This window comes from Trematomus bernacchii, unplaced genomic scaffold (genome assembly GCF_902827165.1).
Source record: "Trematomus bernacchii unplaced genomic scaffold, fTreBer1.1, whole genome shotgun sequence".
NCBI classification, from domain to species: Eukaryota; Metazoa; Chordata; class Actinopteri; order Perciformes; family Nototheniidae; genus Trematomus; species Trematomus bernacchii.
In genome coordinates, this window is record NW_022987767.1 from 97,909 (window position 1) to 242,087 (window position 144,179).

The 144,179-nt window shown below is 40.1% G+C and overlaps 5 protein-coding genes across 5 annotated transcripts; 1 reads left to right on the forward strand and 4 right to left on the reverse strand.

The window, feature by feature from the left end:
- Positions 1-2,246: 2,246 nt before the first annotated feature.
- On the forward strand, positions 2,247-10,116 carry dpep2 (dipeptidase 2). Its single transcript, XM_034148406.1, has 11 exons — positions 2,247-2,397; positions 2,833-2,987; positions 3,088-3,214; positions 3,374-3,503; positions 3,979-4,129; positions 4,640-4,709; positions 6,391-6,567; positions 8,125-8,209; positions 8,297-8,372; positions 8,960-9,095; positions 9,584-10,116. The coding sequence occupies exons 2-11, from the start codon at positions 2,836-2,838 to the stop codon at positions 9,788-9,790; spliced, it is 1,311 nt and encodes a 436-aa protein (XP_034004297.1). The 5' UTR covers positions 2,247-2,397; positions 2,833-2,835; the 3' UTR covers positions 9,791-10,116.
- Positions 10,117-10,623: 507 nt separating this feature from the next.
- slc12a4 (solute carrier family 12 member 4) lies at positions 10,624-34,842 on the reverse strand. Its single transcript, XM_034148405.1, has 24 exons — positions 34,716-34,842; positions 23,277-23,374; positions 23,058-23,189; positions 22,549-22,695; positions 22,117-22,171; positions 21,581-21,711; positions 21,209-21,450; positions 20,636-20,850; positions 20,096-20,260; positions 19,666-19,764; positions 19,504-19,561; positions 18,770-18,944; positions 18,367-18,485; positions 17,779-17,877; positions 17,530-17,649; positions 17,275-17,379; positions 15,806-15,974; positions 14,845-15,040; positions 14,190-14,359; positions 13,846-13,977; positions 13,474-13,581; positions 11,987-12,174; positions 11,664-11,797; positions 10,624-11,547 (listed from the first exon to the last, which is right to left on the reverse strand). Exons 1-24 carry the CDS (start codon positions 34,840-34,842, stop codon positions 11,456-11,458), a joined length of 3,276 nt encoding a protein of 1,091 aa, XP_034004296.1. The 3' UTR covers positions 10,624-11,455.
- Positions 34,843-50,626: 15,784 nt separating this feature from the next.
- On the reverse strand, positions 50,627-75,540 carry slc6a2 (solute carrier family 6 member 2). The gene is made up of 15 exons (XM_034148416.1): positions 75,415-75,540; positions 74,647-75,091; positions 72,631-72,762; positions 70,861-71,095; positions 63,596-63,734; positions 62,788-62,922; positions 62,401-62,504; positions 60,386-60,510; positions 58,795-58,907; positions 57,478-57,606; positions 56,250-56,349; positions 55,347-55,447; positions 53,746-53,913; positions 52,822-52,893; positions 50,627-52,336 (listed from the first exon to the last, which is right to left on the reverse strand). The coding sequence occupies exons 2-15, from the start codon at positions 74,939-74,941 to the stop codon at positions 52,313-52,315; spliced, it is 1,872 nt and encodes a 623-aa protein (XP_034004307.1). The 5' UTR covers positions 74,942-75,091; positions 75,415-75,540; the 3' UTR covers positions 50,627-52,312.
- A 6,795-nt stretch (positions 75,541-82,335) lies between these two features.
- lpcat2 (lysophosphatidylcholine acyltransferase 2) lies at positions 82,336-93,549 on the reverse strand. Its single transcript, XM_034148393.1, has 14 exons — positions 93,259-93,549; positions 92,769-92,908; positions 90,105-90,322; positions 89,466-89,578; positions 89,130-89,190; positions 88,398-88,456; positions 87,994-88,028; positions 87,779-87,833; positions 87,320-87,402; positions 86,481-86,606; positions 86,168-86,321; positions 85,427-85,525; positions 84,482-84,623; positions 82,336-84,325 (listed from the first exon to the last, which is right to left on the reverse strand). Exons 1-14 carry the CDS (start codon positions 93,367-93,369, stop codon positions 84,153-84,155), a joined length of 1,569 nt encoding a protein of 522 aa, XP_034004284.1. The 5' UTR covers positions 93,370-93,549; the 3' UTR covers positions 82,336-84,152.
- Positions 93,550-95,401: 1,852 nt separating this feature from the next.
- mmp2 (matrix metallopeptidase 2) lies at positions 95,402-111,818 on the reverse strand. Its single transcript, XM_034148394.1, has 13 exons — positions 111,528-111,818; positions 111,139-111,365; positions 109,972-110,120; positions 108,666-108,794; positions 107,915-108,088; positions 107,066-107,239; positions 105,604-105,777; positions 104,718-104,873; positions 104,401-104,527; positions 100,003-100,139; positions 99,102-99,261; positions 98,749-98,858; positions 95,402-96,516 (listed from the first exon to the last, which is right to left on the reverse strand). Exons 1-13 carry the CDS (start codon positions 111,678-111,680, stop codon positions 96,413-96,415), a joined length of 1,974 nt encoding a protein of 657 aa, XP_034004285.1. The 5' UTR covers positions 111,681-111,818; the 3' UTR covers positions 95,402-96,412.
- Positions 111,819-144,179: the final 32,361 nt, after the last annotated feature.

A 144,179-nucleotide genomic window follows, 5' to 3' on the forward strand; every position in this document is an offset into this window, starting at 1 on the left:
CACCGTAGAAAGTACAGCGGTCTTGAGATATATGATTATGGACAGGGGTGCACATAACTGGTACGCAGGTACGCATGCGCGGCAACAATCTGAAATGCGTAACGTCACTTGTGTCACAACGCGCCTTTGCGTACTTGATAGGTCATCAAAACAAAAACACATATTTCGTCTATACGTGTTTCTTGTCAACACTCAGTGGAGTAAATTATTAGACATGTCCAAAAAAAACAAAGACATTAAGCAGCCACTTTGCCGTTTCGCTCCCTGCTAAAATCTTCGGACTTTCTATGACTGATTGAACTGGGTGCTGGCCGTGCCGCGCAGGACATAACCGACGGACCTGTGAAGCTTCACAGGAGAAAGAGGCTTAGATCACTGGACGACAGAGTTGGTCGCCGTGTGCACAGACGGAGCTGCTGTTAACGTCGGTGTGTACAACAGAATTGTACCAAAACTACATCAACTGGCTGCAGTGGGAGACTCCCCTGTGCACATTCTGTGCCCCGCGCACACACTGGAGAACTGCGCAAAATCAGCTGATCACAACGTTCACGCTCTGTGGTCAAGCTGCTGCAGTTTTATTTACAACAAAGTGGAGTAAACACACAGCTGCAAACTTAGTCAGGCTGTTAATGGAAGAGTTTGAAATCAGACAGAGGTGGATGAAGTGTTACTCAAGTAAAATTAGAAAAGTATTATCATCAACACCTAGTTAAAGTAGCGACAGTAAAAGTAGTCATTTTGCGGATTGGTCCATTTCATAATAATGTATATGATATGTTTTATAATTATTGATCATTAAAGTGTTTAAAAATGAGTTTGAATGACTTTGTATACTGCAGGGTAGCTTGTGGATTTACTCCAGGTGGAACTAAAGTCTGATTTAAGACTTGATTATATTTCACATCATTCATCCAGATCTGTGAAGTAACTAAAATGTATTAACTACATGTAGTGGAGGAAAAGTACATGATTTACCTCTGAACTGTAGTGGAGTAGAAGTACAAAGTAGCATAAATTGTACCTAAGTACAGTACTTGAATAAGTGTACTTTGTTACTTCCCTCCTCTGAAATCAGATATGACTACAAGTCATGTGATAATTTCTTAGTATTTGATCCTTCAACTTGGCCTCAGGAAATGCAAGGACTTCACAGTTTTGGCAACAAGTTTTGGAGAAAGCAAATCGGAGGCTTACAAAGAGACAGGGAGGTGCATCTTCATCATCTAGCATGCAAGAAGTGTAAATAGAGGACAGTGAAGGAGACACTGAGGAGGACAGTGAGGAAGACTGCACTTATTAAAACCACGCTTCATGTGGGGTGAGTACCAAACGCTGTCTCCTGGTACTCATCTGAGTAACTCACTAAAAAAGTTATGTGCACCCCTGATTATGGACCATGGTATGGACCTATGGACGTAGATTTATTTTCATTTTTTTGTACAGTTAATATGATTTTTGGGGGAAAGTGTCATATTCATAAAAAGCGATGGGCTGACTTCAAACCTCATTTAGAAAAATGTTTATCAAGAATTAACACAATATAGTAGCACTATAGTGCTACTATATTGTGTTAATTCTTGATAAACATATACTATATATATAAAAACGATATGAATAAAAAGGCAATCAAAACTAATCGTGAATTTAATAATTATTGAATCTGAAATATTAAACTGTATATTTTTATTTTACTCTATGTCTAACCATTTTGTATACAACATATATGATGTTCTTGAATAAATAAGAAATAAAAAATGTTTGCCCAGTTGATTTTGACGTATAACTTCCAAGTAACTCTGTGTACATCTAAAACACTGATTACAAGGCAGTAAGTGGGCAACTGTCCTTTTATGGTTGCGATAACATTGTTTGCCCAACAGATGGCAACATCAAATCCACAGGTCTCCATGGTGCTTTCAAAAGCTCCTCGTAAATCCTTACATCGTATTGCAACACAGTGAAATAAATAAGTACATGAATGAAACTGCAATTGAAAAATATATTCAAAACTAAATATGTACTTGTTCCCAACAGTTTAATTGTATAGCTTCTATAGAGCCACCTGTTTTCTGATTTGTAATTATCGTTTGTTACAGTCACTGCAACACTATATATAGGTTTTTAAATAAAGAAGGGGCGATGATTAGTCCATTTAGAGATACTGCTTTTTCTACTGTCAATATAATATGTATCTATTAGCTAAGCACATACTTTGTTACAGGTAAACACGTCGGAATAACACTCAAACTTTATGAATGCGTATTATTTTTGCTTGGACTTGAACGCAGCACTGAGTACATCTGCTCGGGTTTTGTTTTACTAGGGTGGAGAGCTGGAAAGTTCGCACTGTTTGAATGCAGTTGTTGAACAAGCTGCTTTAAAACGTCCTGGCATGTAAGTTAATTATTTTGTTGTATACATTATATAGTTTCCCGCTATTATATAGATATAAATATTATTGTAAATGAACATGCATCATTGCTTTATTTTCCACTGGGTGTTTTCAGGTATTTTACATACTGTGTTTGTGTGGTCTTACTGTGTTTTGTAATAATAAATAGTGAGTACACATAAATTCATTCTATGAAAAGGGGGGTTTGATCTCATCAGTAATAGTGTAATCTAACAAGTGGGACTTCAAACTGCAGGAGATGTGAAGCAGTACTTTTTATAAGATGCTGTAATGTTGTATTTCCAGCTACTATTGTATTGTAATGTGTTGTGCAGGGAAGTTAGTTTCCTTCCTTACTAAATGAGGATGCCAAAATAGACAATGTTATCAGTAGCTGTGATTCTAACTGTACTGCGCTGGTGTGTTTTTCTCCTCAGAATATGCCTTCTTGGGTAACAAGTGCTTCAAGCAGATCCTGGATGAAGTCTGTAGGACATCTGGTGGTCCTCTCCTCTCTCTGTTGTTTTATCTCTGGATACTCTGACAGAGATAGAGTACGTGACTTGATGTCCAAGTATCCTCTCATTGATGGGTAAATGCTGTCTATAGTTTGTGAAAGTGAATTAATGGAATAGAAAAAAGCCTTTCAATGCCCTTCCTTTTTTCTGACACCATTTCTCTCCATCTATCAGTCATAATGACCTTGCTCTTCAGCTGAGGAAACTTCACAACAATCGTCTGAGCCAAATTGACCTTCATAATGTTAGCAATGTGGCCACCGACATCAACCGTCTCCAAGCAGGCCATGTACAGACGCAGGTATTTCAATTGAATCACTCCTGACACTGATCTGTTCTAAAGTATGGATTGCTCCAGATAGTATATGTTGAATAAAAGCATCTACAAAGCTGTAAAATGATCAAACCTAGAACAGCACCTCAGTGACGCTCTTGTGTCCCGTCCCGTTCCCTTTGTCAGATGTTTGCAGTCTATGTGATGTGTTGGGCCCAGGAGAAGGATGCCGTGCGGCTGGCTCTGGAACAAATAGATGTGGTCCGACGCATGTGCACTGAGTACCAGGACTTTGAGCTGGTCACATCTACCCAGGGTATAGTACACCTCAACAGGGCAATTTACAAACAAAACACTAGAGATGAAAACGTTTTTTATGTCATTTTTACAATCATGATTCAGTCTGTTTATTGTTTCAATGACTTTATACACAGACACATCATTCATTCTTTGACTTATTAATCGATACTCTTAAGTTTATCTTAATTACTGTATGGTGCATATTTGAAAAAGAGCCATGAAAGCTCTAGTTTCTGTTCATCCCCTGGGCCCTTCAAAGGGACCCTTGAATAAGGCACCAAACCCCCAACTACCTGGCGACCCATTTTACTCACATCTGTTTACATGTGATGTATGTTTGTACATCAAGAAGAAAAATAACGAAAAAAAAGGCATTTATAATTATAATTATTATGAGATTAGAATCATACCTCCTTACTAACAAGTAATTAAAACAAATAAATAATTAGGTTTGTTGTACGCTTCATTCATGTGTGTTTCTGTCACTGCAGAGATTAAGCATTCTGAAATGAAACGTAAGATAGCCTGTCTGATCAGTCTTGAGGGGGGTCACTCCATCGACAGCAGCCTGCCAGCCCTGCGGATGTTTTACCAACTTGGGGTCCGCTCCATGGCGCTCACACACACCTGCAATACACCCTGGTAATCAAGAGATTTATTCTTAATGCTTTATTTTACATTTAGTCTTATGTTGCAGAATTCAATGACGGCCACATGATTCAACAAACTATCTATACCAGGTCACTGATTATGGAGTCACTGATCCTGTTTTGCTGTATGAGGATCAGTGACTTGATAAGATATTCAGGTTTTCAATTAAAGATACTTAAGGTATAAAACACAATGTTTTCTAAGTCATTTTGTAATTTGGCTCACACCCTAACAGAACTATTCCTTACAGAAGCTTGTGTTGCTACATGTAAGATTACATATTTATTTACAGGGTTGACTGAATGGAAAGGTCAATTACATTTCCCTCCATACAAATGAATGTGTACTCTCTTTGAAACTTGACATTGTGTTAGTGCCCAAAGGTTGTCCTAAATGAAGCAGTACTTGGATATATTTTTACATTTTTTGCAAGTGAGGTAAACGCAACCCGTACAACTCTTTCCTGTTTTGTGGTTTTGACAATACTCTGTTTTGATGCAGGGCTGAATCCTCTTCAAAACTGTACAATGTCTATCAAAGACAGAACAACAGCCTGACAAACTTTGGAAAGGTAAGCTTAATCTTTACTTACAGTAGATCAACAACTTGGTTTGTTTATTATATTCAACAAAGCATGTTTGCTGATTTTTGGCCAGCTTTTTCTGATGTTATTAGAACACACCATCTGCTGTTTATTTAAGATGAAGATAGAAATGACAATGATTGCTTACACAATTATTTCTTTAAGTTTTTATTCATAGTTTTGTCATTGACTGTATAGGTACTGACTAGGGTCTTTAAAGTAACCAGTCACAACATTTTAAAGTTGTAGTATATAATAGAGACACAGTAGAGTAAACTGTGTAACATACATTGGCCTCCATACATGTCATCAGGGAGTTATCAGAGTGATAAAGCTCTCTCAAAAATGCAAATGCAGAGGATATGATAGCATTTTCCAGCCGCGAGACACTGAAACAGTATTGAATTGTTCCAAAGAAAGCAGACCTTATTACCATTTAAGTTGATTAATGCTGTGCATACTTAAAGGGCCCATATCATGGCCATTTCCACTGATCATAATTCTATTATTGAGGTCTACTAAAATAGATTTATATTGTGCAATTGTCCAAACTCACATTGGTTTCTCATACAGCATCTCTGTAAACTACGTGTATTCACTGAATTTCACTCTCTGCCTTTAACGGCTCGTTGGAGCTCCAATAGCTCCAGCCCCCACCCTCCCTGTGAGCCCAGTGTGCTCTGATTGGTCGGGACGTTGTGAATCGCGCTGAGCTCCGTGGAGGTGTGGTTTCCTTGTTTAGCGATACCAGTCTATGAGCGATACACAGCGAAACACAGCCAAACTCATCCTGAGCACACACAAACTCACAGCCGAAGTAAAAACAATAAGTGTGGCTTGATATTGAGTACGAAAAAGGTTGATAAACGCTGTGAGAATGGGTCTGCAGAGAGAATTTCGCCGCGATCCCAACTGTCTGTTATCAGCCTGCAGCCAGGGAGGAGAAATCAGCAGAGCTGCCTGCACTGAGTGTGTGTGTGTGTGTGTGTGTGTGTGTGTGTGTGTGTGTGTGTGTGTGTGTGTGAGGAAGTCCGTGGATTGGTCAATTTGGACCAATCAGCGGGGGCTTAACGTAACGTCTCCGCGGACGTAACGTAACGGCTCAACGGATTGGTCCATTTGGTTCCGGGTACCGCATGACCGTATCGCGTCATAGCTCTGGGCGTGGCTACTGGGTATCCAGACGTCACGATGCCCAGGAAGAACATGAGAACTCTCCAACGAGGCATTTTGGGGAGGTCTTTTCTGTGTTAGTGTTTTACTCCCTACAGGGTGTACTTTGAGGGTTTTTGACTCTGCAGACCGTTTACATGCATAAAAACCTTCATAACACACAAGGGGACGGGTAATAACCGGAAAAGCATGACATGGGACCTTTAACACTCTGTCAACAGAGAAACTGCTGTAACCCAAATTTGACGTGCAAGCCCTTTAAACATGTGTTATTTATTTATAGTCATGCTGTTGTACAATGTAAACAACTTGAAATCCCATTTTAGTGCTTTTCCTATTCAGTTGACCCTCTTAAAATCACCATGTACTGTAGGACTGTTTGTAAGTTGTTTGCATGAGTGTGTTAATGTGCATGTAACCATCTCCTGATGTTGGCCTCATTTCATTACTTCCTTCCCATTTTTGATCAAGTGGCTCTTGATTGTGTTTTTCCGAGGCCGTGGTGGAGGAGATGAACAGACTGGGAATGATAGTGGATCTTTCCCACACTTCTTGGGAAACGGCCTCGGCGGCGCTGAATCATTCTAGGGCACCAGTTATTTTTAGCCATTCATCTTCCTACTCCATCTGCAACCATGAACGTAACGTACCTGACTGGCTGCTGAAAGAGCTGGTGAGAAAACCAATTCACTGAATGATTAATCGCTTGCTTAGTTGCTTGATTAAAACTTATGAAGTCACTGATTCATTTATTGTAATTATGATTTGTATTTATACCTCTGACAAAGAACATTCAATCTGTTTTCATTAGTGTTTTGTGTATCAAGGGGAGAAAATGCAGAAAGGATTTCCACTTTTAAACAATTATTACATTTCAGCCTACTAACAGTCACTATAATTTATTCTGAATGTGCAGGGTAACAAAAGTCAACATGTCATGTCAGTCTTTCATCATTTCCTTACCCGTGTTTGCTTCCCAATAATTTCCTCTTTGATGTCACCACACACTGAGCAAACATGAAATGCCTGTCTGGTTATGACGCACAAAGGAACTTTAGGATCTACAGTAGATCAGAGTAGTCACTCTGTTTATTTTTAGACTGTTGTGATTGGCAGTTAGTTTCCAATGCAAAATTATTTTTGCAGTCGGAAAAGGTGGAAGGCCCTATCTTGGTTGTTGTAGAGTTTCTAAGCTGACGTGAGTCTATGCCCTTATTCAGTGTCAGCTGTATGCACCAATGCATTTCTAAATTCTTCATTCCTCCCACTTCGTCTGCTACATTTGTTTATATGAACTGTACTTTGCTTTCAACTAAAGATTCATCTCTGTCACCTCTTTTTCTCCTTTGTACAACATTATGAGTTGGTCCTATCCCATGTTTCATTAATCTTCTCAGTTTGTAATGAACACAACTCGAAGAATTAATGTTAAAATAGTTAATAACATCTCCTTGTGATTCAGTCAGTAAAAATGTATATGTTCTTTGGAAAAGCAGTAGTATAAATACTGAAGTATTTGCTATGCATGGGAATAGCCACTTCAGAACAGCACATCATTCTTAATGTTGATTTCACGATGTAATTAGACACATTCACAATTCATTGAATCCCCTAGGTTTTTGCTTTTTAATTTAAGTTCTGGGTTGTTTGATATATACACATGTTGTTCCAATAGACTGAATATCCAAACCGTGAAGTAACTGAGACACATTTTTCTAATTCAACCTCAACCCAACTCATGCTTTCTTAGTTCCTTCATGAGTGGGCATGTTTCTCATTATGCCACACATTGTGTGTACGCTGTCGCTGCAGGCTAGTTCACTGCAGGTCACAGGGTTTAGAGGTTGCATACGCAGAAACCTGAATGTTTACCACTAATAACTACAATTAATGAATGTTAATGATACAGAAGCTACACCACCCTAAAGAAGGCTGTTTGTGCATGTAATGTAACCCAGCTCCATCTTAACATGTACAACTTCATATTGAAAAAGTCATCGGATGAAAGCCTTTTAAACGTTATTGCTCAAAAATGCCCTGGGTCTTTCATCTTATCTGAACTTGTATCTCCTGCAGTAAAAATGCCCCTTGATTACCCTTGTTTAAACTTCAGAGCACTGACAAAATAAGGGCCACTTGTGTGTGGAAATTGCATTCATACATAGCACATTTTAGCGGATGGTTCACTGTGTGTGTGTGTTTTTATTCACTGGAGCTTTGTGTGTTTCAGAAAAAGAAGCAGGGGCTGATCATGGTGAACCTCCACAGCAAATTCATATCCTGCAGGGATGAAGCAAACATCTCTCATGTGGCTGGTGAGGCGTCCATGTTGATTTTTTATTTGCTACAAATTAAATCTGCTTATTTGTTGGTTGATTTAATATTCCACTTGGGTTTCACAGACCATTTTGACCACATAAAGAAGGTGATTGGAGCAGAGTCAATAGGAGTTGGAGGGGACTATGAAGGTGCTGTGAGGTAAGATATGTTCACCTGTAAACACAATGTATAGAAAGCTAGGAGCTAAAAGTTAAAGTAGTTAAATATCTTCTATCAAATAACTAGAATTAGTGGGGAGACGTACACGCCGAGAAACCAAAATAAAACACAGCTAATGCTGATGCTAATGCCAGAAGAGTGCACACTTGTCTTCAGATCAATATTGTGCTTTTGTTAGCCTGTAATGATATCAGCACTTTGTCTGTCTCTGCAGTCAACAGGCTGAAAATCAATAACTTTGCACTTCTAACAGGCATAGAGATAGAGATTCAGCAGTATGTAATTTGTTTTGAGACATTCCTGTTTGGACTAGATTGTATCTGAATGCGGGGGGAAAAGTAGATTCAATGCACCGTTCTGCAACATATCTGCTTTCCCCCTGCATGCAGATACAATCTAGTCGAAACAGGAATGTCTCAAAACAAATGACATTGAAGGAATACATTAGCAAGTGTTTATTTAATTACTCGTGTGATTATTATCTACTCATAATGGTATGTAATGTTATAAGCCAAAAGTGTCAGAATAAGTGGTTTCTTGGCAAAATAAGTGTTTTTCATCAACAGCTTTCCTCGAGGGTTAGAGGATGTGTCAAAGTATCCCGCCCTGATTCTGGAACTCCTGCAGAGGAACTGGACGGAGAATGAGTTAGCTGATGTCCTTCGAAGGAACTTCCTGCGAGTGTTCGAGGGGGTCGAGAGGGTGAGCTATAGGAATAAGAGATTGTGCTTCTAAAAACAGTCTTCCCTTACAAATGAAGGCTACATTTGCTCTCCATAATTGAGCCACAGGAGTGTTTTGCTACAGTATTATGAAGGATACAAATAATGTATGCTTGGTAGAAAATATGAAGAGTATGTGTTATTTAATTGGTCTCTAAACAAAATGTCACTATATGTATTGTATTTTTCCTAAAATAAAGGGGCCATTTTTATGTCGTAGCTACCTTACTTCATGACATAGTATTCAAATGTTTTTTTTACTTGTGTTTGAAATAACAATTTTAAATATAGCAATAGATTGATTGACCTTAACATATTGACTTATATGCATCATTTATTACCCATGACATGCTTTCTTTGCACTACAAGTTTGAAATGATATATAAAAACTAACAACACTTCAAAGATGAGTTCTAAAATGTACATGTTGTATCTCCTCCCTCTCTTGTGTCACTGTTTTTCCCACAGGTCCGTGATCAGTTGAATAGCACCGGGCCCAGTGAGGTCCAGATCCCCGTGGAGGAGGTGCAGAACCCGTGCAGGCTGGTCCTCAGACCTCCGGACACGAGAGACCACCCTGACCGGAGCGGATCCTCCAGAGCCCGACAGGAACCAAAAGGTCTGCTGATGCTCTCCATCGTTCTGCTGCTCTCCAGCCTTCACATGATTCAATGAGTGCTTAGAAAGTTCAGCTGCAGCTTGATTTTTAAAGTGGATTTTTTTTTTAAATAATACATTAAAAAAATATATACATTTGACGTGTAACCCCATTTGGGTTAAAATGTTAAAAACCACCTCTGTATAAAGTATATATCTATCTATATATATAACTATACATTAATCATCATTCCTCTGAAAGGAACTCAGTTCGTTTTGGAGTTTATTTATTACATATTTAATTTGTTGCTGAATTTGTTGTATCTTGGCTGACACCATCTCTATGAGATATAATAAGTTAAAGGTGAATAATGACGCTGATCAATAAAACTGCACAAATGCTACATTGGTGAGTTGTTTGAAATCTTCATTTTGAATGTTCAACTATTTATTGCTTTAAAATAAAGTTATTTTAATAAGTTTTAAAAAATAGTATGGGGGAGCAGTTTATAAATGTAAATGTTCTTGATCTTATAGCATGATAAGATGTTTTGGAGATTTACAGGTTCTGTATTTTAAAGTGAGCTATACTACCCTATGGCCAATCAGAAAAAACTGTCATAAATGTATTTTCTATCTTCTACAATCTACACCATGTCCGTGATGTTTTTGTTCACATAATCAATTTAATGTAATAGCTTTGCCAAAAATAAATATTCATAGCTTATCTAAAATACTGCCAATATAATTTAAAAAGCATATATGTGCCAACATTTGAATTGCAAAAAAACATTTGTATTGCTGGCAAGGGACAATGGTTTAAGTGGAATAATCAACTCCACCCTATGTAATGCTTTCCTTGGAAAAAGAGATATCTATTGAAGTGAAGGGAAGACCAGTAGAATTCCTAGCATTGTGTGGTTCATTTTTTATTAACTGCTTAATTGTCATGCTTGATCTGCTACATATAAAACACTCTGCTTGTACTGATTGTTTAGCCCACATACAAATAAACAGTTGATTTCTAGACTCCTGGCCTGTAATACTGCTCACACTTAGCTTCTTAGAAAATACAAAACAAATACACATTAAACAAAAAAGGGTCTCTTGATGATCTGAAATGCTTTTTAAGTTTGTTGAAAAAGGTAAAAAAACGTAACAGTTCAAAAGTCATTCATAAACATCTCTCATAACAACACAAATATCTTTCCAACAAAAAGTCATAAATTATTACTCTTTAAAAACGTGTTTCATGATCTCTGCCTTACAGCACAACCAAGCACTGCGTTCAATATCCACAGCAACATATGTAATACCTCAGTGGGGACATGTTGAAAAAATAAATAAATAAATAGAGTTGTGCTTCCAAGATAATCAAAGAGCTGTTTCAGAATAAAAAATCTGGCAAAGTATTTAAACAATTCTTCCAACTTGTGTTCTAATCAGGATAATAAGGATTATTATCTATATGAAGATGAATTTGTGACATAAATATGATTGATTTCCGTTTGAGAAAAACAGGATTTATGTGTAAAGAATGGCGATCGTGAGCAACAGGTAGATATGTGAACAAGTGTGTCCCAATATTCTACAAAAATTAAATAAAACCTTTGTACTCAAAAATCGGTACTTCACAATGAAAGTCAAACTCATGCCTGTACTGAGAAATGTTTGGCAGCAAAGCAGCTGCTGCCTCCTGTCCAGAGGTGGAATGTATTCTGATGAGTAGCAGCTAACACTTGATCATGAGTAGATGGTGATAACTTCTCGACCTCCGCCTCGGACCAGCAGCACTCTTTCTAAGCCTTCAGTCAACACCTCCAGAAACTCCATATCTGAGGGACACGTTAAAGGAATAGACAAACAGCAGCCTAGCCACGGTGTTTATGAAGCTTAAAAAAGCTTCTATGAAATTCAGCATGAACACTTTTATCATATTGGCGAAGGATACAGTTCTCATCTCCCTCTGTGTCTCGAGGTGGCCCCGGCATGTTGAGCAGCACTAACCGAGCATCATGGGACCTGTTGACTATCACCTCGTTCAGCTTCACAGCCGTGTGCATTCGCCGCACGTTGGACTGATCCCTGCAGTGCAGCAAGGGGGAGAGAAGGAGAGTCAAATGGATTTGTGTGAATAACAAACTTTTTCGGACTATTTTAAAGCAAGATCTTACTGGGTCTAACAAAGAAAAAAGGTGAAAACAAGGTAAAAGGTTGGCATTAAATGCTACATTTTTTATAATGAGAGGCAGTTGTGATGCAAAAGCGACTCACGGTTTGAGGCTCATGAGTTCTCTGAAGTTCTCAGGCGCGTTTTTCCTGTTCCTCCTCTCAGCCTCACACTTCTCTCTTGTCCACGTCATCTGAACCTTCTCTGGAGGAGCCTCCACCACTTCCTCTTCCTCATCTGAGTATAGACTTCCCATTCGCACCAAAGAGTGTCTGTCCTTCACCAGCTGGGCCTGCATTCCATGGGAACAGTGTTGGGCAGGTTACTTCCAAAATGTAATATAGTACATATTACTTATCACTGTCTTTTTAAAGTAATAAGTTACATTACAATATTACTGTCTCTGAAATGTAATGAGTTAAACTACTTTTATATTACTTTTGAGTTACTTTCACCAAAATAACCGCAAAAGAATGGCTAGGTATTTTAAATGCTAAAATGTAGTTTAGTGCAGCTCATTATACATCCAGTGAAGGGCAATGTGGTGCAATGTGGTATACTGTAGCATAACAACTGTGTAGGCCCTTAAGGCTACTAACAACTGTTATTACACGGCTTAGTTGAATACTCGATTCTGATTGTAAATTCTTAACATGTGACACGTTGTTAATACAGTAGTACAGACCACTGTCAAGGACTATAATGAAGGTTGCTAAGGAGGATCAAGAAAGAGAAAGGAAAAGAGGTTAAAAGACGGAGCGCTGGACGTTAGATAAATCACCAGAAGAAGGCAGAGAGGAAGTAAACAATAACAGGACACGGAATGGGCTCTGTATTTTGTTTAGTATATGGCCATGTACAGGCCCGGTTCCAGAACAAAATGACTTGGGGTGCATCTGAGATTAAAGGGGGTGCAGCAGTAGTAGGTTTACATGAGCAATAGTGGCCGGCAACAGCAATGAAAAATAGCATTGATGTTATTATGGTCCCCAATGAACAGATTATGGCATTTGTTATGTTTTGAAACCAAGCAAGTGAGAACATTTCAAGTGTGTTAAAAGTGCAATCCTGAAATATTTCATATAGTCCAAAGTGGACTATGGCAAGGGAAAGCACAAAAGCTTCAAAACTGTACTGATAAAACAAATGAGAACATATTGTAAATCTAGGCAAATATTATTTGAACCAGCTCATGGTTTGAAATGGCAAACATTGAAAAGCAAAAGTATTATTAAAACCATGTACTACATCGTCACCTTGGTCCCATCACATACTCTGGGAAGAGAATATTTACTGTGCTTGAAAACTGGTATCACATCATCATGTGAGGTTGACTTTGTGACCTGGAGAAAATAACGCGTTACACCCAACACTGCATGGGAATGACATATGGACTAGTTGTCAATGAACTGTACGTAACTTAAATTGTTATTTATAGAATTGTACATCACAAGATTGCGCAAGATATTTCCGAAATGATTCACAACATCAGAAAACGAAGGCTCAGGAGTTAGTTACGTATCATGCATGATAAGTTTTTTGAATTTGTGAAATATATTATAAATGAACATTACACAACAAAAAAACATACCTCTCTTTCTCTTTCCGCACTGGACAGCCTCATTTGTCTCAACATCTGCGACCTCTGCTCCATCATTAATGTTCGCTCGTAGGTGTATGCTGAGATGTCGCTGTCATGCTAAAGTGCAGTTTTGAAAAACATAATTGTGGTTAATGCAACTTAATCATACTTGATGTGTCTGTTGCACATGGATTGAGTGAGCACGAAAGTTACATCCATTTTCATGTCAAGCAGTGATTTTTCTTTTTAAGCACCAGCGTGTTTGTGGCAAAGGGCATCTGGTCTCAGTTGCAATTTCATCACCAAGTTCAATTCATGCTGGTCTTGTTGTTCCCATAAAAAGACGTATGTGAGTCTTTACTTGGTAAGAGAGATCCTCACCATCTCTACCACCTCCACTTCCGCCTCTATTCTCAGCTGGTATAGGAACGTGGCCAGATCTTTCTTCATCTGGATGCTGTTGTCCTCCATCTGGGCTACAGTGAAGATGCGCATGCAGCATTTCCTCCAAACCTAAAATACAGATACAACCATGTGGTATTTGACCATGTGCAAAATTGAATGATTGTGACTATAATTACTCACAGAAACATATTTCAGAAATAAAAGTGGAAATATCTTGAAAAGTGAAAACAACTAAAACTAACAAAGACTATTCAAGGAGAGCATGTACGTGTTGAAGGTTTTAGAGCTCCAAAGTAGCTCAAAGATAGCTGAGGTCTCACTTTATGCAGTTTGAGCAGGAAAGGCAGCAGCATTAGCATCCCGCCATCATGGACGATCCACCAAACGTCAATGTTGCCATCTGTGAAGCGTTCATGGTTGCTCGGGTAGAAGGACACATTTTTGGGCACCATCAGGGCGAGGTGAGCAGCTGTGGTGCAGCGGACTGTGTCTGAGGAGAGGAGGAAACATGGAGGCATGGATTATTAACTGTACTGCATGAATTACTTTAGCTACAATGTACATTGTGTGCAAGCAAATGGAAACTAACACAAAATCTATTATAACATCCGCATTTCGTATTCAACAAGGCCATTCAAAGTATTTATAGCAGTGTAAAAACAGCAGTGTAAACAGTGTAAAAGAAACAAATCAAATGTCATTTAAATACATTTAGAAACAGTCATTAAAAAGCCAAGAGAATAAAAATTGAAATAAGCTAAAATAGAATAAATGTAAAATGCATACAGTAATACATGTTTTGGTCCAGTTTAAAATATAAATAGTTATTTGATTTAATAAAAGGCATTGGCAAAAACAAAACTGTTTATAAGTTGGAGTTTATAAGAGTGAAGCTTGTGTTAATTCAACAGCATGTTATGCTTGTTAAGTGTTTTAGGTGTCATGTTGTGAGCAGTATTGCAGTGAGACTCTTACTGATGAAAGTCTTCCAGGCCCGAGGGTCCTCGCTCTGCCTCCAGCCGTACGGCCAGCCCATCATCACCGTGTTGTGCTTCATGCCCCCCAGACCACAGGACTGGATCAGGTGCATTATACCGTCACGCACCTTAGAGGCCACCACGATCTGACAGAAGCCCTTCACCCGCTCTATCTCCATCATGTGCTTAATGGCCTGGCAGAAAAATAATGTATGTATGTCCATGATAACAAATAAAGAATTGACCAAATAAACAGTTGACATAAAAAAATGGTTACATAATGCTTGTAAACAAAAACATTACAAAGTTAATATGTTTGACAGCTTTAAGTGCATGCCTTAAAATGTGAACCTGTATGGATTTAAATGGCACAAAAAAAACATGGTTCATCAATTCAAATTAAATTACAAGGTTTTAGATTGGATAATAATAACTAATAATATAACTATATAATAATATATATAATATATATAATATATAATAATAACTATTCATCCCAAATTGGGAAATTGTTTTTTTAAAGCAACATGTCAACAATGCATTGCACATAAGTTAATATAGATAGACCCATGAATATTGGCTATAAGTAAATGAATGAGTGATTTATTTCCCCAGTTGTTGTCCCATTAACAGAAGCAAACTTTACTTCACTTGTATACGTTTTTACAAGAGACATTACATTATGAAAAATGTCCCTTATTTGAACTGTAATGCATCATTGGCACCATATTGTAGTTACAACAACAAGCTGTTTCCAGCCGTGTCCTTAGATTAAAGTGACAAATGCTAGAAAAGTCAGAAAAATGGAAAATTCCCATTGAAGCATATTTTCGCTCCATTGTGCTTTTCAATTTACAAAAGGTGGTCATTTGTAACAATTAGCTGCAACACAGTCAGCAGCACAGTACAATAGAGAACTGTGTGGAGCACGTGCAAAACACACCCCTTCTAGTATTTACCTGCTCAGCTGCCTGCATTTCCCCATAGCTTTCCAGGAAGTTGCCCTGGACCACCGAGCCCACAATGGTCAGACCCTTTCCCGCCTTCAGCTGCGAGGCAAAGGTGAGCAGACGAGGGTATTTCACATGGAGGTCTTCATCCAGCTTCAGCAGCACCAGCAGCTGAGGTCTGAAAGAGTCAAAGAAGGTCAATATGAGTCAAAGGCCTGGATCAAATGTGTCAAATCAGATGTGTTTGTGCATCCTTGTTAAAAGATTGTGTTATTGAGACAAATTCACATTATTTACCTAGGTTGCCGTTGTGTTCATTAATAAAAAAAATAGTTTTGATTTTGATCAAATTGGACACTTTCAAGTTGTATTGTCAAGCAGCTTTTCTGTGATTTGCTTTTCAAAACACATAGTGTATACGATAAAGTGGGATAAAGGTGAACATATTTGAAAATGTGTTTATACATCCAGGTAACACATAACTGTTAATTCTAAAGCAGTTAGAAGACACCATTTCCCTTTGAATGAGGTCCTAATGACATCTGAAATAAAGAAATGCAAATGTGTATATTTCTATTTAACACCTAAAATAACTCTCTCTGTTCTGCCAAATTTTAGATATCTGGATTTTTGTAAACCACTGAATCACCCAGAAACTATTTACTGGGCTGCTCTGTTTGGATAAGATTGAGATTAGATAAGATTTTAAAAATAAAATGTCCAGCAAATGTATAAAGAAAACTTAAAATAAATAACATTACTGTGTCTGCAAAGAGTAGGAAGAACATAATTATTAAACTTAATGTTAAAATGTAAAGCTATTGGACCCAAAGCACTCTGCCTATGTGTCCACCCTACATGTTCTTATTTCCTCACTACAGTTGCTCCATAAAAAAAAGAGGAAGTGCAGCATCACAGTAGTTATATAATACAGCACGCAATTCCCAGTTAGCATGATTACAATGAGCTTGGAATCTTCCCTCAGGTGTCAACTTCCCTAAAACGACTGTCAATTCATAACTGACAAATGGCACGTACTCCCTGTGTGTCAGTATGGACAACAGCTGGTGGTAAACATATCAAATGTTGTTTATTTTGTGTGGCATTATCATCATTCTGAAGAGCCATTGTTATCCGATGTGGAAGACCTACTTTTTATGAGCTTTGTCCATTTGGATGCAACACGTTTCTCAAATGCAATTGACAGGATTTTGATAAAACTCACAGCTTCTCTCTAATCCAGAATTTAAAATAATAAATTGACTGCACACAAGCTGGGATCAGTCATTACAATGGGTACTATTTGCCAGTGGTCAGAGGGAGAGAGTGTGGCATGATTCTGTTAAATGTATAGTGTATAAGCTCTATTCATAACCGAACACAGACGTGAAAACAACTTGCAATATGGCTTCTCAGAAATGCAGTCCAATGGGGTTTTCTGTACATATTGAGAGTGCCTCTTGCAGGTTTAGCTGTACCTCCAGTTCTTGGTGTGCGGGGGTCCAACCTCCAGTCTCAACAGGGCGTATCGTGCTGCGCTGAGGGACAGTCCTCTTATACCGTCCCCCCACTCCTTCTCTGCTCTGTTGTTGGAAGAGAGACAAGAAACAGACATGAGGAACAGTTAATCCACTACAGACACACAGAAACACAACCATCATGGCCCAATGCAAGAATGTACTCTAATGGGGCAGCAAAACAAAAGTGAAATGCTAATAAGTCATCATACATACCCTTGAAACTCTATGTATTTGTAGATCATCCCAGCAATGACCATGGCCACAATAGCGTAGTACCAGGAGGAGATGAACATCAGAGCCAGACACATACTCATGCCAAGGAAGGAGAGAGCCCTGTGGATATGACACATAGAGCCTGAGGCGATGTTTTTGCACACTAAGAAAACCATCAAGCCCATAGGACTAGTAACAAAATATGACCCCACTCTCTACAAAGTATGGGGGGGATCCACCGGTACTCACCAGTGGTAATATTTGAACCTTGGCCTCCAGTTGGGTGTGCGTAAAAGAGTCTGAACTGCACAGGCTAAGTTCACAAAGAGATAGCACATCAAGAAGAACCTATTGAATGAAGAAAAGGAGAATTTACAGCACATTTGAAGTACATCATCCATCATCCATGGTGTAGTTGGCCTTAACCAAACAGAGAAATTAAGCAATTCATGCACCCAACATGTCTTAATTAAATAAATGTGATTGCGCTGATGGAGTGCTGGCATCCAACAGCGAACACCCTGTGTGTGTGTGTGTGTGTGTGTGTGTGTGTGTGTGTGTGTGTGTGTGTGTGTGTGTGTGTGTGTGTGCGTGCGTGTGTGTGTGTGTGTGTGTGTGTGTTGGGTTTGTTTTATTTTATTTTTAGCTTACATATGTATTCTGTATTCTGCATTTTGTAAGTAATTGCTGTTGTAAAATTTTTCTTTTTCGTATGTACTTTTAGTTAATTAAAAAAACAAATGTAAAGAAATAATGTTGTGCTTTTGGTTGTGTATTAATCTCAATAAAAATATATATATATATAAAAATGTCCTATTTTTGGCATTGTGAGCTTACATGGAAAGGATAGGAGCCACCATGTCCAGTGAGGCAATAAGGATGCCCAGTTCAGCGATGAGGCCCGTCAGTAGTAAGGCCCATGTCGGCTCTCCATTGGCCTTTCCGTGACCAAACACCTGAAAACAAGAAATTCAAAACCTTCAAACACAGCGATGCAAATCACTTCATGTTTGATACTGTGTCATAGTCAAATAAGCATCCCATTCAAATTTAAAGTCACATTTCCGACACACTGTAAGTAATTTAGATGTTATCATGAATATCCAAATCATGGTATGTTTAGTAAATAATATAAAACAGAAGTGACCATGGGAGCTATTACTGTTTTGCTGCAACATTAGCTATTTTTCCAGAGAATGTGACGGGGTTGCACAATGTGTCAACAACAACAACGTCTCACCCGGAGGAAAGGAATGATGTTGTCCTTGGCGATAGCCTGCAGGAGTCGTGGCGCCCCGGTGAGGGACTGAAGGCCCGCGCCCACCGTGGAGAAGAAGGAGCCAATCACAATAACCCATGGAGACGGCCAGGAGAGCGTACCCACCACCAAGGTTTTGTGAACAGCGTCCCCAAACCTGCAAGAACAGACTGACTGAATATGACCAAGAATAAGACTGACATGACTTATTCAAGAGTCAAGCTCTGCTGTCATACACACAAATGCTACAGTGTAGTTTTTGGCAGTAAAATCCTATGACCCAGACTCCCCCAACATTTCAAAATACTTAAGAAATAAAAAAGAAAAGAGACATAAATCAGTAAAAATTACACAATATGCCACGTGAAATGCAGGAATGAGTAAACTATAACAAATTGAATAAAATATAACAGATTGTCAAACTAAGTACTGATAGGTCTAATAAAATACTGCTTATTGTTATAATATATGAATGGATGTGGATTGTAAAAATACTAAATAAAATAATTCAATTCAGAGCTCAGGGATTTAATAGTCTTAAAGCCTGTGGGATAACACTGTCCCTGAGTCTGATGTTTTTACATTTTACTTTGCAAAACAAGTATTTTGATGGCTGTTACATTTCCCAAAACTCGGGAGGAAGTCTGGGGAACATACGTCCCCAATATGGTTACACTTACAGCATGTCCCAATAGTGCAGTAAACAAACGACTTACTTGTCCCTGAGGACCACTCCTTCGATGCAAGAACCAAACAGAACCACAGAACTGATATCTGAACAAGAGGTCAAGGAGACACACATATAAATCTACTTCAGCATCTTTTCTGAAAGAACACAGTTGTTGATTTATTGTGGGTAATCGTCAAAAAAAGGATACAAACAAGAGAAGTAGTAGTAATGGCTAATATGGTTCCCACAGGGATGGACTTTTGAGCGTCCCGGAGATCTCCAGATCGGTTGGACCCTGCCATGATACCTGTAAGACAAAATACAGTTAGTGAAAACAGAGGAAATGTAAGAGCTGTTTAACTGTGCCCCCTGCTGGCTGGATCAGTGGTTAAGCTTGTGTATTTCACTGTGTGCTAGTTACTTATGTTAAGACATGTAATAACATAGCATTTAATGGCTTAATGTTGCATCCAAATTCAAACATTATAGATTTAAGTTCAAGCAGGTAACTGGCACTTTAGTTTAAAATGGTTGTTGAACACATTTGGAAAGAGTCAATTTACAGTTTCATACTGTGTAGACTGAGGTTTGTGTCATGACAGACCTTTGTGATGGTTTTCTGTATGTCGTTGTAATACCTGTGGCAGACGGGAAGAAGATCCCCACCAGGAGCGTGAACGATGTAGCGATGTCTGCTGACACATACATGCCAAAGTTGTCCGTGGCACCATGGACCTCCACTGACTCGAGCCCCACTTTCTCCAAGATCTCCCCCTTCCTTTGGTAGTCGCCCCACATGTTTTCTAAAAACAGAAGACATTTAAAACATTGGTGACACACTTACATTCGAAAACAGTATCATTTTATAACGCATATATATGTTATTCATGATGCAGGACATTGCAAACTATAAAAGTATGATTTCCAGAAAAAAGAAAACAGCTTGAATTTGCCACTCAATGATTATATATCCTTAAAATTAACATTTAACTTTTATGCAATAAAGTTATGAATGCATCTTCATCTTGAATGCATCCCAACACTGTTTTTTACTTCTTAATCTGGATGTCTATAATAATGATTGACATACTTGCAACGTTGAGAGTTGTTACATTCATTATCTAGCAACATCTCATGCTTTATACTTTAATCCCTTTGTCAACCAATGGTAAATGTACCTTTAATAATCCCACTGCCCAGTCCAGGAATGCCCTGTATCTCCGTCACATTGTTCTGGAGGAAGTAGTCATCACACTGCGCGCTGCTCATGTTCCCCGGTAGACAGAACCTCTCCCACAGCTGGCTGGGCACCGTCATGTTGTCCTTTGTCACCGTTTTAGCACACACATCGAAGCGATCTCTCACCAAAGTCCTGTTTCCCAGCATGCAGATCCTACAGCCAGGACAGGGACACAAATACAGGGATTACTATGGTCGTGGAGTTTTTCTCCAAACCTTCATTATAGTCAAAAGGTTATCAAACTTTAGTATTTAAGTTATAGTCAAACTGTTGGACTGAAACATTTAATTGGTGGGAGATTAACGCCATAATAATAAGGACAATTGTATTAATAAAATAATATTTATAAAAATGAAAACAATTATATAATTTATCCAGGTTGAAAAAGCATCTCCAACAAATCCATATAATTTCCATAGAAAACACTTCATCCATATTAAGGTCCCCATAATTCACAATACTTTCTGTTAAGGCACATGTTTATATTAGCAAACCCTCTTTGCAGACTTACGTAAACTCTGGGGGATGAGTCATGGATTTTAATGCCCCGGCATAAATGGAGACAATTGAGATAATGACGCAGGCCAGGAAAAGAGAGGCCAGCTTGTTGACATATTTAACTCCAACAAAAACCACCACAGCCATCAGACTGAGGCAGATCGAGCCGTACACTCGCATGTTGTTCAGCATGGCACTGTCACCCCCAAGGGAGTCTGTGGCGTGAAATATGGCCGCCTGGGGGACCAGATATTTCTGAGGAGAAAATAAATTACAGTCCAGTTACTGCATATATAAAAACGCATATAAAATAGTGTTTGGAAATCATTTTGAAGCCTACCAATGTGAGTAATGTAACCACACATTAATATTTAAGCAAACTGACCAAGAATATTTCGACGGCCCCCAATATGTACATGGCAGAGGCAAAGGTGGTGCCCAAGTAGAAGCACAGACCCACAGCTCCTCCAAACTCAGGGCCGAGGGAGCGTGAGATCATGAAGTATGCCCCTCCAGCTACAACAGCAAAACAAAGTTACTGGAAATTGGAAATACAAAATCTTTACTAGATTACATACAGTGGATTCAACGGTAAATCTCTGCTGCCCCCAAGTGGATAAAAACGTAATTTCAAATGTAACTTCTAGGTCCAGATAGAAATGTCTTACAAAGCAGTTAATGTCTACTAACTTGTCTAAAACATGACATTTATAGTGCGGACGTTGGCATTTTGCTGGATACATTTAAGCTAAGGGTGCTCTCTTTTTACATGACGTTAAATTACATTTAATTTAGCTTTCAAACTCAAAGAAGCAAGAGTCCTGTATTGCTTTTAACAAGTCAAACCCCTGCTACTGCATTGGCTTCAAATTAGCCAAAACATTTCTGAGTGCTATGTACCAAAGAGAGATTTTGAATTACCTGGAACAACACCATTCGTAGCAATGGCGCTCATTGATATGGCCGTGAGCATTGTCTACAGAGGAAAGAAAATATAAGTAATATGGAAAAGGCATGGCAACTTCTAGGTATTCAGTAAATATCCAATATTAAAATTGACATTAAGCACAGCTTCCCTCTAAGAAAACATATCTCTAAACACTTAGCATATGTAGCCTACAGTTAATAAGACCACAGTAAGCTATTTGTTAAGTATGAAAGGTAATGGAAGCACTGACTAAAAAAAACATACAGGTCAAGGGGGCATTATTTGGCTTAAATAATTGTTGCTTCCTCTTTAACCTCCTATTGACTGGTTTAGCAAAGGCTGGCACACATTGTTGGGGGAATCAACCCAGCGTGTGTGTGTGTTGGTCTGTACAGTTGTGTGTGTGTGTGTGTGTGAATACTAACACAAGAGCAGCACATGAGCACGATCAGGAGTGACTGCATGATGCCAGCCATCCCTACAATCCACGTCAGTCGGAGGAAGAGGATGACACCGAAGATGTTCTGGAGACACGGCAGGTAGACTCCCATCAGAGTGCCCATGTTGGGAGCCTGACAGAGAGAAAGAGGGAGGGGTAAAGAGATAGAGATGCAGAGGGAGAGGGGAGAATATTGACCATGACATTTCAGGAAACAAGTGTATTGATCACTTGTATTGATTGATGTACTTTTTTTAAAGGTCATTCAATCATGTTATCATCAGCTCTTTGCATGCATTCAGGTCTCCCACAGCCACAGTGTGAGTGCAGAGCGTGCAAAGGCATAAGCAATCAATCAACAACTCTTAATACAAATCAAAAACTTGGATAGCGAGGCAGGGAGAGAGCAAGAGGTGGAAGATAGTGTTTCTAAACCTCCATAGACTGAGTGATAGAAAAACAGTGGGGCCTAGTGTTCCTCGGCTGTGTCCTGACCTTGGGGGTCTTCCTGCGCGAGGCCCCAGCGCTCTCCTCGTCCTCGTGCTCCTTCGCCCCCTGGGTGATGTTGGTGTAGCTGACCAGGCGGCTGAGCAGAGACGAGACCTTCGGCCGGATGTCCAGCTCTTCCTGGAGGAGGAAAAGAAGGGAGAAGTTGTATTAATTTGTTTGGTGCAAGTGGAACATCTTACATAAATATGGGGAAAAGTAACAGACCTCAAACAAAGCCAGGTTCCTGTCATAGAAGTCATTCTTCTTGCTTGCAGCATCGGCACTGTTGAGAAATGGACTGTCTTCTTTATGATTCCCGTGTCCTGTTAGAGAAAGGAAAACAAGACATAAGGCATATACAACTTATATAATGTACAGCGGAATATCAACCAAACTATATTTCTCTGCAAATACTTGTTCTTTGAGATATATTGGAGGCATCCTGATAAATCATGCACTGCAACTGCAACAGCAAATCATTGTGATCCACTGATATGGCACAATGAGATATGATTTTAAATAAAGTTCATAGAAATCTGCAAAAATATCTGCATTAAACTGGGAAGATTAGTATTTACTGTAACAACAATACTTTGTGTTTACATAAAATATGAATGTCATTAATGTAAAACTATGGAGTTACGATCACTGGGCTTAAAGTGTCACAATTAAAAGCCACGGTCACTTTGATTCTTTCACATGTTGTGCAACGTGAAATATTGTCCCAGATGGCTTGAAGTAATATTTAGTCCAAATATACAATGGGCCAACAGAGATGAATATTATTGGTGCACATACTGTATAATAAAACAGTTGTGGTTTTAATCGATGTCATCTAATTTGGATCACAAACCTTCAAAAGTACTGTTAATAAAAGCAAAAGATAATATGTAAAATGAAAAGTTGAAAAAAGGATTTGATGTGGCATTATCGAAATATTAATTAAGCCCAGCATTATTTCCTGTGCAGCAATTAATAAAACGTAAGTAGAAATTACAATGTATTTTTCGATACCAAATACAGTGTCTTCATTGCAATGCTTGTAAATATACATTAGTATAACTTCAACATCTTCATAATCCTCATGTAGTAGCAAACTGCAGGAAAACACAACCCATACTGAGAAGCTGCAGAGAAAGGCCAAAAGCAGCACGGATCCACTAAGCAGTGTCCGCTGATAAACAGCCATATAATTAGATTTTACTCATTAACTTCTGCTTTTGAAGAAAGAATCAAGCAGAGGAGAACACACAGCCTGCGGCAATTATTGCACGCAAAGTATGAGTGCAGATGTTATCACACACACAGGCACGCACCTCATTACCGAGAAATAACCTACGCTGTGGTTATTAGAGCATGTAAACTTTGACAGAGGCATCTTTAAAACCCAGATTAATCCTCCAGCAAAAAGTCTGCCAATTTACCAAGTGAGCATGACATAGAAAATAATCTCAACAGTGATGAAGATGTCTAAGATTTGCTGTAAGTGGTTGAGGTTGAATGCTGCTCTGCACTCACCTGTGTTCTGTGTCCCACTGCTGCTGTCTCTGTGGGTGAGCATAGTTATGAGCGGTGTGCAAACTGCAGCAGGACTCTGAGCTCGAGCCTGGGGAATTGTCGATTACTATCCGGGACACTCGGTCACCCAGGGTGATACTCCATCAGGGGCCTGATGTAACACATGGTGCATGGTGAGGGGGGTGAGAGGTGGGCAGCGTAGGGTACTGTAGTAACTTCCTGACTAACAAACACATGCAGAGCACAGGTCGGCTCATAGGGATACAAGAGCCTTGGGTTGGGTTGAAGGTATCTCAAAAAAGTGCAGTATTACAGTATCTGTAGTATTACATGTATTCATGTTCAGTTTTGATATATTGGATATATCATCCTTCAAACCTTTTTTCCTCATGCCATTATTCCAAGAATATAGCAAAAAGTAAAAACAATGCCTTGTATGAAGAGCTGCAACAAGTATGTGTCTTATCAATTAGCTTATTGACAGAAAGTAATTGCTAACTAGTTTGATAATCATTGTATTGTTATTGAAGTAATTTGTTTTTTATAGGCAGAAAATAATATTTTAAGCCTGTATTTTAAAGGAGATTTTCTAAGTTTAATATCATATTCAATATATTTGGGTGATATACTGACAAAAGGCGATATTTAAAGATATTTGACCTTTGGCTTTAGGAATTGATGTGGACATTTTTCAATATTTTAGGCTAAACAAATTGGACATAAAAAAATTATCTGCAGATTAATCAATATTGAAAACAATCATTAGTTGCAGTGTCATTTTGAAACAAATAACCTGATGTTCCAGTTCTCTATTAAAGCAAGGTTTGTGTAAAACATGTCTAAAGGATGCAAATACCAGAAGAAAATGAGTTAATCATCTGGAGCATGAAGGCTAAACTCCCAACGGTCTGACTACTCTCTTTAAAGCCTAACAACCACACAGCAGGATCAGAGTTATGGTGGAGACAAGATAAGATCAAACATTGCCAACACTGTCCTCTAGTGTCATCTTGCTGTCAGTGGCACGGGATAAAAACACAACAAAGTGTTTGAAGCAGCAATGAGGGAAAACTACTGTGTGAAGGAGATAGAGGATGTTTATTTTGCCCTACTATTAGCCAAAGAATACACTATGTTTTAAAAGGTTTCCACAGGACATTTTACTCAATCATTACTAGACACTATCCTGATATTAAACCCCAAATAGTTCAGCTTCCGGCTCAGTCTATTTCAGAACCTGCAAAACAGGAGACAGCGGGGGTCTGTTGTTAATAACCTCACCTTAAATGTCTAATTAAAAAGATTAAAGATTAACTTGCCTGTTATGAAGGCACATAAGAGTCATGCTGTGCGCCCCGAACAGAACAGAGGCTTTACAGCAACGTGCACTGACATGTCATCTGTGTCCCCCCCTGGCTGCCAGAAGATCAAAGATGTCTGTGCTGAAGAACTGACACATTCACACAAGGGTGAACCAAGGCAGAGCAGTAAATCAGGGAGGGTCACTGCTTCTACTTTTCTTTTTTAGTTTCTCTAACTCTGTTCAGATCTTCTTTTTTTTGGGATTCGTAGCGGAGTTCTATTTACTCCGACATAATAAAATAAACACTGCTTTTATAACAACACCGTGGAGATGCTATACATGCAGTCAAGAATATTTACTTAAGGATCTGCTACTATTTAGTTCCCACATATTTTAACTTAAAGGGGACCTATCATGCAAAATGCACTTTTGTACGTCTTTTCTACATGAATATGTGTCCCCGGTGTTCCAGGGAACTCACCAAGTGTCAGAAAACACAACCCTCTCTATTTTCCTCCATACCCAAATCTCTAAAAAAGGGGCTGCAACGGATCTGATAAAAACTGATCCAGATTTGAACACTGTCCTGACGTCAGGACGGTGGCGCTACGGCTATTGGGCCAACTCCACCAATCAGGAGGAGACAGCCACGGCCATTGCCGTTCGAAAGCGCTGGAGACGCTGTAGTACATATGCCAGGCCTGTAGGTGGTGCTGTTCTCACAGAATCTGCCCTTGCAAAATCAGAGCTAAAAAATGTCAAATTGAGCAAAATGAGGCATGGCTAAAATGCATGATCTGTTTGGTATTTTGAAAAATAAAAAGTATAAATATGCCTTATATAGGTATGGTCCTACACTATATTATTCAAATATAGCATGATAGGTCCACTTTAAATGGTAATACTGCAAATATTTTAAAAAGCATAAACTCTATAAGCACTTTGAGTGTTTATAATTGCCATAAGACTGGAAGCAGATCTTAAGTATAGGCATGCTTTGATTCAATTGACCATGCTCTCAATTATACTGTAGCTATACCTATATTAAAGCCAACATAGTTAATGCCAAAAGCAAATGTTTTGACAGGCTGCCTATGTATCTAAGTTGTATTTGTTGTCTGTTTAAAACCAGATCAATTTTCAGGAAAGATTCTTCGTTGTCAAAGTATGTTCAGAGTGCAAAGTACATGACATTTAAACAAAAAAACAACATGTCAGGGCAAGTCTACAAAGACAAAACCAATATTGTTTATGATTTGTTATAGGTCTAACAAATGAAGCTCAGCGCAAGTTCAACCAGAAAGACCTTCTTTACTCATTCATTTATTATGCTATGTTACTAGGCTAGTCTCTCTCCTCTCAATGAGTGATCGGGGGCGTCACAAACCTATCATAGCGCTCCGCTAACCCTTTTAAATCTGCTCTCCCCTCTCTGACAGCTGTCATTTCAGGTGACTCGACGCAACCCTCCTCCACCCCTTTTCACCTCCTGTCCCTCTGAATCCAGGGTCAAGCTAAGCCCCTCCCCTTCAGACCGAACCCAACTATCCATTCACCACCACCAGTGTCTAGACCCCGGGGGGGTTTCATCGGATCGGTTCTCCCCTCCCGAATGATACTCCTGCACAACGGGGCCTAATCGCCAAAACTCCATTACATTCATTCGTGTATTCCTGGCAATAAATATGTATTCTTGCATCAAAACCGTCTCTCCTGATTGAACAACTGTCAGAAAGTGTCTCCTTCAATCCTTTAGAAAAGTTTTTCACAAATGAAGGATTTGATTTTGCATTGTCCTGGTGGGATATTATAAAGTAGCCTTCAAAACCTAACCTGACCCTTAGGCAGGAAGAAACTTCACAGTAATGTCTCAACTTTTTTTTAAAGCTGATTAGTCAAGGAAAACAATATCCCACCTTGTCCATAAGCTTATTCTGCAAAACTCAAGACTTAACACTAAAAGGCAGAGCAGTAATGTAGTAGGGCTTATAACTCTACTTTGTGCAGATAGTTGGCAAGACTGCTCCGTTCATTACTGTATGTGTGGAGAGAAATGTGTGCATGTGTTTGTGAAAGAGAGACAGGCTGTAAAAAGAGACTGTGTGCATATCCTTTGGTCCCTCGGCTTTAATAAGCTGCATGCCTTCATAGCATGTGACTATGCCACTGGGTTGGGCGAACATAATACAACTGTTGCTTGGCAGCGGGTCAAATAATGAAAGGATATGTATGCTCTATTGTGCAGTGTATTCAGCTCATTGTTTATGTTTCTGGGCCTGTAAAATGATCCTCCAAACACAGAGCCACTCTGACCTTTTACAAATGTCTGCACTCTACCCGTTTTGCTTTTTCCAACCAGCTGTAACCAACCAGCAATCCTAACTAAACTAATACAACTTTGATATGTCATATATGGAGTGTTGCTATGTAGAAACTCATCGAGCTCTACCAACAGGATGTGAATGATAACATCAACAACTAATTTCATTTCATTTTTTCATTTAATCGTTTATTTGAATAGGGGCAATGCAGATTAATGAACACTTTAGACAAATAATGCTTCAAGTGTAAATATGCCGGATTATAGCTGTGAGCTAATTTCCATCCGTAGTCCCTGACATACAACATATAAGAACATGACATTTGTAAACATAGCAAAAAATAAATACATGATATGAAAAAGAGCAAGAGAAGCACACACAAGTATGTACCACATGGCAGTACACGATAGCAGCAACGACATATTAAGTGCAAGAGATGATGCAAGAGCTACCTAGAGTGCAAGAGGAGATACCCCTGTGTTAAAGTGCATTTAGCGGTGATTGCTCGTCTGTTTGTTTCTCAACCATTCTTTGAGTTGACCTTTAAAACTATTGAGAGTGGGACAATCCCGTATCTCAGTTGGGAGGCTATTCCACAAAGAGCTGCCTTTAATGGAAAGTACATTTTGTCCAAAAGTGGTCCGTCTACGGTGGACTTCACAGTCTCCTCTGGTTTCTGACCTAATGCAGCGTCCAGTGTGTTTTCTGTGGATGAATTCCCCTAAGGGAGGGGGGGCCAGTCCATGAACAGGAGGTGTCCAAAAGCTCACAAAAACATGACGCCTTTGATTCATTATGTGTTTTCATTTGTATACACTACAGAAATAACACTGCTAATATTATGTTATAGTATGGGGCACCACTGTGGACGCAGGATACAACAATATTAGATGTGGTATTTCTCATAATTGCGAATAGTAAAATTTAATTGAGTGCAGCTATCCTCCTACATTGATGATAGCAGAGGTCAAGTCAAATAATGTACTGTTTATTAGAATATATGCAGATATGTTCATGAAAATGTTCCCAACCATCGTAAACCAAGTAGTAATTTGATAATGATTCAGGGGGAAGCACACCTATACTGTGTTCATCCTAAACTCCTTACAATGCACTGATTGACAGTGCCCTTAAAAGGAAAAAGACGTGTGCAAATACTAATCTGGAGGTTATACAAATACACATGCTCAGCAGGTATATATTATATTCCAAATGAATATTGCAAACTATGAATCATGTCCCTGTCGGAACATTTGTGCATGTTTTATTTAACATTGTACTTGTTCTCCTCCCTAGCCCGTGGCACTACACAGAATAATGTCTGCTGTAGCAATGGGCCGATGTTAGCTGTAATGGCTGTGTTTCATGCAGAGCAGCATCTGAACACTGGAATGCTAACCTGCTGAGCCGTACAGCAAAACATATTATCTCTGATGTGTGCTAATGATGAGAACAGGACGGCAGCTCAGCCTGAGTACCTCGGGGGGTAAAGGGGGGCGAGAAGAGGTGCATCGTACAATATACTTTTGAAAAGACACAAATTAACTAAATAGGCAAGCAAATGGGTGCAGAACTAACCACCAAACACACCCAAAGTGTGGTATGTACATGCACTTAACAACTTGTCAGCAGTATATTTCCAGCAGACTCAGCATAGACATTTACTTTCTACATGTGATAAACGGTGAGGCATTGATGAACAACCACTGCCTTGTTTATCTACACATGATGTCCTGATAATATCATAAACAGCACACTGCCATGGAGGTAAACAACAAGATGCTAACCCCTCAGTACATTCAGTACTTCATTAAGCTGTATACTGTGACGTCCAAAGAGGAGGTTGGAAGTATTAGTGAATTTGATGACTGACAGCACTTAACTCGTAAACAAATGATAGAAAGTGAACGAAAAAACTGCCTTCAGAAATATCTTGGGTGTTAAGTAAGTATATGTGTTATCCTTGTTCAAAATAAATCAGACACCATTTTTAAGACTGGGGTTTGAGTCCCATTGTAGCTAATGAAAACAAAGTTACTATGTATTACTAAATGACGTCCAACCAAGACTGTTGTAAAAGTCATATCATTTACTCCTACTTTTATGTCTAAAAATAAAACTCAAGAAGGACAAAGTAATATACAATTTAAATGCCGGCTCTTAGAAATGCAATGAAGAAGCTCCTGTTGCTGTCATGCTTAGGCAGGAAGGTGGACCCAAGAGCAGTATAAAATAAGAAATCAAGTATTCTCAACAAAAAGTGAGTTTAAATTGAAAAAAAAGAGCTGATAACAAAGAGAAAGTGAGAAAAACTAAACATTTACCAACCGGGGAGCAAGAGGTAGGATCTGGACAAATCCAACAGGGACAATTATGGGAACGACGACAAACTGACAAGGGATGACAAGACTATACTCACAAGACTAATCAGAAAGACAAGATACAGCTGGAGAGGGCAACAGGTGAACAAAATCAGACAATCAGTGGGTGTTTCTCAATGTTGAGGAAGGGTGCTCCAGAGCCACTATTTCAAGGATGCTACGTCATCGAGTGCCGCCGAAGGACTGTTCCAATGTCCAGGATGCTTGGAATTCTACCGAGGCCGGCGTCCTTCGTTGCGGGAAATTTCCCCACAATGCTTTGCGCACGGACCAATTTCCAAATCTTTGGCGGAAATCGCGCTCCATTTAAGGCGGGGCCTCGCATATGACGCACACCTGCACACCTGTTAGCCTATTCCACAATTCTTCGTTTTCCGAGGCTAGGAAGGATTCTTGCCTCGCTTCTGAAGCAAGTGACTCGGAGGTACATGTGCTACCAAGCAAGCGTCCTCGACATTGAGAAACACCCTGTTCCACCATTCTTTGTTTTCCGAGGCTAGGAAGGATTCTTGCATCGCTTCTGAAGGACCTGACTCGGAGGGACTTGTCCTACCAAGGAAGCGTCCTCGACATCATGACAGTTGCTGCTTTTCTTGAAGTAACTTCTTCTTTAATGTTTCCCTTGTCAGATCTGCTAACAAACCTGTTTGGAAATAGACACAAGCCTGCTTAATTTGAATAGCCAGAATTTGCCTGCAATCACGAAAGAAACATTTTCCTTATCTTATCTGTTTAACAGAATTGTCTGAACATTTCTCATGTACTGGATCATGATAATGTCCATAACTTGCACCACAGAAAGCCACAGTGTGAATCATTCAGACTCTAAACTATCTATGCTTTCATCTGTAGTACTGTATCTATGTTTGCATTGATCTGTTTGGTGTTAAAGTGAGACAGTGAAGAAGACCTCTGTATAGGGTAGAGGAAACACTGAAGGCATTTGCTTGATAGGAGATCCTTAGGAATGACTGGAGATACTCTTTGGAAAACATTGTCTGCTGCTCTGCAGTTGTCACTTTGATGTGAATGAGCAGATGGAACAAAGATGGCAGATGATTGGATGGCGAGATAGTTGTATCATAGGAAATGATGCGTGACAAATCAGTTATTTAAAGCACAATCTTCTTTAACATCTCTGACAAGTATTTCAAAGGCGTAAACTTATAGTTGTGAAGGGCTGTGTAAAAACACACTGTGTGGTTATCTGAATTTGTTCCAACTTTGTCATCAGCTCCACACAGTGCGTTTATCTTTCTAAGTTTATCTGAGTAGTTCCCCAGACAGTAGGACAGGAATATCTTTCATTAGATAAGGGGTATCCAAACAACAATCTCCAATTCAGCCACTTATTAGGTTTCTCAGCACCTGTTTTGTTTGAGGCCAATAAAAGCCAGAGACATACTTGCACAACATGGTTACAGTACAGTATTTAGACAGCTGCACATTTTTTCTTTTTACAATAACAATGAAGGAATGAAAATGCTTATTAACTTATCAAAACAATGGGTCAAATGACTCTGTTATAATCATAGAGGGAATACAAGTTAAATGTAGGTATATACATTGTATTTCAATGTAATTTGTTATGTTAACAGTACTTTCTCTAGCAAGTTAGCTATATTTAGTTCATGGGATTTTATTTCACATAATCTCAGACTGGAAACTGTACAGTTTTACAGGCAGTGCTGAAGAAGAGAAACGTGTGTCTCTTTCTCACCTACTTTTAATTTCTCTCTTTTTAAACTCTATGGTTGTGACATTATTAAATCATTAATTTGCCACAAATTTGTTTCCACATTTCTTTCAATTCTTTCCAAGGCGAAAAAGCAAAAGGACTCATCACAACAGAAACTGTTATAGACTATAAAAGATTATATTCGTTGTTACTTTTACCATCTGCAAATGAAGCTAACAAGATATCAACCAGCTCTTGGTAAAACGACTGGAGGCAATTTGGGCTTGGGAAAGGTCATGTTCCAACAAACAACAATCCAATATGCAGCCTTTAAAAAAAACTCAGAAGTGCAAGTCTCAGCAACAAACTTTCCTAGTTGCTCTGCTCAGGGGGGCACAGCTACAATGAGCACAGTGTTCATCCTGTCCTGCTGAACAGAGCCGAGCTCTCAGGCAGAAACAGACTCGCACTGTGTCACTTCCTCCGAGCTGCAGACGTCACACTGGAGACCCAAACCCAAGCCCACCACTCCCATGGTGAAATCATCCAGAACACGCAGGCTCTTTAAAATGGTATTACCACAGCAAAAACAATCCCACCCAACTTTTAACTGCCTGACTATTTCATAATGCTGCATGTTGAACTCAAGTTGGAAAAATACTAAACATGTACGTGCTACAAGACTACAATTAAAAGTAAGTCTTACCAAGTTCTAATATTGTTTCTGCACTTGTCCCTCAAAACAAAACCAATTTCTTTTTTTAAATTGTGCCGAGAAAAAGGTCTGGTATAACGCTCTTATAAAAAAAGAAAACATTGACTTGAGTAGCTGTTTCTGTTTATTTGTGTGTTTTGAACTTAATGCAAACAAACTGTGTAACCTTTGCTCCATCTCATCATTCCTCACAGTCTCACTTCCCTGTTCTTCTCCTCCTCCTGTTGCTCAAACTGTCCAACATATACTCATCCTCTCAGCTACCCACTACGTTTAATAGTTGTTGATGTTGTTCTCAGGAAGCTCTCCTCGGTTGGTTTAAAGAGAATGATAACAGCAGGAAGACGAGGGAGGCAGCAACAAGTGCGAAACGCAACCATAAAACAGGGGGTTATTTCAGGACATCTGCTTTTCCTTCTACAGAGTCCTGCTTACACAACATTCATTCCACTACTTTTTAAGACTTCAATCACAGTTTTCTAACACCTATACTATCTTGAGTTCCTGCTGTTTGAGATGTGCCTCTGAAGGGTAACTTCCATGCATTCCAGCAATAAACACACAGACAGTTCAACATGTGATTCGATTCCTTCTTGATACGCTTCAAACACCAGTGTATCTGATCCGGGTGGCTCACGTAACTTAGATCTCCTCATCTGCATGGCTAGTTTTCTTACAAACGCTTCCACGTGCATTCATTATTATCCACAAAGACACAGATCCCTTCCCTGTACACAGAATGGCTCTCAAACACTACAGGCTCATTCACACAGTAACAGCTACTTGTATGAGTCGTAAGCCTTGAATCCTGGTCACTTCCTGTGTTATTCTGTTGTAGGGAGCTCATAGTCAGCATGACGTGTTAAGGTAGTATAAGTGGGTGGCCAGTCAGTGTGTGGGTTTCATCCCAGCATGGCCTTCTGGGCACTCAGCAAAGCGTGGGTGCTTCATTGGACGGCCGCACCTATGTATGTCTTTTATTAAAAAATGTTGTTCCCGTCGTTGATTCACTCCCAGCCCACACAAATCAGTGCTGCTCTCTGTTAATCCTACCCAGCGGCTACAAAGCCTTCACTCCTTGTCTCCTTGTCTTCCCTCTGTCCTCCCTTTCTCTTCTGTCTGGGATTGCCCCCCCTCCTCTCTCTACATGCTTATACAGTGAAGAAACAAGTGAGTGACAGTGAGAGACAAGCTGCGAAGGACAAGCGAGGAGGGAGAAATCTGCTCCTACGTTGTTGAGCAGCCAATCTTAGTGAAAGGAAACCCTCCCCTGGCACAAAGCGAGCTCCATCTTTTGTGCAAAGAAGCACTTGAGGCCTTTTCTTGCTGCGGCGGTACCGGGGCCCCCCTCAAACAGTCCCAGCCCTGTGGTGTTTCCCCCCCCACGGTTCTCACCCCTTTCATTGTTGTGGCTTTCTTACTCATATACTGTATGTCCTGGAATTTAATTTAAAAAGACGTTTACATGTTGGAAAAAGTACTCCCAACATGACATAGGTAGTGTTTTTACTTTACCCAAAGTGAGCTGTCAAAAACTGCTGTAGGAAGAACTGCTTTCTGGCTCTGGAGAATTGCCATGGTAACCATAGAATCAGCTGTTCAGAGTGGACAAAGCAGGGCTATCCCATGCTCAGGCAAAACTCATCAAGTATTACTTAAAGGGCACTTTTGATCAACTTTTAACAACAAAAGTAGTCATGTTGTGTCAAAGCTTAGAGGTAAAAACAGAGTACAAGTGATGTACTCACCATCAGAGCTGACAGTGTCCTGATGATCCTGCCCAGTGTGTCTGTAATCCACCCAGTTGATGCCCTCTAGGCTGTCATATCTGTCCTGAGCTTGATCCTTCACCGGTACCACAGTGAAGTGAGGCATGTTTTCATCACTGTCCTCTGCGTCTCCAGATCAGCAGCTCAACATAGCAGGCTAGCTGTTAGCCTCAGTTCAACTCCCACTAATGGCAACTACATTCCACTACACTGCGCTCACTTCCTCTAGAGGCTATTATCATAAACCCCGCCCACAGGACAGCCCCTCCTGAGCTTTTGGTGTGAACAGAGAGAGTATGGAGGTCTCAGGGATGCATTTGGAGAGGCACTAACCCCGCCTCCCCATCCCTAAAGGGATGGAGTAACTCTTTGGGGCACAACTCTGATTGAAAAGTTTGAAGTTGTCATCCCTGAGTCATGGAGAGAGAGAGGGTGAGAGGGTAGGGTGACCCCTTTCTGCTGCGTGTGTCATAATGACAGCTAACAGAGGGAACCTTGTGTGTTCAAGGTTCAGACAGACAGCCCTCTGTGGAAGCAGGCCATTCCCAAAACAGACAGACAGCAACGTGGCAGTTTGGAAAATAATCAAACTAAGAGTGGAAAAAGAGAAGAAATACAAAACAGTTGCATGTCATTTTAACCTTTGAGCCCAAAGTCAATCAGAATTCAAAACATGGCTTTATCCCAATATTTGTTTAATCATTCATCGTATGTCAATAAACACATATTGAATATAATATATCATCAACTTCCAGCTGTTGAAGTTGTGAGGAAAATATCTGCAGTGAATTATGGTGACATCACTAACAGAGGAGGTAGAGTTTGCCCTCCTCTTTCCAGGAATAGTAGCTACTTAAACCATAAAAGAAACAGATCAAAGACTCTCAAGGCTGTAATTAAAGGTCCTGTTTAGACAGATTTACATCTAGCTACTGCTCTGTTTGAAATGCAGAGACTTTGTAAACTGTTGGTGTGTCTTGAGTGGTTTTTTTCACCTTAATTTAGAAATCCTCCATTCGAAGAAAAAAATGTTACAGGCAAACAAGGCAAAACAAGAGAAATCAGATCTTTCTGACATGGGTAATGTAGTCTATGGTGTTGACTACAAAAAAGGCCTAATAAACATCAAACATTATAAAAAATAGTAGACTGAAATACACGATGTATCCTGTATTGTGTTTAGCTATTACGAGATAATTGTTTTATGGAATGCAGACATTGCCATTTGAGACATTGTTATGTAGGAATGTGTTTACATGATACATCTTGGTTTTAAGGGGACATATTTCATGCAGTAACTCATTAACACATAATCATTATCTCACAGTGCATTGTATTCTTCAATAATTGGTACCTTTGTACTTTACAGCTCTGTCCCATAATACAACAAATTGCCTTTCTTTCCTCTCTCCAGACATTCTGATTCCAGACTGACTTGCTGCCTTGGCAAAGTAATACAGATGACATGCCATCAGCCTTATAAGGTTATTTCCCAGATGAACTGACTCATGCAGTGCTGTGTACAAGTGAGGGTCAGTGAGCAGCAGGCAGGCAGGACCTGACGCATGCTTTTCTTCCACCACGATTACTCAGTCTTGTGGAAAGCAGGCAGGAGGGACAGGTCCCAGGAAACATGAGGCCCACGAGGGTCAGCGTGTTGACAGCAAAGAAAGAGAGGTCTTGGGAAGGTACTGAGGTGAGAACGTACGACTATGGAAGCTGCTTGCTTTTTGTCCTAGGCTACTCCTGCATTAATACTAATAATAATAATACATTTGATTTATATAGCACACTTTAAAAACAACGTCATCTCAAGGTGCTTAACTCTTATCTGCTGTGTTTAAAGGTCATTTGAGGTGAGGCAATGCCTTTCACAACCCTCAAAAAAGATTGGCTGTAGAAAAGATCCCGTACATTTCCTAAGTTCAACAAAAATATGGCTGAGGCTAAAGATGACAGGCTTATATGTGGGCTACTTGTTCACCAACATATTTACATTTTAAAGATCTTTTGTTTCGTTTGTTCTGCCTTTGAGTGTGAGGTACAAATAGGACACAAACACTTTTTTTGGCTAATGCTGGCGCCATGATCTTTTTTTCTAATATGTCAATATAAGGCACTAGAAAATATGTAATACCACAAGATGACTCTTTAACCTGAATGACTAAAGATTGTGTTTTCACATTTGCAATATGTACTTCTCTGACTTGCGATTATGAATGTCACCCACTAGATGGCGGCATTACTATACCTCCAACATTCTGCAACTGCAATAAATGTTTTCAGCCTCTAGTCTAGATGAACATATAAGTGATCTCCCTCTAGGTGTCAGACTTTAAACATCTAATAAATATAGCTCCCAAAATGTAATCTAGAAAAACATTTATTAATAGTGTCACCAATCTCCCAGATGTCAGAACAGACACTTTGACTTAAATGCACCATATGAATCTCAGGATAAGCAAAACAAATGAAAAACGTAGCTGGAAAATATACATTAAAGGTGGGGTATGTAATTCACTTCAGAAACACTTTTTGTTATATTCCATGGAATGCTCTTAACATCCCGATAGCAATGAATACATTACATGCTTTGACAATAAATACATTAAAACATGTCATCTGTGGAAGCCGTGGCGCTGTAAAAAGCACGACCAATCATCTGAGCCGGCCCGGCTAAAATAACTGGATGGCCTACCTGCCTGTCAGCCTTCCATCTGTGCACACACTTATCTGGTGCCCTGGTCATGTGCGCGTTCGTGTGTGTTGGAGGAGGGGCTCTGTAGGGAAGTCTGAAGGAAGGGGCAGATGTTTTTCGGCTGCGTACTTTCAAATTCTAGCGCACTCGAGCTGGTTTCTCCATTCTTACCTACCCTACCTTTTAAATTGCCAGATTAACTCAGGTCTTCAAGATGAAAAGTGTTGGAGTAGAATACCTCTGCTACGCGCCGTTCGTTGGATGAGGCTGGATCTCTATTAAATTAAGAAAGGAATTGAAAACACCGGAATCAAAAGTTACAACAATTATCTGAGTTTACTGGTAGGAAATCAAACACATATACAAGTTATACAGAGTACTCGAGTACTCTGGGCTTTTAGATTTGTGATGCGATGCGGATAAATGCATCGGGACCAGACAAACTCATCAAACGAGAAGAAATTGGACTTCAAGTTTGTGATTCGATGCGGACACAGATATCGGAACCAACAAACTCACCAAACCCAAAAGCAATTTTACACACACAAACGTCAGTATTTCTATCTGTCTTTGGGGCGGAGATTTGTCGATTCTTCCTTCCCACTTTTCTCCCAAGCGAATCAGAGAAGCCCTGGGGAGGAGCTGTTTAAACTGACCACCTCCCCCAAGTGCCCTGACTGGCTGGATTCGCTTCTGGCCGGGTTCAATAGTTCTCTCCAGGACTTGAAATTCCAAAGTCCCCTAAGGTCAAAAGTCAATTCTTATCTCCGTCCCGATCTCCCCTCCCTACCTTTTCCAGGGGATCTTTTCTTATTTTACGATGTCTTTAACGACTTAGAAACAGCATCTGGCTCTTAGTGGTGATAAGGATCAATGTTGGTGTGTGAAACACAGAATCTCTGGATCAGTGAGTTTAAAAGTGAGAATAACATTCTTTTTCTAAGTGATTATCAAAACCCGTTCAAACAATACATGTTTACTTCAATACAGTGTAGAATCATATCTTCTTACTTCAAAAGTGAGTAAATTGTAAGTGAGTAAATTAGTATCAAAGTATTAATATTGTATCAACGATTTTTTTTTTGTTACTCTTTTTAAAATGAGACTTGGACTGCTGAAATACATGGTCAGTCTCTGTTTGACAAAAATATTTGTGTAACTATTATTCTAGATAAATTGATACACACTCTTTATCTAACGAGATAATCAGCCAGTCATTGTCAAAGATTGTGTAAAACTCTGATATAGAAATAATCCCATTTGTGTGTGTTTCCCTGATATTATTACAACCATCTTTTCCCACCGTCACCCTGTCTAGTTCCTGACATTTCTTGAGATAAAGAACGACTTTAAAGACTGTTGTCTGAAAGAGGGGATTTCTATGTGTTTTCAATGAATTGTAATTAGCTGCATGGCCAAATCTAATTGGTTGGGAAAGCTTAGCACTCCTTGTCTTTCTACATTGATTAGGATTTTCTAAAACTGTGCCTGAAGGGACGTAAATCGATCCAATTTCCTTTGGCTGCCATCATTAGCTTGACATGGCCCCAGGGGCCTTTCTCTCTAGCACTGAAGATCTGCATCTGCAGACAATGAACGCCATGCAGCCTGGCAGCAATGATGACTGAAAGGTTGGCCATGGTATTATATTGTCTCCCAAGCAGCTTTATCAGTCTATGTGGTTAGACAGAGAGCAACTTTAGGTGGTTTCAGTCTGAGGGTCTGCGTCTGGTTCCTGCCGCACAGGTTGATGTACAGGTTTGTTTCTTAAAACGAAGTCGGTGGCTTTGGCAGATTCCAGGTTTGGTTCAAGATGTATAACTATTCAATGTGTCATCCAAAACACAGACCCTCAGCACCATGGACAGGGCCTGCTGGAGCTTCAAACACTGATGCATACATTGAGACACAATCACATGGATCTAATGGAAACAGTTCAGTAATACTACCAACCTGAACTGAAACAGTTTTTTTATCACTGGCTGAAACAACTGGAGAGTTCAGTGAGTGAGCCATCAATGACGGTAAAACACAGTCAGTATTATTTTAATGAAACTTCTCATAATATGATGAGAAAACACATGATCCCCTCCACACATATTCCTTGCGGAGATACTGAGATTGCAACCAAACACACAATGTCGAATGATAGAGATAGAAAAAAGGAAAGCTGCTACAACCACTTCACTGAAACCCAGATCATGAACCTGAGGACTGTTTCAACCTGGCAGACTGACCACAGCAACAGTAAATAATCAAAAGTTTTGCATCTTCACTACGACAAAGTGAATCATATCTTCCTCATCCTCAACATATACTGTAAATCTTCAACTGACAATAAGATAGTCCGGGCACTGAATCTCAAACATAACGCAACTCGTTTGTGATCCATATGCACCATGAGCTGCTCAGTGTTTCTGCATCAGTGTACCATGTAGGTCAGTCTTATCAGCCTGGTATCAACAACTATCCTCCCATGAGTTCGCATTTCTGTCATAATACTAAGAACTTGCTCGGATAACTTAGCCCCATGTCTCTTCTCAAACACACTTGATGCACACATGGTGTGTTATCACAGAGATATGGTGGTAGGGCAGGATGACTTACTGGCATGTCGAATACACCGCATGCTTTATCACTTAAACTGTGCTCCCAAAGTAAAGTCAAATAAAAAGAAGGCTTATCACATTGTGTTTTATTTGTTTACTTTGCTGTCTAAAAGGGAGTTTATTATTCTACATTGATTCCGTTATTTCTACGGCATACAGTGTTTTCATGATCAATTACATACTCTATTAAGGTAGTGGCATTCAGTGCACAACTTAACACAACAATATTTCTTATTTGTTATCACACAAATAAGCAAATAAGAAACCATACACACACACACACACACACACACACACACACACACACACACACACACACACACACACACACACACACACACACACACACACACGCCTTCCTCTCAGGAAATCGACTGCTGATGGACATGATAACATCAGGACCGTACTCCATCTGTGACAGATTGCAGACAAGAACCCGCTCAAACTGGATTACACATGAGAGGGTAAAAGTATAAACAGAGAAAATAAAAGTGTGGAGGAGAGATAAAGAAATCTGAGAGGAAACCAAGGAGCAGGCATCTGAAAAGCTACAGACATGAATTCAGCATTAGGTGGAATCAAACATTCACTCACAACATGTTTGTGTTTTTTGCTCTACTTCATCTTTGTAGATAGCCATTGCTTGTCATCTAAGCGCTCTAATCTATTGTGTAATGGTAAACAAAACCCTTGGCAACACTACTTGGTTGTAAACATAAAGCTTCTTCATTAGTGGGTAGGTTTCCCATTGGTTCTTTTGAAATTATAGCAGCTAACCAGCTTTGACCTCTCCCTTGTTTGTCTAAAGTGCTGCCTGGATTTATTGATAAATGTTGGAGCTGACCATTATTGGTCAATCAATAATGACTCAGTGACAAATTAAAAGACATTTCATATTATTAAATACAGAACGATATTCAGCACAACTGATACGCTGTACAGTTAACCAAAATAGTGCTGCAAAAACCTTGTGTAAAACAAGACATTTGGATGAATTTCGAGCAGATTATTTCCTGTTATTTCTGCATCAGGGTTGAGATTTTCTTAATTTTGAAAACTTTTAATACAAATCTCAGTCTGTATTGTGTTTTTTTCCATCAAAATAAGTGTACTTGTTGGACATTATCCCATGAGGATGGATACGTGTAGCGCAAATAAAAGCCATGAGCATAAAGTGACTTTGAACTACAGTTGAATCAATCATCTTCTTATCTCTGTAATTCACTTCCCTCTCTTTCCGCCTCCGCCCATTTTCCATAAATGAAGAATCTCTAATGCTTTGTTCTATTTCATAAAATACAACTCGCTCTTATGTAACAGTTCACCACCCTATTAAAAGTAGTCCAACTCACCATGATAAAAGAGCACCTCAAATTGTGCTTCCACAGAGATCCGTTAAACAGTTTTGGGGCCCTGAAGGGCAACAACTCAGTCGTAAAAACAAACGCCTCCATAAACTGCATTCTTTCTAATGGACAAATCTCCATTGGTTACTAAAATAAGTCTGGTTGAATTGAAGTCTATGAAAAATACACGGTTCTTCTCATGTCCTCACCGCCTAGTAAGCATGAATCTAAGGTCTCAATCGCTGGTTTTAAGTATTTTTTAACACAACATTTTGTTCATTTTGTAAATGCGGGTTCCATTTAGAGTAAAATAGATGATAAACGATGGCTCGGTCATAGAAAAGATTCTGCATTGTGAAAACTCCACATGTTGGATATTTTATATTATCTTATCCTATTTTATTATTAAAGTCAACCTCGGTACTTTTAGCCAGATGTTTTTTAACCCACTTCACGCGTCTCTCACTTGGCTTTCTTACCTTTTTTTCATCCCAAACCTCTGCCATAATGACCATCATCACTTAGTTTCAGGGTTAATTTAACTGGGCACAGTTTGACTCCTGTGCGGTAAATGGACCAGAACTGCCACTGATTATTCCTGGTGTGAAAGCCTTTAACAAAACCAACCAAATGTGAACCATACTTAACAAACTCTAGATTACGAGGGACATACTGTTTGCACATACATACACTACACATACACACTGCTTAAATGTATATGCATGTGTACATCCTTGGTGTATTTATTCCTTCCTCTCTGCACTTATGATTTACAAGTCCCATCGGCTCTCTTTCTGATTTGATTTATGCTTATTTCTATGTCAGGGCCGCGGAAATGCAGAACTCTTCCTGTCCATACGGATGTTTCAGAGATAAACATTGAAGTAATACTTAAAGTTAGCATAACTCAATTTCGCTATTCTCCTTTTTAAATGATTGAATGAACAAAAACGTATTTAACGTCAATAGCAAAGATTTAGTTCAGACTGGGATATCCATTATGCTTACAAGTGCAGACTGCACATAAAACCCCATATTTTCACTGTGAGGATTGGGAAAGACATACTGTAGTGTAAGTTGCCAAATCAACCTAATACAAAAGGAAATGTCAGTAAATACAGTGTAATAAAAAACACACATCATTGCTGCATGTGTATGTGTAAACTGACAACATGTCAAAAGGAGGCATGTGGTGCAGTGGGTTGTGCGTTGGTGTTCAGATCAGGGGGTCACAGATTCAAACCCCACTGCAGTCAGCATGTCGTTGTGTCCCTGGGCCAGACACTTCACCCCAACATTTCTCCTGTGGGGATTGCCCACAGTATTGAGTATGTAAGTCGCTTCGGATAAAAGCGTCTAACAAGTAACATGTAATGTAATGTAATGTAATGTACATTTAACGGAGAGCATTTATAGCAACACTTTCTTTCTTTTTTTAAACATGGACCTCCAAGTAACCCTCCCTAAAGGATTTGTATCAGATCGTTGTGGTTTGCGATGGAAGTATTTACATGTGTGCGCCTATGTTCTTGTATATGTACACATGCATAGAGGAATGTGTGTTCCATTCACACTTGCATTTGGTAGATTGAAACTTACTAAGCCTTTAATATGAATATACACAGTTTGGCTAAGAAGACTTCTTGTATGAGACAACTCATACACACACAGCATGCCACTACAAAATAATATGGTACTGAGTAGATAGAAGAGTTTTTGTTTCTGGGAAAATAACTCATTTGAGTGGGGCAGGTTAAATTCATGACCTGAGGTCAGAAGTGTTTACCAGGAGTTCTGAGAAGCTGCGGTTATGTAACCATATCTTATGGAAGAATCAAAATGTGACGTTTATTAGATTCATGTCTGTTTTTACTTGGGAGACAGGAAACAGGCACTATTTCTTTAAAGGAAACCTTTGCTACTATGGACCAATAAGGAAAAAATGAAAAACAAATGGAGAGGAAAGGGTCACAAAGTCTTAACAGATTTTTGATTCTTGTCAAGATTATTCGGAATAGTGTGTTCTTTGTGGTATTCACAGTTAAAGGGGTAGCCCAAAATATAAACAGGAAATACAACATGCCAATGGGAGGAGAGGAGTTTCCTGCCTGTAGAAAATTCCTTGTGGTTACTGTCCAAGTTAGCCATGTGGTAACACACAGCAAAGCCTTCTGGGATCAATGTTTATAAAAATAGTTGAATGTTACCTATTGATAAATCCCAAATGTTTACAGTGGAAAATATATGAAATGACAAATAGAACAAAACAGCATCAGAATCGACTAAGTTTAATGATTTAGGTTGGCAATAAGAAATGGAAAAATACTACTGGGCTATACTAATCATCCAAATAGCCACAAGCTACCACCAAATATTGTGTTAAACCTCAAGCATTAAAAGATTGTTGTTGTTAGAGTTGGACATCACACTGGAAAGACATTGCTCACTTAAAGCTCCCATGTCATGCTTTTCCGGTTATTACCCGTCCCCTTGTGTGTTATGAAGGTTTTTATGCATGTAAACGGTGTGCAGAGTCAAAACCCTCAAAGTACACCCTGTAGCGAGTAAAACTCTAACACAGAAAATACCTCCCCAAAACGCCTCGTTGGAGATACGTCACTGCCCATTTGAGTCTTCCATTTAGTTCCGGGTACCGCCTGATGTCATGCGGTACCCGGAACGAAATGGACCAATCCCGAAGAGCTATGGCCACACCAGCAGCGGCGTGTTCCTCCTCCAGAGGTTCGAAGAACCGGCATTTCACAGACGAAAGCTTCCAAAACATTGCCCAGTTTGAGGCCGGATATGCACAGCTTGTTTGGACCGTTTGGAGCAGGGGAAGATCTGGGTATACAACCTGTAAGTTTGCATTGTTATTTGTGTATTTATCAAACAAGACTGTTTAAATGTGTAAACTGTGTTGGACTGCTAAGCCATTGACACAGTGCTAACTGTGCTAACTAAGTTGCTAGAGTTTCCATATATCAACTCTAATATCAGCAGATGGCCTTGCATACATGTATCTCATAGCAGGAGAATGTCTGCATTCACACACAAAATACCTATTGACAGTATACTGCGGGTGATTTGCCGGTCAGTCGCGAAACGTAATTACATTATAGCTGGCGTAGCGATCTAACACACGGAGCTTGAGCTAGTTTTGGTCAGAAAAACATTTTTGTGATGCTACGTTGCTAGCGTTTAAATATATCAACTACAATGTCAGCAGATGGCCTTACATGTTTGTCATGGCAGGAGAATGTCTGCAGTCACACACACGGAATACTCATACAGTATACTGTACTGTGATTTACCGTACATTGTGACCGTACATATACTGCATGTAGCTAACGAGGCTAGCTGTATGCTAGCGCAAAACAATGTATTCATGCAAGTTACATTGTATGGTAGCAGAATACCCGTATACGATTGCAATTATAAACACGTTATTGCTAGCCTAATATGAACCACTAGCTTTTGTTCATAGTAGTTTTATTACACTGCATTATAGTTGCCTTTCCTCCAAGCTAACGTTCATATCGTGTTAGCTACCAAGGTAAACAAAGCTAGGTTAGCATATTAGCAGGCAAGCTGTTCATTACACAACTACTACTAACGAATCTAAAACAACTAAGTTTCTCTAATATTTTGTGATTTGCATTTGATTTCGTCCAGCCAGATCCTGGCGGACAATCCATGACGGGGAAGGGATTCTACTACTACTGAGGCCTCGTGCTAAAAGGCACCGCACCGCACCGGCTGTGCGCAGGCAAGAGGAGGAGGAATGGATGATATACCGTGTATATATGTATATTTATGTTCATTTTGTACATTTCTAAAAATAAAGTTTAATGGAAATACTTAGTAGGCCTATCCTTTCTTCCCTGAATTCATATATAGCAAACCATGATTTGATTTCTCATCAAACAGTAGTAGTTTATAACGGGTAAAAATAACTTACTCTTTGTTATGAGAGTAGCTCGTAGGCCACAACGGAAAGACAAGGAGACATACACGAGTTTACAAAACCACGGCACATTTATTGTGGTAAATGCAAAGATAGGTGGTTGAGAGGATCGCAGAGTTAGTCTTCCTGCAGCCGCTTTGGAGAGAGACTGGGGCCGTAGTGTCCGGAGGTGTCCGTGATCGCGCTGATTACCCTCTTCAGCTCCACCCCATCGTAAGACAAAGGCCCTGGGGCCGTCACACTCTTCTATAACAACAGTTAAAAATATATATGTATATAAAATATACCGCTGTACCGACGCCATGATAAGACCGATGTTACGCTGAGAGCAGCCGGGAAAAGCACTGACATGGGCGCAGCCTCTCTGGTGGTTGACTAATCAGAACGAGTGGCCGAGCTGACCAATCGGAGCACACTAGGCTCACAGGGAGGGGGGGGCAAGAGCTCCAACGAGTCGTTTAGTGGAGAAAGTGAATACTGCTGAATACACATGCTTGACAGAGATGCTGTATGCGAAACCAATGTGAGTTTGGAAAATTGCACAGTATAAATCTATTTTAGTATACCTCAACAATGTAATTATGATCAGTGGAAATGGCCATGACATGGGCCCTTTAAGTTTTCTTTACTTTTACAAGAAGAACCATGTAAAATGTCCCTCCCAAAGAGAGGCACTGATGTCTGACATGTTCAATGCAGTCGCCTTTGGACTCAAAACCTAGCGTAACCTTCAACTACTTTCAGTCAGTAAATCTCTGATATGTTATTCCAAGGACTAATCATCACAGATGTGCAAACAAAGAAGACCGCTCACATTACAGTTCTGTATGTAGACAAATCTCATGGGAGAATCAGGTAGTAGACAGGAACAACTCTGAAATCTGACACCCTGCTGCATATACAATAACTGCGTTTCATGAGAACTTTCATAGCACATGATAAATCTCTATCACAGAATATACTCCCCTTAACTCATCCCCTTGTTTCAGGATTCTCTCCATGCCAACCACAGAGGGATTTTACTTCTCAGTCACATGGATTATTCTCCAGCAATTGGATTATGAGTATAGAACAAGTTCTCAGTCTAAAGAGGCGCATTAAAAAATGGCTCTCCTTTGCCTCAATCACATTAGCGCTGCACAGAGCTGCCAATTAAGAACCAGTTTGTGGTGGTCCAGTTTGACTTTTATTGGCTGAACAAATTCAATGAAAGTTTGTGGTTTTGACCTTTTTGCAGCATTAAGCTGGAGGCCCTGAGGAGCAGGGCTAAAATGAAATGAGATGTAAAAGGCAGACAATTCAAAACCAACTTAAAAACAACTGATCAGACAGATAGAGTAAGATCAATTATCATCCAAGGAGGTCTTCATTATCAAATTAGATGGGACATTTTGTGAGGATTCCTGTAGAACAAATACTGTTGTGCTTTCTGCATCTTACATTGTATCAACCCAGGGGCGGACTGGGACTAAAAATCAGCCCGGGAAACTCGACCGGCCGACCGGCCCAACTCGGTACCGCTAGTCAATCGTCAACGGGGGGGGGGTGCTAGTGAATTGTCCGACCGGCCCACTTCGGTACCGGCCCACTGGGAACACTCCCAGTATTCCCAATGGCCAGTCCGCCCCTGTATCAACCTGTCCTGCTCCTTACACTGAATCAGTTATATCCTGGTGCATCCATGTTTCCGTAAAGCACATTAAACAATACTCCAGATATTCTGTTTGACTCCTAGCTAGCGCCGTTAGCTTGTACGTCTGACTCCTAGTTAGCGCCGTTAGCTCGTCCGTCTGAAACGTAGCTAATGCCGTTAGCCTGTACGCCTGACACCAAGCAAATGCAGTTAACTCGTCCATATGACTCCCAGTTAGCTCGTCCATTCAATTAGCCAGTGATCTTACATGGCCCATGAGGAGAGGCAGGAGACACGGCTTATTATCATTTGCATATTAAAGGGGACCTATCATGCAAAATGCACTTTCTGATGTCTTTTATAAATAAACATGTGTCCCCAGTGTGTCAGGGAACTCACAAAGTGTCAGAAAACAAAACCCTCTCTCTTTTCCTCCGTACCCAAATCTCTAAAAACGGGGATACAACGGAGCTGATCCAGATTTGCGTCCGATATGACGTAACATCGGAAATGTGGACCCACGGCCCTATCAGAAACAATGCCCGACTGTTTTTGACGTTATATAGTCTTTGTTTACATTAGCAAGCATCGCTAACACTCAGAGCTAACCTGTACTGGGGAGAGTATGTGTAAAAAAGCAAGAAATAAAAAAAGGAACTCACCTTGTGGTAAACCCGCAAGAGAAAAAGCATTTGAGCTCCATTCTGTTTCAGAAATAATCCTTGATGTGGGTTGGAACATGATATGGCATTTAATCATGGCAGCATTTAGCTGCATCTCGTATAATTCTGAGCAGGCATTAGCTCCCCCTCCTCTTTTTCTTTTTTTTCAAGCTAAGGACCCCGAACCTGCAGTTCTCTAGCAGGGCTGAAACAGAGGGATGAGGGATGTCTAAAATGCATGATCTGTTTGGTATTTTGAGCAAAACACATCATAGACATGTTTTTATATATTTGTATATATTTGAGACCCATAATATATGCCTAAAAATAGCATAATAGGAGACATTTAAAATCCACATGTAACAGCGTCTAATATTTATTTTGCGTGCCTTGCTAAAAATGGGACAGCAGAGGGAATGTGATCATTGTTTCACAGTAGAGTCCATTATACCATAACAACCTGCCTAATCAGACCAATAACATTGCTGTACACGCGTTCCAGAATAAGTGTTACGCCAATTATTGGGCTCATTGGAACGTTATGGCTGTGCTTGCATAGATAGATAATAAAACTGGAAAGAAAATATTGTAACCATCTCCAGCTGTTGGCCTTATTCACAATTCAATCGCCTTTGTTACAGTATTTCACTAACAGTCCATCCGCTGTTGTAATCCCGTCTCTAAGTCTATTTTTCCTTTGGAAATGGATCTATGTTTTTCTGTCTTTTGGTTATCTTATAGGAAACTAACAAGATATGACAAGCAGCTTTAACAAGTAAAAAGGTTTCCCATGACTCAATATTTTAGCTGCATTGTTATTTAAAGTGTGACCCACCTTCAATGTTGTTATTTATGGAGCAAGCCTGGAAGCTAGTTCAACTTGGGCCATAATGACTCATATACTCGTGACATGCCTTATTCCCTCATACAACCAACCAAACTCATTCTCCGTAGTCTGGCGCTCTATTCATGCTGCAAGATTTGCTATCTCTGCGAAGATACTGCTTTTCCGCCCCATAATCCCCCCAGCATCCACCTGTAGGCTCTGGGGGAGAGTTATTTAGATTCATTCAAAGATTCAAAATTCAAAGGTTTTATTGTATGCACAAATCTACAGTGTAGAAATGGCAATTAAATTCTTCTGACCTGAGCTCTTCCAACAATGCAACATATATAGTAAAATACAAAAATACAAAATCATCACACCTCATACTGTATGTCAAAAATACATTGAGGGGGTGGTGAGGCCAGAGCCTAAACACCAAATGATATGCTGTTGTTAATAAACATTTTAAACTTGAGTTGTCTGACTGAAATGAATTTCTTGACTGGATTCACTTTGAATATAATTGTATTATTATTTTCATCCATTGATGTCTAAAGTTGTGGCAGAGGTTCCCCAGATGGGATATGAAATAACATCCCAAAACAACAATACAATACTAAGCTTAGTTACCACCTTGCCAGCTACCCGCCATACCTCATTGGATTAAACTTGACTGTCTGAGAAGGGGTCTGAGACTTCTCCGCCCTGCCCTTTGTACAAACGATGTAGTGCTTGTTGGTTGGGGAAATTGAAAGAGTAGCATCTACAAAAGAATTCCACTGGCTTAACATAGTTTGGGTTTTTCCTGGCCTTGTGGGTTTGGTAGGATCCAGGTTGTGTTTGCTCCCCTTTGTGTTTCAGGTTCAGAGGCTGAAGCTGGTTCATGTCTACTAATAACTTTCTTTAAAATGTAACTTCAGCATAAAGGTTACAGTGTTACAAAACATTGAAAAACAAACGTATGCACAATTGCTACTGTCTGTGTGGCAGACTGTACTTTCAATAGGAGCATTTGTAAAGAACCTCTGTGTATTTTTAAATGTGGACCTCACAGTAACCCTCCCAAATAGATTTGTATCAGATTTTTGTGGTTCCCAATGAAAGTATTTCCATCTCTGTGTACACAGTATGTGTTTACAGCCATGCTGCATATTGCATACATGCATTGACTTCAGACATCATAGAGGCTGCCTGGTCAGTATCGTACTGTATGTGACAACAATTTCTTTATTTAAAATTCTGGACTGAGTATTACATTAAGACATTTTGCGTCTCTTATATGCCCTTACTTTTGATGGAAAGTCGTTTTTCGGATTCACTCAATTTGGATCAGTCCAAATGGCAAATTTCAAATTTCATTCTCATCTTAAAGTCAAAACTGACTAAATAAGTCAAAGTAGCTGTATGATTTGACATTTTATATGTAGTGTTTTGTTGATGTGCAGTGTACATTTAGGTCACAGCTGGAATCAGAACATATTTTAGTTTCAATATGCTGCCAGATATTATTTCCATTAAAGGCCTAATCTGGAACAAACTGCCCGAATCGTGCACGTCCGCTGAAACACTTCCCCATTTTCAAATCCAGACTAAAAACACATCTATTTGCTGCTGCTTTTAATTGAGCTGTTCATACTCAGTCACACTGCAGTATGCCTTTTATTCAGGTATTCTGTACCTGCTGTGTTTATTTATTTATTTAATTATCTTTGCTTTTTTATGCGTTTTTAAATGCCATTTAATAATGTGTTTATGCTTTATTCTTAAATGTCTTTTGTTTTTGTTTTGTAAAGCACTTTGAATTGTCGCGTGCTGAAAGATGCTATATAAATACAATTGCCTTGCCTTGCCTTGCCTTACTCAGAACCATAGTTTAAAACACAGTATTATGTCAAAACAGAACGTGTTTCAGGTTCTTTCCATAGACTAAATAGTTTCTCCGGGATATTGTTTCTTCTTATGTGTGCGGCAACCGAGCATGCGTGCAGCAGAGGGTCATGAACAATAGTAGCTTAGCTAACAAAGGCACAAAGAATGGACATTGAAGGTCTGTGTGCCAGTCCTACAGCTGAATAACAAAGGAAGAGAGAGTGGAAAGCTCTTAGTCAGCAGCAAAACTAAAACTAAACAGACAAGAGGGAACACATGGTGTGTGTACAAGGAATTCTTTATTATCATAGTGTGAATACTTCAGACTTCTTTATAGATAGTTGTCACTCACGTTCAACAGGACATTGGTATTGTACACAGTATTTCTGTAAACATAGTCCAGGAAAGCCAGGGTGTATTTAACCACATTCAGTGACAAAGTAGCCCGGGGTTACGCTGAAGAATATTTCATCTAAATAGTTCATCTTTAGCTATACATCAAACACCATGTTATGACTGTGGACAGATACGCTTAAAATACTTTACATTCACGTTTTGTTATAAACAATTTGATAAATATAAGATTATACATAACAAAAGAATATATTTTTTATATCTTCTTATATATTCCACATATATTTGATTTTTTTTCTTTGTGGCTTTATTCCTTTCAGTAAGGGTCTCTTATGATTCATGGCTCAAATTCAACTTCATTCCAATAAATAAAAAAACATTCTGAAAGGAACATTATGGCACTTTTTTGGTGGTGAAAAAGTGTAATATCAGAAAATACGTTTCAAATGAATATATAAGAGATGTTATCATGCACTTGATATACAGTGCATTCAAAGAGGAATTGTTATTCCTTTGTGTACTGTTCACTAAAAGCATACTGTATGGTCGGCAACAAAATCCCAACAAACACACACACACACAGTATCTTTCTCTCACTCTTTCTCACTGTGTTTCTTCGGAGCAAAAGCCACAAATACTCTTCAGAAGTGCTGAACATTTGAAACATTTAAAAAAGTAAAAGTCACACAACAATTTTAAAAAATGACAATTTGTAACAGTTACGCCATTTGTTTTGCTGATTTTCTTCCCCTTCAGTTAGCAGCCAGGCTACCCAGTTCAGCCTTAGTCACTTCTTTGAGATTAAGGCCTGGTTATGTGTGTTTAGCCTTTCAAAGCATACGAGGTGTGTTAAGCCTGCCTCATGGTCGTTTAAAGCTAAGGAGTGATGCATGCGTTATTCCCTTTTCTGTAACAGAATGTGACTCAAAAGCATTATATCAGGCCTGACTGACATGAACATCTACGCTAAGGAGCTTCAACTTCATGCACTGTTGACTCTTAGCTCTTCAGTAGATATCAAAGGACTGGGTCAAATCAATAGAGCCATTCAAAAACTACACAACTTTACTTTTTTCCTGTGTGGACTGTAAGAAACATGGAGTGTCTCGCTTGATAAGGCACTGACACAGATAAGCCACTCTGCCAGGAGAACGGCAAGAACAGAGACTCTCTTCAAACTAAAAGTAATCATAACTGATGAAAAAAAAAAACATTTGGGTTACCTGTATTATAATTAGCAGGATATTGTGATGGTTTTGGTTTTAATTTTACTTTATCTCCCTTCCAGGAGATGATACTCACATCACATATATGTCCAGTTATGATTCATTACAAGAATATTAAAACGATGGGCCTATAACAGTACTTTGTCCCCCTGGGGAGCCCTTCCCTTATAATCTGAAGGGGTTGAATGGTAAAAAGCCTAACTCTGAAAACAAAGGGCGTGAAGCTACTGTTTACAACTAATTCCTTGGGTGGTGTAGGGAGAAGAGGCAGGCTGCTGAGAGAGGATGGAGCCTGGTGCTTTTCTTGTCTGTCCGACCACTGGTGGCACACAGGAACTCCAAACACCAAATGTGAGGATGGATGAGGGAATTCTGGGTATTTGTCATCAGATGGCCAACCAATGCTTGAGCTGCGAAACAGAAGACAATTTTGGGTCAGTTTTGCGACTCATGTCAAATATGTTCTATTTATTGTATTCAAATTATCCTATCGTTTACTTTTTTATTTTTCCTACTTACTGAGGCCTCTTGTGTTTTCAAGTTTTCAAGTTTTCAAGGCTTTTATTGTCATGTGTGCATAGCTACGGTGTAGATATGACAACGCAAATCTTAGGTCACAGGCCCCTCCAACAGTGCAACACAATAACAGATACATAGTACAAGTATAATGCTTATAATGTCAATTAATATAATATATATCCCCATTAGTTTTTTTTAAAGGCACTTTTTAAAAGGCCTACGCCCTAGGTGTCATCTCTGTTAATTGTGATGCATTCTAAGTCAACACATAAAGCACTTCACAAACAACTCCATGTGTCCATATCCAGATTAATTGCAGCCATTTAGCCAGTTCAAATTAACACCCTTAATGAAAAGCACAAACATTTGCCCTTACTGTGAACTGCCGTATATTTCCCTCAGCGACCAAATGGTGTTCATGCTCTGGAGTGATGCAATAAGCTATTCTCTGCAACAAAAAAAGAAAATACGACACATTATTCCCAACATTTTCATAAATACATACATACAAGACACTCTTCAATTATTATACATTCTTGTATCTTGTATTTATTTTTTATTTGATCCTTAAATATTGCTTTCTAAGTGACTTTACACTTTGGCATGTTGTTAGAGGAGACACGTACTAGATGAGATACAAGAGGTAATGCAATTGAATGTAACATCTGGCTATAATAACAGTCATTATGGGCTTTATCTCTGAAAAAAATATTCAATTACATTTTGAAAGCTGTGAGGGATTATGGGATCCGTATTAAGAACTTCAGAGATGTTTTTTCTGGTTAATATGAGAAGCGGACAGACACCACTTGATAGGTGTTGACAGGAGATTTCGGCAAGAATGTGTATCCTGAGAACCTGAGACGAATCTTAAATCCGGAGTTCCAACGGGAAATGCCAACGGGATGTGAGGATTGTAAAAGTAGAGTGAAGCAGACACTGTTTGTCTCCTGAAGGATGAAAATATCTCTCGGGTGCTTTGATGATTGCGATCATAAACTCTCAATGCTTTGAAGCGATCATTTCATCTGAAACTGTTCTCACGGTGTCATCGAGTCGAGAGAGGAAAGTTATCTCCTTAATCAGAAGGTTTTGTCCAGGTTTTATTGGACAGAAGAACATACTGTGCGTCCTTTAGTTGCAAGCCTATTTATTGCCAGTACACTGTGTTTTATTCTACTTTATTTATACCGTACAAAATGTTCCGATAAGGGTCATTGTGTCCCTCCACTGTTCATCCTGGCAGTCATCTCAGTCTTTTTTGTTTAACCCTGTGTGACGAACATGTTTGGATACTCACCTGTTTGAATGTTCCAGATACGCTGAGGAATTTATAAATGGCATAACAGGGGACAAACATCATGGAGGACATGGCCACACCCCAGCCAACTACGTTAGACCAGTAAGGGAAGACGTAGTCGTCATACTTCAGGCCTGACGAGGTCACTGCACTGGCTATTACAACAAACTGTGAAGAGAGAAGAGAGAAGGGGGGAAAGGAAAAGATACATAGGAGAAGGTTACATCTAATCTTCTAATATTGTCCTAATGTGCAATGTCTCTTCATTAAAGGCACAGCTTGTGATGCTTCAAGTGGCTTGTTTTCAGGTACAAATCATTGTCACTGTATAGCCTACAGCAGATTGAGGTCGACACACCCTTTTTTAAGTACTCACGGTGAAAATGGTGGATATCAATATCATTTTGAATGCCTTAATGTGCCATGAGACAACCCTTTCATCTTGGAAACTGAAGTTGTTATCTTTATCTGCTTCAAAGCCACCATACTCCTATGACGAAAACACACATTTGACCTTGCTGATCTATATCTGCCTCTATCAGTCAATCAGTTTGTGTTATTGTGTCAATCTGGTTGAATTGGATTCACGAATAATCGTATTATAGCACAAAAAAACGGACCAATCAAGGCAGCGGTAGACCAGCAACTACTGTGTTTTGAGAAGTAAAATGTAAGTTTTTTTCAATGGAGTCTGGTGGCTTTAGTGAGTACATAGGTAGTCTCATTGCAATGTAAAGTGGTGAAAGTATTTTAAATACAGTGTACACATAGCTTTGATTTTATAGATCCTTCTTTCAGGTGGCTACAATATGTTTTTGTGGACGGTAGTACCTCATACAACCCCTCTTCAAGCAATCCAAACTATGCCTTTCATTTGATTGCAGCAAATCCATTGATGCTACGAGATGAAGTAGAACAACATTTGTTGTGTGTCTCTTGTGTTAAAGCACAATGGTTTACGGTAAAATGCTCTCTTAACAGAGAGGACACATGTAATTGTCGTGCTCCATTAAGTTGGCAATTTCAAAAAGGTAAATGTTCTCATTTCGAGTACAAAAGCATGTTCAATGGGGCAGTACTAAATATATCTGTAAATAATGGATTTGTTTTTTACTATTGTCCTTTTTTTCTCACAATGAGGAATGACCAATTCTCCTGAACTGCATCCTTTGTTACTACACACTTCCACAGTTGTGCAGAGGAGGGTGTAGACAGCCATCTGTATTGAAGGAAGCACATGACTGTCCACACCCCGCTCCCCTGGACACAACCACGTGCTTCCTCTAATGCACGTTGAGTTTATTTCACCTGCAAGTGAAGGACTCGCCAGGAGGAGCACTGAGGTTCAAACTGTCCATTGTTGCACCCTGTGGTCAAGCTTTTTCCCCCCAACCTATTACATTACGCTATTGATTCTTATAAGGGTTTACATTTTGATTCCTTTGGTAAATTAGGGCATCACAAACTACCATATGTATTGGATGCAGGAGTGCTGTTGTGTCTTTTATGTCATTCATTATTCATCTGAATTTGTCTTTGGTCTAGGATCAAACAGTATGAAACAGCCCAATGAAAAAACTCTACTGTTTTTATTCGCTCACCAGCAGAAAAGCTGGGCTGACAAACTTCCAGCACAGCCTCCAGTAAAGACCTGGCTTGAAGCCCATCATCCGCTCAATATCTTCACTGAAGCGGTCCACACCTGGAGTGAACATGAAAGGTTACAGAGTAAAGGTTAATGTGGTGAGTAAAGTAAAAACATTCAATCAATGTAGGAGCAGCAGGCTCTTAGTGCAAAGTATGCAATCTCACTGGACAGAAGGCAACACAACACACAATGTCTATACTACTGTTATCCTGGTTCGACCAGCATTTCTGGTTTATTTTTCTGCCCTGGTTTCACAATTTTACATTATTTTTCCATATTTACTTCGTGTATTTTACCTTGCTATATCTAAGTGTCTACAGATGGCAATGAGATGGACTACGCCTGATAGGTTAGATACTGTTTGCCGGCTGATGTGTGTCTTTACAGATACAATCTCATGACTTGTGCTTTGTTTTATGCCATAGGGGATTTCTTTCATTATTGTGTCTTATGGTAATTAGTTATATATGTAAAAATGTAATTATAAAATCGACATTCTCCAAGATTGAATGAGGACTTGTTGAATTTTCTGGAAAAGGGACACTAAGTAAATTGTGGAATTTAAAACTCTGAGACATAATTTTCTGATAACATTTCAGCTTTTTTGGAGTTCACAATTGTTGCTTTGCTGAACCTAAAAACAGATATCTACTAACTTGACCTGTTTCAGTTTGTCTGTTAGATTATGGCAAGACACTGAGCGAATGGTTTAGTGGATAAGACGTTTCAGTTTTTTCTTGCTTATTCTATTCTATAGAAAGTGAGCTGTGCTGCTAATGTAATGTTGTAATGGAATAAAAATACATAATTTAAATGGAGAAATTGTGGGGTAAAAAAGTACTGTAGAGTTTCATACCGTAAAACCATGACACTCCAATGGCCTCGATCAGAACAGCAAACAGTATAGAGGTCCCCGCTGCATACTTATCTAACAGGGTCAGCACGTAGATCCCACCCTACAGAGGAAGAAAGAGGAAGAGAAAGTTAAGTGCGTGTGTGTGTGTGTGTGTGTGTGTGTGTGTGTGTGTGTGTGTGTGTGTGTGTGTGTGTGTGTGTGTGTGTATAAATCTTCCTCTATGAAGAGAAGTACACCCTTGTGTGGACTCAATAATCAATGGCCTCTCAGACTTAAAGCTTGAAGCTTGACTTTGAAGAGTCGACATGTGAGCGAAGACAAGCCTCACCTTGATGGAGATGGGATTTCATGTGGATCAGAGCTTATGTACAATAAATCCTTGATGTGTATCCAGGGTGGAACAATGGATATCTTGTGCCGTGGAACTATTGGAAAGGCATCATTCACTACAAATAATTTCCTTCATTTGTAAAGACAAGAAACCATGTGAATCAGTAGTAGCTTTCTGTCTCCGATGTCTGTTTTTTCTGGTATTGATAAGCGTTTCTTCTTAGTGCTGATGCCATTTGAATGAATAGGGACGAAAGAGGAAATTAAAATGTCCTCCAGGATACAACTTAAATTGAATTGTAATTAGTCATCTTGTCTCATGCAATAGCATTTAGGATCTTTCCTTTGAAAGAGTTCTGTGATATTTTACTTAAACTTTCCTGTGACGACATCAAATCATGGGACATGACAACTTCCTTATGGGAAACAGAGATTTCAAGTTTAAAGCTCTCAATTGCGATTCACACTCCATTACTTAGATATACCAGCCAACTAAAATAGTTTTAAAACAATTATTTTTGTATTGTTCTTTTGAATTTTACAGTGTATGCAGGTCTTAGAACAGCATTTGAAGTGTGTTTGATTTAAATCCATTTTCGTTGGGATTAGATTAGAACTTGTGAACACAGACAACGTTTTTGTTGTTGTCGTTGTCTGTTTTTGTTCTGTGGTTTTTGCTGTGTTTTGTCTTCAGTGTAGGTCTTACTACTGTATCATCTTATGAGTGTTGAAAATCAAAATATGGAACATAAAAATGTATTTGTGCATGGTTGGAAGGATTGCCAATCCTGCATTTGAAAGAAAAAGTAAGCAGCAGGGATTTGGTTTAATGCGGGGTTATGACAAGTACTTCCTTTAAGTATTGAGTGTGAATGTCTCTTTGAAATCTGATACTGACATTGGTGATGCAGAGGAGAGCAACCAGGAACGTTCCAAAGGCCGTGGCGAAGGTGAAGACCTTTCTGTTCCTCTTGAGGAACTTAAAGTCGTCCGACAGGCCTGTGATCACCGCCTCCATGCCGCCCATCTGGTAGACACAAAAAGAGAGGGACATAAAAAACTGAATAAAAATCTTGCACCATTGAAAGTGTTTTAAAATGGAAACCTTTCCTTGACTTTGACTTGAGGATTTCAGTCAATTGTGCCTTCTTGATATAAATATAACAAAAACATTACTGATCATTTGTAAGAACTGCACAAGTCTGCTATAGTATGCTGTTATACTGTACTCTAATGTTTTATGTCATATATCCATGGGAAATGTTTATTCTTTACAGTGGTATGTTGCAATATCCAAACAAACTTACATTTAATTGGGCAATTCTGTAATTACAATATCCTATACTTTGGACAAAATTGAATACAATAAAACGTCATAACCAACCAGGGCTGGAAATGTGTCTTTTTTCCTATACTTTAGCAAAATGATGACGTACAGGCAAAGGCACAGACCTGTTACAATAAAAAACCCGTTCATAGTCAATTTCAGTTTGTACTGACCTGCTCCTTATCTGATCTAGTGATTAATGATCGAGACGATAAGTTAATTGCTTAGAGACATTCACCGACAGATAACAGGAGATTAAAGCCTCCCTTTGATTCAGCGCCTGAGTCATAGGACAGATGTTTTGTTAAATTACTTTCAACTTTTGAAATGTCAAAGAAGTACATGTTTTTCAGACCGTTTATTGGGAATCCCAGTTGGAAGTGAGAGGCAATTTGAGGTAAAATGTGATTTCAGCAAAGCACAAGAGCAGCATGTAAGCTTTCTGACATCGAATTCAAACTGACACATATACGGTTTATATACACAGCACTTTACAACCACATCATATATTTACTTAGTTATATTCACCATTAACCATTGTCCCTGTTATTGTATTTGCACTTTTAGACCTGTGCTACCTCCTAAGTTTTGAACTTGCTTAATAATTTCTACTTCTGATCCTAAGAATATGATTGAGTTTGAAAGAACATCCATAACATTAATCTGTTTGCAACTTACAAATTATTTATCTAATATATCATATTCCAATTACTTGTATATAGACTCTTCTTGCACTATTTCTATTCTATTTTATTTGTATTTACTTGCACTATTATCTGTTTCATGTGTTGCACTGTTGGAGGAGCCTGTGACTGCCTATGTTCAAAGGACAATAAAAGCCTTGAATCTTGAATCTATAAAGACAGAAAGGTATCAGTGTGGACTCACCGAGCTGTCAATGCCCAGAGTCAGCAGCATTATGAAGAACACAATAGCCCAAAACGTCGAGCCAGGCAGAGTAGAGATCGCCTCGGGGTAGATGATAAACACCAGTCCTGCCCCTGTACACACACAGAGAAACGTGCACACACAACAGTTGTGATTTCTGCTGAAAAGTGAAACTTAAGTTCCATGACCAAATCATTTAATCATTAATCATAGCAAGTGCGAAAAAGAAATACAAGATATACTTGCAGAATTATATCATAATACAGTATTAAGCCAGGCAGTGATGGATTTATGAGATTAACAATTGGAAATTGTACAAACACCAATAACAACATCTATTTTTCATAAAATCACATGTATTTGTATGTGCAATACAAACAGTTTATTTATATATATAGATATAGATGAAGATAGATAGATTTTTGAAGTGATCACAGGTGGCATGTGATAACGCATTTTATAAAACGGATAAGTCAAATCAAGCAATCTGATTGGTTCTTAGCCGTGATATATTGAGCGTATATCACGGGTAGAATTGTAGTTACTTTTCACAAGTTAGTATCCCTCCGCGTCTGAGAAAAAGCTACAACCGTTACAACTGTTACATTACGTCCGTTACGAAACTAACTAACTAACTAACTAACTAACAAAGCTTAAGATGGAAATCACAGGTGGTCACTCAAGAGGCATGTGATAACGCATTTTATAAAACGGATAAGTCAAATCAAGCAATCTGATTGGTTCTTAGCCGTGATATAATGAGCGTATATCACGGGTAGAATTGTAGTTACTTTTCACAAGTCAGTATCCCTCCGCGTCTGAGAAAAAGCTACAACCGTTCCAGCTGTTACATTACGTCCGTTACGAAACTAACTAACTAACAAAGCTTAAGATGGAAACATTTAAGGTTAACTTCGCCCGCAAGCAAGCAGGAACACAGCAGAAATACACCAACCACTGCCTTCGCAGTACCACCATTCAAAAGCTTTCTGATGCGGGTCTTGAAAGCAGAGAAAGTATGACCATTAGTACTGCTACTACTACTGGAAGACGAATCTCGGGGACCGGAGAAAGTGGAGCAATATTCTCGCCACGCCAAGCAACAGCCTAGAACAAATAACCACGTAAGCCATTCTACTGATGCTGGACAGTTTTTCAGTGGGTGCACAATAAACGGCAACATACAAATGAATGTAAATAAATAACCAAATAATCGATCAACGCTGTCTGTCTAATATGTTCGCTAGCTGTGTGTTGTTGCATAGCAACCATCTCGCACTATGGTTTGTGCAGAAGGTAACGGAGGGACTATTTTATTTTGAACATCATTATTTACTAATAAAAACTATTTACATTGGAGTGTGTATTTTTCTTTCATATTGCCATACTTGGTAACCGTTTTATAAAAGCAATAGCTCACTTCAGGCCGTGATATATGGTAATTATATCACAGCCGATATGACCACGGCCTGTCGTGAGCTATTGCTTAATTAATTCCAGAAACAACCTGACATACTAAAAGCTGACCACTTTTGATTGGTTCACAATAAAAACGTTAAATATTATTGCCATATCTGACACCAGCCCTTACCCTCTGTTGCCACATCTTCTATGTTCACTCCATGTTTATAAGCCATGTATCCGAGCACAGAGAAGATGGCAAACCCTGATAAGAAACTAGTGACGCAGTTCACAGTGCTGGTCAGGAGAGCGTCCCTGGAGAAAGAAAACAACACAAGAACAGAAATATGTTCAAAAGTTTCTACACCTGTTCATCTCCCTTCCCTTAACCCAAAAACTGTCCAACCTACGTCATCCACGTTATCACAATGCTGTGTTTTAACTTTGGCTAGAGTTAACTTTAATTCTTTTTTATGAGGGACTAAGTGTCGTTTTATAAAAAGACATAAAGCCAGTTGTATTCCTCTGACTCACACATGTAAAGTCTTAAAGGGGCCATGTGTCACTTGATATCTTTCAAGTTGTACATGGCTTGATCATCTGCCAAACACTGAGTCTCAGGGGTGATATTCAGGTTAATGAGAAGCTTTCGTTCTCCGCTGCTTCGAGTGAGCTGCTCTGTGTTTACATACCTGAGCTTATCGGACTAACTAAACACGATCAATTTGACCATGGCTATCTCCTAAGCTGAGAAAGCAGAAATCTTTCAATAAAGCTTATTCTCCCTGATGACTTTCCATCTAAAGAATGCCTTCTTCCTGCGCAGGCTGTGATGGAACCATTTAAAGTGTATTCATTGGTATTCAACACAGGTGCAGCCTCACATCACTGTGCCTCCCTTAAGAGCATGCATATGACACTAATACATGATTTCAGACGTAAAATATGTACACAACCCTGATGAGACAAATACGTGATGAGGTAAATTAGTAAAAGAGAAAGGAATGTGTCTTTTTAACATCCGAAAACGTTTCCAAGTCATTAGCACTGTTATTTGAATACATATATCATAATTAGCTTAACATACAATTACAAGATTTAGATGTCAAGTACATTCCAGAAAGTTGGACTTTTTCAAATCATTGTTTATTAGAAAATCTGTAGTTATTATAGGCCTAACTGAATTCAGAATATATCATGGAAATAAACCAGATGAGGCATTTCAACAGGTCAAGGGATCGTTTGAAAGGGAGCATTTCATGTAAAAAAGAAACAAAGATTTGGCAGAAGACTGCGTCGTTGTCTTGTACTTTTCTGATTGCTTTTGAGGTTTTCCTTGAATCCCTGAGTTTTATTTCTCACACAGGTGATTGTTATAGAGAACAGACTGCTACACTCACTGCGCTATACAGTACCTAATGCAGAGTTCCTGCATCTGTTTGGGCATTCAAACAAAAGTCTGTGTTGAGTGGAGGTTTTTCTAAAAGCACCAGCTAGTTCAGATTTGCTCGTTTGCTGCATAATACAAATCCCACCTGCCAGCAGTCCACCACATCTCGAAATAGGACATGAAAGGGAAGGAAGGCAGAAGGCCCCATTGGAAGAAGACGGTGCAGGAAATGAGAGCGGACAGAAGAGGAGGGGGTCCATAAAGCTTATAACTTACAGTAGAGCACTTGTTTAGCTTATAGGAGCCCCTGGGATTTACATTTCACCTGTGGGAAAATAGTGAAATGTAATTGATAAGAACCGTTTTACTTTAAGATAGCGGTACTTCATGCTTTGATTTACGTGAAGCTTCACTGAGATATTTTGTGTCTTCTAGTGAGGTATATTTACAACCATTCAAGGTTAAACTTCTGTTTTTCCAACAGCGTCTGCCTCCAACCTCCCCACTGCAATCCATTCATGTGGAAAAAGATAAGCTCACTATCTCATGCCTGCTTTTTCTGAAGAAGAGCAGCAGTATGACAAACCCAGTCAACATTCAGCCTTTGGCTATTATCAAGAAACCTTTCCTGGCCTGTACTTTATCTGTCCTGTTAACACCTGGCCATTCGGGTCAGATGTACAGATTAGCATCATCTCTGCTGCTCAGTGATCCAGTTACATGCAAGTAAACTGCTTGAAGCGAGCAGGATGTTATGTTACTGTGGGCTTGTTTTGGACTATCAAAAATCATAAATAACATATGCAGGCTCTTACCTGTAGCAGTTGTTGTCAAATTTGTTATAACTGGCAAAAGCAATGAGCACCCCAAAGCCTGCTCCCAGTGAGTAGAATATCTGGGTGGCAGCATCAATCCACACCTATGGCACAGAGAACAGAGAACAAATCATTTAAACTCCTACAGAGTAATAAATCCACAACGACTCTGACGTAAGTATTACTCCCAGAGAAGAACATAAATGGAAAGATCTGAAGTCCCATTCAGAAAAGGATATTCAATAAGAATAACATAAAACTGATGGTCTCTTCCCTATTGAAACCTGGAACAACAGACTGAAAACAATAATCATTTTAACCATGGAGACCCATTCAAAGTCTCTCCAAAAATCACGAATGTGTTGTGACCAACAAGTAGTCTCTGACCTCCAGATTGTTGAGCCGCTTCAAGTCTATGCTGAGGTAGGCCTTGATGCCATCCTTGGCTCCAGGTAGAGTTATGCCTCGGATCAGCAAGACAACAAGGACAATGTAGGGCATGGTAGCTGTGATGTACACCACCTGAATACAAACAGATAAAGTGTGAAAACACAAAATATTAATGTTTTCGTTCACCAAACAGACACAGAATTACTGACAGTACTCCTTAAAAAGGTTCAAAATCCCTCTCCTACTATCTTTCTGAGTTAAAGTGCTAGGCTAACACAGCAGAGAGAAAAACGGTACATACGTCATGTAAAACTATACGATAACAAACACTGTGTTTGCAATTTAAATCATAGTCTTTTCAACCTTTTATGGCATGGGTGAAAGTAACTGCAGTATACACAGGGCCGTCCCTCCCTACAGGCAGATCACGCAGATTGCGTGGGGCGCCTCAACTGAGCTCCACTAGCACCCCCCCCTCCCCGTCGACGCTCGCGAAACAGAGGGCCTCATAATCTAACTTTGCGTGGGGCCTCAAGTTGGCCAGGGACGGCCCTGAGTTTACATAACGCATTCAATGTAAAGGGGAGGACAGTCTCCAGTTGTCAGAATGTTTATTGCTGCCTCTTGACCTTTTGACTCAGTAACAACCGTTTCCAGTAAGCTGCTTTACAAGATGTCTGTGTAATGTCTGTGTTACGCAATCACAGCTACAAATTGTAGGTGTCATAAAATGCAAGGGTTATATATAGTTAAATAAACAAAGGTAAAAATGGAGAAAGCAACATTTGGTGGTCCAGGCCTGTACCTTCCCTGAGGATTTGACACCTTTCCACAGGCTGAAGTAGAGGATGAAGAGCACCACCACCAGACACACAGTCAGCTCCCAGCGGGGCAGGCCAAGGTCCTGGATACCCCTACTCTCATGGAGATGCAGCACACCCCGTCTGCAGAAAGACAAAACACACACAAAACTGAAAAATGTATCATTATATCTAGGGGATATATTTTAATTCTTATACACTGTTGTTAACTCGGACGATTTGATGTGAAGTCATTATTCTATGGTATGTTTTCAACGGCATCAGGGCCCAGATACTTAAAAAAAAACATACACCATATAACACCCTTCATGCAGAAATGGGCAATTATGGCTTTTGGCAATAATTCATGGGTCAAAGACAACATCAGGAATGTGCAAACCCAGGTACATACAAGATAATACATGACCAGTGAAAAGAGAAACAGAAAATCAATTCAAATATGGGAAGAGAAGTAAGGCTTATTATTGGAGTGAGCATTGCATTGACAAGAACAAGAGCACCAAAGATATACAAGGCTTTCTTGGTTTACGAGGAAACAGTGGAGCTGCAGAAACCTTCCTGGACAGTATAAGGAGAAATGGATTTGAGAAGGCAGGGGTACGAGGGGGAATACGGAGCTATCGTGAGTGGATTCTATTCAGGCCTGGATCGTGGAAATTGAAAGCTTGCCAAATATGTACACTGTGCTGCAGTGCTTTCACTAAAATAGCCCTCATCAGCACAGAGAGAGAAAAAAAACAGGACAAAGCTACAACCCTGAAGAAGCAGATGGAAACACTCCACTTTGTTTTTCAAGTGCTTCTCCAAACAAAAGTACTGGAAAGTGTGAATGCAGTGTCAAAGTTGCTGCAGGCGAAAGATGTAGAAATCCAACAATCAGCCAGCCTCCTGAAAACCATTCAGGTCCTATCTGCATACTGAGACGATTGTTACCAGGTCCAGAGAACAACTCTATTGCTGAGAACACAGAGTAAGTTTGTGGAAGTTTGCAAAAGAAACTCCATTGCAATAAACTTTGTTAGGATGACAGGCTCAGGGATGGCAAGAGTCATTTCAGGATTAATGTATTCAACTTTGGAACTTCAATATCACCCATTTATCACCGAGGTTTTCCCTCAATGTGGAAAACAACTAATCTGTTTCAGGCCATCCATTCTAGCACACTGAACAGGACTCAGGATGATGTACTTTACCCTGTGCGCACAGAGCCTTGTGGACAACTATGGCAGGGATTTATCCACAAGTTTCTCTGGCCAATTCCTCAAACACAAGCCTATTTAAAATATGAACTGGAATATGAAATATGAACAGCAATATCCTTTTGTTGGCCAAAAGGATATTGCTAAAATGCTTATTATAGAGGATCATTTAATGATCGCTTAATGAAGTTTGCACTGCAATGCTGTTAACCCTAACCCTTAAATTACATGTCAAAATAAAGTGATAAAGTCCTAATAAAGGAGAAGCATGAGACAAGAAAGACCCAATGGATCGGCCATAATCTCATCAAGGGCCATAACTTTGGATTTTAAAAGAATGGTTAATGACTTTGCTGAGCCTATAAGAAGAACGTCTATTGGTTGATCTGTATAGCCTATGGGCTTCTGCTTGTAATGGAGCAGAGTTTATGTTCAAATTAATGGTTTACTGTCGTCCAATACATTTGACCAACAAGAATGTGATGATAAAAGATGATCCAAGTGGTTGTGTGATCGGGGGGTTTCATCTGTAATGCTGTTTTGCCAGAATGTCAAGTTATACGAGAGTTATACGGTGCAGGGTTTTCTTCATGGCTATTAAGCTCTGTCTGCATTTACATCTTGATGAGCATAACTTTGCATTTATCTTGATTAATTTCCTTTGTTTTTTGTTAGAATCTGTTGAGTGCCATCAAATATTAAGGACGTTTTATTAGCAGATCATGCTGTGAGGCTTACGGTCTTGTTAGATTAAAGCATTGATGGATTCCTGTTCATATTACAGTCCATTGTTCTGCTCAAAGGCTTGTCGCTGTTTGTGATGGCTTCTCCTTGATGACATAATGATCAGTTGTCTGCTTTTAGCGGGAAAGACCTTTAGCAACAAGGCCTGTGACAGTCATGTTTTGCTGTTATATGGTACGTTATTTTGATTGGCAACATCTAACAGTTTTTTGACATGTTTTTGTCAAACAGGCCCACCCAGTCACAGCCCACGCTGTAGGTGTCTGACTTGGAGTTTGAAGATAAAGTATTTCCAATCTGTTACATCCACATCTCCCAAGTCTATCATTGGCCAAACAATTGTCAACGCGAAAGAAGATTAAATATATTTTATATACAGTAAGTATATCCATCTCGGTGAAAACTTGGTCAAACTGGATGATACATCTGTTTACTGGCTTTTAATGTATTTACTATGTGTCTCTTTAACTCTCTCTGAACCTGACATTTAATACTTTTGAAAGCTTTGGCATTGTTTGGCTTTTATCAGCCATTGTCCTTGGGCTAAACACTTACTATCAGATCAAGATTTAAATGTGTTGTTGATCCCTAACTAAACAAAGAGAAAAATGGCAATTATTTCATAAATGTCTTAATATTGTTTCTAGCTGTGAGCTTAGTCTTTGAATGTCTGCTTTGAGTAGTTTTGAGGAAGTGTACAACTTCATGGCCAAATCCATGTGATGTATCACAGTTGTTGTTGTTGTGGCCACTTGGTCAGAAGTTGCTTTCAGTATGATATCCTGACAGTAAAAAGACTTAATACACAAGAATGTTTCAAATCAAAAGTTGTGGTCTATGCTTATTTGTTTCATCTAGAGAGTAACATATAATTAGTATCAATCTGTTGTTGTGCATACATTAAGTATCTGGATTCACGATGTGTAAAACATTTTTTTTTTTAAACACGTAGGTGGCTAGCCTTACTGTGTCAAAAGTGAAAGCTGACAAACATCGTCTGTCCCTACACCCACACGTCAAAATCTTAATTGGGTTGTTTGCGTCTGACAATTTGTGCAACTTCAATCAATCTAACATTCACGCCCACCACACAGAGTGACTGGCCTGAAGATGAGAAAGTTGGTGTACAAGCTTTACACAATAATGTATACTACTTTGGATGTGTACAACTAAGTGCAACACAAAACATTCCTTCAAGAAAAGTCCAAAAAGCCACTATGACAGCTCACATGGTGCTTTTGCGTGTGGATTCTCTGAGCAACAACAACTTTCCCTTCAAGTATGGCCAGATAACATGCCTTACAAACTATTTTGGCCAGCCTCATTGTCTAATTGATGCAGTCAGGTTTGGTACCATATAATTGGTAATTATTTGTTGTTTTCAGCAACATTTAGATTTCATTTCAAATTGGTAACATGGTTCAAAATCGTTGGATCTACTGTTGTTCACAAATACTGGGTAAGATCTGTTCCAATGCATTAAGATTCTTCGGGAAATTGCTCTGTAAAGCAGTGTATTCACAAGGCCTCAGCAGACAGAAACATCTGTCGGTGAAGATAAGACTCCTTATGGGCTGAGGGGCGAGGACTGTGGTTTCATCTTTACTGTAGATCACCTGCGTCTACTGACAGAGGACAGGAACATCTAGCTGCAGGACACCAGCAGACACACAGTGTCTCTTACCACAAGGAACGACGTGTACTTTAAGTGGATATCAAAATCCTGCTGTCAAATATATAAAAGCACCTTTGTTTCTCTTACATTTGTCCTAAAACTTTCCTCAAAAGAGATTCAATTAAGTTGTGATGTTATGGGTTGATAAACAGGGGAAGTGGATTTGGATCTTGCTTACGTAACGGCTCGAGACAAAACACGCGATTAGGAACACGCAAACCGAAGTCCGTACTGAAGGGACCAAAGATCTGTGAAACTGGTCTTCTACATGTTTCTTATCTTTGGCTGATAATGAATCCAAAGCTATAAGGTCTTTGGGGACGCAGATAGTGGCGTGAAGACTTCAGTTTATTTGGAGAGAGGAATTTAGAGTCATGTCTCTGTCCTGGAGGCTTCGTGTTGGTGATGTGTTGTAATGCCTGAAGGCCTCCTTGTACATCTGATAGTATTGATAGTGCTCTGCCAGTAAACGCTCACTATAACATCAATCCAGGTCCCTTTGGCCCAGTTACTCTAAACACATTTACTCTTATCGTCACTCAGCGAGCTGGTTATGCTGCTATCCTTACACTCAATGTCGCTCTCTGTATACTTCAGGCTGGCGTGTAGCCTGGTCATAATGTGGGTTACAGAATGAGAAATAGGGCATAAATAAAAAGGTCTACAGACGTGACGATCAAAACACAGCGGAGGGGGTTTGTCTAAATTAAGCACGATTTAAGTGGTTAATTACAAAAGTCCTGTACTTGTTATTTTGAATGTAATTCTTCCAATAAATAGGTTACATTTCATGTGAGATTAAAGTGAAGAGGATTGTTTCTTAAGTGTCCGTGTAATTAGATCTTTGTTTTTAAATGAGGGCACTTTATCAAGTGTAGTTATCCTTGAAATGAAATCAGATGTGTTTGCCTCAGGCTAAATCTAAAGAGAAATGATATGGGAAGCTGATAATAAAATGAGCTGGTCTTGTCGTTGCTGATAAAATAGTAAGATACTGAAACTGACTAACATTATGGCTTCGAGTGGTTACACCTGCCAGCAGGGAGACTAACACATTGTTTGTGGGATACTTTACTTTGCAACGGGAGCAAAATCATCCATGAACGCCAAACTCAAGCAGATTAGATAGAATTATGAATCTCTACTTTGTGTAAAAAATACGTCGAGATTTGTCAGCCTTTGGTTTAGTTATTTGCAACCGACCAAAGAGACCAGGTTATGATTTAAAAACAACTAGAGACCAATTTGTGATGGAATCACACAAGACGCAACGCCCAATTAGGCCAAAGGTGTAAAAATGGCATTTCCTACTGGCCAACTTCCAGCGTCCTTGATAAGACCAAACCAATTTTTGATATGTTTTGTGCATCTTGCAAGGTTTTGGAGCAATAGTGGTGACAAAATCCATCCACAGCCAGATAGACATAACACTGGGCAAAGTAGTGTGTAGAGGTAGTTCCACTTCAGCAGGTGTCACTAGCATCACATGTTGCCATGATGACACACAAAGTACAGCCACTGAAGGTGGGCTGGAAGATGACTGTCATAGATGGCAAGAGGTTATCATCATTTAAATACGGGATGACAAACAACTCTACTGGAAGTCAATCATTATGAGGCTCTTGTTGGTACACATCACACATGTTAGAAAATAGAGCTTGTCTGAGAACTTCACATCTTTTAATAATTCCCTCACCCTGCCAATCTCAGCTTGGAGTGGACTGATTGTCAGTTACAGAAAGTTGCGCAAAAGTTTGAGGGGAGGTTGTTTTAAAGGCAATTTGAGCATTATTAGCACTTCTAATAAGGCATTCTGGCACCTTATCAACTCAAAGCCCATCCCAACAGCTTAGTGATGTATTGTTTCTGCACGTGTAGTACAGAGAACTGTTGCTGTGGTGGGGGGATTAACTTTTGGATGTTTTTTTGTTCTCTTGAGAGAGCACACATTATTAAATTAATCACAGAGAAATGCCAAGAACTCTCGTTTCCAGGTCAGATTTTTGGCTGAAGCCATGTTTTCTTGGCTGTCTTCACATATACCCTTTCGATCCACATCATTCAAACAAGACCTGTCACATGATATCATACCATCTGTTCCTCTCAGCTTCAATGGTTTGGACTGTACTGGTTTTTAATGCTACATATAGCGGCATACAGTAGTTTAAACCTGAACTTGTATTAGGTAAATGTAGAGAATATATGTAGGGTTACTGAGTGAACGCCTGTAATTATGGGGCCGAGGTAGTGAAAAAGCCTTTAGTTTGAATGATATTGTTTTGGGTTTAACTGAATTCTCAAATTAGGGATATGTACTGTATATTCTAAACATGCAAAGGAAAAGAAGCAAGCCACCTTGTAAGAAAGTATTTTTTTGTATGTGTTACGATGTTTATGCATTGTTAGATTCGTCATTTCCATCAAACAAAAACAAACATTTAGGCCGCTCTAATCAATATTACTATTTTAACAAAGGATCCAATGACTAAATGTATGTCAATATGTCAGTGTTGTGCTAAAGAAAAGATCCATTAACAACGGTTTAATGAAAAACTAAACCAGATGAGATACACTTTATTAGCACCCTCATTATGATTGTATGTGACAATTCATTTTAAAAGTGTAATAGTAATACTGGTTACTGTTTTGAGCACCTTGGCTAGTGGTGTAGAGTCTGTAAAGTTTATTTATTTTGCTTCTTTCTTTTTTTTCTGGAAAACTACGGTCATGATAGCTGACGACAGTAGGCTCAAGAGGACATAGAAGAGTTTAGGAGGTGAAGCAAGAGACTGTTGACTCAGTTGGCCTCCCTCTGTCACGCTGAGTCTTGGCATTGCTCCTGTGCTCATATCTCGCCGTAAGCAGGAGGATTTATTGTCCCCTGCTGAGCCGAACCCCATGCAGGATCTGTCTTGAAGGACCCTATTGTTGTCAGTCTGTCTCTTCAGATCTACTGCTGTTTTCCTTTGAGTTAGGTGTAACCATCCAGCAGGAGCATACTGTTTATACTTCTGATTTTAAAGACAGCCAGTGATAGTGATTAAATAAACACGCTGTACAACTATGGTAGTGGAACTTTCACAAGCTCAATGATTTGCCGGGATGCATGCTCAATGTATTCTGTGCGTCACGCTTAGCATGTGTCTGCTCTACTGTCCAAGTCCCTTCACACACTTCCTCTGGGCCGCACAGTCAATCTTCACAGAAGCTAAGGGAAGAGCTGGCTGGCTTTGAAGTATAAACAGATGGAGCTTTTTCATGCACTTCAAAGAGTTTATGTAAACACATTTATAGTGAAAACATTTATGATTGCATTCAGTGATTGCTCCCCCCTCAAAATCCACTGTTTCATGTCTCTTCTACATCAACATGTGTCCCCTCTGTGTAAAGAGATTCTGAAAGTTTCAGGAAAAAAGATTCTCTCACTTTTTGTCCTGATCCATTTATATAAAAACCTGTCTGAAAATGAGCTGATCACATTTTGGCCACTTTATGATGTCATAACGATTTTTTTTGGCTTGTGTAACCATTAGCCAATCACCAACCAAGGTAACCCTTTTCCTACGGTTGTATTAAATGTTAATCATGCAATGGGCCGTACAGTAAAATGAATGACTCTGAAATCACTCACTCATAAAACTCTGCTGCCGGGGTCATCTTGTACTTGGCGTAGGACCCGTTGCCAAGGAGGGACCCGTTGACGGCTTTGGGGTCGGTGCAGTTCAGGCTGTTCCAGATGTTTCCACATAAGAGCCACGGCAGATCCCTGGTCATGGAGGAGTACAGGTAGTAGAGGGACCAGGCGATGATGACATTGTAGTAGAAGCCAACATACAGGGCTATGATGATCACAGTGTAGCCCACACCTGAGGAACACAGAGGTATTAGTGAGGAGGAACAAAAACATTTCTTACAGTCACAAAGTGCAAGTTCACTTAAAGGTCACCTATTATGCAAAATCCACTTTTTCATGAATTTTACACATAAACATGTGTCTCCTCTGTGTGAAGAGATTCTGAAAGTTTCAGGAAAAAATATTATTTTTGTCCTGATCCATTTATATGAAAACCTGTCTGAAAATGAGCTGATCAGATTTTGCCACTTTATGATGTCATAACGATTTTTTGGCAAACACTTCAGAGACATGTTTTGTATATATCTGAGACCTATTATATATTGATAAAAAAACAGTATAATAAGGGACCTTTAATGCAAACTGAAGTGGACCACTGGTGCAACATTTAGATGAATTTAGATGTTATAGTCAGTATTCTGAGAATAAAGTAATATTTTTATTTCAAACTATTTCTGAGTTCTTGAATGCCTTTGGAATTTTTGCTTTGTTTGCTATTATAAGTTGAATCTATTTAAACTTAAGAGTATTGCTTTCAACTAACCTAATACAGTTATGTGAAATCTGTTGACATAATACATTTAATTAAAGTCAATGCTTCAGTGTTTTCAGTGTATATTGTTGCCATTTTTGCCTTTAATCTGATGCCTTGTGCTCCTTACGACATGTGACTGAAGAAAAGGTTGTCTACCAATCAGAGGGTCAGCGGTTCAATCCCAAGCCCCTGCAGTTCACATGTCCTTGGGCAAGATACTTAACCCCAAATCAAAGTGTATATAAGTCTCTTAGGATAAAAGTGCCGGCTAAAAAACATGTAATATAATGTTTTCAGTCCTATTCACAGTCATATCATCACCATGAGGTAGGTACACATATCTTTCCCTCAGCAGAGCAGTGAAGGGAACATTCACATCGTAATTTATCAAACTTACTATTCACACATTTTCACTGAGAGCTGCTATTCATCATTTGGCACAAGTAAATTATGGGATGAGTGGTTGTTTTTGTCTCCACTGGAATGTTATATCCTCACGTGAAGACAGAGAAGCCGTTAATCTATCATCCACTCATTCTCCGAAGGAAAAAAACAAGCCCTCCTCGGTGCTGAAGCCAATAAAATCAGTGAGTGGTGATTCAATAGTGCAGACTCACCCAGGTACTTATCTGACAGCGTTTTCAATGTGACACTTAATATAATAACAATCTGTTGTTTAAACCACCACACTTCTAAGAAGAAGTCAGGCTGGTGTGCAGCTGTAAAACACAGCAAGGTTTGCTTTACTCCTTTCTCAAGTCGACATTTGAAAACAATAGACAGGGGTATAAGGTTGAAAGGGATCATGAACATACAGAGAGGTGAAACGGAGAAAGAGGGGAAGATACAGAGAGATTAGTCACAAGTGACACTTCTGAACCTTTGAGGGTTAAAGGACAAGAACAAAGGGATGAAATTAAAGGGCAAGAGACAAGAAAAGGAGGATGACTGGGCTTTATGCAGCACTGTTTAAGAGGTTAGACAGGCAGGTTCACATGTGTGTTACAGCTCACCTTTAAAGGCAGGGCAAATTTTCCAAACTGTAGCTGCCCCTTCCCTGTTGTACTGGCCCAAGGCAAGCTCCATGTAGAACAATGGCATCCCCGCAATGACCAGGAAAAGAATGTACGGGATCAAAAAGGCACCTGGAAAGAGAAATAATTACATTTCATGCTTACTGTACATATCGTATGCATTTTTATTTAATCGCTCATATGTCTTTTGTTTTGCTTACAGTAAAACACTGATATAGGATAGGTGTATAATGAGGATATAAATGCTATACTAAAGTGGTGGTTTGGGGACTTGACATTGTTGGAAAAAACAACATTTCATGCGAGCAGGAAGGCTTACAGCTATTTTCATGCTGTGCCTCAGTTGACTGTCCAACAACAAGGAAATTACCCCCTGTAATTTAATTGTTCTGGACACTGTCCATCACAAATGACACATTATCTACACTAATGAATACATTTTGCTGAGGGCCAGTATGATTGACAGGCCAGAGGTGGAGCTAACCCTGTGGGCACAACATGTTGATTTTGGCCATGTGAGTGGACACATATGAGCCCTCTGTTGATGGTGAAACAATACAAGACAATCTTTTATTGATTCAACACCCTCTTCCTCTCACTGTGGTGCAGCTGCAGTATTTAGTCATTTAGAAAACAGTGAAAGTTGGCAATCCGCCACACTTGTTTTTTAATTGTAGGTAAGAGCAGGAAAAGAAACCTTACAGTGTATTTTAAACAGTTTTAGCAAATATGCTGATGATGCTAAATCATTTCATGAATCATCTGACAGTGTGAAACAAAAGAGCTAGAGTTTATTGTATCTACACGAGAGATAGACGATATGACGATATACCGTATATTGTCAACACAATCTAATAGCGTCTATTATATACTTTTAGTTTCTATAATGTCCTAGAGATACATTACCAGGTCTTTATTTGTAAAGAAATGTTTCCCTTAAAACTTGAATTCATTCACATGGAGTATACAATACGCTTTACTGTTAAGTTCCTTTATAAAGACTATTTATTTATCGAATATTTAGAAAAACATTATCATTATCTGTTGATATCGTTTGAGAATAATCTACATTGTGATAGATGGTTTTGACCATTTCGCCCAGCCATACTAAACACATGATTTTGTGAAGGTCATATTTTCTTTATCATATCTACATCAACACTGTCTTCTTATCTAATACATATTTCCAAGAACTGAAAGTGGCACAACATTAAAGCAACTTTAAAATGCATCCATCCATTCAACTGCATGTTTACAGTGTCATTGGGGCTGGAGCCGATCCCAGTTTACAAGGTGCCATTTGAAAATAACAACATAGTTAATTTATTATGACCGTTTTCGTCATATTTTTTAACACACAGAAACAGAAACACTTCAAAACCACCTGTTACCTTTTCCCGCCTCACTACTGCGCACCTTAGTTTTTAAGGGTGGTTATTTCTTAACCAAAAATCCAGGCACTTGTATTTGTAAGCTGTATTATTTATATGTGTGGATACATTGGGAGTTGTAAAAAAATAAATAAAATGAATCTGGCAAGACATCATCACTTTCAACTCTCTGACTGTTTCTATGTGCACGTCTTGATGAAATGAGGAATTTCCTTCTTCATGTAAACTACAGTGAATTCACTTCCACATCAATACACTTGGGACTATTAGAAAGTTAATCAAACAAGATTAAAGGAACTAGAGTTGGGACAACAACATATTAAAATACCTTAACTCTGAATCTAAATCTAAAGAAAAGTAATTGCAGTGTCAAAACATTTGCATTTTTGAAAGATTTCAAAGTAAAAACTAGAGGTGCTTTGCCATCCCTAAATGAGAGAACACCAATGAAGAAAAACTCCTATCATTTCACTGGAGGGGCTGATAATAACTTGTGTTACTTCAAGGACTTCTTACATGAATCAAAGTTGTGTGACCTCTTCGAAATGTTGAAGCATCTCTGCACTCACTGTCCTAACAGATAACAAAAACATGGTGTACTCACCTCCTCCATTCTTGTAGCACAAATAGGGAAATCTCCAAACATTGGCCAGGTCCACCGCGAAGCCAATAACCGAGAGGAGAAAGTCCATTTTCTTGCCCCAAGTTTCTCGTTCCTCCTCGGTGGATCCTGGGGGACCTGCGAGGTGGCCAGGGGAGGGGATGATGGAGGAACTGGTGTACTGGACGCCATTCTGGTCCTTCACCAGTATCAGTTCTACCTCCCTTTTCTCCACATCGCACTGCTTCAGCGGGGCCACCGATGAGAGCTTGTGTTCTGGCACAACCTGGATATTCATCTTCTCCCTGGTGCTCTCGCAGCACCCTGCGGGTACTTGCAGAGCTCAGGGTCTGAGTCGATGCGCTTAAGGTCCGAAATCCCGCTGACAGCAGCTGGATAAGCGATAATTCGCCACCCAAACTTGAGTTGATACCCCCGCATACATTTGCTGGAGAAGAGGGAAGAGAAACAGAGTATGGAGAGGTTTGATGTGTGTGCGTAAAGTTTAAGTACAGAGAGAAATACAGGTGAGGCAAGGGGTTAGGTTACATTATTCCTCAAAAAGTAAGACTGTGGTATGAATACATGAAAAGCGTTAAGAGAAAACATTGTTTTTGTGGTCTGATGCACAGCTACAGCAGGTGAAAGATACTTCAGAGCTGTTGCCTCTCCATGCGCGCAGAGCATAAAGCGCGCTCAACAGTCAATCAAACAACAACCTACAAATAAGCATCATAATGAGAAATACAAATCGTTATTTGAATATATCACCGTTGCTAACGAAAGGTCTGCAGTTGAAAGGATGTCCTCCGTACTTGGTGAATCTAGGGGCACTTCTCCATGACCCGATGCTGCTGTTGTCCAGATGCATCTGAAGGAAGACTGCCCATTCTGAAGGAACTATAAGACTCGCCTTCTCCAGCAGGGACGACATAAAAAACCGAGCTTTTAAATCGGTTTCCTATCTCTCTTCCACGTGATATTTTTTAATTGAACACTTTCTTTCCAGTTTCATGCGGATCTGGTAGGATAGTTGTTTTTGTTGTCAGAACTCAAGTTCCCATAAACTTGTGCATCCACTTCAGACCTGCCAGGGCAACAATCATCCGGGACAATAGTGCTATTACCATTAATCCGCGTAAACATAATAGGATATTTAATAAATAACTTATTCTTGTTAAAAACTCTTTATAAATGATGGACGTGGGCGTCTATTTTAAGAAGAATTTGCCATGTCAAGAGCAGAATAAAAGACAGATCCTGTCTTTGCTTTTCAGATTGGCACTTAGATATATAATTTACCAAGAGACATGAGCATTTTACCTTCAGAATTATCTCAGTGCTTGCATTTCAGGTCCAACAAAACTTTTTGTAATGTTTTAATTTCGACTTTATCTGTTTCTTCTCTGTACTAAACATATTGAATTACGGTTTTCTAAGAAGCCATGAAAGCACTGTGTTCCATGTGTAATTCAATTCTACAGCAGCTTTAGCCAGGGGCAATGATTTTTATTAGATATGGTTGATCAGTTCATCCCATTAAAGTCAATGAATGTCCTCTTTGCTCTCCAGTGCTTGTTTTATAAAACCCTAATAGGGTTGGTTTTGGGCGTTTTGTTTGTGAAGATTGAATAACTGCAGTGATGGTAAAGCAAAGGACCAGGTAACAAGGAAGGATAATGTGTTATTACTGTTGTCTTCTCCTGAATGAGTTATATTCTTTTGCACTTTGTTTTGTATTGCCAGGTATCTGTCAAGAATCACCACGTGTTTTGTGTTAACATCATGATAGTGTTTGATGGGTGGTGTCTTTCTAAACATGTGTGATGGTGTAAGACCGGGTTTCCTTTCATTTTAATGTGCAGTAGCGTTTGATCTTCCCTTAAAGGTAACTCACAGATGTATAGCAGATTGAGAATAAACTATAAAAAGTACCAATAATCATGATTTAAAGACGTGCAGGACTGCTAAAGGCAAACTTTTATCATCCTTCACCTATTACATCCATCATCCTGGATTCCAGCTGCAATTCTTGAGACCTCCTTCCTCTTTCTTAAGGTCTGGGTTCGTCCATGTTGACCTGAGGATGAGATGCTAATGAAACAAGACGCAGCCTCTCAGCAGTCACAGTATGACCCTCTGGATTTAACCTGTGCCTTTGGTTAGGGTCATAGAAGAGGTCTCTGTTGTTCCTTTCTGTTCCTTTGCAGATGTGGTTACTACTACTCCTTTACAATACCTAATAAACGACTTAGGATATCCATTGTTCCACCCTGGATACACATCAAGGAGTTATTGTACATAAGCTCTGATCCACATGAAATCCCATCTCCATCAAGGTGAGGCTTGTCTTCGCTCACATGTCGACTCTTCAAAGTGCACGTTAAGTCACCTCCAACGGAAAAACAAGCTTATACAGTTTGAAGTCTGAGAGGCCATTGATTATTGAGTCCACACAAGGGTGTACTTCTCTTCATAGAGGAAGATTTACACACACACACACACACACACACACACACACACACACACACACACACACACACACACACACACACACACACACACACACACACACACACACACACACACACACACACACACACACACACACACACACACAACCTTTCACCCCCTTTCTCTACATGAACATATATGCTGCAGTATAGTCCCATCCCACTCTGCTATTTGCATCAACCCTACATCGTAAAACGTGCTCTAGCACCAGTTCAAATTGAGAATGACTCATAATAACCATTTATCAGATGTTTTAAACAACTCAACTCCAGATAGGCCTTTTTCACGGAAAACATTTTAAACTGTCATAATAGGAAAAGCACAGCACTAAACAACGAAATGACGGCTGAACTCCAGATAGCTGCTTTGATTTCCATTTTAACCCCTTGTGTTTTTTCTCCTATGACAGGTCATAATAGTTTTGTGTAAAAAAGGCTTATACTGTATGTTCTGTGTGAGTCAGAGCTCGCAGGAAAAATGTATTTGTACTTGTTGATACTTAATTAAAGCGGAAACAGACAGCAGTTTTGATTTAACTTATCATTATGAAGTAAATGTTCGTGTAATAATGACTAAATTGGCTTTAGATTGGTTCTTAATAAGCCTCAATTGTCAATGTTTTTTTAAATAGCTCTCAGAATAAATACACTTTATTAACAGAGAGCATTTCCCTAATAGGAGCTTTAACTAAATATCTAACCACTCAACTAAATAGCTTTCACTTACCATCCCCATGTACATTAGCAGAACAACCAGGGTAACATCTACCGTGGAAACTCTACCAGCAGAAAAGCCCAGTTGACAAAGGAGGCAAAGAAAGCGAAGAAGTACTGTACAGTGATAAAAAGTTATTTGTACAAAGCTGGACCAGTTAGTAACAAAGCCTGCCTACAACTTGCTTATCTATTAAAACTACAGTGTGATCTGCCTTCTTTATAGAACTGAGATATCTTTCTTTTTGCTTTGGACAGTATCTAAAAGCTAGAATGCTATCGGCTGCCATGTTGCTAACAGTATATGTACAGGTAGATGTGTTTTGTTGTGTAGATTATTTTTGTTCATGTAAAAATCAAGGGACAGAAAATATATCATAAACATCTTGGCGCAGTTTGTTTGGAAATATATGCAGTAATTCCATGGATTTAAAGCAACAGGTTATTACCGCATGCTAATCAGGTCATGGTAATAGCATTGAATGGGGTTTGTTTTGTCCTGCACCCTGTTAAACTTAATGTTTTAAATCTCACATAAGGGTGTCAGTAAGTTATAGGCTTTACTAGTATCTGCAACAACTTAAGCACCTCAGCAATGTTAAGTCTTATACTCTACATACATTCAGTGAAAATAAAAGCAATGTGAGTCAGATGTCCAGTCACAGGGGGAACATTTCTGAGCAGAATGCAGCACATCTGGGAAATGTGGTTTACATTTACCCACAAAAGGTGCAGGCCGGTGAAGTGAATTCATTAGCAGCATCTTATCCTGTGCTTCAGCCAACACCTACAATCAAAAAGCAAAGAATAATCAGTAAGAATGTGGTGCTATTGTCCTCAAAACGCTTACAATAATAATCACTTTCCTGGCGGTGTCCTTCATCTATATATCAAAGAGTTTTATCTTTCAGGAGTGCACACCCCTTCAATCTCCAAGCAACTGGTGAATGAAGAACACAATAGGGGGCATGCACAAGTCGAGTTTGAATGGTGGGTTGTAATTAGGGGGCACAAAGAGGGAGGCTTGTCAGCAGGAGGATTGGCATCATGTGTTTAAACTGTGAGAAAAAAAGCTGTGATTGATTGACAAGACTCCCATTAAGAGTCCAAGTACGTACAACTCCCATAAGAGACACATTTTCTAATTCCCATACTTTCATTTCTTATGTTCTCTTATGTAATTGTTGCATAAGACATATTGTTGCACTGTCACAAACCCTGTTACACATCATCCTTGGTGTCACTCAGTTCCTAGGAATAAAATAGATAAATATTAGTATGACTGATTGAAAATGTTTTTTCCCCGTCTCACGTTTGAGTTTGTTTGGAACAGATAAGCACACGCATATTACACAGGAAAAGTTTTTGCCAGTCTCACAGAAAACATCTGGAAAAGAATCAAACGCAGAGATGTGAAACAAAACATTGAGCACGGAAACAAACCTGGCCTGCAGATACCGACGTTAGGCCGCTGAAGTTTTATACCCCAAACCTTGCCCTCCCTGGGACCTTTACTGTTCCTCTAGTCTAGAACCATCACACAGGAAATGGGGAACAATCACTTTCATGAGAGCATAATAAGAGAGAGAACATCAACAAGGTGTCATCTGGTTCTGTAAGGAAACGTAACAATGAGGTTTGGAGGAACTGAAGGAGAGCCTGGCACGCTGTCTCCTTCAGTTCCAGGGTGGTCGAGATGCGGAGACTTCCACAGCATGTGTCTCTGAGCTAACACCCATCGGAGTTCAACAAACCCTTTGCACTGAGTAGATGGACTGAAGCCAAGTATCAGTGGGTCCATTGCTACATAGGTACGTTGTGCTGCCAAGCATTGTTCAAATAGAGAAAATCCTGTTATAAATTATACTGGACATCACAAAGTTTGAGAGTTTGGCAACTTAGCACCAGTATGACTTAATTAGAGTTGAATGTATATAAAACAAAGCACAAACATGAATAAAATATGCTCATCAAAGGATGGATATATCCATGAAGAAGAAGACATTTTGGTTTTGAATATTTCACTCAATGAAAGCATACTCTTATTCATTACCGATCAAAGGCTTTGTTTCTCATTTGTGACAAATAAGAGAATTAACCTTAACTTGAAATGTCCTCGCTCGATTTAGCGGTAACAGTGTTTCAGCTCACTAAGTAAAGGAAGCCAGAAACTAACCTCTAACCTGCAGTGTGATTTTAATGTTTGGATCTTTACATCCATGTTCGTCATTCAGGACAAAGGAAGGGTGGCAGGAGTGTACAAACCCAGGTATCCTGTTGCTTTAGGCAGGAAGAACTATTCCTATAGGAACATGAAGCCAACATAATTTCTTCCTCTTGTATAATGCTCCCAAAATATCCTTGCTAGAACAAACCCAATTGCTTTTTTTTGCCTGTTGAACTATTGGCACTGTCAATTAATCCATCTGTTATGTCATGCAGGACAAACTTGTATTTGGAAGAATGCCTTTTTCAGATGTTATGTAAAGCTGTAAAAAGAGCATTCATATACTCTTGATGGATGGGAGCATAAATGTTTACAATACATATAAAATCTACCCTCTGTTACTGTGTTGTATTGTAGTCATGCTGGTAACAGTCATGTTTTGCGTGAAGTCTGCATATGTTTGATTTGTAGAGATATAAAACATTCGCTCATACTCGTAGTTAATGTGGTCATTACTTTTAGTTGGAACTTAAAGAGGCCATATTATGCTATTTGGGGGTTTCCCTGAAGTGTTTTTTATTATAGGTCTTTGTTCATGTAAAAGATCTTCATCATGTGTTCCCTCCAGAAGTAGTTTCTCTCCCACACACTCCCCCCTCTGACTGAAATGCCTCCATTGGACTCTTTGTTTACTTCCCTAACATAGTGACATCACTATGTAACAATCTTGCTTCTGTTGGCTAGAGCTTCAACACATTGTACGTAATAGGCTAAGAGGTGGGACATCTCTAAGCAGTTGACCAATCACAACAGAGCCGGCCAGCTAACCAATCAGAGCAGACTGGGCTCTGGTTTCAGACAGAGGGTGTTTCTCAATGTGGAGGAAAGCTGCTCCAGAGCCACTATTTCAAGGATGCTACGTCATCGAGTCCCGCCGAAGGACTGTTCCAATGTCCAGGATGCTTGGAATTCTACCGAGGCCGGCGTCCTTCATTGCGGGAAATTTCGAGGCTGCACATGTGTATCCTCCGTGGTCTTAAAATCCCCACAATGCTTTGCGCACGGACCAATTTCCAAAATCTTTGGCAGAAATCGCGCTCCATTTAAGGCGGGGCCTCGCATATGACGCACACCTGCACACCTGTTAGCCTGTTCCACCATTCTTCATTTTCCAAGGCTAGGAAGGATCTTTGCCCCACTTCTGAAGGACCTGACTCGGAGGGACATGTCCTACCAAGGAAGCGTCCTCGACATTGAGAAACACCCACAGGGTGAAAAGAGGTGCTGCAGCACAGGCAGTATGAGAAAAATCAAGACCTTTTTCAACATTAAAGCACGGAAACATGTCACAGTAGAGGCACTTAATTCAAATATGAACCTGAAGATGAGCGTAATGTCCTCTATAAATACCTTATGCATTTCAAATTCTTCCTCTTTAAGCTATCAACACTATACAGTAGGTAACATACCACCAAAGGGTTTGAACGAAATGCCCGGTTGGGTATGGATGGGTAACAAGGACTGATCCACATTTGCCCTGAGAAAGCTGGGCTACCTGCCTCAATTGAGACACACAGTAATGTCACATCTATTAAACAGCGAGGCCTGTCGGGGCTGACCTTTCATCCAGCCCGGCACAGTGAGTCCCCCCCACTCCCCCCCGAATGAGGCCTGTGTCCAGCCTTCGACCACAAACAGAGGCTGCTCACTCACTCAGGTCCTGAGGAGACCAAATCGCATTATCAACACATATCTCCCACAATCTACTGCGACAGGATCCCCCCGCAGGCTGGGCTGAAATGGATACGGCAATATACAACAGCCATGCCGAGGAAAGAGGGAGGATGGAGGGTTTCGGGGAGAGCGGGTAAGTAGGGGAAGGAGTCACACTGTTGTAAGCGCGGCAACAATGTCAATTAATTGATTCCATGCCATCTCATCAATTTTGATTAAAATGAAATGAGCCTCTGTACGTTTGAAAAGGTTAAAACAAATTGAAGGTGGAAATCACAGCTGGTAATCACAGTTTGTCTAACAGCGGGCTTTTAATGAAGCGACCCACTCTCCATCATTCATTTCAGCCTCCTCTGTGCATATGGAGCGATTGCATTGCTTCTCTGTTTGTGTGAGAGCACATTCACGTTACTTGTATTTAGAACAGCATATATTAGCATCATGGCCTCCTTACAGACTCTCCTAGCAGCAGTTGGGCTTGAATATGCATAAAAAAAGTGATGGAAAATGTATGTGTTACCGTCAGGCAAATGGTTGACTCATTTGTTTCAAAACGAAGTGCCATCAGATGAAAATGTTTATTCTTTGTACACTTATTTACATGTGATTTACAATTGTGATTTGTGATGACATGCCTTTTAGTATATGAAAACAAAACTTGCATAATCTTAACCAACACATCACAGTACATTGTTTTTCAAATATCATTCATTATAGCCATTAGATGTTTCTTTAAAGATAAAATGTTTCATTAGCACACACATACTGCACCATTTCAAGAATCAGTCTATTTCCTCAGCTGTAATGAAAACAGAAAGGGGCCCAGAAAGGTCAAATGAACAAATGCAATGGTGAAACATTAGAAAATATAGCACAACAGTCAGAGCAAATGCCTTTTGTAAAGATATTGCTGAGGTTTATATGAATTAAACCCCATTTTAAAATATATTTCTTGAAATGCATACGTTCAAGACTAATTTTTTTCTTTTGTACAGTTGATTGTTTTTCATGATTAAATGTAACATTTCCACACACACACTTGCACAATCTTTAACCCTTACTAATACATGGTGCATTACAAACCCTAACCCAACTTCCTTTATTGTTAGCTCTACCATTAATTTAAAGAACAGGCCAAAATGACAAAGGGTTAAAACTCAAAGAGGCGCTCACAAGCAGAACAACAACATATTAATTGTTGCAGGTCACTACTGGCACCTGGTGGTGGTTTAGAGAACTAAAAAAGGTACAGATTTAGCCCCTTAATTGTAAACAGCCTCATTATAAGCAAAGTCTACAGAAGTCATTACAAGTTCCCTCTGTTGTAAACATAAAAACCGAGCCAATATTAAAATTGCATTCTTGTTTTATTTAAAAAGCAAACTTTGCTGTGTTAACAAAAAAGAAATCACATAATTGCAACGCACCTTGCTAAATAAATAACAGTGCCGCTAGTTAATCTGAAAGCACACCCCGCTGGGATATGCCGTTGTGGAGAAGTACCATTTCCTTTTTGCTCACAAATTGCCCTATTTTCAGTGGTTGGTTGGCTTTAGTTCACTTAAAGCTGCGTAGACGTGCTGCTGTCTCAGCAACTACAGTCTTCAGTAGAAATGCAAATAGATACACATGCAAAGCAAACCTCTGGCTAATTAAACAAGGTCTGTGTCCCTGAGCACTGGAAAAAAAAAGTGTAATGCACAGCATGTATGCTCTTCCTAGACATAGTTTTAATACGGAACATCTGCGGGTTGCCAGATTGCAAAGATCTTAATAAAGCTTACTGTACACTAATTATACTGCAACACAGAGGAACAAGGACTCTTTGCTTATATTTAAAAAGGTGTTGGTTTGGCAATATTTTTTACTCGTATACAGAGGATCACAAAGACAAAGGAGAAGGTACACAACGCTATCTAAGTCAAAAACAGGGTGAGACAGTTAAATATATCATAAAACACTTTCAATAACATTATAAGATTGCAGGGTTTAAAAAGTTAGAACACTGATCCGTGCCAACATGGACTTTTTTCTTTTTATTCTAGAACTAGATTTTCATTCGTTTTTTTCCTGATATACAGATAACCACACGCACACATAAAACTTTAAGGATGATAAGTCTGCAATACGACATTTTTGTGCAGTGTCTTGGGGAAGTGATTCTTTGAAATCTCTATAAGGCACTAAAATTGAAAATAGAAGCACTCTAAAAACCATCTATAAAAAGGCAAGCACATGACCTATTATATAATATGGCTCTGCTGTGGCGAATGACATGAGTGTGCTAAAAGTCAGAGGGCAGATTATGCTTGTTTATTTTCTCAGTGCAGTGGATACAGTGTTTTGTCTCTCAGTGCAGTCAAGGAGAGTCTCCCTCAGTCTCAGTCATCTTTTTTGTCAGAGACGCTCTCTTCCTGTATATCTGAAATCTGACCGGACAACTCCAGCTCGCCTGGATTCGCCTCCTGGATTGCTTGATATCTCTGAAGCTCCAGGTAGGTGGTGAAGAGCTTGGCGTACTCCGGGTGGCTCATGGCAAAGCTTTGAAATTCATCTTAGGAGTCACAGACACAGAGAAAAGCATAAGGATGTAGCTTACAATACGGTATGTCAATTATAATGTATTTACTGCACATATTCCCATATTCAAATACACAAGGAGGATAAAAGACCAAGCTCGGCATCAGATTTAAAAGCAGAGTCTACTCACTGAAGGTGATGAAACCAGAGCCGTCAGCATCAATCTCCTTGAAGAGTTTGGCCATGTTTATGTTGGACACACCCAGAGCTGAGCGCAGAAGAGCAGTGAACTCCTCCCGGGTGATTCTCTCATCCTCGTCTGTATCAAACAGCTGCATGGAAAATGTATTTGAGTTTTAAATGTTTGCATGTTCAGGAGAGATGAATGTTATTCAAATTGTGTGAAATAAGTTACATTATACTGTAGGTTTCAGTATGTAGCACTTCAAATGATGAGGCTTATTTGAAGCTAATGTACTTGCAGGATTCCTGCTGTTCTGAAATTGTCGCTTTGGATAAAAGCGTGGGTTTAGTTTAGTATTTTAAATAAACACCAGTTGGTCCAAACCACTTTTGAACTTATGGTCAGCCGAATGACTCCATGCTCTCCACAACAGACACACGTTGTTAACATTGACATTATCCAAGCCTCTCTGAATGCTGCCTCTGTTCTTCCTACAGCAATGTCTGACTGCTGTGGTCCAATAAAGTCAGAGCAATTTAGATTTCTGCTTATATTATTGTCATTGTAATATGTGGAGTACAAAAAGTAAAAATCCTTTATACTGTAGACTTGTGCATCAAATATGTAACATATTTCATTTACAGAAAGGGCTGCTTTACATGGTCATATCACTTTTTCCAAGGATAGAGTCATAAAATCACGTCAAATAAATATTAGCAGAAAATGTATGATGCCGTTGAATCAGCATAATCAATGTGGAGCATTTCTGATAAATTGCTGATACTATGCCTGGAAGAATTCAGTTTTCACACAGAAAAGCAGTGGTAGGGAGGACTACCTTGGGCGACCTGATTTACTGTGTGTTTGTATTCGGTGATGTTTACACTACATGACTGCTATTTCTCCGGTCCCTCGTAGCAGCACTGTAATATCACAATATATCTTCCATACCTTAAAAGCCATGCGAAGCACATCTTCGGTGTTGGCTGGTCGACACAAGATGGTCACGCCGATGACGTACTCTCTGAAGTCTATGGTGCCATCTCCGTTCTAGACGGGGTCAAAGAGACGGCAATAAAAAATACTTGAGGCGGTAGCAGCATACTGTGATGATGGATGTTTCTATATCCTTAATAGTCATAAAAATAAACTTTTGTCAAGCATCGACAGTTTAGAAGAAAGGGTTTAAGGGAGTATTGGAAAGGTAATGGGGGGTTTAAGGGAGTATCTGGAATTGAATGTGTAAATCTCTGTTACTGGAAAATGATGAGGCATAGATTGTCTGGGGGGGAAGGGATCATCAAACTAGAGGTTAGAGTCTGTTTTTATGCTTTTTACTGAAACCTCTTGTAGTCATTCCAGTGAAAGAGGCCAAAATGTGATCATAGTTTCCTCTGTCAGGCTGTATAAATCCTGAACCCACACCTTTCAATGTTACCCTCATCTGTACACATGATATTCAGTGATGTAATGCATTTTATTCTGTAAATTAATATTGAGATTGTTGTCCATTATGCTGTCAACCAGTATATTTATTACGTGTTTCCTCCAGGGTGTGTCATTTTACTGTAGCAAGACTTATTCCAACATCCTGGCTTTCAACAAAAGGGAAGTTATTATTGTGTCATCTTTATGGTACTATTTAGGGTGGCTCTGGTTAAATAAAAACTAAACATCTGACATGTCTCTCACCCTGTCAAACAGTGCGAACAGCTCCTCGAGGGCCGGGTTGACAGGTAGCTTCAGGAAGGAGGCAAACTCCTCGATGTTTATCCGTCCTCCTTTACAAGAAGTGGCCATGGACGCAAAGCCCTCCAGCTCCTTCCTCACGTTGTCCCACTTCAGGCTGAGGGAGCAGGGCACAGAGAGGAGGTGGTTATGTAGGTCATATTTTGCCTTTTATATAATTGCTCTCCAGTTACACGGGACAATCACATGCTCAAAACAAATTGTTTTTGGCCCTGTCTGGCGATGCCTACAGTGCACTTAAGTGAGATGTTCTTACTTGAGTTTACGGCTAATTTTGGTGAACTCAACCAGGCCGGCCTCCATGGGCAGCGTTAGCTCACCGGCTGAGATCATCAGGCGGCAGTCTTCATACGTGTGGTCGGTCACTGGAACTCCCAGAGCCCTGAAAGCAGACGTGGTCAGCGTAATGTTTGTGATGCTTGTAAAGAGCTGTAAACTAACAGAGGGATATGCAAAGATTATACAGATAAGAGGAATGCAATAACTCATTGTACACTTATATTAGTCGAATTCAAATGGTGGCCATCATATTAAAACTCCACCACTTACTTGATAATGTTCTGCATTGCTTTTATAAACATATATCAGTTTGTGTATCTCTTGTTTTATAATTTCTTCCATTTATTCAATTAATTTAGTCAGAAACAGCTCAAAATACAAGTACAATCAAAAGACATGAAATGAAACACTCCTATGAAGCTATAGTTGAAGCCCAGCCACTACACAGAAAGTATTTACAATATATCTTACTAACGCATCTAGAATTGGAGAAATTATAGGTATATTACAGACACATTTACAAGCTACACCTAACAGTGACCAACTACCTTAAAAACTAAAATAATCTAACCCTCAATTTCATCAGTCATGAAGTATTACTTTAAAATTGGTATCTATAATAAAAACAGACGTATGATAAGGGGAAAATAATAGTACAGTGCTTTTAAATTCCCGTTTGTTATCCTTTATAAGATGCCTCTTCCTAGTTTGAAACAGTATGTAGGCAAGGGGGGAAAAAGTGTTGTTAAGGTCACACAGTCTTAGTGCTTGAGCAACACACAGTGGAATTCGCATTTCAGACCAAATAACACTTACTGGGCCATTTTGTCTCGCACTCTGCTAGCAAACAGAGGAGGGCATTTCTTTTCCTCCTCTGTGGGGATATGTGTCGGCAGGAACTTAAAAGAAAAAGAACAAACAGACAAAAAAGGTCACAGGGAAGGTCAAGCAGAAAAATAACTCCTAAACCTTTGAATGAAAGCACATATTGTGCTTACTTTGATGTAGTATATAAGTCACAGCATAGAGATTAAGGTCACATACTTGTATAGTAAATTCAATGACAGAGATAACCTGATTCTACCAGTAACAAACCAATAAAAGTAACGCTTAAATTGCACTTTGGAGAAACATCATGACTAAAATATGACATAATATCATTCTTAATTTACAGATTTTTACAATATTAAAAATGACCCAAAAGAGCATGTGGTTTATTATACTTATATACAATTAGATGTATATCAGGATGCACATTTGAGGAATGTTTGTTACCTCTATCTCTACTGTGGTGTACAGCTGGCTCAGAGTTAGCAGCAGCAGAGTTTTCCTGGATGACACAAGCAGGACAGTTGGTTACAGTGGTGGCAACACAAAGCAATAGTGTTTGTTACCGAGTTAGAATTGTGTGTTTTGTCTAGAGTACTGGCATGCACCACTTTCAGGAAACATGCATACTATAGGTGAAACATGAGAAACTGTACACTCACGAGCTGAAACCCTGCCAAGTCCAAGACACTGTGTCCTAAAGGGAAACATACATAAAGCTTCATTAAACATTTACACTGAAAAACAAATGGTATACATGATGTTGTGTGGTACAGCTGAGCTTATAGTGTAGGTAAACATTATGAGATTATGTCAACAATGTTACCTCAAATATGTGCAAATTCAGCTGACAATCCATGTACAATTGCTTGGATGTACATAAACTGACTATTAATGTGCGTGTGTGAACTGCACCCCAACAGGAAGCATTTTCTCTTTGGCGCTGCCTTTATATAATTATCTTCCAACTACCCTCTTTGCAAATGATTACATTGTTGCTATGAATTTGGCTCGGAAAATCTAAGGTTGAATATATAATCGCTGTTTTACAATCACGATCGCTTACCAGTTTGTTGGGATATCTCATAACCACAGGCTGCACAGGGACCCCTGGGATAAAGGCACCTGAAGGTGGGGAACACACAGTGTGGATGAATTAATGGAGGCTTCTCATTATGATTCAATGAAAGCTGAATCGCAGTCATAACCACAGTTGTATGGGTATCAGTCAATACACAAACCACGTTGTATAGTGAATGAATGGAGCAGTGTAGTATCAAGTCTCATTTCTGTTAGTCTATCGGCTCAGTGTAGTACAATTCAAGCTAAAATGCTACATGCTACAAAAGGATCTAGTTTGTTTTATTCAAGATTCAAGGCTTTTATTGTCATTTGCTACAGTGTAGTTATGTCAATGAAAATCTTCAGTCACAGGCTCCTCCAACAGTGCAACACAATAAAACAGATAAAATAGTGCAAGTAAATACAAATACAATTGAATATAATAGAAATAGTGCAAGAATAGTCTATATACAAGTAATTGGAATATGATATATTAGAACAATTGTTTTTTTTGTTTTAAGTTGCAAACAGATTAATGTTATGGATGTTCTTTCAAAAGTTCAGGTGTTTGACAGTCTTATGGCCTGTGTTTATGTTGCATTTGCAAATGTTTCACCAAGTAAGGTCAGATAGGAATTGTATTGTTTACTATAAAAATGTTCTTGTAACGTGTTTGGATACAAAAGAAAACAATGATATTTTGATTACATGGCATTACAATACATGTATATCTTACCTTGTTTGAAAGTGATGAGACAGGAGCGATTTGTACATGTTCCCTCTGGAAATATCAGAACCTGAGGGACACAGCATAAGTTAATGTTAAGATCTTCAAGTTTTATCAAGTTTTCAATGTAATGCTGCTGCAGATTTCAAAGGATGCTTTCGAAATAACAGTATTTATTTGTATCTACTTTGTCTATTTCTCGTGTACAGTTTCAAAAGAAACATAGTTATCCTGTGGCGCTGCTCTTGGGGTTTTTCTAAGACGACAAGCTTAGAGTTGTCTCTTCAGCTATAATACATGATTATACCAAATGAATATTAGAGGATGTTTTGGGTTGGTACAGACCTGTGGCCAGTGTCCCAATGACTTGGCTCTGCTCTCGATTTCCTGGATTGTATTCTTCCTGGAGTCGGGGTCCTTCCTGGACACAAGCACCGGCTGAAGACAGCGCACAAACCCTGCAGAGAGAGCAAAACACACACACATTAACACATTTAACAGAGGAAAATACAATTTTTTTTGTCCTATTCTTCTCCGATTGTTAAATGTCCAGAACTTGGTTAATTGCATGGCTTTATTAGCTCATAATAGCCATTAAATGGTAAACGACTGATGTTTTCACTATTATGTGTTAATTCAATTAAACAAACTCAGAGGTGTCACTACTCTCAAAAACATCGATGTAATATTTAACAAGTTTAAAGTGCATTCTCACCTTACAAAACACATAAGTAAATAATAGATGTAATATCTGATTGACAAGGATATGTTCCAATGGGATTTTGAAACTGAAAGGTATCCAACATATTATAATATAAGGACGTTGCATTGCATATGTAACAAAGCCTTCTGCAGTCAGATGTCTATAAGCGGTTTCACACTTCTGTATTTGTCACGTATTTTCACAAGTTCACACCATAGACTGTATATTTAAAGGTTCACACCCAGCCTTTCCTGTACCAAATCACATGATAATCATCTTACTGCCAAAGATAGGTGTAGCCAGGTTCTCCACTCGTGAGACGGTGGAGGGCAGGCCTGCAACGATGCACACTATCCCATCGAAAAAGGTGGAGTGGGGGGCTACAGCCAGGATGGGGGCCTCACTGCTGTCCACTTGCCTGCCCTTGATCACCACTCTGAAGCCCATGCTGAAGTAGTATGCCCTCCCCAGGGCGGCCATCACTCGCCGACACATGATCCTGGAGATGAACAGAACATTTTTTATTATTTAATTTAAAGGTCCCCTATTATACTGTTTTTCATCAATATATTATAGGTCTCAGATATATACAGAACATGTCTCGGAAGTGTTTGGCTCCAAACACCAAACAGATCATTGCAGCATCCCATAATCCCCTCTGTTTCAGCCCTGTTTCAAAAGTGCTGATTCTCTGTCTGTCACTTTAGATGAAAATAAGGAGCCACTCCCCACGCCCCTCTGAGAGATATTTGGTTAAAAATAACACAATGGTGCTCTAGGAGGAGATTCAGGTGATAAGGTGGGCGGGTGTTACCTTGGTTGGTGATTGGCTAATGGTTACACAAGCCAAAAAATCATGATGACATCATAAAGTGGCCAAAATCTGATCAGCTCATCAACTTTCAGAATCTCTTTACACAGAGGGGACACATGTTTATGTATAAAAGACGTGAAAAAGTGGATTTTTGCTTAATAGTTGACCTTCAAGGAATGATAAATGTGTAGCTCAAAAGGCACTACTTTGTTTCACACTGGGATCAGCCATGTTACATTGTTTCTGTGTTAATCATTATCACTTCCAGGGTTACTGTGTCACAGGGGACAAAATGTCAGTTTCTTTGTTAACAAGATGACTGAGCACAAGAGTTTGGGTAACAGGAAGAGTTGCAACACTTTGTACTTCTCTTGCGGAGAGTCTTAGCATCTATCAGTAACTTCCTCATTATCTAGAGAAAGGATATTAAGTCATAGGATAAATTGACATCATAAGACAAAATGACAAATGGTGAACTGTAACTTTTAAAACGTTTTCCAAGATTATACAAACCCATGACTTTTAAAAGCTACGCATTGGTGTAGGAAGCTCAACGCAATGCAGATTTCAGAGTAGAAAGCTTCCCATTAACAGCACATTGACGTACTAGCAGCTGATTAAGTTATAATGGATACTTATATATGCAGAAAGCTTAGAGCAACAAAGAGCGGTGCAGGCTCTTATATGATTCAAGGAACAAACCATTAAAACATCAATTATTTGAACTTTCTAAGTTATCATTAAAAAAACAAATACTGATTCAAATAGTTACATTTGAATATTTAGTCACTGTTTCCTTTCAGCGTAAAACATAAGCTTCAGTGTTTACCTCCCACCCCCCGAGGAATATGTTAACAGTTAAGCAATAAGTAGGTGAGGAAGATAAGCTTCTCTCTTGTTTCCACCACCAACACCATGTTTGGTCATAATCACATAAAAAGCCTTAGTCTAAGGCCACAAGAATGTCCCTGTTAGAACGGCCCACTGTGTATACAACAGCTGCTATCTGCACAAGTGAAAAGTTTAAAATCTCCCACCCTGTTTAGTACTCTAAAAATCTACAGTCTTACAACTAACCCTATCCAATATTTTACAAATGTATTTATCAATACAGAACTATGGTATTCTCCGCACAGAAGAATATATTCAGATACCGTCTTAAAGAAGAATGGAGATCAACGATTTAACTGGAAGATCAGTTTAATGAATCCACCCAATAATAATAACCATGGTGGTTTATGTTCATAAAGAGATAAATTACTCTTTCAGGTGCTTTTATCAAGCCTCACCAATACCACTGGTTCTTTATTTTCTGAGGGCTGAGGGAAACCAAGCACTGCTTGTGGTGCATATGTGATCAACTCAAACATGATTCTGCGATAACGCAAGCTGCTGCACATTCTTCCAGTCACATCAGGAACTATTATTTTGAGAATATGCTGCAGCGCTGTGTTTCCTGTCCAGTTTATGAACCCAGCAAACACAATGCTTCTGCTACCTCTTGCTTTAGTGAAATGCACTGAACATGGCGGCTCACAGGCTATAGAAAAAAGTAAGTGTTAGTGGCCCTCTAACTTAATGTAAGCCTGAAGTATTTGGTTCTTGATTACAGTTTTTTGGTGCCAAATAAGAACTTGTTTTTCGGGTCCAAGAACCGGCCCTGCTGCAGTGTAAACAGGAATAACTGGTTCACATCAGGCACTTGCTCCGAACTGGCCCTGGAATGGTCGGAATGGGGTATCAGTGGGGGAAGTGTAATTTATGGGGACGAAATAATGGCTGCAAGGTTTGACTATGTATTTGCTTTGCAAACACAACATGTTTGCATGATACAGCACAGGTAAGTAAAACCGGACACTATAGCACAGGTAACTGTTCACGCATTAGGCCACGCTCAATTTACTTTAGTAACCATGTGAATAAAAAGAAACATTGTGTACGTAAACAAAACTGATGTCACAAAGGCAGCTCTACTGGTTTGCAATTCATACGTTTTTAGATGATTGAGTGAGTCTGATATGCACAAGGCCATATATCATCATGCCAGCCTGGTGAGTGTGAAGGTGCCTGTGAGGTGTGTAGCTTTGTGGGAAGCTGTGTTACAGTCTGATGCTGTTTGTGTCCTAGTTACCGTCTCCATCCTGTCATTGGTTCGGCTCCTTTCAAAGGGTGGTTGAAGGTTATTATGAAAGCCACTGGCCATGTCACCATCAGAACCAGGGACACAAGGACAGCGCGAATAGGGACCAGGAAGATCCCCAGGAGGACACACTGCATGGAGAGGGGCACACACACATAATAAATCACAGGCCTATACCATAATCAGAGAAGACTGCTGCCAGGGTGGTTAACCACCCTATGGCTGTTTACATTTTTCACAGACGTATGCCTATGCACGTGTCCAGAATCCACATCACTGCACGGATTTCTAGAAAACACACAACGGCTCTCATTGTTTGTGCTTTACAAGCCGATTGTCAAAGCCTCATTGGAGAAGATTACAGGCCCTGGTTGCACAGCAGCCTGTGTGCGTGTAATCTCACACAGCAATGTGTGTGCGATGACTATATTCTACCAAATCTTGCCTTAACATGACCATTGATCTGAAACCACATACTCACTTTAATTATAGCTGCTTTGGAGAGTTTGGTGTCTTGCACGAACGGGTTGATGACCGCAGGCAGCAGCAGGGACTGTTGCCTCGGCAGGGTGAAGACTCGCAGCGGCGGCATTGCAATCCAGAGAGCGAAGAAACAGGCAAATGCTTTAGTCGAGGCGCCGTTATGTTATCATTTCACTTCCTCATCGGAGTGTTTGCTCTCACATTTCTCCTCATATCAGACGATCCTACGGGCGACCGCGACCGCAGAGCAGCGGAACCAGACGGTCTCAGGCTCCGCCTCCAACGTGGTCGCAGCGGGGTCCGAGTCCCATGGAGAGTGTGTTTTTTAAAGCCTGCAAGCGGATTTGCATCCATTTATACAATCTGTGAAACCTTATTATGGTGTGTGCAGGATGCTGTTAATGCATTTGACGTATTTATAAACCTGTATCACAATTCCGATGCTGCATAAAGACAAAATGGTGTGCTGTCAGTCCCCATGCATGTGCTTTGTGCAACCGATTATGAATCAGATATGTATTTTTTTATCAATATGTGCATAACATGTCCAACAATATATAAAAAAAGTATTGCATCAGTGAAATGGCGCCGATTTTAAAGGGAAAATGTGACATGTAAACATTTTTGTTTACAAGATCTTATAAATGTCCACAAGATGGCGCAGTTTCATAAACGAATGTGTTTTGTTCTACCATAATGAAAGTCCTGTATATTTCTTAACAGAAATGAAAAGTTGCCTTTTCACCATAGGCGTCATTTTCAGCACTTTTTGAAATGGCCAATTTTGTCCCCACTACTTTTCAAAAGTATAACTTATAAATGTTCTGAAAAATAGCGTGCACAGAGAAATGTAATAAACAATAACACTGGTTTAGTTTCAAGATGTGCAATTTGGACATGTTAGTAAACTTTTAATAGAAAAAGTATATGCAAAATATAAAACATTGCTCCCACTTTGCAACAGCAGGGTGCAGGCATAACACATTAATGTAAACTAAAAATAATTCCTCCTTACTCAACTGACTCTAAAATGTTATTACGTTTGTTTTGTTGCAATGCATTTAATAATGCAATATTTCTTCAAGTTTTGTTTTTTAAAAAGTAATGTATTTCATTCTTATTTTTATCACTTAATTTTTGTAGTTTTAGTGAAACATTTCTTTTCATATAAAATGTCTTTATATATTTTATGTCAAGTAAGTTTTTATGATTGTATTATGAATTATATTTTTATTTTATTTTGTTGGATTTCATTATCATTTTAATTTATTTGATTATTTTAGTTATGATTTAATTAATATTATTTCAAGTAAAAATGCCCACGCCCCTCGGAGGTGTTGGGGGCGTATCCCTCAGGCTGGCCAGCCCGGCAGCCCCTCCTCACCGAACGAATATGAAATATCTTTCGTGTCCCTATGAGGTGTTGGGGGGCGTCTCTCGAAGGCTTTTTTTAATTTTTTTTTAATTGTGGTTATTATTATTATTTTTCATATCACTATTATTTTTTGTATTTATTCAATTTTTTTATACTATTCATTGTATTTTTTTCATAATTTCTTCTAATTATTATTTTTAATATATTTAGTAGATTTTTACTTTCTCTTTTTGTAATAACATTTTTTGTATTATTTGATTAGTTGAATGCTTCCTTATACTTCCAATTCACTAACTTGTACTAGGTAATGTTTTACTTTTTACTCCACTTTTATTTTTCAAATGTTGATCAAAACTGGATTAGCTCGTAAATAAGATGGTAAGTTTGTAGCAATAAATAGTTTAGTAGACTTATATATAGAGAGATACATATATTGTATACTGTATATGACATAGAAACAGAAGCATTTCTCCCCGAATTGATAGTTTATTTAGCTTTTGATAAGTTACTTTGTGATAATGATTATTATGTAGGACCTACTTTCACTTATATTTGAATGCAGGACCTCTACTTGCAAGAATATTTTTAACAGTTTGGTATTGCTACTTGGTCTCAATAAAACGTCCTGGATACTTCTTTCACCACAGGTATTTGGTTGCTGAAATCACATGCTTTTAAAACGTTTAGGCTCATAATGGCATAAATAACCCACTTTAATTTTCTTCGCAAGTATAGGATGTTGTTCCTCTGTTTATCACTGATCCACATTATATTGACCATCTTTATTGATGACAGTAACAAAGTGCACAAGCATAAAAACAACACAAAACACAACGGTATTTAAAAAAACCAAGAGAAAAACAGAGAATATAAAAAAAGAGATTATTAAACAATACTACTGCGGTACTCGTCATGATTCCATCATGCAGCGAACTAATACAGCCTCTACGGGCAACCTGTGCCCTTAATCTCCCTGTACCATTAGTGTAGGGAAATGCAGTTGAGCAGTCCCTTTACAGTCCTATACAAAGTGCTAACCAAATGGAGAATAATGTGTGCCTGTGAATACGACTTTTTGACATCCAGAGAATGCTAAGTAGTCAGACATAAGCACAGAGAATATAAAATGTATATATATAGGACTATATGCAAAAAGCTATCTCTAAAGCACCATCTTCGGTCAAACACATTGTGCAAATTCATTTTTTTTCAAATGTATTAAACAACAATGAGAACATCAAATAAAAGTCATACATTTATAAAACTGCACTTAGTAAACTGGACATAGTAAAAGTGATTCAAAGCCAACATCAATTCCTCATATGGGGTCAAACAGAGTTCCAGAATTACATTTGCATAACAACGGCAATATCTCACAGCACAGTATAGCACTGCGTTCAAGGCAGTGTTGACATACCTGATGTCGGAGTTTTTAAAAAACAAATGCAAAAGCTATAAAACAATCAAATGGGGAGTACATATTGTAATAAATCTGCATCAGCATATAAAACAAAATGTCAACATCAAACAGTATTATATCCAGTTGCATATGTTGCCTGTGCAGAAGGTCCCGAGGTGCCTGTCTACAAAGCAGGAGGCTGGTTATACAGGCTGGAAGGGGCATGTCTCCCACAGAAGCGTGCAGAGTTGCCAGAATAAAAACTTACAACAGTGTGCACTGCGGCCACCTCAAGATGTGTGCGTTATTATGGCAATGTCCTTATGAGGCCAGATGTCATTACATGATTTAGCTAGTTGTGAGACTCTTTGGAAATGCTCAACAGCCGAGCCAGTCCTTTGTGATTTCACCCAACTTGACGATCTTCAAGCTGCTGTCTTCCAGTTTGAAATAGTGGTTGCCTTTGAAGAAGTAGCTGTAATCTGTTTGAAACAAGCACAACGTTGTTTAAAATAAGAAGGTATGTAGCCTGTGTAAAACAAGGTCAAACTAACCATGTAGTAACAGCAACATAATCAAGCTTTAGCATAACCATATAAACCAACAGTCTAATTACATGTAATCAAAGTTTAAAGCCTTACACTCTGTAAAAGCCAATGTTACGCGCATGGGGAGGCATACAGAGGCACCTCTGTAGAGCGGCACAGACTTGCTTTATAGTAATATGTTTGTTCACTATGTGGGGAAGGGGCTACCTGATGCTTACATTCATTTGTGTAAGTTGGGCGAGCAGTTACAGAAAGATCCTTGGTTTTCTGCCATAGTTAAACATCTGCATATCACCTCTAACCTCAAGGATTCAAGGCTGACTCCTAAAGGGAAGTTTAATAGTGATGTCATGACAAGAATTGACCACTATAAATGGCTTGCATGCAAGTTGCAATGCCCTAAAGCTAACCATGATAATGTATTTACTTACAGCTCATTAATGCATGAAAGATATACAAAAACTGCTCCCCCACACTGTTTTCTATCAGGCCAAAGATGACTCCCTAACTTCAGAACTGCTCCCTTTTGTCCTGTTTTACTTTGGCAGCTCCCTGAAACTGTTATTTTCTGGCTAGATAACATAATTGCTGAGTTGTGGTTAAGGGGTTTGTATTGACAGAGGCATATTGCCAGAATGTTGATAGAGCTGACTGGATTTCCCTGCAATCTAACCACAAGGAATGCTAGTTTGAAAAGTGTAGATTAGCACCCAGAGCACCAGCTTTAATCAAAGCACCACACACACCACAAATAATTGTTCCCCTTAGGTCTTCTTCAAAACTCAAACAGAGTTTCAGGCCGAGAATGCCATTTGCTACCTTGTGTCTTTCTGAGAGGGATGTGTACTTTATTGTAGAAAATATTTAATGTATATAAAATGAGCATACCCTTGTGGTGTTCAGATTGTCACGAAACGATATGGTTCATTTTGAGCCATGCTAGTGACATGGTCAGACTGGGCTTGAAACCAGTGCTGCTCGGAAGATACAGTTAGAAATTTAAATGTATATGTATGGTGAACATAAGAAAATGGTTTACAGTAATATTAAAGGGGACCTATCATGCAAAATGCACTTTTGTACGTCTTTTATACATGAATATGTGTCCCCGGTGTTCCAGGGAACTCACCAAGTGTCAGAAAACACAACCCTCTCTATTTTCCTCCATACCCAAATCTCTAAAAAAGGGGCTGCAACGGATCTGATACAGACTGATCCAGATTTGAACACTTCTATGACGTCACAGAAGTGGCGCTACGGCTATTGGGCCAACTCTCCACCTATCAGGGGAATGTGGGGTTGGGCCACGGCCGGCCATTGCCGCTCGAAAGCGCTGGAGACGCTGTAGTACATATGTCAGGCCTGTAAGTGGTGCTGTAGTCTGCCACAAAAGCAGCGAAGAAGACTTCCCGTCCATAGTTACCATGGTTACCCTTCTGTTTATTCTCCGCTGTGGCTTTTTTTCTCCCTCCCCGAGGCAAGCGTTTGCTCCCGCTGCTTTAATTCAATGCAATCCCTCCCCGTCGAGGCAAGCACTGTAATTATCTCCGGTTAGTCCACCAGCAGATGACAAACACCCACCTCTCCGCCTCTTCCAAGGAACGAGGGGACCGTGCGGCAGAGTTTCAGTTTCAGTTACTTTCGCCGGTCAAGATGTCCGTTAAAGTTTAAATCTTCCGGACAAAATTAGAAAAGTGCCGGTCAAAGGTCTTCTTTGTTATTTATTGAGCTTTAAAACAAATGAATAACGACATGTATAATAAAACACGGAGGACGGAGATCTCTTTTTCTCCCCCTCTTCTGACAGCCCAGCAGCTGATCAGAGCACGTCTCCCCTCTCCTGCAGGGGGGCGTGGTCAGCAGAATCAGACCCGTAGACAGCAAACAGCACATAGAGCGAAATGAGGCATGGCTAAAATGCATGATCTGTTTGGTATTTTGAAAACAGAAACGTATAAATATACCTTATATAGGTATGGCCCTACAATGTATCATTTAAATATAGCATGATAGGTCCACTTTAAGTATGTAAACGACCATGCTTCAAAAACGGTTTTGGTCATGGATTCATAACACATGCTGCTAGCTTCTAGTCAAATGTCCCTTCATTAATTCATACCAAGCCTGTACATTCACAAATGTTGGGATAATAAATGTTTTTTTTACCAATGCCATTAAGACTGAAGGAAGAGTCGATGTCATCTGGGAGACCATTCCAAGAATCAGCAATAAGTTTTGGGAAGCCAGCGTCCATTGTCTTTGTATCTTCATTGTATCTGTACCCAAAATGAGAGTGGATTTACACAATAATCCTTCAAATTAGAGCAAATTACACACAAACACACCACACACAGAGCTGTTTACAGAGCAGCTGAGGTCACACAAATTGCTAACTACATCCAGACGTAACCTAGTTTTGCAACTAGAGATTATAACCACAACAGCACAAGCTAGGGTGTGGTGTGTCTGACAACGATTTGAGGCTAACACATTTTTAGATAATCTTTGCCCCTCCTCACCTCCAGAATTGGTCCCCAGCAAACATGTAAGTCTTCCTGTTCTTCCTGAAGTTGAAGGCAGAGTCAATTTTCGCCAGGTCAGTGGGAAGTCCGAAGCTGGAGAGCCTCTTGGGATAGCCTGACTGCAGCGCGTCTGCTTTGTAGACCCACACCTCATTACCTGTGAGGGAAGAGTGAGTAAGTGAAAAGTAGAACCAGGGATACAATAACACTGAAGACATGTGTTTTATTAATGCACGGTAAGTATGTTAAAACAGAACTGTGTGATCACGGTAGTATCCCATATTGCTGCAAATATATTAACCAAATGTGTTATATCTTAGCATGAGATCATCAATTAGCCATGTAGGGTATTATGCATCTTCTACAGACAAACCAGCCCTGCTGTTAATCTCCTTAAAGCTGATACATTGTAATGTTCATCAGTATTCAGGAAGGTTGTCATATTAATAAAATGCAAGGAATGTTTCATAAACCACTAATAACTATGGTCAAATATCTTAAGTGTTCCAGGAGTGCACACCGCACTGAAGAGTGCTCAGCCAACATTCCTGCTTCTCCTAAAATTTCAGTTTGTAGGAACAACACTGTAAAGCGAATCAAAATGGTAAAAAAGTGAAGAAGCTCTTTATATCTGGAGGAGGATATGAAGCGTATTAAGAGAGGTCTAGGTCAGCTGACTATCCACAGTTATTCTGCACAGTTTCTATCATATTCTGTTTCTATTATATTATATTTTATGTTATTTACTTGTACTATTTTATCTGTTTTATTGTGTTGCACTGTTGGAGGAGCCTGTGACCTAAGATCTTCATTGTCATAACTACACTGTAGCTATGCACACATGACAATAAAAGCCTTGAAACTTGAACTTGAAACTTTCTTGATTTCTCCAGCATACCTGCGAAGAACACTGTGTTTTCCTCCACTGGGTTTTCATATGCAGCGTCTATCTTGATAGGCAGGTCCGGCCAGTAGGTGGCCACGAGCATCGGGCCGGTGGGCTTGCTTCTGAAGTTTACTGACCTGAACAGGAACCTGGCAGAAAGAGAATGAGTGGGTGAGCGGCTGTACGAGTGAGAGTGGAAGAAGGGCAGAGGGGGATGATGAGGAGGAGGTGGGGGAAGTGTGTGTATGTGTGTATGTGAGGAGGTTTTAGTGCAAGTGCAGCCACAATGGTCTGATTCATGAGCATCTGGTTCTCGTTAGGACTGAGGCTGCAGACGCCAGCGGAACAAGACCTATCTTGCCTGGATTTCCAATACACAGCTGCACAACAACGGCAGATTCCCAAAGCCTTTTCCACTGACCTATTTTTAAGAAAAATATCAGCCAATTCCCAAAAAATTGTGGTCAGAATTGGAGATGAGACACAACAGACACAACGTTTTGTAAACATTTGTCAAAAGGAAAGAGGCAACATATTTCAATCTGAACAAACCATCTTCAAATTGCATTATTTTAACAGTGTTCTTGTAGATCGGTGTACCAACAATATCCAGAGGGCTTTTCTGTCTTTTCTTCCTTTCTTTATTACATTTTAAATAAAAAATAAACATCCGTCCAGATGGATGGTTAAAAGGATACACTCACAGGATATAGCCAAGTTGAAGTTAAAGTACCGCACATCAGTTTTCCAAGCCATTGCTGAGACTTCGAAATTCAAGTAGGTCATCCATTTATCCTGCATTTGTTGTAATCAAAGCAATGTCATAATTGCAATGAAAGTTGATTACGAGCATTACGATAGAACCATATTGTTACTCTTACTCTTGTCTGGCTGGTATGTCATCAGCCACGACTTTAACAGGTTTCGTATCCCACACAAGTTTGACTTCTGGAAAGTGTAGGTAATGTGATTTCCCATAACTCTAAAACTTGCTAGCTGCTGTTGGGCAACAGATTCAGTGGAAAAGCCAACTGGCAGTTAAGAGGATTGTTCTCTGTACTCTATGAACTCGCCTGTTTTAAAGTTACAATTCTTAAGATTGTCCTGAAATAAAATAAAAATGTATACTATTTATTGACAGCATTAATTTTACCATAGCCCTTCAATATGTCTACATTCACTAGCATATGGTGTCATTAGTATTGACCTCCATTCCCAAGCTGGATTCATCAATATAACCAACATAGCATGAGGGAGTTACAGGTCATTGTGTAAGGGAGTGCAATTCAATCTCTATCTTACAGCCTCAATGTTCACTTGTTATATACTGTGAGCTGTTTTAGCTACTGCTAATGCAAACAGAGTGTGTCCTACTGCCATTGCCATTGCTTTACATTAAAAGCGTTCAAACACGAGTATTTCTACTGTGAAGCAGCCACTGGAAACCCAATGTGTTGCTAACAATGGTTAGTGCTGACCGTGATTTTAAATCATTGTTTAAAATGCAATGGTCACAGTCTTTTTCTGCACTCTGCAGTCAGGGGATGATTGTACATGTTTGAAAGGGAGTAATGGAAAAAGAAGAAGCAGCCACAGTGAGCTGTTACATGAACAGCTGCAGGCTACACACTGCTCACTCCTCCGCATGTAAACCAGCTCTACAGTACTGTGCTCTGCTGTTGTGTGGAAAACTACTTGCAATGTAAAATCTGATTAGCGATTGTTATTATTTTTGATTGACTTCTTTATCAAAACTATTTGACCCCAGTGGTGTCACCAAATTAACCAGGACTGAAATCTGAAGGGTTACAACTTAAAGAAAAGAATGGACAAACAGTAAATAGCTTCTGTTGGCAACACGCTAGTTTATAAGCAAATAACTGCTTCCTTGCAACAGACCTAGTCAGTAGGCTGGCCACACTGTTTCTATGCGTCTTTATAATAATTGCTTTCTCCTTAAGCCTCCAGACAGGCAGGCACAGTTTTATGCTGAGCTCAGGGAGTGCCATACATATTACCATTCAGTCATGTCAAGATTTGTCCTACTGTACATTATAAATATGCTGATCCAGAAAGAAAATGGGGGGGATCTAAACTTAATTTTTAGAGTCAAGTGAGCATTAGCCCTGGGGCACAGAGGGAAACTTTTTGTTTCTACAGCTATAAAATGTAGCTAGTATTAGAACTGTACAACTCAAAAACCTGATATACTGTAGCCTCCTACATATTACTTGATATTCAAATATCAACTCAAGAATTGCTTGAACATATCACACAGCCGTTTATGGTTAAATAAGGGAGGAACAAACAGTCAGATGCTGATCTTGGCCAAACATTAAACACAAATCATTTTGGGGTAAAGCAACTGTTAAAGGGGCCCTACTATGCTTTTAGGCGTTTTACCTTTCACGTACTGTGTTATAATAGGTTTATGTGCATGTAAATGGTCTGCAAAGGCTCAAATCCCAAAGAGGGAGTTTCTCTCCCGAACACTCATCCCCCCCCCTACCTGAAACGCCTCCATTTGACTCATTTGTTTACTTCCTTAACATTGTGACATCACTATGTGACCCTCAAGCTTGTATTGGCTAGCGCTCCATCACATTGTACGTGATAGGCTAAGGGGTGGGACATTTCTAAGCTGTTGATCAATCACAACACAGCCCGCCAGCTAACCAATCAGAGCAGACTGGGCTCTGGTTTCAGACAGTAGGGGCTTGGACTGTGAGCCGTAGGGTCGCCGGTTCAAGTCCCCGACCAGACCTAAATATGGAGTGTGGACTTCTACTTGGAGAGGACCCAGTTCACCTCCTACCCTGCCGTGGTGCCCTTGAGCAAGGCACCGGACATCCCCCCTTCCCCCCTCACTCCCATTGCTCCCCCGGGCGATGTACAATAGCTGCCCACTGCTCCTAGTACTAGACTCCTGGTACTAGGATGGGTTAAATGCAGAGGACACATTTCACTGTGTGTGCTGTGTGCTCTGCATGTGTGACCATTAAAGAGGGTTTCATCCCTCCCAATTCTTCTTCTAATTCTTGACAAATTCCACCTAATGTACATGGCAGGTGAATTTGCCTTTCCTCACATGCTGCAAATGATTGCTCTGGATTATGATAGAAGTACATCTGTTGAATTTGGTTTAGCTGCAAATACCCAAAGAGTAGTGAAGTCTCTTGACTCAAATAAAATATACGGACTATAATAAATATCATAGCTTCAAAAACCCTACAAGCACCTAATGCATTTTGGCATCCATGTGTTAAAATGAATGATCATAAACTGCCATGCCGAAGTTTGTCTGTGCGTCCTCTGACGAGCACTGTTCATTTGTGTGTCAGAGAGCCACAGAAGGTGAAAAGTCAATCTGCATTGAAGCAGGATTTGTGAGCAGGAGTGTGGCTTTTTCTAACCCAAGGTTCTCAGAGAGGAAAACCCAGTCAACTGAATGACTACACTCTTTGGTACGGAGGTATGCTGGCCTGTTTGCTTTGGACACACTTATGGCCATGACAGGTATACAGCTCTGTTAATCATGAAAAACCTAGGAGTTGATGTTATAGCACAGCTAGAAGCATTAACACATCATAACTGACAAGGTCACTGTTTGAGTTTTCTATAAGTTCCTTTTCAACCACTTTGTTGCATTTGTTTTAAGTAACTTTTAGGAGCATTTATAAGTAGCAAAATTCAGCTGTTGTGATGTAAATGTTTACTTTACTACGTGAACCTCCACTGACTCGCAAAGACTGTTGACGAAATCATATCACTTCTCTTCGATGCACGGTCAGCAAGTACACACAGTGAGCTTACAAGACTTTACATTCACTGGCGCCATTGCAGAGGACTGCCTGTAGACTGTGTTTATGAATAATGACTATTTTGGTTGGCACTGCCATCGAGAGGCAGTTTGTTTGTCCCTCCTACTAATTGTCACATCATGAAACAAGCATCTAATTCCCAATCTTTAAGTGGCACACATTTGCAATAAGATAAACTATAATTAACAAGAAACCTCATGTCAAACTGCTCATTGTATGTGGGCAAATGTTGATAACATCGGACTTGTGAAGGCTGCCTTATTTCACTTGCAAAATCATAAAGCCAGAAGTAGACTGTTGGGTTTTGTTTGTCTATCTTCCAATGGATCAAGGACAGGAAATTTAACCAGACTTTGGCAGTGCTTGCAAGATTCAAGAGAGTAAACCATGGACTTCATAATGTCTTCATGACCCAGAGAGCAAACAAAAGATATGCAGCTAGCATAATCAAACAAGATGGGTAAGAACTTTGATTTTATGGATTCATTGTCAGTGCTCGACCACATTTGGTCTTAATGTAGCATATGCTCAGTTGCTGAAATCTCATTTAGGGCAATCAATACTGTGACCTTTTGTTTAATTTGATTACCTGTCCTTGAAGAAGAAGGTCTCTCCTCTGATTTGTGCTACAGCATCAAAGACAACTGGCTCTTTACAGATGTCCATTGGAGTGACTGGACCCTGGGTTGGAGACAAAGGCTTGTCTGTCGACCCACCTGTTTATAAGAGAGTTAACAAATTACAGTAATTCATCTTTCATCAAGGAGTGATTACACACTCACTGTACATAAGCCTTTCCTTGCTTCTTACAAGAAAGAAAACATACCGGTACTTGTATTGTTTTTGTTCTAGGGTTAGGCTTGATCCCTGTGCAGGAAACTAGCCACAGATAACATTTCATCTCACCGTAAAGCTCCTGGATGCCGTTGATGTCATCATTAGAAAGTCTGAAGTCTTTAGTGTAAGTGTAGACGGGGGCCATCAATGCTCCGGGGTCCTGAGAGTGCTCCAAGCCAAGGGCATGACCAAACTCATGAGCGGCCACCAGGAACAAACTGTAGCCTGGGAACAAGCAGCACAAAGAGACAATGTTGACTGTCCTGTTCACAAAACAATGATACTGTACAGTGGGAGTTGGTAATTAGATCATATGAAGAGGTGTTTCTGTGTTTAAATACATTCTACCGGGGCATGACTCGTACTGCACTATTCCACTTTATTTTAGAACTATTTTTCTTTTTGTATTACTTTTACTATCTGTATTATTATGTTGCATTGTTGGAGAAGCCTGTGACCTAAGATTTTCAACGACATAATTACTCTGTAGCTATGTTAGTTTGACAATAAAGAACCTTGAACCTTGAACCTTGAACCTTGAACCTTGATGTTGGGACATATCAAAGTCAAGTCAAAGTCAACTTTATTGTCAATCTTTCAGTTTGTGTGTACAGACAGAGAGATCGAAATACCGTTTCCCACAATCCTGAATACAAAAACAAATATACTGTATATAAAAATATGCATGCAAATATACCTATATATACACAATCAAAGACACATTTATACATATGCACACATTAAGACCTAAATAAAAGCACAACAATCAATATATACAAAATAACACTCACTTCAATATCTTTGAGATTTTGAGCATTAGTGCAAGACTGTCCGTAGTAGCGTAAACATTTTTTCTTGGGAGTGCCAAAAGACTTAAGTTTTGAATTTAATCAAGACAATTCAGACTGACATAATAGAGCTGACCCCTACGAACTGTCCCAATGACTTTTCCTACCTTGGTCAGGACAGAAACCCCATTTGCGGTCATCATCGTAGCTCTTGGTGGAGGCGCACCACATCTTGCCATCACTGCGCCCAGATGAGGTACAGGCCTCATAGGTGTCACCCAAGAAAGTGAAGGGGAAGATGCAGGGGCTTCCCTCTGCATTTCCTCCAACAGTGGACATGGCTAGGGGGAGAAACAAAAGTTAACTGAAGAAGTAAAACGTGTAGTAAACTGAGTCAATTTATATGCCAGAATATATCCGCAAAACAGTTTGTATTGTGAAAAAGCACAGATGGTATTGAAAACAGCATCATGAAAGCACTGGCACAACACACATGACATCAATATCTAATCAACTGGGCCCAAAACCAACAAGCACCCGCCCAAATTGATTTTCTTTCAAAGAGAGATCGTTTTCAATCTGGCAAGACTGGTTGAGTGCAGTTTTTTTTATAATAATTTCTTATTCAGCACAAGGTAGCGCACGCAGCTTTACAACAAAGCTACTTTCCTAACCAATTAGTACCAGATGAAAGCTCCAGTGGTCATATGTCTCTCCGTCTATCCCCCCATCCTACTTCACTACCTCAAAACTAAAGCCAGTCCCTCTGACAGAATGGAAAATAAGCCCTGCCACTACACATTAAAATACTTTCACAGCCACTCAGCAGACCGCGAGCAAGACCGAAAACCCCAGCTTAAGCATTCCTGTAAACCAACACACGGCAGGGCACCTTATACTGCACACCAAAGACAGTAAAACACAGTGTATACAGCGAGCACATAACCCTTAAACAGGACTTCTGTTGTGAAATTCCGGGAATGTTCAAAGTGGAAACTTCCCAAGGGAATTAACAGGTATAATATGGAAATAGGGTTTTAGACCATTTTTTAAGTTGTATTGTATGTTTGTAGAGAAATGACATGGTATTTATCCAAACAATAAGTGTCCATAATCCATTAATTAGCCCAAAAAACAATCATTTGTTTAATGCATAGGCTACAATGTGAAACATGCCAACAAGCTAGCAAGTTGGGGAAAGGTAACATAAAGATTACAGATGACAATGTGCGCTTTTTGCAGACTTGTGGTTTAAAGTGGACAACAAATAAATGTTTTACCATTAAGTTTGAATGAAAATATATTCCCTAAAACCCCTCAATTAGCATGCTGATTCAAGCTACACAATAATGGTAACGGCTAGCTAGCAAACAACAAGCAAAAGTTGTTAACAAATGACAAGAGTTGCTTTTTTATGTGTAGGCCTGTTTCCCCAAAATAGACTAAGTTAGCTTTTCAAAGGTAACATTTTTATATTGAAATTGAGATAAATTCCTCTGATTAACTTCCCTTGGATGGCTTCCAGAAAATAAGAAAAAGACAATGCAGGCTATACAAAAGTACTAATTTAAAGGTTCTCTGTTTATCGGATAGGGACCATAATTCCAGGCAGCAGAAGACACCACTCACCAGTCTCAGGGCAGAACCCGAAGGACGTGTCCACATCATAGTTGTCAGTGGTGGCACACCAGCGGTAACCATCATCCCTGCCTTCAGTCGTGCATGAATCATACTTTTCTCCCTGAAAGATGAAGGGGAATTTACATGCAGCGCCCTCTGCGTTTCCAGCAATGGTGAACAGTACTGTAAAACAAACAAAGACAAAAGGTGTTATAGAGAAAATAATAAAAAGTGTATTAAATGTGTTCAATGCTTACAAAGCATTTGCTCCAATTCCTACATGATCCCTACAATAAATTAGACCCTTTAACCCCTGGGTGATGATGTAAGACAATGTGTTCAAAGTTATATAAAAAAGATGGAATGGGACTTTTTTACATAAAAAGAAAAAAAGCGAAACAAAAGAGACGGCTCCAGTACAAACAGGCCTCACTCGTGTTCTCAACTCGGTACATGTGTACTTTGGCGTTGTAATGGGCATGTAATCATGTTAGTACCATGGACAGCAATACAACACAGATAAACAAAATGTTTAACAAAGCCCAGTGTTGTAAAGTGGGGCAGCGACTTGGAAAAGAGATATTCCATAATCCATTCCAAGCGAAAAACAACTCTTTCCTGGCATACTGCTCAACCTACTTTCTTTCTGTCCATAATCAGCAGAAAAGCTTTGAATAAAACAAAAATCTGGTTTGAAGTATTGCTTCGACAGTATAAAAGACACTGCTTCAATTTCAGTTTGGATGCAAGTAGGGGATGAAACCACTGAGGTCATGTGGGGCCACAAAATAAATATATAAACACACTACAGCAAATGTGTTAGAAGGAAACAAGAAGACAGCCACAGGAAATACTTACGTTCATGAGGGCAGAAGCCATATTTGCCATCTTCTTCAAAGTTGTAAGTGGTCGAGCACCACAGGAAGCCGTCGTCTCGACCCTGAGGTGTGCAGCTTTTATATTCAGTGCCCATGAACAGGAAGGGGAATTTACAGAACTCCCCATCAGCATTGCCGAACTTCACCTTCACCACTGTTGAAAAGATTAAGGATCATATTGACATATTTTAACAAGTACTCTCCCTTACACAATACAAAAGCAATGATATGGTATATACATTTATTGTAGTAAATTGGATAAAACTTCCCAAAGCACTGATAAAATAGGAAAAACACTTCATATTGTGAGATTTCTTCGCTCCATGAGAATGGGATAATAGGTTTATAGATTACTTCTGCAGAAATGATTAATTCAGATGATAGGATCCTCAATAATGTGAAATGCATGAAACTATCTGGGTCAATATGTGCAAAAACAAATGCCTGCAAAGGGGATTTTCTTTTCTATTCAGCTTCCAGATGGCTGAGGTTTGTCATATCTAGTGCCAGCAAGTTCAGGCAAAGTTAAGAAAATGTAAACAAAAGTATTTGAAAGTCAAATGTATTATCAATGTCATTTTTTGCGTAGGTATGGCCGGTAATCTCAACCTATACTTTGTGTCCAAAAAAAAGATTGAATATGGATTTGAAAAAACACTTACTTAGCAATATTTACACAAATCAATACACATTATAGGAGGTTATACAATAAGCTTTTCGTTCCCCATTACCTTGGCCATCTCCCAGCGACCACTGCTCATCATCATCAAAGTGAGAGTCTCCGCCAATTCCTGGTCCCGGAGCAAAGGCATGAGCCAAGAGGCCGTCTTTGCCGTCGAAGGGGTAACCATCTCCATGCTCTGTGGGTTACATTAGTCCATATTAACACGTCAAGACAAATATCAGATGTCATTTTTCTTCTTTCTAAACGTGCACAGATGGAACCGCCTTGTAGAAATTAGCAAGGCAATACGTGTCAAGAGAAACTATTTTGAAGAGGAAATACTAAAAAAAACATTTGGGGAGTATGTTTCTTACTCCATGCAACATTTGTGTGTGTGTGCATTAAATCAATAAAATATTCCTTGTTACTTTTCTTACCAAAAAACAACAGTTTCACATCTCCTGAAGTGGTTATTTTTTGTTTGTGTTTCACTATAATTGTCAGATTCCTTCTTGACACTGTCCCCTACGGCTGACAGATTGATATTATGACACTGTGTAAATATGAAATGTTTGTTTTGGTTGGAACAACTGAAATGACTTGAGTGAAGAGGTGTTACTAAAATATAGGTTGGAGGTGTGCAGAGTCACTGTAATAACATGTATGTTATTGCTCCTTCAGCATACGCCAGTGAACTTTGGTTCAACTGTTTATCTTCTTGGAAGTGGAAAGCAACTTCATGTTGAAGGTCAGCTGGAACTCTTCCATATCATTTAGGAACATTCTCAAGTACATATCAAAAGGTTGCTAAACAATTATTTCAGTATTATAAAGTCAATGTGAACTGTGCCTGTGGCTATGTATGCATATATTATTATGTACACTTATTTGTATTTACTTTTGTTTGGCCTTAGGATGGCGATAATTGGATGACCATATTAGTTTTCATTTCATACAGCGCTGTAAATTGCATGAAATGATGAGCTGTTTTGTTTTAATTTTGTTGTATGTGTATGTATGTTTTGTGTGTGTGAGGACCCCAGGAAGAATAGCCAATGCTCATGCTCGTGCTAATGGGGATCCTAATAAAGACATGTAACAAAAATGTGTTTTTGTTGTGCTAAGATCATTGAGTTTTAACCTGCAATACCGTGCCACATAAAGACAACTTAGTATGTAGGCAGGCATGGACTTATGTTCCCCGTATCCCAACAAAAGTGCTCAAAACAGTTACTAAGATGAAGGTTTTTTTTTAAAGTCACATGGAAACATTTCACTATAAAATAAACCTATTCTTAAAGGAATTTCAGTTGAAGATGATGGAGTTTAAAACAATATCTGTAAACGTTTTTTTGTCTTTATACATGGCATACCATTGCGGCCAAAGTTAATCATGATGTCAGCCTCTCCGTCCATTAAGCGTTCGAATGTGAGTGGGGTGACGTCGCTCCACACTTTGAAGGCTCTGAAGAAAGCATCATTAATGACTCCCTCGTCCAGGTCGGGGCTGTATCCAAGGATTCTACAAAGTTCACAGAGTCAGAGTCAGATTCATTGAAAAGCAAGACAAACCATGGAAACTAGGACAACATATACCATAAAAACAAGAAAATGCGTGTAATCGGGAAAGTGATGATGGCTTTGTATGTGTCATGTTAAGAAAAGCGTGTAGAATTATCTTTAAATCTATTGTGCCTTCCATCTGATCATGGAAAATAACTGAAACACTGGTAAAAATATCTGGTGAAAATGGTTTATCAAACAGTTTTCAACCACAAACCCTGTTGTACAGTATGAAAAACAAAATATATGATCTCTAAGTTGCTGTTGACTTTGGCTCCCAGTCCTTCTTACAAACACACAAGCAGATGGGCTGGAATGAACAGGGACAGAGAAAACCGCTGATATAAAGAAACCCATTCCACATTGTTGTAACCCTCAAACAGCACGAAAACAAAAGACCTGACACATACTGTGTAGGAATGCTGGTGTAAGCAAGACACAAGATGCAAGGGCGCAATTACTGTGTGGATGGGGGTGGGGTGGACGGGGGGTCAGGCGGGGCCAAGCTGTGGTCCATCTCTCAAAACAAACAGACTCTGGCTTTGTTTTTATACTTTTGTTCACTCATCAAAAGCAGCTTTAGGAATTATGTTCAAACTGTAGGGATATTGAGTGACTCAGACATATTTCAAGTAGTTTCTCAATACTTACGGTTGGATTTATGGGAAGTAGTTGGGTGGGGTAAACTCATTTTAACTTTGGCAAACACTATACTGTATTATAATGTACTGATGTGGTTTTACATGCAATGCATATCAAAATACCTCGGCTAAGGTGTTATCTTATTACCTTTCACATGGGCCATACTGCTTAAAACTTCCATGATGTCATTTTTACCAGTATTACTAAGTTAGTTAGAATTAACTGGGACCCACTCCCATTATAAACCCCCCCTTGCAGGATGCAGTTTAGCTCTTAAAGTGCAAGATAATCCAATGCTTGCTCAGTAAATGTGTAGGTAAAGTTAATTCTCTGACCTGTAAGTAATGTCTTTTTTCTGCCACATGGGTTTCCTGTGGAAGAATTGGTAATTGGCCACATCTGGGACGCCACAGCGGGGCTTTTTCATGATATCCACAGTTTTGGGGTCAATCTCTCCAGTTTCTTGCAGAGAGAAGAACTTTTGCATTTTCTTCAGGGTGTCCTTGAGCACCATGAGGTTACATCTGTCTTGTGGGCATCCATAAAACTTATTCAGATAGTGCTTAAGGAGAAAAACAGACATACAAATGGTTAAACTCTTCTGAAATAGGCAAAGTATTCATATGAAATGATTGCAACACTTAAATGCAATTTATTACCCAGCACTTTACAGTTGACTGACCCAGTAAGTAAGTTATTGGAAAAAAACAAGCAATAAACTTACCAGAGCAACTTCTTTGTCTGTTCTGGGAGTATCGTCTCCTGGAAACCTGATAATAGGCGAAGGGGCAGCATATGTTGATTGAAAAGCGATGAACTGAAACAAAAACACTTTGAGAACAATCCGACGACAGCTGAATATCATCGAAGAGCCCATTTTCACAAAAAAACAAGCTTTGGTAAATGCTGTTTGCTTTGAGTTGCACTCCTTTCCCCCGTCAGCTTGTGTTGCTTCTGCTCCTCTGCAGGGCTTTTTTCTCCTCAACGGGACATCCTGCACCTCGGCTCTATGAACTTTCTCAGTTCTGCTTGCACATGCACTTTTCTCCCGAGAGCTTTCTGCGCACGCTCCAGGTTGAGAAATAGGAGCAATCAAACACAGGAATGATTTCACCATTACTCATGTGGGTGACTTTATCACTCGGCCTGTTTACAAAACACGAGTTAGATACTCTCTTGGAATTAAAAAGTATGTCCAGAAATGACACTTCATTGCTGGTGGACTGTTCAATTATTGCAATTGTTGTGAACCTACATATTTCGACATCACGCCTCTTTTGAGAACTAAATGTTGCAGAAATTATTGGAAGTTATATTCCATCATGGTTGATGCAAATCATTTAACCGTAAACTACGTGCATTTTTTTTTAACATATACTGCTTGATTTGAATTAAACTAATATTTGGGCACAGGCTATGTTATTGCAGTTGGTTTGGTGAGTAACTTATATTGATTGCATTTATGATGTACTTATTTACATTTAAAATGACCTGTCAGTCCATCTGCCTCCTGGTTACACATATAAGAGGGTCTCTGTTCTTTCACTAGGATTTCATTATGTGTATCATTCCAATTATCTAATTTAAAATTATTTGTTTGTGATGTATCTCAAAGTATGTTACTTCTTCAGTAGAGACACACAGACGCCCAGCTGTAGACAGGCCAAAGTTATTTAAATGGTTACATTGACCTCTGGTGGCGAGATGTGAAAACTCACCTCAGGTTGAAAAGGCCTCAGTAAACCATATAACAACACAAAGCTGGTTATATTGATTGATCCTTTTCTCTTCTTTGGTTTTGTTCTGTTAAGTATCTGATAGATTTGAATGTTATCACTGTGTTATATGCTTTCTATGATGTGACATTAGTGTGACGATCCTATCGTGAGAACTATATGCAAATACTGTTATAGCCACTATTTGTAATAAGTTACATTTGTAATTTTCATCTATTTTATTGCTTTTTTCCCTGTACCTTACCTTACTCCAGGGATGTCATTATAAAACCATGCTGCAGACCACTGAATCATCACAGGCTGAATATGAAATAAATTCCTAATCATTTCCAGATATTCAGATCACAATGTAGTGACTCACACAGAAGCTGTAAAGAGTGGGTTGTTTAAGGTTGCAGCAGAGAACCATCAGTATGACTGCCCTCCGGTGGCTGACATGCGCTTTGCATCTCTGTTGTTATGAGGTCCTTGGAGCCATTCCTCTTTACTGACTTGTAGTGTACGGTATAGATTAGGATTTACTTTAAATCTCTTTGACATCTCTTTGTTTCCGCTTTCATACTGGATTACTCAGAACAGCATATGAGAGGAGACTCTTTAATGGAGAAAGCTGAAGGACTTTTTTTTTTTTTTGCAAAGAGATCTGACAGATGGATAGCTCACAAACAGGATTTGGTGGTATATCTAGCAAAGCAATTTCCCTTCCCTTTAGCCAGAGTACAGTTAATTTTTCATAACCGGGGCTGCTGTTGGTGGTTGCAGAGTGAATTTAACATCCATTTTCTAACAATATCCAGGGCCTGTCACTTTGGAGCAGGAGCTTTATTTCATGCACTGATACATGCTGCCATCTCCTCTAACTGACACACTCGCAGTGATCTCTGGCAGAGCCGCGGAGCAGGATGGCTACCTATTAAATGTACATGGGCCTGCCTCTCCAAATAGAAAACGCTGAGATGTGAGAAGTTGAGCCACAGCTACAGTAATTGAATGCCTTTGTGCATATGAATGCAATTTTGCAGGCGAAAGTGGCATAAAGAGATTTAGATGATAAGGTTTGATTTGCATGTAAATTGTTTTATTTTTTCTTCCCCCGTTGAATGCTTAAGCTTCGTCTAGATTGAAGCAGCACACAATGTGTGTGTGTGTTTTGATGAAATGCTGTTGGCTTTTCTAAAAATGTGCATCTTGTTGCTGTTGATTGCCAGTGCATCTCTTTCATTTGTATTTGTTTGTCGCCGAGACGGCTGGTTTAAACACAATCATGGTATGCCCTGTTTTACACTAGTGGAGCTTATTTGTGCTTCAACGTTTACATTGCAACATAATAACACATGTCACCTTCATTACAGACTATTTATTTTGAATTACTTTTCAGGGTTTTCACACATGCAACTTGATGCTATGCTACAATTTGCTTGCTCTGGTCATACACCATACAAACTCGTGTCATTAATTATGAGGATGAGTGGCTTTCTCCAGCATGCCAGCAATGCCTGCTCCTGCGACTGGGAATGGGACATTCTGGACATGAAGGCCAGGCGTATCATGGCTCTCCAGCTGGCTCTGGATCTTCAGGCCCACTGATTGACCCCGGTCCAGCTGAACAGACCGCAGCCCTGGATGCCACCCTCTTCCCTCAACCCGGTCCACTGGCTTCTGCAAGGACCCAGACAGATTCTCTGATGGGTCATCAAACCAAACTGCCTGTATGGTTGGCTAGCACTAAGGTCATGAATGACAAATATCACAGTCCCCCTGCTGCTCCTCTCCTCAATCCCACTCAGAGTGCTTGAGAGTGTGTAATGTTCACTGCTGTTTGGTCCTGCCTTGAATTCATAGTTAGCCTGCTGTGTAGTTAATACTGACACTGAGTGGTTTAGAATCAGTGTATTGGCATTGTTTGTTTTATGTGCTTTGCAGGAGTAATTAAGCAATGGTTGCTGAGTAAATGAATGCAGCAACAGCACTGTCAATAAATCTGTTTCAAGATAACTTAATTTGGCTAAGCACTGTGTTACAGAATACTGTGACACATATTATATCACTCGGTTTGCAACATTCTGATGATGAATTATTGAACATAAATCCATTATCTTGAACATATTTTATTTATGAATGCACCAAGACACTGGAGGACTTTAACACTGCAGGGTAATTATTGTTCCACATTGTGTCACCACTCTACTCTCAGATGCAACAGCCTGAGCAAACTGCAATGAATCAAAGATGGCAAGTTTTGATTGACATTTTGTGTGTGCACAAGGCCCAAAGCGACATTAGCCGAATTGCTTTATTTAATACTTTCTCCCACATTCTGTTTCTCTTTTAGCACGCCTTGTAAACACTGATGCAATAATGCATTCCATTATACAGAGGAGAGGAGATGAGTGTCTCTCGTGGCTCCTCTCCATCTCAATAATAGGTCAACAGCTGTATTTAAAAAATTAATCACATTCTTGGCAGTTGCAAAGGTTAGCCGCGACGCTCTGAGATGCAATATTGGAAGCTCAGATCAGCAGCACATCTCGGCGGAGATGAGGAAGAGTTGCCTTTGATGAGTACAGCATGTAAATGATTTGTGTGTGTTTATAGGACACGGGGCTGGCCCTGCCTCACTCCAAGACAGCGGTGTCGGCACCACTCTGTGGCAGACGCTGGCAACAGCAGATGGAAATAAGCAAGAGAGGGGAGGGTTGACCCCGCTTCAGCATTTCACAGTTTGTACTCGCTTTCAGCAGAATGTTTGTTTCTTTTTCCCAGCTTGTCTCTGTTTTTGCCTCTTTTAATTCTGTTAGCCTTAATCTAATGCCTTGTTTCTTTAATGTTGACAAGTCCACTTACATTTAACCATCTGAATAAGTTAACTGTTTAAGAAGGTTTCTGTAACATTATCAGAGATCTTTCAGCATTACAATGTGGCAGCTTCATTAAAAAAACTCCTAGGATTCTGGAACATGGAGGCTGACCACTCACACATTTTCTGGAACTGTACAAAGATAAGGTCATATTGGGAGAAGGTTAATGCAGTTGTCAAAATTATTTTGGGTTATGGAATCCCAAATACCTGCCCGGTGATGTATCTTGGGAACATTAAGGATGTTGGGATGGGAGGCGATCTATATTTGATTAAGGTTTTACTTGCAGCGAGTAAGAAAGCTATAACCAGAAATTGGCTTAATGTGAACGCTCCGACTCAGGAGCAGTGGCTGGAAATTGTTCAAGATATTTTTGTCATGGAGAAGTTGACATATGTTTTGAGAATCCAAGAGAATGCATTCAATAGGAAATGGGAAAAGTGGAATATTTACATGGTTGACACCAATGAGTAAGTGAATGACTAATTCAATCCTGTACGGTATGTGCATTGAAGGTCTTCAGACAACTAGTATTTATTGTGCTTTATTTTACAACTGATTTGTGTGTATTATGTTTTGTTGTTTTGTTATTATTGTTGTGAAAACTCAATAAAAGCATAATTGTAAAAAAAAAACAACAACAAAAAAACTCCAAGGATCCTCAAGGTTTAATGTGAGTTATGACTTTTAGTAGCCACAACTTAGGAAAACTAAACAGCTTGTTTGTTAATGCTATGTTTCCTGATGGAGACATTATTGGCCAGTTAGTGTGAACTTTTAAGAAATTGAAATATTGATGCCTTTCTCGCATCAAAAACAAATTACTCTCAAAGATATCTTGATGTACGAGGACATGCAGATAAAATATGAATGTCTACCTTGGATTGCTTTTAGTAATTCTGAAATATTCACAGTGGCAAGTTTTGAGTGCCGTGGCTCTTGCTAGTTGTGCACAGCCTGACACTTGGGGATGAATCTTTCAACAGTGATCTGATTTGGCCGTCACAGTAAACGGATAGCCTTGATAAATCAGGAACATTGCTACCTGGATTGTTGGATGGCAATGAAATACTGCATGATGCAAGTGAAGGAAAGCAGTGTTGAAATGCTTCCGTCTGTCTGTTGCTCCTGACAGTTCAGAGAGCTGCGCCGCTGATGAGCTATTATGTTGTTTGCACATGTCGTTATTGAAGCTTCTGTATGTCCATTAGTGGCTTTTAGCATATAAATTAGTAAACCCTACAATAATTATTAGGTCTGTTCGTCCTTCGCTGTGACAATTTATCTGGAAAGAGTATGCTTTCTAATCTGAGGGTCCCACCTCAGCCAGAGTTCATCCATTAACACCAGTTTTCTTTATGCTAATGGTGATTTTTCTCCCTTGGAGTGTAATTAGGAATGAGAAAACAATCAGTAGATAAGTAATCGTCTATTAAAAGAGAATGAGAATAGTGCTTCCAAAACAACAGAGACCCTTCGGGAAATCAGATTCACTATCATTTCCTTTCACTTATTAAGAGAAGAAGACTACCAGGCCTGGCAACTCCTTCCTGTCTCTCCAGAACAGCTTCCTTTTGACATAATTTCATTGTCATGCAATTTCCTTTCTTGCCAGCAAGAAGAGTTTCAAACCCAGGCCGTTAAACCATTTTAAAAACAGATCTTTATCAGATTTGGGAAGATGGTGCACAGTCAGTCAGGTGAGGTCTTGAGCAGAGGTGGAAGAAGTACTCAGATATTGTACTTAACTGAGTATATTTTCACTGTAGTATTGCTACTTTAACTTAAGTAAATGTTGTGCTTTCACAATTGTACTTAGCGTAAAGTATTAGCGTTCAAAATACTTTAAGTACCAAAAGTAAACGTACTTGTTATGCAAAATAGCCATTTTAAGCACCATATATTTTAAATTATTGTTTAAAAAATATTGTTGCATTTATGTGTTCATCACTTCAATGTTGCACTTGGTAGGGAGACCAGGGACAGTTGTAACACGGGACAGTTGTAACGCATTCAATATCTCCAATCACAAACAAGTGATGAAACTCACTCTAAAAATGCTCAGTTAGATCGAAAGATCGCTGTGAAAAATAGGAGCCACATTTAAATCTCTCGCAAAAGATATCAGCAAAAGTGTGTTTCTGAGGTAAAACATTTATAAAAATGATATGATGTATTTTTTGGATACTGTCTTGAGGTCAAATGTCTAGGAATCCAAACTAGTATTATTAGAATCACTGTTTTGTAAGCTACAAATATAACTAGCTAAATATGGGTCAAGCTAGCAATCAGGCAGGTTCACAGGGGGTGAAAACATGACTGGTGGTCCTGGGACGGTTGTAACACGGACCACAAAGGGGAGAAAAAGAAGAGAAACCGCTGTCCTCACAGACACTCATATAAAAAATCTACTCGAGGCTGAGAAAAAAAAGTCTAATGCAAACATGTCTAAAGCGAAGAGAAAAATGAATTTCTGCAACAAAAAAAAAACCCAACAAGAAGCAGAAGATTCAGGACTCATCTGATGAAGATGAAGCTCAACATCATTCATTGTTTGTTGGAGGATGTGTGAAACCCCATCAAAATATTGTTGCCTTAGAATTTGACAGCTTTCCCTTTTTTTTGTCATAGTGTGAAAAAAAGTAACCGTTATTAACATGTTACAACCGTCCCTGGCATGTGTTACAACCGTCCCTGGCATGTGTTACAACCGTCCCTGGCATGTGTTACAACCGTCCCTGGCATGTGTTACAACCGTCCCTGGCATGTTTTACAACCGTCCCTGGCATGTGTTACAACCGTCCCCGTACACTGGGATGGTTGTAACTGGTCCCGAGCAACTTCTATCTCAGGGTCTTCAATCAGAAGAATCAAAGGCCAGTTGTGTACTGTTAGAGTGTGCGGTTCGTGAGGGTCGGCTGTCCTTTTGACGCAAATTACGTAATTCATTAACTTTTCTCTCCCCGCGCGGACCGCGCGGATTTATACCTTAAAAAATGTGTCCATTCATTGCGCATGCTCCCCACACCGTCCCGTCGCTGGTATGCACCTGTTTTGTCTGCAGAGAAAAAGAAGAACAAGTTGACAAACTGAATGGTTGTTTAAATCAGCGGTTGTTTGAATAGATTCGCCCTTAAATCCGTTACCAAATTGAACATAATTCGTAGCACAAAACAGTCAAATATCGTTGAACTCCTGGCAAACAACGTTACGTGGGCTGCTGTAAGTGCGCATGCTTGGAATGAATGGGACCCCCGCACATCCGGTCTAAAGACACGCAACGCGGAAAGTATGAGCCTCAATGCACCCAGGTAAGCAGCTTGATTTAAGCACGAAACAGGCTAAACAGATAAGACTTGATTTGATGTATTGTTGTGTGCACAAGGTAAAACACCACATTTCAACACCTGGACTTCATTTCTTTATGTTGCCACCCTTTCCCTCCTAATTTTTAAACATCAGTCACATTGGAAGTGTCTCAAACAAATCTCCACAGTCACCTTACTGATCCTGCTTAGAGTAATGCCTTTTAAAGCTCAATAGGCCATTCATTATTATGGTTAGTGCCCACCGTCAAAAATTCCTGACAAAAGGGAATTTCCTATTCCCTGTCAATAACAAGCTCGATGTCACCTCCAGAGGTGAAGGAGCATGATTCAATAAAGTTTCTCTTTTTTCTCTTTGACCCCGAGTCACCTTGTTAGTCAGAGAGAGTTGAATTACAGTTTTGTTTTTACTCCAGCAAGTGCCCTACAGGCTTCCTAGAAACACACCAGACTATCTTGAATAAACCTCTGATAACAGCTCAACCAGTATGTAGCTTGTTCTACTGTTGAAATATCCATTTTAGGTTCACATACTGCTTAAACAGACAATATCCTCTACTTCCACATGGCGAACAATAGCCATAGTCTTATATTTGCTGGGGTACTGAAATGGGATTTGTTATACTGAATTTACACTCCTAGCATTGTGGCTTATTTATCCATGACTCCTAGACTATGCTTTTGTGTGTGGTAGTGGCAAAGGTGTGCCAATGTATGAGCCAGTGTTCTGGCCCTGGAAGCCATGCCTCCTCCTATTGCTGCTACCTGTGATCTGAGTGTTGTCGGGTCGTGTCTGCAGCCCATAGGCCCCCTGTGTTTTAAGTACCGGATAGCATGCACGTTGCCGCCATCCATGTTTGCAGGATATTGAAAAAGACCTTTGTCAGGAAGCTGAGGCCCACTGACCATTGGGGAGCAGTGATCAGGCTGCTCCAAATTACCATATCACCTTTCTCTATTCATCCTAATAAACAACAAAGTCAGATGTCTGATGGTTGACACTCATGCAACGGGCTCTTTTGCTTAACTATTCCTTAAAAAGCAAGCAGAGATGATTATTCTCTTATAGTCCCTGTTTGATTTCCTATCAGGGTGTATTTATTGGTGTGTAAAATAATATATAACATATGCCACTTCCTGAGTGCATTGTGTTTGCAGCATTGAAATGTGACCTGAAATGAATCAATGCACAAGGTAGCGCTGTTGCTATTACTATGCAAACCAGATAGATGGCTTACATTTAATTTATATAATATTCCCAGCAGAATCATTCTTATTACGGGGATCTTGGTAGGAATATTTGGCCTATAAAGAAATTAACTTTGTCTCTTTGCTAAGTACACCAATGCATCAAGCCATTATCTTCGTGATAGATGAATCATATTTGATATTATGCAAGACAAATGTATTCATATTGCATATTTTTCTAATTTTTTCCTGTCTGACCATCTGTGTGTGTTACGTCTTACCAAGATTAATCCGTTGATCCTATTGGGATAGAGGGCAGGTGTTTTTTTTCATAACACACAGTAAGAGCTGATATCCAAGCATAATCCATCACATTATATTTGAGATCTTTTTAATGTATCAGGGACAGTGATTTCCACCATTGAGACCTGATTTATTTTGTTTGTGAATGTGTGGGTGTGTTTAGACTAAGCGGAAAGGGGGCAGGCCGTAGTCGGAAAAGTATTGCATGTGAATATCACTGACATATGAAATAGTACTCTACGTCCTTGGATCATGTGTGCTCAATCATTTAAGCAGAATGACCCCTGACTGGATTAGAGGGAGGAGGGTGAACTGCTAGTAGAAACAAAGGGCAAAGGTTGCCCTCCGACATGGTCACTGTTGACCCAAATTCCATCTATCCTCAGCTACAAAGATCTGTTGATTATTTTTCCAGGAAATTGCAGTATTTGATCTCACCTACACCTCTTTTTCTTTTACGTAAGTAGCTCTGGGTTAGGCGTGATTGAAGTCAGACGATGATTTACAGAGACAACACTCACCTAGTACGCTGTTCGGCCTGTTACAGCCAATGTCTTACATGTGCCCTCCTAAATTCACTTATGTAGAACACTTGTGTTTCCCAAGGCGTTGGACAGGACGAGTGGATGCACAGACAGATTGCAAACTAGTGTTAATGATCGGCCTGTCAGCCAGAATCTGTATTACTTAATCTGCCGGTCCTGCTGTACGTGATCAAAGCAATGCAAATGCAATGGGGTATTGATTTTTACAGCATCCCCGCTCCTGCACTTAAAGTACTCCTTTTATTGGTACCCACAGTTTCCATCCACACGTCTAACCCTGGAACTATTGTCATTTAAACAACCTGAACAACAATGCTTGTTTTGTCTTGGTTAAAGGATGTTTTTGCATAATGATATATGCAGAACATAAGTGAGAAGATCTGATCTCATATTGTGTAAGTACAGACAGGTGAGAATGTCTATAGTATGCAATGTTTTTGCAAAACGATTAGTTAAATCTTTATATCCTATCTCATTGCGGATATAGAACTTCTCAATTGAGGATCAGGGGATTAAAGAGGATACAGAGCTGAAACAGATGGTTTGCTATGATGTGCCCTAAATGCTAATCCTGTCAGGCTTTAACATAGCCAGCTGTGATTAATAATTTAGGACATATTGTAAAAGTTATATTCTGTGCGATGTCAACTCTATACTATCTAAAACCCTGTCCTCACAACCAATAGCCTGTCCCTTAAAAAACCGGACATATAGAGAGTGAACTGTAATTGATGCTGTTTTGATCAAGAAGTCTGTCTGAATTTGGTTAAAACCTGTGTAACTACTCGTGGAGAATGTGATTGGACAGCAGTAAAACCCATTTCAGGTCCCATTCTTGAAATGTGAGCAGCCACAGTGAACTCTCTGTCACAATGAAACATGGTGATTAAGACAGCCAGTGGGAGATGAAAATGAATTCCCTCTGCTCTAAAGAGGTGTTGTATGGAATTGTCACAGGTCACCCTCTAGGCGCCTGGCTCTTGCAAAGTAATTCATCCATCGCATTATCCCAATAATGATACATTTCGAGCATTATGAATTGAGATGTTTCCTCACACAAGACTTTAAATTATATTTAGGTAAAAGGTCTAAGGATCATTAGCCTCGTGTTGAATTCCTCTCATTCTGCCGTTGCAGAACTGAGATTCTGTTTAATCTCCAAAAGCAATTTGTGACATAGAGAGACAGAGGGATGTCTTGAAGGGCCTTTGTCTTAAAAATTATGCACAAATAAAACGGATGTCCTATTCCTTTTCTTTTACATTTTTTTTAATTTTCTTTCTTTGTCTTTAATTTGTTTAAATGTCATTCATAGAATTTCAATGCCGGACTCCGTTAACCTTCAAGAACTATTGTGTTTGGCCACTTGGGGGCAGCAGAATCAAACTCTGAACACACTGACATATTATTACCTACTTTTAAGTTTCATTTGGCAAACTTGTTAGCTAAAATGTGCTTATTTTGTATTTCCAATCAACCATTTACTGTACAAGGTGACCCTATGAATAGTTTGGATTTTTATTTTCCGACAGTTCAACAATAATCCGAAGTAAGAATAATGTTGACTACGTTCATCAGCAAGTCACTCATTTCAGCAAGTATTTTACAATTGGTTTTTAAAGTTTTTTGGCTTTTATCAACTACTATTTTATAGCCAAGTTGTCATATTTATCCTTCCTTCAACACATTTGACTGTCACAGAAAAAGCCACCCCAAATTCTTTAACATAAAAAAGTCTGTCCGTAACTTAACATGCGGAGCAAACATTTATCAATTTTTCCAAATGTTTTCATTGCATTTGATTTGAGTTATCCGTTTTAAAAAAAAACAACGTTTTTACAGGTATTCCCTTTGATACATTACTTTCAAATAAAAGGACTTGAAAAGAATGCAAAATAATATAGGATTTGTTGTGTTCTATGTGCGTATGTTATCAACACTATTATTTAATTTGCTGCAGATTGAACATATTTTACTAGTAGAGTCTGTTCAAACAAAACACTGTTGCAGACTATCATGTAACTTTGCTGTTTATTGGTCCCGTATGATTGTAGGCCTTTTCAGCAATGCTGTCTTTTCCACTCACGCCCAAATAGTGGCTGTGCTTGTGTGTAGATGGCACCCTTCAGTTTTCTAATTGATGACTACTGGGTGCTGTCCGACGGAAGCAGTCTGCTGGCAAACACACGGGAGGAAACCACTGCCAAGACAGCTTATCTCTCAGATTGCTCTTTGAACTTCAAGCTTATGAGCTGCTGACAAACTCAGACTCTGCATGGCGGCGTACTGCAGTGCCCCTTGCCTTCCTTCCTCTTCTCAATCCCTGAGACCTCGTGGAATCTACAAAGTCAACATCAAGTCTGAAGAAGGGAAATATCCTGCTGTTTTCCCCTCACCAATGTGTGCAATCTTTGGCGCGCTGTGATTCCGACTTAACTCTAAATGGAAACAGTGTTGTTTCTTTTCTTTCACGCCACCACCTAGCAGCAGAACAGCGTGTCAGACCACTTTCCTCTGGATAATTTCAGACATGAGAGGCCCGTTTCAGCCCTCTCTATAACCCCCCTTTGCCCGCGCGGCCTGGCCTTCATTAGGCCGGCTTATTGGTTGCACATGGCCAAAGTGGACTGTGTGTTATCCTCACGCGAAAGGTGCTTAGGAAATTGCTGAGTCTCCTGTCATAAGACAAGTCTTGAAGGCGATTTCCTCCACTTGCTTTGCACGCGTGGCCTGGCGTCAGCCCGGTGGCAAGGGGTATAATAAGGCTTAGAGTGAGCAGGGCCTTAAACCTGGCAGGTCCTCATGCCTCACAGAAAACTGATATCTACACTGGGCCGGACATGGAGCCCTGAGGGATCTCTGATGCCGTCCTCTGGGAGATTAGCTTTGCTACCCTTCGCCTTGTATGCTTCCTTTCTTAATTCACTAAACTAATAGTGTACTCGCACATCAAGGATATCTTTTTTCATTTTGTTTAATAATCACAGAATGTGGCTTCTGTTAAAATTAGATGTAGTGGGGTAATTCATCTGCAAAAAAAAGTACAGGCCCAGTGATTTAACATTTGATGTAATGCAGTCCAAAATATGTTTATTAATATTTGTGTCTACTTGCAGGAACGCAGAATTGTAGCTTTCACTTTGAAATGATGCATACAGAATAGTAAAAGATATTGTTGAAAAGCTGATTTTCTATATAAGAAAATATGATCCGTGAATCATGACATGCCGTTCTAAAGAGATGCATTGTTATAATGAACATAACAAGGCACAGATTTAGGCAGACATGCACCCACAGATACATGCATTGTTATTACGTGTTTATATGTATTTCAATGTGTGTGCTCTTGTGCTGCCCTGGGTGAAGATGAAAAGTTTTTTGGACTTGTAACCCCTCTTCCCCTGCCGGTAATCACCCCAGAGCCCTGTAATCCCTGGCGCATGCAGATGCCGCCGGGGGAATATTACTGTTCATAATATTAATCTGCTCTCAAATTCCTTTCTGTTACCAAGATGAGGGGGCCTTGTGCACCATGTTCTTATGGGTATTAAGTGTGCTACAAGAGATTCATCGAGAGGTAGATTCTGACTCGTCAGGGATCAAGCCCAGCCTGAGGTCGTATCGCTGCTTTAAGGAACACCCGTGAGCACGCAAAAGCCATCTCCATATTCTCATAAACAGCCTGACATGATAGACGCTGTGCCACAGCAGGGACTCAAATCCACACCCAGCCCACATGAATCATGTCAGCCTGATCCAGAGGAGGGTTAAAGCCTCTTTAAGGTGCTCGGTCCCTGGCTGTGATACCTGACTTAGCAGCAGGTAAACCCCCGTGCCACCGGGTTGAGGAGAGCGGCATTGTCCCCATCAGCTGATCAAAGGCTCACTTTTAAAACCACAGGAACAGAAATGAATAGAAACCTGCCAGATGGATTGGAACCTTTTTCAGCCGCTGTTCATCATCCTGTACCTGGAATTTGGCATTGTAACATTTGTCGTACATAGCTTAGCGCCAGGGTGGATTTGTGGCTTTTCAAAAGGCCTCAGCACAACAGTGTAATCATACTAAGCCTCTGGGAATTTATTATTTAAAAAAATGCAAGGCTAATGACCACAATTACTTTAATCATAGAGTAGCTGTCTTTGAGGTGTGGAGACACAGAGTATTTAGCTAATATGAGCTATTAGGCACTATGATGACCCTTTTCCCAAATGACACATTTCTCAGCTTTGCTCATATTTATGATGATGATGTACAGCATCACGTGAGTGTGTTTTTTATAAAGAGCCTCTCGAGTTCAGGAGTTGCGAAGCCAGTCTTGCAGATAAAAGCCTCACATTGTCCTTAACTGGGGCTCTGTATTTATTAGTTCATATTCTTTTTCCTTCTCCCTCGTGACTTGTGCATGTACTTGTCTGAGCTGGAATTGGATGCAGTCCACTGTGTCACTGGGAGTATTTACGCAATCAGGGAGCGAGCAGCCCGAGGTGCAGTGGTGCCAGTGGCGTGTGAAATCTGCCGGCAGGATTGACACTTGGATGACGGATACCTGTAAAATACATTCACGCCTCTGAGAAGGGAGGATTATTTGTCTAGTGTTACACAAAACACTCAGCGACACTACTGAGGGATTCCATCCTCCCCCATGGTAGAAGAAGAAAACCCAGTCTGAAGTTTGGCTGAGGTAAAATGTAGAGAGAGGCCTCTGCTGCGACATTCAGATCATTTTGATGTCTGGGAAATGCACATTCAATTATAAAGGCAGTGCTGCATGTAAAAGCTGTTTGTTCAGTTCCCTGAGCAACAGCCAAACTGAGAACTTGTAATGGAAAGTCGTTCTCTTGAAACAGTGAGCATTTACATGCCAGGTGTTTGTGTTCTGCCTTCACCAGAGATTGGATGGAAATCTACATTATTTCTACATTATGTGTCTCTGTGTGTGATCTTGCAGAGAGGAACAAAGAAAGATGGAGGAATTTGTAATGCAGCATATTGATCGGTGTTCGCTGGTGTCTCTGTATCGTTCTCCTGTAAGTGGTGTGGCGTGTTATGACCCTTAGCTTCCCTCTACAGGCGAATTAGTCACCATTAGCTGTTCTAAGGTCACCTTGCAATGAGCCGACTGTCCCTGTGGAGGTGACACTGTCAGAGTGTCACTTGGCATATGTAGACTTGTATCTTAACCTTGACCAAAGAAAATGTGTTTTCCAGTAGTTAAAGATTTCCAATGGGGCCCAAGGCTATAAAGCCTCAGGGGTTTTACTGTCCAACCCCCTCTGCTTATCCTGCTGCCTACCCTGTTAGCTATCAGTATAAATGCAGACCACCAGTCATGCATTAAGTGCATAATTATTCCATTTCCAAGATAAATCTGGTGTATAGTGTCATATCCATCATGGCTGTCACCTCCTACATGGAGAGTAGGGCACTAAATGAAAGCCTTTTTGCTCATATGCACTTCTATAAAGTCATCAATTTTGAGCAGTCTATTCATTGTTTGGTTTGACAGATGTGAGCTAATAATGAATGATCAAGCAATGCCCCTCAAACAAGAACAGCCAGCAAAAGCATACATGTGTAAAGGTGTGTGTGTGTGTGGGGGGGGGGGGGGGGGGTCATTCCACAACACAGACAGAGCTTCAGTGGATAGGCAATCCTCTTCTGCATTAGCCCTTCTTTTTTTTCAAGGTTGCTGTTTGGGCAACGGGGTCAATGTTAAGAATTTGTAGCGATCAATATTTGCGGGTGTGTATGATCAAGAGGATGACTAATATACAAGTGTTAACAAAGGGCCAAGGCCACACCAGTGCAGGTTTACAGCTTGTCTACACTGGGATCTGATGTGAGAACAGTGGTTCTGTCCTCAGATGGTGCCCAAAGAGGAGCGCTGATCCCTGTCCCCGCCTTGTTTCACACTGAATAACATTGCTTGTCCACTCAGGATGGACATGGAAAAGGGATTTAAGCCTTGACCATGGATGATGTTTATTTTTTCCCTTTTATTATGTGTTATTCCCTTTAACATGGGATTAGGCATGTTACAGCTGATACAAAGCTGATGTAAGGCTTCTGGGCTGATTGGAAGTAAAGCAGGTTAGGTCGTGTACATAATAAGAATATTTGGGCAATATTGGGGTTATTTTGAGAGGCTTAGGTGAGGACTGCAATCCAAAGTGCTTTCACACTAAGTTTCACTGGATGCTTGTGGACATGCTACAATGTGCACAACACAACTGCCTTCAATGTAAGGTGTGTTCGTCTCAGAAACTGCAGCATTATCTATTTTTCTCATTAAATTGGAAGAAAAAATCCCTTCCTATAATTTAACACATATACCATGGTGCTGTGTGTTATATCAAATCTGACACTCTTTGTCGGCTTATATTGGTATTTCACAAAAAGTAGCATTAGTAAATGTATCCAGCGTCGTCAAGGGGATGTATGTGCCATGTATTATGGGTATTACTTTAGAATAATTTTGGCTAGCCTACAGAATCTCACAATAGATAGTTTAAATGCGGCTTTAGGCTATACCCAAACTGCAATGTGTAGATATGTCGCGCGTTACATGCTTGACTGCCCCCGTTGCATTTCCTGTAATTGATTCTTTTCAATGATTTTAAAATGCAGAGGTCCCTGCTGGCATTGCATGTTTAAAGGAGTGCAGGCATGTCACGCATGGCTTACTTCCGCAGATATGCTGCTTTCCTGTAATTCAATCCGGCCTTTCTGCACCTAACCAAGGTGATTAACTCCCGGCGACACAATTGCTGTTGGACCTTCTCCTCTGGATTATGCCCATTCACTATCAATTTCCACATGTAATCTTATGCACAATGACAGAGATTCACATACCCTCATTCTTTATCTGATGTGGACTTGAAAAGTGGATGTTATTGGGGTTTTTTTTCTCTAACTGACAACAAAACGGGTGTAAAAAGTCAAAACGCAGTTACCTAGTGTTTGGTTAAAATGTAATTATGATCTGTCTAGACCTATTGGCATGTTCAATTTATAAAAATATACTATTTTGCAAAATGTAGAATTTATGAGATAAAGGCATTTAAAATGTGTAAACAAAACTAGCTTCCGCTTTTTTACATTTGTCCTTTTTAAATTCTTATATTCTACACATACATCACACTGCACTGGCTCATTTGCTCATCTGGATAGATGCTAACTGCATTTTGTTGTCCCAGTTCTTGTTCTCTGTGCAATGAAAATAAAATTGGATATAATATTCTTATTTAAAACCAAGCTTAAGTTCAGTATCAGTTTATGCCTAACTGCAACGGCTACTGAACAGCAACTGAGTATTATCATAATAGCTAGCTCGTGACATAGCCATGGCTAAAACTAGAATGTACTTACTGTTGTATGTATTTTTTTAATAATGTAGTTTCTATGTCATTGATTTTGAGGTAAAATAATCAGGCTTTAATGGCACAAAGCAAAGTATTACAACCTTTCTCTGTAGGGCAGATACTGGGGTGAGTGTGAGATCTGTTCTCCTGCTCATTTCTTTCCATGTGTTTCCATTTGTTATGCTTGCAATATTGCTGTCAAAAGAATCTCATCCACATCATTCCATATTTTAAAAAGCAGCCTATGAATTTTTGATCAACACATTGTAGACCAAGCAGTGAAATAATGCACACACAATGCAAAAAAAAGAAAGAAGGATGCATCAAATGCACTCCAGCTCTGCTGCACACAGCCTTTATCTGTATTGTGCTGGTAAACAACAGAGAAGTTATTTTAGAATTGAAGCAATTAAGCAGATCCAAAATGAACACAACCCCCTTGTAAAGCAGCACATGGCGATGTCATTTGCATGCCTTTGAATAACTAATCTCTGAGGGGAGTTCCTTCAGATGGAATTCTCAATGCCATGCGCTCTTTGTTTTAAACACAGCAAACAAACAAACAAAAGCGTACTGGGTCCAGAGTTACTGCAGCTGCTGCCCCCCCCCCCCCCTCTCCGAATCTCTCTCCCTTTGCTGTCAGGTGACCTACAGCTGACTGACAGTGACTGTGAACGCCATCACTCGCCACTAGCATGAAGGAAAACATATGTGGGTTACCCTTTTATTAGATTTACAGATAGTGTTAAAAAAGGAAAATAGAATCTCAAGTTAAGCGTAGATTTTTTTAAGGATGGGGGGGGTTGTTAATTAGAATCACCATTCATCATGGTCACAGCATTTCTATTCATCCAGCTGATTGGGGACATGACAAATGAATGTGGGAATAAACGGAGTGTCAGGCTGGGAGGGAGATGGATGTTCTCTCAGCAGGGGGGATTGCGAGAGGTACAGTTGGCGCTGGCAAGTGGCCAGAGCTTCTGGGCTCCATGTCTCCCCACACATCACCCCAGGGGCCACAAACGGGAGCACTTTCCCTCTTCTGGACCCCTCTGTCGCCCTGTCCTTCTGTATTTATTAGTAAATGAACAACATGTCTCACTGATACAAATTCAACCCCCTTACCACCTGCTCCAAATCTCCAAACTCACCGCCATGACCTCAAGTGTCTGGATGTCAATCAAAGAAAATAAGAATTTGTGCAGACATTAAAAAAGGTTTGTTTCTTTTTTAGCAGTGGTGGAAAAGGTACTCAAACCCTTAAATAAAAAGTGGCAGTATTATATTGTAAAAGTCATATGTTTCACTGCCTTTAAAGTCTTATTTAAAGGTGGGGTAGGTAATTTTGGAGAAACCAGCTCGAGTGCGCTCGAATTTGAAAATACACAACCGGAGAAAATCTGCCACTTCCTTACAGAGCCCCTCCTCCAACACACATGAACGCGCACATGACCAATGAGGGCACGAGATAAGTTTGTGCACGAGATGGAAGGCTGACAGGCAGGTAGGCCATCCAGTTATTTTAGCAGGGCCGGCTCAGATGATTGGTCGTGCTTTTTACAGTACTACGGCTTCCACAGATGACTTTTTTTTAATGTATTTATTGTCAAAGCATTTCATATATTCATTGCTATCGGGATGTTAAGAGCATTCCATGGAATATAACAAAAAGTGTTTCTGAAATAAATTACCTACCCCACCTTTAAGTAAAAGTACAAAAGTATTGGCCTCAAAATATACTTAAACTATCAACATTTAAAGTAGCCTTTACGCGCAATGGCCCATTTCAGAATATATGTTACATTATTATTATATTATATTTAATATAAAAAACTGGATGATTGTTGCAGCATAATGTGTTTATGAGATCTGGTCAATGTTGAGCTTATTTCTGTTACTGTGTATATACTGCTGGAGATCCTTAACTACAATTATATGGAAAAAGCTGTCAACTTAATGTAATGGTGTTAAAAGTACATTATTTGCATCCAAAGTGTAGTGGAGTATAAAGTAGATTAACATTAAAACAGTTCAAATTCCTACACATTTTACTTCACTACAGTACTTAAGAAAATACACTTCATAACACTTCCTTTAAGCGACCTCTCTTCACATCCTCCACGGGGTGTGATGGTGCGATGTAGAACGAGTGTACTATGAATGTTAAGAGTTGTACTCGTTGTTGTCTGGATGTAATTATAAAACGGAGACACTGAACATTAGCCGAGCCCTTACAGTGAATAGATTACAGGCAGTTTAGCACAATGCTGTGTTTTATTCTGCACCACTGTGTTCTCGGCAGGAGCTGCAGGGCCACTGTGCCCATTGATGTGTAAAGAGAAGCCAAGGGTTGCCGAGTTCAGCCTGAATTAGACACCATTAGAAAGTGTTTGACTGACATACTGTAAGCCCCTTCTTCTTCACACATTATTAGCAAACTCACTCTGATCCCATTATACAGCAGACAATTGTTATTCTAGAAATGAAGAAAAAATAATAGTGTTATAAAGATTAATGCACCCCTACACCTCGTTCTTCCATCCGCCCACTTTTGCATAGACCCGTCTCTCATATCAATTTGAATTGGTTTTTCAATTATTAGAGTGCCTCAGCTCTCTCTGGCTAAACAAAGAATTTCCGTCGGATCCATTGAGATGAAGTTAGATTATGCATTACGGCAATATCCAATTTAATAACTCAGATTTTCCTTTATTGTTTTTTCTGTTTGCATTGTATTTCTTTAAACGACTCAAGCGGGCAGGAAGGCAGGAGTTCTGCAGCTTCGCGTGACAAAGACGTACATCGATGACTGGGAGCATGAATAAATACAGGCCCTCTTCAGAAAGGAAGACAAAAAGTTGAATTCATGGTTCATCTGACTTAGTGCAACTAAATGAATGTGATTAAAATGAATAACAGAGTCATTCAATATGTGTTTAATCTCAAATAGCTTCAGAGATAACATTGATCATTGTCGGTTAAATCACATTTGAATCACTTTTCATCTTCTGTCACTCTTGCCTTAACTGTACAGTTTGAAACATCAAATAGTTCAACGACAGTTTATATATATTAAAGTGTTTGATACACTTCATGCGTGTATATACTTATTTCCCAAATGACAAGTGGCCAATCTTTGCACAAGATGATCTCACGGCTCCACTTTTCTCAAAGCGCACCCGTCAATGGTGTCATTTCAAATTTGAGGAATTATAGTGATTGAGCTGCGTAAACAACCTGCAGAGGAAGTCAGATGCACTGTCACATCCAGACGCTTTGGTTTGAAAACAAAGAGAGTGGAAAAAGGGATTGTGATCGCAGCTCCGTGGCATATTGGAACAAAAGCCCAACCTGAATGATTTATCTTTTTCCCCTCTTTGAAGCGGAGGAACGCTGTCTCCCCACTGCCTGTGTTTGAGCTGCGCTGGTGGAGTACCTGGGGAGGGCAGCACCATGCAAGACAGGAGGCTGTGAAGCTATTGTCCCCATATTTAGTCTATGCAGAGAGACAGTGCATACAAAAGGGAAAGGGAGTACAGCGGATTTGGCCTGAGGCTATCTTGTGTTGGGCTCTCTGAGCTTGAACAAAGTGCGTGAGACATTTGCGAAACACAAATGCATTTTGTTACAGACGAAAAGAATAGATGAGAGGTAATGGCAACTCGTGAAAATTAAAAACAGGAAAGCTCTGATGCGTACCATGTTTCAGCAAGTTCCCCGGGTGATTACATCCTATTGAAATATCCAACACGGTGCTTGCTATGGCTTGCTAGTATTCAAGCCGAAAGGCAGTGTTAAATAAGGCCATTTGATACAAATGTGTCACTTGACACCCCCTCTGGTACCTTACAACACATGCTCTAAGTGAAGAGCTCTTGAACTCTGCGGTAACTCTTGTTGTATGCTAGTTCATATATTTATTTCTGCATTTTGGAGAAAAAAAAAGTCAGATGTTCCTTATTTATACCAGAGATAAGATATTCTGAAGACATCTGTTTTGTTATTAATTTCACATAAATCTTAAGCTCCTCTATGCTTGAAATGGGGCTTCATTCAAGCTGAATTAATGAAACATGATTGTAAGTCCCTCACGTGGAAGAGGCTGTCATACAATATTGAGTTGCTTATAATCACTGTGTAATCTCACTGTCTGCCAGGGGAGGGCGGCGCGAAAGCCCCCCGTAAAACAATGTTTTGAGGAGATCAGAAGCCTTCGCCTGTTTCTGGCAGGATGAAGAGGCAGGGAGTCTGCAGCGAGGGAGGACAAATGACTCATTGGTCGTCAGCGGAGGAAAAACTGCAGATTTGTGTACCCGACCGCTGTGATATGTGCTAATTGTCGAGATCAGAGTGCTGCGTGTTTGCTTGAACTCAGGTAATTGTGCACAAACACACACTCTGAAACCTCACATGTGAAACAGAGGTGTGAGGATGCCCACCGCCATGACTGACAGCAGCAGTAACTCTCAAGCTAGCAGGTGAAAGACCCATGGGTGCAAGCCACAAACGGGACTCACCATGAGGGAAAGCAGTGGTAGTTCCCTACTTTGCATGAATAATAAACAGGTGTGTGTGTGTGTGTGTGTGTGTGTGTGTGTGTGTGTGTGTGTGTGTGTGTGTGTGTGTGTGTGTGTGTGTGTGTGTGTGTGTGTGTGTGTGTGTGGTGTGTGTGTGTGTGTGTGTGTGTGTGTGTGTGTGTGTGTGTGTGTGTGTGTGTGTGTGTGTGTGTGTGTGTGTGTGTGTGTGTGTGTGTGTGTGTGTGTGTGTGTGTGTGTGTGTGTGTCATTTTTGTTCAAGCTTATACCGTGTTCTTTGGCCTGTGCTGTGTTTTATCTGGCGTGCACACACAGCTGGGGCTGAATGCCTCATGCTGAAGGTCTCAGGTGTTTTGATGTGTTTAATGTCAGCGTCAGGAACAGCACTTCATCAGACAGACGGGGGTCAGCAGCCACAGGGGGAGTGAGCTCACACTTGGCCATTCTTGTCACATCGTGTAGCGCCTGTCACACCTCCGCTACAGTGTCATTGCAGTACTTGGCAAAGCTTGTTACACACCTGCCCTTAGATAGACTAGTCGCCAAAATAGAGTCATTTAGTAAATCCTTTCTAATGCCAAAACAACACATGGCAATCCGTGTTAATACACAGTGACGTATAGTGAACTTCTTTATCTCCCATCTCCATCCACAACTGCTGCTTCAACCCGGCCTAATTATTTTTTATGCAAAGCAACAAGAGGAGCGAGTGACACAAAAACACAGTTGAAATTGGGATAGACCTCATCATTGTTTGGCTGCGCCCACAACTTAATTAAAATTCGCAAGGAGCCTGGCTCCTTCGTTCCCCTTCATATTGCAGCATTGTTCATCAGAAGTGAGCAGGAGTACAAATAATCGAGTGCAAACACTTCCTCCGGTGAAGCTAGCCCTTTCTCTAGAGGTTTACCCTACTTTACTTTTCAAACTGACAGAAATGGGTTGTCTCAAATCTGCCACTTCATTAAAGAAGTAGCCTGTTTTAAAACAAACAAACAATACACCCACCCACCCCACCCCAACCCAACAACCTCCCCAACAGGCACATGCACACTTGCCACCCATCCCATCCAAAATGTGTCACATCCCCAGCAATCTGTAATTTTGGACTCGAGGGGTTAATTGCCTGCCATGGCATCAAAGGAGAGTTTTGATGTGCTTTTTGAGGGCTGTCTTTAGCCAAGTTGGGGAGTAGTAGGGAGAGAGGAGTGAAAAGGGGGAGGGATGTGGTGAGAGCAGACGGAGAGGAGGGCACATGAGATTTCACTCGCGGCGTAGCAGCGCAGGCGTCTCCTCAGGTAATCCTGCCTCTCAAAGGCATTATTGAATTTTCTTGTTTTTCTTCTTCTCTTTGTCAAGGCAGGGAGGAGAGAGTGTGTGCAGAGGGAGAGTCGGGAGGGGGGGGGGGGGGGGGTTAAACAGAGTGAGCCTGACTTCTGAAGGGTCTGCAGCGGGTGCTTGATTCTCATTCACCTCTGCAGATCCACGTCAAAACACAGCCAGACCTTTTAAGGCGCCTGGCTTTGAAGTGAGAGGAGAGCCTCAAATCCAAGCTCTCCGCCACATATGCCCAGTCTGAAAAATTAGCAGCCATGTGCGTCTCCCTGCCCCTTTGAAGTTTCACGGACCGCTCCTCTCTCCATGTTCTAACAGAGAAATCAGAAGGTATGCAGTCTGACTCCCAGATTAAGGTGGTGGTGCGGTGAGGTAGCGCAGGCAAAGGGCCTCGTCTCTGGCTTTTGTTCAGTCAGACCATGAAACCCTCTACCTTGTTAACACTGTTTACCCAACTCTTCAGAAAAGCTCTGCAGAGTTGAAACAACTAGTAAAACAGTCAGTTGTGACAAAACCCCTCTGTGATCTGCCTGACGCCGATCTAAAGAAGTGCTTCTTCCAATCAGCTGCACTCATCTAAGACATTAACTGGTTGTCTTTTCTCTACCTGACAGTCAGATCTTTATTTTATACGAACAGCAAATAAGAATTAGTTTTGAACCAACAAGCCTGATGTAAGGTTACTTCACGTGTCATCAAAGGAGCAACACAAGGGCAGCGTTAAAAGACAGAGCATCTGCCCTGAGGCTCACTAGAACAAAAAAAGAGCAAAGAGACTGGAGAAGAGAGAAAAAAAGGGTGTGCAGAAATCATAGAAAAGTCCCTGTGACGATATTTCTAGATATTGCTTCATCACGTTTGGCTAACCTACTTTATAAAAAGCAATATTGAAAATAATTTGCATTATCTTCACACAATGCAGCCCCCTTTCTGTTGAAGGGAGAGGGGAGACTCGTCAAGAAAAGAGAATTATCCACACAATGTGCTGAGGCTGCTTATCCCATTGTAATCTGACCTGATTGGAGGGGTTTGATTAAAAGCGAAGGGGGCCACACGCCTCCTAATCCCTGCTGAGCAACGCTCCATGACCCCGGCTAACCCCTCTCAAATGCCATACGGCCCCCTCCTGTCAAGACGGCTCAATGCACAGTACCAGACGACAGCGTGTGCTGTGCAGGAGTTTAGGGCTTCTAATCCCTGAGCTTGTCTTGTCCCTTTCTCCTCTTATCCTCATCAATGAGACTTTCTCTCCTCACAAGAAGATTTGGGAGATGACTTCTATTTTGGTGCCGGAAAGTGAAATAGCCTCGAGGGGCTGTGTAAACATTGTGGCTTACCGCTAACCGTCATAAGAGAGTCTTCGAGACTAGTCTCCATACTTCTAAGGCAAGCAAATCCGCATCTTGTTATGAGGGAATCGGCGGTGCTAAAGCCTTGCTTAGTGACACATCTTGTTGTCAGAGGGTTTGTCTAAACAGGTATCACAGCTGTAAGCTGTCGTATCACTGCGCATCATCTGCATCCTCTGAACTTACTGTCAACGCATCATCCACCCAGTTCATGAGGAAGTGCCAGTATCAGGGTTTTTTAGGGAGAAACATCATTTTGGTGTCAGTAACACAGGAACAACATCTGGGTGTGAGTGCACCTGCGTGTGTGCTTTCAGACAAACGTGCATTTAGGCAAACCCCCGTCCTCAAGAGCATGTTTAAGGCGCCTCGTTTGCAGCGGAGTGTCAGAAGTCATCGCTTAAACCCCTCAACTGCCTCCTGTTTGGTGTCTGACTACAATGAGAAATTGTCAGGTAGAGATGAGTTTGTGTGGGAGTGTGAGCGGGGGAGAGATGAGGGGGAGGGATCAGCTTCCTGTCAGTGTCAGTCTCAGATAGTTTCCTGTTAGTGAGCCGAGAAAAAGTGTATGTTTTTTCTTGGTTTTTGACATGATATGCCCGTGTGTTCATACATGTGTTTGGAGGTAGAAGCTGGTTCTCTGCATGCGGCGTGGCTCTGATCAGATCCAGAGAGGAGGCTTTTGCTCGGCCGCTGGCTGCTGGGTGGGTCTGGTTCAAGTGTCAGAAAGAGAAGAGAAGAAAGATTAATGGCCTCTCTGAAGTGAACGCCTTCCTCCAGTTACCCCAGCCCTGCCTATCAAGGGACGACTCCGCTAACTGACCGGGGATCGCCTGGGACAGGTAGGGTGAGTTTTTTTTTTTTCAAGGCCTCTCTGCTGATTGGTGTGGCGTGTCCTGTGGAGGGGTCACTGAGTGATGGAGTGGCGAGGAGACAGCGCTCTGCCTTTGGTTGGCCTCTTCGAACAGCTCCCTCATTCATGGCCCTGTCTCTAGCAAGTCTCAGGAGGCGGGCTGCAGATGAAAAGGTCCTAATAGGTTGTCAGTGGACCTCAACACTCAGCAGCTCTCCTTATCTAATGAGGATGTGAAAAGAAGAGTTTGAATAGAACCAAAGTTCTCGTTCTGCTGCTAACACGTTGACACATAAGACATGACTGCGCTTTACGACATTCAGAACAGGCTTGTATTCTTTAATCCAATGATTGATTGCATACGTTTAATAATGATGTGTTTTTTTTAAACTAGCATACTATGTTATGGCAGATCAAGGCCAATTCAAGTGTGTTTCCTTTCAGGCTGATGGCACCAAACACTGTGTTGAAGAAACCTCAATAAGAGGATTTTAAATTTAAATGTATTTTTTCCTTTTGTAGGTTTTTATTATACTTTAATTACAAGTTTGACTCTGTTCTGTATTTGTTTGCAAGCTTGAAACATGTTTTTTTTCTGTCAGTCTCAGTAGATTGCTCATTTGCAAAGAAGGTGGAACACGCAGGTTTCCTAGTTTTGGGAGTGCTTTTTAGGCAAATAAATGAAGTAATAAATAATGCAATTTAAAACTAAATTAATATGTGATTATGTGCCTGCCTATACCTCTGGGGTCTTTAAGGAGGCTGAAAAACTGTGAGCGTTGCCAGATTTGAGAAACACAATGCATATTCAGTGTGTTTTAGTGAGATTTAATTAGGGAGAGCGAGTCAGAGGGTTTTGTTTTGTATCCATAGTGACGGTAGGCAGAGACAGAGGCCTATGGCGGGAATATGTAAGAGTCTCCTGCATTGTAGCACTCAGAAGCTCCAGTCCTCTCACCTTACACGTTCACACTGGATCCACCACTGAGTCTTTTGTGCTCTTCAATTCAAGCGCTATTAGCCAGTCCCCACCAAGGCTATTTGGTGTTATGTCAGGCTAGTTTTCCTCTCCCTGATGGGCTCAGACACTTTTTTTTTCTTTGGCTGTCGTCACCAGAGTTATAGACCTTTTATTGCATAAACATGTTGACAAATGGCCCTTTGTAAACTTTGTTGCTGGCGACATTTATTCGGCAACAAAGCAGTTACTTGAGCTGGCTCCCTGGGCTTGCTTTCCATTCAGGCTAGTGATCAGTTGTCTGCACGCCAGTGGCCCCTGGGCTGCTAGCCCACCCATGACGGGGGGCTCCATGAAGGAACTTATTTATAATTGCAACTGAGGAAAGGTTTCCTAAAAGCATTTTTTGCTTTAATGAAGTTTACTGGCACCGGTAGCCTGATGTGTAGCCAAAAGGTTTTAGTCTTCTTTAGTAACATGTTAATATGATTTGTCTTGGCAACAAGCAAATAAGTGGAATTGGCACAGAGAGTAGCCATGAGCAGGAATCCCAATGCCAAATTTGTCATCAGTGTTTTTACTTTGAGGTGGGGTTGGAGGAGAAAAATGTAATTAAGGCCATTGTTGCAGTTCTCTGTGGGGGAGCAGTTGCTTTGGCTAAGCCTTGTAATTATGAATGATATCCTCTTTGGCCTGCTTTACTTTCTGTCCCTGCTGCAAAAATTGGATTTGTTCCACACACCCCTGGAAGACGCGAGATCATCTTTGACCTGCGTTGTCGTCACCTGCATTCTCTGCTCGGAGCGATGCTGTTTTTATTCATTTAGCCCATTCGCCTAAAAGCTTGCCATCTCATAAGCGAGCATGCTAACACGATGATCACAAAAAAAAAGACCGCCCTGCCTGTAGAGAGGCTGAGTGATCCCATCAGCGTTGGGTTACCTGCTGCCCCCCTGCTCACTGTACCTGTTGAGAAAGACATTTGTGCCGCGGTATGCCGAGCAGAAGGGTGGGATGACCCCCGAGGGTTTGGTTGACGGTGTGAAGGCTCCTCCAGGCCTGAGTGCTCTCTCTCTCTGCCAGCAAGGCCCCGCACAGACCGGGCTTTCATTCCAGCCGGCCCTGTGGCTTCAGCTCCTAATAAAGCTACCATTTGATCCCCTTGAATTTCTAAATCGTTCTCCTTTTGATTCCCTCTTAACTCGGCCTGCATTTTTCCACTTTGTTCTGAATGGAGGCTCGGGTTTCCGCTCTCAGTGATGGAGTGTTTGGAGAACTGTGTACGTGTAGAAAGTGTGTACGTGTTTAGAAGCCTGTCGATAAGAGTTATGGCTCATGATGAGATCATTTAAAGCAAGACCCATATTATTTATCAGTTTATAAATAACTTATTAGGTCTGCGTGTTGGTGTGAGATTGAAAAACAGAAGCAGTGTTAAAAGAAGAGATGGGTAACTACTATTAGGTCATTGCCAATCACATAGTTTAAGCATCTCAATCAATCAATCAATCAATGTTTATTTATATAGCCCAATATCACAAATGTTACATTTGTCTCAGTGGACTTCACAGTTTGTACAGAATATCAGAATGACAATACGACACCCTCTGTCCTTAGACCCTCACATCGTACAAGGAAACACTTCCAGAGAAAAACCCACAGTTTAAAGGGGAACATGGGAGAAACCTCAGGGAGAGCAACAGAGGAGGGATCCCTCTCCCAGGACGGACAGACGTGCAATAGATGCCGTGTGTAAATAGAAGAGATAATACATTGTACAGCATAGGTAGACCAAATGTTTGGAAATGCATGTGTCTATAATAAGAAGATGAATCCACGAGGATGTCAACGATGTCCTGTGGGAGCCATCAGGGAAGTAGTATGATGAGAGTCAGGCAGGACCACAGTGATAGGTTCAGCCACGACTCGAAGTCCAGGACTCAGATCCAGGACTCAGGATAGAGGATCCAGGACTCAGGATACAGGACTCAGGATAGAGGATCCAGGACTCAGGATCCAGAACTCAGGATACAGGACTCAGGATAGAGGATCCAGGACTCAGGATACAGGACTCAGGATAGAGGATCCAGGACTCAGGATCCAGGACTCAGGATACAGGACTCAGGATAGAGGATCCAGGACTCAGGATACAGGACTCAGGATACAGGATCCAGGACTCAGGATACAGGACTAAGGATAGAGGATACAGGACTCAGGATAGAGGATCCAGGACTCAGGATACAGGACTCAGGATACAGGATCCAGGACTCAGGATACAGGACTAAGGATAGAGGATCCAGGACTCAGGATCCAGGACTCAGGATACAGGACTCAGGATACAGGACTCAGGATAGAGGATCCAGGACTCAGGATACAGGACTCAGGATACAGGACTCAGGATAGAGGATCCAGGACTCAGGATACAGGACTAAGGATAGAGGATCCAGGACTCAGGATCCAGGACTCAGGATACAGGACTCAGGATAGAGGATCCAGGACTCAGGATACAGGACTCAGGATAGAGGATCCAGGACTCAGGATACAGGACTAAGGATAGAGGATCCAGGACTCAGGATCCAGGACTCAGGATAGAGGATCCAGGACTCAGGATACAGGACTCAGGATCCAGGACTCAGGATAGAGGATCCAGGACTCAGGATCCAGGACTCAGGATCCAGGACTCAGGATAGAGGATCCAGGACTCAGGATAGAGGATCCAGGACTCAGGATCCAGGACTCAGGATCCAGGACTCAGGATAGAGGATCCAGGACTCAGGATAGAGGATCCAGGACTCAGGATCCAGGACTCAGGATAGAGGACCAATGAGAAACAAGTACAAAAAAACGTAATTTGGCATTTTCAATCAAGAAATACGTCTTATCTTGGTTTATGTCATCTTTAGAAATACCAATACAGCAGTGTAAAGTGTTGCAAACCTCACCGTTTTATACAGTATAGATGGAAATAGTCTTCATATTTCAAAAACAACGTTGTGCGACGGAGTAGCCTGTCAATACATCTTTGCTTTAGTTATGCATGCTAGTGTGTTAACCTTGTAAAATGAGCTGTAGAGTGACATTTTGATCATTATCATTATCATAATTATTATTGAGGAGCGACCACAGATACAAATCGTTGCAATACATGAGCTCTTGGCACACATGTCCAGAGAGATGTCGTGCTTTAAAGTCACAGTGCAGTGAGCAGCAGAACCATTTGAACAGACCTGTGGACTTCACAGACCCAGAAGATTATAGGTTTGTTTTAAGAGGCTGATTATTCTCTGGTGTAATGAGCAAAGCACACCCATACATTTGCTCGACTGCCCCAAGGCAGGTCCCAGTGTGTTAGGACTGCACGGTGTTTTCTCTTGAACGCCCCTCTTTAACTGCCGAGGATGGTGTTTAGGGAGATGACAGCCCAGGTAGCGGGCACTCCCAGGCGTCGCTAATTGAATGCCCTTTTCATCGCTGTCGTCCAACGGGTTCCTGCTGTGAGCTTTGTGTTCATAATTACTGCTTTGAATACAGAAATTAAAACACAATTATTGAATGAGGTGTAATCAAAAAGGGCTGAAAGAAGTTGTGTCTGACCCTATTCCTATTCTCAGCTTTGAAACACAGCTTTTACCCTCAGGAGGAACACCCATGCTTCTTTAGTTTTCAAGTTGTTAGACGTGCTCATTCATATCTTTGACACTTACATGACTCATTGCTACAGATGTGGTGCAATATTTCTTTGTTGCAATTTTTTTATTATCCATTATTAATGTGTGAATCATAGGAAGGGCTGTTTAAATGAGTAAATGTGTTTTATTTGTATTTTATTGACTGACTTTTGTTTGATTTGATGCGTAGTTATTGCATACTTATATATTTAAGTGCATTTTATCATGCTTTAACTTATTTTATTGGATCATAAATTATGTCACATCATGTTTTGTATGCTAGGCGGTTTATGGAGGGATGCCATCCCTCTTGTCCCGCCCCTTTATCCTCTTCATAGCAGAGAGAGAGCCGGGGGCAGAGGAGTTGCCCGGTCCAGTATGCTCGTCTAGTCTGACTCATCTTTTATCTGACTGAGCTTAGTGCTAGTTATACAATCAATGGCTCCTATAACATCAGTAGTCCAACGTGTGCTGTGTATTGATAAATGCACCGCGCTGTCCGTGGTGCTGAAGTTGAAAATGGATTTGTAATTGCGACTTTTTCTCTCAGTCCTCCACCCTCTGTCAGTTGAGTTTTGGATTCATTGAAATGAACTGGGTCCGAGATCTCCTATGAAACTGCCATACTGTGTTGTACTGTATACCGGGTCGTATTGTACCAAGACTCTCCTGCCAAGAAGAATGACAGCATCAGTTGTTACAGCAAGTGCCCAAAAGTAGGGGCAAAGAGCACTGACAAAGAATGTTGTCCTGCTGATAGGGGACATAAGATCAGAACAACATTTCTCTATGTGGCTCTACCAGGGGGAAGACCACATTTTTTCGTTTGCTTATCAGGTTGTTTTGTATACTGTTGTATTAATTATATCATGGTTTCATATTGTGTCCACATTGTATCATGGTTTATGGTATCATGCTGTTTCCTGCTGTATCATAATATTACATGCTTTATTGTAGCATATCGTGCTTGTGAAATTAGCGTTTCATTTGCTACTATCAAAAGTACACGATACACACAATTAAACACAGTTTAAACATGGGCGACAATTTATCAAAACCAAATGTAGATACAGTTCAAATGGGTCGGATCCATCAAAGACTTTCAGTACAATTTTCATTCTTTTTCAGAGTTTTCAAAATGTTTAGGAGTGTACAAAAACATGGCCTCTCTTCTCTTTGGCATTTTGTGCAGCTTCCACACTGCAGTCCAAATGTCGGGGGAGCATTGACTCGCTCAGATCACAGAGAAAGTGTTTCCTGACATGTGTCGCTGCCCTGGCCTGTGCCCGTGCCCAGCTCTGTGTGTGTGCCCGTGGCACTCTGCAGAACAGGGGGAAATGAAAGAGCTCTTATGCTGGTGCCAGTCACAGATGCCCAGCACCACGTCAACGCTGCTCCGTCTGCAGTCCCCTCTGACTCGGTCCGGACGGGGCCCAGCAGACCTGCAGGTGGCCCCATTAGCAGGGAAAGTATGTCAGTGGAGCTGCCCGGGGAGTGTGAATGGAGCGGGCTGTTCCTGGAAGCTGGCTCCTCAGGAACCAAAGATAGGACGTGGGGCTGGAGGTAATTACAAAAACATGGAAATACTGACTGCTGCTGATTCTGAATTATTTTTAGCTTAATGGCATTTCTGTGGCCTGAATTGTCCAAAAATCAGGTTGTGTTTGTTTAATATTAGTATGTTGAAGCAGAAAATATTTAAACACAAGGCAAGCTTTCTGAACACCGAACAAACAAAAAAAGTTATTTCCTGAATTCCTGAATTGGTATATATCTGTGTTACAGCATCAAGGCATTGCACATGATTTGAAAATATAATAAACATGTATTTATTTACAAAGTAAATATATACATATCAACACTAACCAGATATAAGTATTTACGGAATTAACATATACAGAATAAGTAAAGAGACACTATAATTGACCAACAATTTCTCCACGTTTAATACAAATGAATTAAACATTTAATACAATACGCAATGTGCAAAACAGTTTCAGTTTTTTTAATTCAATTAAATGAGGTCGTACAACATGTACAAATTGTTAAGGTTTATTGCAGCACATACTGCAGGAAATATTGCCAAACTGGTTTTGGTCAGTTTTTGGTCATTAAACAGGAGTCCAATGTGGGAGGAGGTGGAGGGGGAGGCCTGTGGGAATGGGTCTGATATGTGTGTTTCTCTCCCAGCCAGATCCAGCCCGGCCTCACAGCTATCTGTTCCACAAGCTGAGATCAAAGTGCCGGCGCTGGCAGATCCGCCCGGGCTCCGGCACAGCCTCGCTCCAGCAGCTGCTGAGCAGGAACAGCCCCAGCATGCCTTGTTGAGGTTGGGGAACGAAGCTGAAAGATTCATGGGCTGGATGTGTCATTAAATCACTGCATGACCGATGTCCCACATGACTAATAATGTCACATCTCAAAAGGAGACAAGAAAAAGGCAAATATTGTTCATTTCTTGTTCGTTTTTTAACTCTGCCGACGATAAACTGCAAGGGAGCTTTCCTCCTGTCTTCCTGTCATTTGCAACTCATACCGCTCTTGTATTGTTAGCTCTCGAGGACTTGTTTGGCACTTGGGAAGAGAGATGATATCATTGATTAGATTTTTGGATCCTGTGGTGGCCCAATGGGTGGCTTGGCAGCTTCTCTAGTCTCATGCTGCCTTTCTGCCACTTTCAGAGACTTTCTCTTAAGTTGTACAATCATGCAATATAAATTAGCATTTCTTTAGATACCTGTCCATCTTTTCCAGCTGCTGTATTTAAGCATGCAGGAAAAAGGAGCCAAGAAATGACCTTGGCAAAGTCCAAGCTTACACACAAAGACATACAAACACAGTCACATGTACACAAATGTGTCTTTGGCACACAGAAGGAAACAAAAACTTGGAGGAAACCAAAGCCAATTGAGTGCATGCAACTTCACTCAGCAAGGCTCTCCTATTCCACCATGAAGCATGAATATGTTGCACTATGAGTAATACTATTAAATTATGATAGTGTAAAAACAGAAACCTTTTGGAACCAAAATGTGAGCACAGATTTTGACAATCATCACAAAATGCCAGTAACTTCCGTCTAAAAGCATCTTTCAAAAACTCATTGGTCAGAAACTGTGTGTGTGACATGTCATGCTGTTCGCTGCTACATTCTGTCCAGTTGATCTAATTTATTTCCCTTTTCAATAAAGGGCCTCCTGAGGCAGCGCGGTGCGCAGAAACAGACATGTGAGCCTTCGGCCGTCTGTGAGTGTCTGCTCATTAATTAGGCCAGGGAATTCCACCGGCCCGCGTTCTGAGGGGGAGCAAAGGTACCAGATGGACTCAGGGAGGGGTGTTAAGATAGGAAAAACAAAA

What these genes read in the sequence shown, in the direction of transcription:
- dpep2 (XM_034148406.1), top strand. Translation starts at nt 2,836, where the DNA reads ATGCCTTCTTGGGTAACAAGTGCTTCAAGCAGATCCTGGATGAAGTCT. An exon ending in AAGTATCCTCTCATTGATGG is followed by an intron (nt 2,988 to 3,087) that starts GTAAATGCTGTC and finishes TCCATCTATCAG; the next exon opens with TCATAATGACCTTGCTCTTC. An exon ending in AAACATCTCTCATGTGGCTG is followed by an intron (nt 8,210 to 8,296) that starts GTGAGGCGTCCA and finishes TGGGTTTCACAG; the next exon opens with ACCATTTTGACCACATAAAG.
- slc12a4 (XM_034148405.1), bottom strand. Translation starts at nt 34,842, where the DNA reads ATGCCTCACTTCACTGTGGTACCGGTGAAGGATCAAGCTCAGGACAGA. An exon ending in CGCGCAGGAAGACCCCCAAG is followed by an intron (nt 22,696 to 23,057) that starts GTCAGGACACAG and finishes TCTCTCTGTCAG; the next exon opens with GCTCCCAACATGGGCACTCT. An exon ending in TACGAATGGTGTTGTTCCAG is followed by an intron (nt 21,712 to 22,116) that starts GTAATTCAAAAT and finishes TTGCTGTTGTAG; the next exon opens with CTGGAGGGGCATACTTCATG.
- slc6a2 (XM_034148416.1), bottom strand. Translation starts at nt 74,941, where the DNA reads ATGAATATCCAGGTTGTGCCAGAACACAAGCTCTCATCGGTGGCCCCG. An exon ending in CCGGCAGCAGAGTTTTATGA is followed by an intron (nt 63,735 to 70,860) that starts GTGAGTGATTTC and finishes GTCTTTCTGCAG; the next exon opens with ACGGGGTGTGCTGCATCTCC. An exon ending in CTCTGGGCATTGACAGCTCG is followed by an intron (nt 57,607 to 58,794) that starts GTGAGTCCACAC and finishes TGTGTCTACCAG; the next exon opens with ATGGGCGGCATGGAGGCGGT.
- lpcat2 (XM_034148393.1), bottom strand. Translation starts at nt 93,369, where the DNA reads ATGCCGCCGCTGCGAGTCTTCACCCTGCCGAGGCAACAGTCCCTGCTG. An exon ending in GGCTACACCTATCTTTGGCA is followed by an intron (nt 89,579 to 90,104) that starts GTAAGATGATTA and finishes CTCTCTCTGCAG; the next exon opens with GGTTTGTGCGCTGTCTTCAG. An exon ending in ACTTGGCAGGGTTTCAGCTC is followed by an intron (nt 87,834 to 87,993) that starts GTGAGTGTACAG and finishes TGTGTCATCCAG; the next exon opens with GAAAACTCTGCTGCTGCTAA.
- mmp2 (XM_034148394.1), bottom strand. Translation starts at nt 111,680, where the DNA reads ATGGGCTCTTCGATGATATTCAGCTGTCGTCGGATTGTTCTCAAAGTG. An exon ending in CGGCATCCAGGAGCTTTACG is followed by an intron (nt 104,528 to 104,717) that starts GTGAGATGAAAT and finishes TCTTATAAACAG; the next exon opens with GTGGGTCGACAGACAAGCCT. An exon ending in CTTCAGTCTTAATGGCATTG is followed by an intron (nt 96,517 to 98,748) that starts GTAAAAAAAACA and finishes TGTTTCAAACAG; the next exon opens with ATTACAGCTACTTCTTCAAA.